Source organism: Pseudorca crassidens, chromosome 13, assembly GCF_039906515.1.
Source record: "Pseudorca crassidens isolate mPseCra1 chromosome 13, mPseCra1.hap1, whole genome shotgun sequence".
Taxonomy (NCBI): domain Eukaryota; kingdom Metazoa; phylum Chordata; class Mammalia; order Artiodactyla; family Delphinidae; genus Pseudorca; species Pseudorca crassidens.
The window spans coordinates 60,113,339-60,244,731 of NC_090308.1; the positions used below are offsets into that span (position 1 = coordinate 60,113,339).

General features: G+C 38.2%; 1 protein-coding gene across 2 annotated transcripts; it reads left to right on the forward strand.

The window, feature by feature from the left end:
• Positions 1–10,915: 10,915 nt before the first annotated feature.
• GPR63 (G protein-coupled receptor 63) lies at positions 10,916–63,228 on the forward strand. Of its 2 annotated transcripts, XR_010933801.1 has the most exons (3): positions 10,916–10,998; positions 57,422–59,961; positions 61,067–63,228. XR_010933801.1 is itself a non-coding variant. In XM_067702542.1 (2 exons), the coding sequence occupies exon 2, from the start codon at positions 57,572–57,574 to the stop codon at positions 58,829–58,831; it is 1,260 nt and encodes a 419-aa protein (XP_067558643.1). In that variant the 5' UTR covers positions 10,916–10,998; positions 57,422–57,571; the 3' UTR covers positions 58,832–63,228. The 2 variants fall into 2 exon arrangements, 1 of the variants encoding a protein (XP_067558643.1); XM_067702542.1 differs by having other exon boundaries at positions 57,422–63,228.
• Positions 63,229–131,393: the final 68,165 nt, after the last annotated feature.

The following is a 131,393-nucleotide window of genomic DNA, read 5'->3' on the forward strand; positions in this document are numbered from 1 at the left end:
TGCAGTGGTTTGAATTTACATTTCTTTGATTGTGAGCTTGAACGTATTTCATGGTTTACCAGTCACATACACTTCCTCTTTTGTAAATGTATCTTTCACTTGCTTTTCTGTTGGGGGTTTTAGTGTTTTTCCTAACAGGTCTATTGTTATACTGAAAATAGTAATCCTTTGCTATATTTGAGATATACATTGTGAATTACATGGTATATGTGTACTTCTCTATTAAGACTATACAACTCTTTGTCTTTGCTGGAATCTATTTTTGTTTCGTGTACATATCCTCCTCTGAATTTCTTATCAATTCTGCAGGGGCCAAGTCAAATCTTATATCCCTGAGGTGAAATGAAACTTCTCCCCTTCTCCCCTTCCACATTACCATCATATTTGGTTTTGTTACTCTATACCACTTGTTTCCAACTGCTTTAGAAGAAAGCTTCCCCCTTTAGAAATAACTATTCTGTTTTACCCACTTTGATATACTTTCCAGTACTCACACAATCCTTTGTACAAAACAATTGTCCAATATACGTTTGTTGTGTTAAATGAAGTGACATCAAAGCCATTATAACTTAACTTTCAAAAGATGGTAGATCCTTATCATCTTGCAATTGCATGTGCAGTAGACTTGACAAAATTAGCTATAATCTGGTTGAATTCTTTTTTTTTTTTTGCGATACACGGGCCTCTCACTGTTGTGGCCTCTCCTGCTGCAGAGCACAGGCTCCGGACGCGCAGGCTCAGCGGCCATGGCTCACGGGCCCAGCCGCTCCGCGGCATATGGGATCTTCCCGGACCGGGGCACGAACCCGTGTCCTCTGCATCGGCAAGTGGACTCTCAACCACTGCACCACCAGGGAAGCCCTAAGTAGTCTTCTTGGACTTGCTTTCTTTACTCAATATTATGTTTCCAAGAGTAATCAATTGTGTTGCATTTTTTCTGAGTTCATTATAACATCTTTGTGATATTCCATTATGTGAATGCACTATAATTTATTTATCCATTCTTCTGCTGTCTCTAGGGACATTTGTTTTTCCTTTTCTTCCCCCTCCTGTTAGGAGTATTGAGATGAGGAGCATTCTTGTGTCTCCTGGTGTACGTATGCCCAGAGTTTCTCTTGGGTGCAAAGTTAGGAGTGAGACTGCTGGGTCACCTGCTATAACAATGTCCAGCTTTTAGAGATATTGCCAAATTGGTCTTCCCTCTCACCAGCGATATCAAGTTGAATCAAGTTTCCATTGATCCAACAGCTCTCCACAACCACTGTGAAATGATATTCTACTGAGGTTGAACAGTTTTTACATTTTATATAGTGATTGGCCATTAATTTTTCTCTTCTGTAAAAAGCCTACTTACATCTTTTCTTGATTTTTCTTTTAGATTGTCTTTTTCATATTGATTCGTAGGAGTCACTTATTTATTATGAATACTGATCTTTTGTTTGTTGTGTGGTATAATCAGCAAGGGTCCTGTCAGGAAAAAAAAAACACATCAATTATCTGAACAGGGAAATTTTAATATAAAGAATCATTAAGTAATAGAAGGTAGTTATCTACTAAAAGGGGTGAAAGATGAAGCTAACAGGTCCAGAAGTAGCAGGTGCATAGCCTCCCAAGCTCCCGCTGCCAAGGCTGAGATTCAGACATCTTTGAAGAGGGAAAGGTCTCTTCAAAAACCTACTAATGGTGAAGAGAGTTTTGAGAGGGTGCGGCCAGAGCTAGTCTATTTGAAACACCTGCCAGTTCAGAAGGTGTGGGCAAGCTGAGTGTGTTCTCTAGAAGTGGCTCACCATTGCTGGAGGGCATAGGTGGGTGAGAGCTGGTCTGTAGACACCATCAACTATTGCAGATGATGTGGTGGCTGGGGGATGGCCAGAAGCTGTGTCTTAAGGTTTGATTAGGTTCAGATTAAACATTGTTGGCAAGACTACTTCATAGGTGACGTTATATTCTGCTACTTGACCACATCAGGAAGCAACTACTGGTAAGTTAGTTCTTGCTATCTCCTATCAATCTCCATGATAAACCCACATTCCCTTTTTGCTCTAAGATGAAATGAAATGTTGCACTCTGAGAACATACTGTTCCTTGATAACCTTTCATATAATTTTATAATTTTTAAAAATACTTTTACCTTCATCAAATAATACATTGGGAATTGCAAAATGGTAATGATTCCAATTCTATGGTACTGTTTGCATTTATTAGCCTGCATTCTTCTGTAAAGAAGTACTTTCTTTTCATTTTTCCATTTTTCTTATGACAGCAAGTAAGCAAATACCAAAGACTAACTGATAATGTCAAAAAGCTGCAGAAGTCAGCCAGAAGATGCTTTCATGGGCCAAATTTGGGACAATTTGAGCACCAAAAAGAATAATAATATAATTAATTCTAATGTATTCAGTAAATAAAATTCATAAGTGTATAGTGATACAGAGAGCACAGAGAGAAAGAGATCTTTGAACTACTGAGTTTAATCTATTTATATTTTTGTTATGATCATCGATCATATGGTTATGATGATTATTATGATATTTGGAATTATTTTTATACTATTACTTTTTTTTTTTTTTTTTCTTTTTTGCACTATGCGGGCCTCTCACTGTTGTGGCCTCTCCCGTTGCGGAGCACAGGCTCCGGATGTGCAGGCTTAGCGGTCATGGCTCACGGGCCTAGCCGCTCCGTGGTATGTGGGATCTTCCCGGACCGGGGCACAAACCGGTGTCTCCTACTTCGGCAGGTGGACTCTCAACCACTGTGCCACCAGGGAAGCCCTCTGCCCATTTTTTGATTGGTTTTTTTTAATATAGAGTTGTATGAGCTATTTATGTATTTGGTATATTAATCTCTTGTCGGTCATATAATTTGCAAATATTTTCTCCCATTCCGTAAGTTTTCTTTTCATTTTGTCGATGGTTTCCTTTACCGTGAAAAAGCTTTTAAGTTTAATTAGGTCCCATTGGTTTGTTTCTGCTTTTCTTTCTTTTGCCTTAGGAAATAGATCCAAAAAAAAATATTGCTCCGATTTATGTCAAAGAGGGCTCTATATATGTTCTTTTCTAGGAGCTTTATGGTTTCAGGTCTTACATTTAGGTCTATGATCCATTTTGAGTTTATTTTTGTATAAGGTGTGGGAAAATATTCTACTTTAATTCTTTTACATGTAGCTGTCCAGTTTTCCCAGCACCACTTATTGAAGAGACTATCTTTTCTCTATTGTATATTCTTGCCTCCTTCATCTTAGATTAATTGGTCATAAGTTTGAAGGTTTATTTCTGGGCTCTCTATTCTGTTCCACTCATCTATGTGCCTATTTTCATGCCAGTACCATGCTGTTTTGATTACTATATCTTTGTAGTATAGTCTGAAGTCTGGGAGGGTTATGCCTCTAGCTTTGTTCTTTTTTCTCAAGATTGCTTTGGCAGTTTGGGGTCTTTTGTGGCTCCATATAAATTTTAGGATTATTTATTCTAGTTCTGTGAAAAATGTCATGGGTATTTTGATAGGGATCACATTAAATCTATAGATTGCTTTGGGTAGTATGGCCATTTTCACAGTATTAATTCTTCCAATCCAAGACATGGGATATCTTTCCATTTATTTGTATTCTGTTTCATATTCTTTTCTTTCTCTCTCCTATGGCTATCATCTTTAGTTCTCTTTTCCAGGCAGTCCTTAATGCTGGTCTCTGCTTCATTGTAACTATGTCACACCTTTCTCAAAGTTGCAGATGGCTTCTCACTGTTTCACAGGTAATGTACATGATGGTCCTTCAAGGAAGTCTTCCTGTATTGAGAAAAAGAAGTATACACTATTTCCTCGTGTCCCTAGGCTGGCTGTGCTACAACTTCCCTACCCTTTCTAATTAAATCTCAATTATGCTCTTATTTTTGTTTCTTAACTGTCAAATTCATGTTACCTGAGTTTGTTTATCTTTGCCCACCAAGAAGCAGGCACCAAGATGGGACAAGTTTTGCCACATATATTGGTGGAAATATCAGTGAAAGGTAAAGAAGAGGAAGGAGGAAGGCAGGGGAGACTTCTGAGCATGATGCAGGTCTCACACCTGTGCCTGGAGAGAGGGAAGGAAGGAGGACTGGCTATAAAGAATCTCAGACTGCAGCACAATTCTGAGAAAGTTTGACCAGGCTGATGATGAGTCCTGGAGCCAAAGTTACATGTCAGAGGAGTCCCAGGTGTGCAGGACTGGGCCCACACTATTTCCCCAGCCATTCTTTGTCATTGGCTGAGTTTAGGCCTAGGCAAGTGTGGCCCCAGTGAACACAGTGGTGGATCTTTAGGCCGGCAGTGATGTGGATTCCAGCAGTAGGACAGTTGAGTGCATTTTAATAGCCACCACAGTGAGCTTATTCAACATTTTTATTTCTATTCATATATTAATTTATTACTTGCCCATTATCTATATAAGTTACATATCTAACATCAGCAGAAAACCTTCAGAAGGTGAATATTATATGTCAAAAATAATTATGTAAAATAAGGAACCAAAATGATTTTATATACTAATTTTGAGAATAATTGTTTTCTTTTAGTGATTTTTGTTCTAAAATGGAGGATTTTTGCTTACTTCAAGAAAACCAAAAAATTTGAACAACATCCATCCCTTTTAACTCAACCAAATGTTTATTATATTTTTAAAAAACTAAAATACTGAGATTTTATAACTTCTAAATATTCTTTAAAAGTTCTTTGCAAGGGCCAAGTATAATTGTTTTTAAAAATATCAATTGTATGAAAAATGAGTGATTGATTACAAAAGAGATAAAATGGGAATTCCCTGGCGGTCCAGTGGTTAGGACTCCATGTTTTCATTGCCAAGGGCCCAGGTTCAGTCCCTGGTTGGGGAACTTAGATTCCTCAAGCCTTGCAGCGCGGCCAAAAAACCCCACAAAAAACAAAAGAGAGAGAGAGAGAGAGAGAGAGAGAGAGAGGTAAAAGGTGATAAAATTTACTATCAGCAGGGTAATAACCACTTCACTTGTTAAAAAATTCATGCTGAAAACAACTACTTACAGTCAGTGACACTGACATTGAATATTGTTAGTTATGTTTCTGAATGGAAAATTTTCAAATCAGCTGCCTACTATTCCACAACTTTCTAAAAGGGAATGAGATAAAAGAATACCTAGAAAACACAAACTCTGTGCCTTTAGTGATGGCTCTAACATGCATTGACATTAACTTTGTGTTGGAGACTATTAAGTGTTTTAGATGAATATCTTAATACTCGTTACACTTCATGCTTATTTTCAATTTACAGATGAAGAAAGTGAGGGTTAAAGAGGTTAAATAATTGCCTTGTGTCCCTTCATCATGGTGGCACTAGAAGTAGAACTTGTGATTATTAAATGGCAAAGGATTTACTTACCTACTACACTACCTTGCACTTCTAGTGAAGCTCCTGCTCAATTGGGCTAGCATTGTGTGAGCTGTGAAACCTCTTTCTGCTTCTATAGATAAAGGTAGAATTTCAAAACTCTTAGTTGTCTATGAAACACCTGTGCAAATTTGGTCATATCCTCAAAGTAGCCATACTTTTGTTCATTTAGGTTTCTTTTAACTGATATTTTTTAAAACTTACCTTCATCTGAAGAAGTAATACCCAGGAAACTGATGTGCTCGTTATATTTTCTAATTCATAACAAATTAAATACACGTAGTAAAGGTTACCCTCTTCTAAAGTGAAATCACATGCAAATAGACATCCAGACACCAGTGTTGGAGAAACACTGGCCTAAGACATAGACTGAAAGCAGGCTGAATGGCTGCTCTCTATCTCCTCTCACTGGTCTTGGCCTGCTGCATCTTACCACTGCAAAGTTTACTTGGTATGTGTGTGTCCGTACGTTCGTGTGTGAGTGTGCACCTGCTCTAGGGGGTGGGAAATAGTGTGATGGGGTAAAGTGGGGGCAGGGAAAAGGCTAAGAGATCATGTCTCCACTACAGCTTACCAAAAAATAGGAACATCCAGGCAGTTAGTCTCTATGGACTTACCTGTAGACTTTACCATGGACCTTCCAAGGTGGAGGCAACCAAAGCTAGTCATTGGAGATAGTTATTGGGGCACAGAGACACTTGTAGAGCAGGCACGTGTAATACAGAGGGCAAGCTGTGTTGGGTAGTTGAGTACTCTTCCCACAGAGGCCCTCTTTTTGTCCAACCCTATGCCCCTGAGGGATCCCTTAGCAAAAGGATTGGCTTTGGAGCTTTGTCTCCAGTGTGCACTGACTTGAACAATGCTTTGAATGTGACCAGTAAATACTGGCCAAAAAATATTATAATAAAAGACTTTTGAGCCTAAATCCTTGTTTCTAAAGATACTCAAGAGGCACCAAGGCCCACACTGACATATATTTATCCCTGCCCTATTGGCAAAACTAAGAGAAGGATTTTAATAAAAGGTCAACTCAACATCAAATACATCAAAGACAAGGTTTTTTTTTTTTTTAAATAACTTTATTAGGGGACTTTACAAATATACACAATAATGGGAAGTATAAGATAATAAACCTTCATGTATCTGTCCCCCAGCTTCAAAAATTATCAATCATTTTTCATCTATTCCTCCTTCCATTTTTTTTTGCAGGATTACAAAATTCTTCAGTATGTACCTCTGATGACATTTCTGTTTTACACATAATTGTTATGCCATAATCACATCTAACAATATTAAGAATAATTCATTTATAGTACCTAATACTGGACTTAGTCTATAATCTGATTTTCCTGACTGTCCCAGGGGTTCTTTTCATAGGTGCTTTGGTCAAAAGAGAACACAAAGCCCACACATTGCATTTCATGATTATGATTCTTAAATCTCTTTCACTCTTTTATAATTGGTCCCCTGCTTTTCCATGCGATTGATTTGATAGAGAAGCAAGGTCATTTTTCTTATTGACTGTTCAACATTCTAGATTTGACTGATTGCTTCCTTGAGGTGGTTTTTAAACTTGATCCTTTGTCCCTTGTATTTCTTATTAGGTCTAGAGGCTTGATTAGATTCAGGCAAGAAGACCTTATATTGGTTCTGGGTACTGATTTTGTCATATCATGACACACATAATGTCTGGGTGTTGGATTTTGGGGTTTAGGTTTTTTCTTTTTCTTTCTTACTTAGTTGCTCTCTCTCATTGGCAAGGTTCAAAATTATGCTACATTTATTTCCTTTGTCCAACCAGAAAAAAAAGTCAAGATCTACATAGACAAAATGACTAGGCAGAATACCAGTGGTTCTGAATCTCTTGGACAATCTGTATTTGAAGAAAGCTTCTCCTGCTTCGTACACAAAGGAATTGACTGTACAAAGGAAAATGTATGAGATATGAACACTTAGGGATTACTGAATGTAGAATTACAAAAAGCACATCACTAATTACTATATTTAGAAGCTAAACTATTAAAAATCAGGTTGAAAATAGCTGAAATGTCATGAGTCATTTGCTAATTATTTAGCTTATGGATTTCCAATGCCATTTGCTTCTAGCCCTTTTCTTCTTCCTTAGGGAATTTTTGGTGGCATTGCTTTTTAACACCTCCAGAAACTATTGTATGCTGATAACTGACCATAAATTGTACATGTGGAGAGACACGTAAGAGATTATGACTCAGGATCCATGCTGTGTTATTGACTGAGATAAACCATGAGTGGATTGCACCACAGTTGAGGACTTTCAGAGCAGAAAGTAGTTAGAATTCTGCTGACTAAGTAGTATGCTATCTATTGATTGGTAAAGAATTAGAAACGTAAAGCAAGAAGGTGAATATGCCCCTTGAAGAGAGACAGCATATCACCATGCTTCTCAGGTGCTAGACGTGTTCAGTTATGGGTCCAGCCCATGGGTTTGCAGCCATGACTGTACCAGGGCAGCTTTTAAACTTACTGATGCCTGGACTCTACCCCAGAACTGAGTCTGGGTCTCTGAGGGTGGGTTCCAGGCATTGGTATTTTGAAAAATCTCTTTAGGTGATTCTAATATGCAGCCAGGGCTGAAAATCTTCAATCTAGCCAGCAAACAAGAGGTACCATTTATAGGTCTTTCTCTGTGCAAAAGACTGCGCTGGAAATCTCTTGCACATAAGGAAAATGACGCTTGGAGAGACGTTATTCACTCACTGTTTTGCTACAAAGAGTTTCACTCTCATTCTATCTGGATTCAGAACTATGTGTTTTGAAATATTTTTGAAAGTGACCAGAAGTATGAAATGAAATTTACATCATAACTTAGAACACAGAAGATAATGAAACACAAGTTCAACAAATAATCTTATTGTGATGCACTTTAATATTTTTATTTTAATTAAAAAAATACTAGTCAAAACCTACTAAAATGATTTCATGACCTGCTGTTTGAAACACTCATAAACCATGACAGTGCAGATTTCCTTTCAGTTCCAAACACATGGCAAGATCTTTTCCCCCTCAATCCTGCTCATATTTTCTCTTCTTACCTGGAAAACCATTATGTTTTTTCTCTGCATTTTTAAAAGGCCATCAGGTTGGTTCCTGGCTGAAAAGCATTTCCCAGACTACTTCAGCTCATTGTGTCTCTTATTTCAGTGCCTATAGCTAACACGCAGAGCTCATCACACTTTTTTTTTTTACACTAAATCATGTGATATACTGTGATGCTCTGTAATTGTCCTATATCTTAGATGGTTATGTCTCCTTGACTAAATTTAACCGCTCTGAGGGCAGTGATCATGTTGCATGCTTTTGCTTCTATACTTTTCGAGATGCCTAGCACAGAGCAGGGCAGATCACAAAAGCTAAAAGCTGTCCTGTGACCCTAGGCAAATCAATCTCTTACATTTTATTTCTTCCTCCTTAAAGTGAAGGGGGCCATTTTAGGTTAATCCTAAAGTTTCCTCCAGGTTTTTAAGTCTATTTGTGTATAATATCTATGAACTTCTTCTATAAATACAGAAGTGAAGAATACATTAAACATTTTTATGAGCAACCAAAGGAAAGTTCTCACGTGGGAAGAAAAAAGGCTGAAATTATTCGGCAGTTTTGGTAGGCAAAATATAAACTCCTCTGTGCTATCTCTGAAAAGATAAAGAAGAACTTACTGGAGTTTGGAAATGGAATTGGGCCCTGGGTCATTTGGATTCTGATATGTGATTATTCATAGGCTGCATTTCTTTTTCAAGTTGAATGAATATATGGGTAGCAAGAAATATCCACGGACTCTTTATATTATTATGAATTGATCACATAATAACACAAGGCTTAACAATGAATGTGGGGTTGGGCGGGGGCGTGTGGAGGCAGAGGTAGCATGATTTAGGGAAAAAATGATTGAATACAATTACAGTTTAGGTATTGTTTGTTTGCAAGTGGTTTGTTAACATCACTGAGGCCCTTCCGAGTGGCTTCTGAGGTGAAAGGATGTGGCTGGCTGGGTCAGTTACTTGCATTCTTCTGAACCAGAGGCTATAGGCAGAGTAGCCAGAGAGGTAGGTGCTGCGTGTATGTGTGTGTGTTAGGGAATGGGAGGTGTGGGGAATAGACCGTCTATGGACTTTACCTGCTCATTATTATACCAATTATACCAATCCATGGTTATAATGATTAGTTCAGAGACGGGCATAGGATCTAAGCAAGTCCAATGAGACTCATTCCTTGGCCTGCTTTCTTGTTAATGGGACCATTTGCTAAGGAGGTGGGACGAGGGGGAAAACCTGGGGCTATAGGTCTAGGCCCTGATTAGAGAAAATAAAGCCAGTGTAATGAAAACACAACCACGATTTGAAGAGAAACAGAGTCCTAACACTCTTTGAACACCTGGAGAAAAGCAAGGATTTTTTTTTACCTTTTTTTTTTAAAAGCAACATTTTATTTATTTATTTTAATATCTTTATTGGAATATAATTGCTTTACAATATTGTGTTAGTTTCTGTTGTACAACAAAGTGAATCAGCTATAAGTATACATATATCCTCATATCCCCTCCCTCTTGAGCCTCCCTTCCATCCTCCCTATCCCACCCCTTTAGAAAATCAAGGATTTTAAAAAGCATTGTTTTTTTCTGCCAGTTCTACTCTTGGGATTTATAAGCATATGAGTCAATACATTTCAACCTCCTTTGCTGTAGGCTTTCAAAAGTCAGTTTGAGTTGGGTACCTATTACATCCAACTATCCTGACTATACAGGAGTTTATCATGAAACCAGTATAGCTTCACTGTTGCTCACTGCTAACCTCCTCTCTCATCTTGTCCTTTGGTTAAACAGGGCCATGTCTCCTGCTTTTATAGAGCCCAACATTCGTTTCCTCTCCACCTGGTAAGAAAGGTTTCTCCAACCTTCTGCGCATGGTATTCCAGGTGTCTTCCTCCACAAGTTAACATGTGCTTGTTTCACAACAGCAAGTGGCAGGAGAGGAAAAAAATGAGGTCCAGTCTTAGGCAAGTGATGCGACTGCCTTTGTGTCTATTACAAAATACCTCTCCCTCAGAGTCCCCACCCGCCCAGCACCCCCATTCTTTGGAGCCCAGGCTGGATTTTAATCTTCAATTGCCTGTCCACCTCCACCTCAGCCAGAGGACGCTGGGCAGGGTACAAATGACACAAAGACTGTGCTGAGGTCCTACAGTACTAAGAAGAAGCAAGAGCTGGAGTCAAGAGGTAGAAAAACAAGCCCACACCCACACCCACTGTTACTGTGGTCACTTCCTAGGGTGTTGATAGCTGCTGATGCTGCGTCTCTGGGCATCGCCACACTGGGCATATCCCGCTGTGCAGTGATCACAAATGTTGATGATAGCTGGAAAAACAGTATCACTTGTCACTTGAAAGCAGTATTTCCCAGTATCATTTAGATCTTAAGTTTGATATCTTTTCTTAAGGGCCTTCCTGAATTCAGTTTGGTGATCTTTACAGCCAGTCTTTGCTGATGCAATAGTTCAAGACATCCAGTTGAAGGCCACCTGGCCATTGGCCATTGGAAGAGAACAGAGCACATGGTAAATCAGGGCATTTGGTAAGTCTCCCCTGACACACCAGTGACACCCTCAGGGGTCAGTCTAGGGACCCCAGCTGGTCTTTAGTTTTTTTGGTCTCCTGCACTCCTCGTGGTGGTGGGGGACTCTCAACACTGTTGGAGACAGGAAGAAAAAGCAGGAAACATGGGAGGAAACGCAATTCCACTGGGCAGTCTCCAGCAGCGCGCACGGGCTTCGGGGGCGTAGGTGTGGGCGGTGCCTCTGTGGAGGCGGGAAGACAAGCCCCTAAGGGGGATGGGGCGATTAGGAGAAGGGGCGAAGTTCCAACACCGTCGTGGGCGCAAACCAACGGCGAGGGCGGCCCGCCGGTGCCGGGTCCCAGCACTTGCCCTGTTTTGGCCCAGGCGGAGGGCTGGGGCAGACCGGGTTCTGGCCCCTGGAATCTCTCCGTGTCTGCAGGCTCCCTCACTATTTTCTTGCTTCCTCCCCCCTCGCCGCCCGTCCTAAAACGCGGCGCCTTTAAGAGGGAGCTCGGTTACCCTGGGGGCGGGAACCCCTCGGCAGATCGCGAGGCGGCGGCGCTCGGCCGCGATGCTTCTCACTTTCTGCTCCAGCTGCCGTCGCCGCCGCCGCCGCCTGGATCGCCACCGCCATCCCCGCCTCCTCTTCCTCCTCCTCCTCCTCCTCTGCCTCGAAGCGTCGTTTTCTGCAGCAGAGGAGAGAAGTGCTATGTCAGGAAAGTTCCGGGAGGGACTGGCTGGGGCCATGCTCCCCGGGCTCTCCCGCAGGCGCCCGCGCGCAGCCCTTTGTATGAGGTGAGACTTGGGGTCCCTGGCCCCAGGGACAGGTAGCCGCCCGCGGGGAGCGCTTTGATTCGTCGCGGTGGGAAGGGTGTGCGGTTGGGCGGAGTGTGCGGCGGGGGACGAGGCTGGTGAGACCGAAGTTGTGCCGGAGAAGCTCCGGGTTTTCGGGAAGGTTTTTGCAGCTGGACTAGAGGGATTTCGGCAGCCAGCGCCACACGGTGGGGCCCGGCCGGGACTCGGTGTCCCCGGGTCCCGCCTCGCCTCGCCTCCCGACGCCCCCTGCCCCGTCCCCTGCCCGCCCGAGCGGTGAGGCCTTCGAAGAAACCGCTCCGCTGCTGGCCGGACCCCGGTGCCGGGTTTCTCTCTGCCGGGCTCTCCCGTCGAGATGCTAAGCGCTGGGAGTGAGAGGCAGGGGATGGAATCCTCCTGAACTTTTACACTGTGGGCTCCTCACTCTTCAGGGGTGAAATTCACCTCGTTTGCCCAAGTCCGAGGGCTCCTTCGAGCTCCACCAGTTCTGAGAGGTTGCCTTTTACTTGCGGGTGAGCTTTCCGAGCTGTGGCTCTTTCAGCCTTGGTCGGTTTTCAGCGTTGCACTGATTTTCGTCCGCCCTCCTCCTCCCCTTTTGGGAAACATTTTTTTTTTTTTAAGAAAAAAAATATCTTGGAGGATTCGGGTGCTAAAACAAACAAACCAACCACCACTACAACAAAACCCAACAATGCTTTTTTGTGAAATTTACCCCCCGGGGCTGACCTAAGTATTCCAAGCGATCGTTTAGTCCCCATGAAATATTTAGTGTTGGTCTTAACACTTAATGAAAGGCAAAGATCACTGCAGTAGGATGTAGGGTTTTTTTTTTTCTTCTTTCAGTGAGGTGAGATGAGGTTTCAGTCATGTTTTTTAAAAATTTCAATCATGTTTTTTAAAGATTTTTCTCTTGGTTTATTGGTTTTCATTATAGCTTAGATTAAGAAGGCTCCCATTAATTTTAGGAGTAATATTTCTAGAATCATAAATAAAACCTGATGTTTCTTGCGTAATCCGACATTGCTTCAGACAGTTTTACTCCTGGATGAGGTATGTAGTAGGTGTAATTATTTGATGAAACCTAATATATAAGTACATTTATTGCCCAAGTGGCTAAGTTTTCTTTTTTCATATATCCTGTGGGTGAAGGAAGCCCATTTTCTCACACCCCCAGGTCTCTACCACAAATGTCTGTTCTTGTTTCTGTCTTCGTCACTCACATCGTATACATCTGATGACAGGGACAAATCAGAGGTGCTGATGGCAAGTCCCTATATTTTGTGAAGTGTTGCATAGCCAGAATTGTAGTGATGTAATTGATTATACCGTCCAGATTATTTTGAAAAATAAAAATAGAATGTGGGAGCTTGTTTAAAGAAAAGAGTGTCATGAAGTATTTAAATTCTCAAGTATATGCTTTACATATAATTTGTGTGTAGAAAGATATATTACCAAAATAGACGGGGAATACTGTAAGAGACAACTTATGTGCAGTGGGGAAGTTTTGAAAGAAAATCATTCCAGAATAAACATTAATATAATAACATTTTGTTTGGGATATAGGTTTTCATCTCTGAGCATGGTTTTGTCACTCTGTTGTCAAATATACCAGAATTGAAACTTTAAAAAAAGCACTCTCCATCTCAAGCATTTTCTGAAAATTTGTAGCAAACTGAGCATTTTTGGAAAAAAATTTGCTTAGAAAAAGTCGCATACTTAAAGCCCTAACTGCAGTTACTATTTTATCTTAAGTTTGCTGGACTCTAGGCCAGAAAGTACCGCATTCAGTAGGAATTTGGGGTTCTAAGGTGGATGTGACTTATTTCCTAGAACTGTGTGGGTTAATATGAGTACCTTGAGATTTGGTATGTGACTTATTTGATTGAGATGATAGTTTTGTGAATAATCCTTTTTGAAACTAAAGATATATATTCATATGTATATCACATATCACATATATATATATATCACAAAATCCGTATCTATTTATAGATATGGGTATACATATATTTATGTATCTCTATATATCTATAGAAGGGAAAACTGTTCAGGGACTCAATAATACTCCTTCACTAAGAAGAGCATGTCTGAAAGATCAAAAGCTAAAAACATTTCTTGCTACGACTTGTCATTTCTTCAGCAATTTCATCACTATCAGTTAAGTTAAAAAAAATACTGTATTTTCCAGCATGTTCTTGTTCTCACACAAGGCTTGGACCAGGGAGCCGTATGCCAATGATCCTAACCGCATATTTTTTAAATGAACTGAAGTATCACACCAATGGATGATTGAATCAGGCATTTAAGCTTCTGCAATTTAACTCCAGTAGAAGAATCCCTGGTAAAATTTAGCTTGTTAATATAGTGTTTTCTTCTTTTAACACTTCAATAATTACTTCAGGGCATTCCCCATAGGTCTGGGTCTTAGAGAGTAGACATCAAAGGCATGGGAGGCAAACCTTGGGTAAGTTTTGGTACTCCAATTTGTGAAATGATGTCTTGAGTATTTGATTTGAGAGAGATACTCATTTATACTTGGGAAAATAATACCTATGATACAGTGCTCCAGTCTATAGGCAAAGCTTTGGAATATTTATCATGTTCCACAGCTGAAGCTGCTTCATTTTAGCATATGTATGAAAGTTAGAAATGAAATGATTTTTTAGACTTTTTTTTCATTTGCTAGACATTTACCAGGAATGTGTTTATATTTGCTACAAATGCCCTTTACTTTATTGCATATGGCAATTTTTTCCTTTTCCTTTTCCTTTTTTTTGCTACTATGGTGTGTATATTTAGGGTGAGTTCTTAGTGTTTACTTGAAACAGACAGTACCATGTTTCACAGAGTTTATGTTGTGTGTCTTCAGCTTAAAAAAATAACATTTGAAATGTTTGACTATGAACATGAGATCACAGACTTTCAGAACTGATGGGATCTTGGTCAATTATAGTTTCGGTTTCCTGGGAATTTTCTGTTTAAGGTCAGATGTGGCCCTGATTTGAACTGGATGATGCACAAATAAGTACTTTTGCAACCACAAAACATGGAGAACATTCCAAATAATTTGCAGTGTGGGCATGCTTTAGTGTTTAGTTGGCTTGAGGCAGTGTGCCATGCTTGTAAAAAATGGTTTTTGAAGCTGACAGCAAGCTGTTTCACTCTTTGAGTTTGACACATAGGATGAAGTGCCTTTTAGCCTCTGTGCCAGTAAATATGGACAGGATTGGAAAAAGTAATTTGTTCACATTTCTGTATGTCAGAAGATTCAGAAAACTCAAGCATGAAACTAGCTTAATATACTGGAAAACTCATTCATATTCATTAAAAATGTAATGAAGAGTTGAGAATGTTGGATTTTAACACAGCTTTCAGGTCATGGGCAAAAGAGTGTATATTTGCAGTTAGTAGGGTAATCTAATGGTCATCTCTTGAAATTAATAATAACACTATTATTAATAGTATTTCCTTTGAGTGATAATCCTCCCAGGCCCAACTTTGATTAAAAAAACATCCCCAGGGCTTCCCTGGTGGCGCAGTGGTTGAGAGTCCGCCTGCCTATGCAGGGGACGCAGGGTCGTGCCCCGGTCCGGGAAGATCCCACATGCCGCGGAGCGGCTGGGCCAGTGAGCCATGGCCGCTGAGCCTGCGCGTCCGGAGCCTGTGCTCCGCAACGGGAGAGGCCACAACAGTGAGAGGCCCGTGTACCGCAAAAAAAAAAAAAAAAGAAAAGGATAGTTATGCCTATTAACATTTTGATATATATTTTTATATACATATAGAAAAATACTATAATATTTCATTTTCTAAAAATGATACTTTACTTACTATATGTTTTTCTTTTAAATTTTCATACAAAGGTGAACCACATTCCATATCATAGAGTGATCTTCTATAACATATTTTAAATACTAAATAGTATTTTGTTCTGTGGATGTATCATATTTCATTGGGGAGATGCCATAATATCAGACAGGTTTTCTTTTTTTTAAATTGCTACTATATAGCAGTAAATATCTTAAAGGTCAGCTTTTGTACATATCTGTGATTATTTCCTTTGAGTAAAACCCGGAAGTAGAAATTTGGGGTAGGGATAAAAGGCAGTGATGTTTTTTATTGACCTCAAGGCATTTTATTAGTCCCAATATAAATCTGTAGCTTTAATCATAGCTTTCCTTGGTTACCGTCTGCAGGTTTTTTTGGTCAGTGTAATATGAAAGACTCAAGTCAGATAGCATTTGAACCCTGACCTGAGTGACTAGGGCTTTATCCAAATGCAATAACCCTAGATATTTACAAAGACTTATCTATAAGGTCCGGCCTCAACACCAGAACATCCATTAGTGCCCAGTTAATAGCTGTAAATGCTGTTACCACCTAAACAGGAATAGCAGTTGATAGTGTGCTCTGAGAGTTCTCTCTTTTTCACTTTCGGTCTCCTTACTGTATTACCATCTGAGCTCCTGGCCACATTTACTGATACATACATAATTGCTGTATGGTAGAGTAAATAAATACTGTTTCCTTATGTATAGTCATCTCTAAGATTTAAAGATTCTATTTTCTGCCCTTTGCTGCCAACACCTAGACTCTTAATGTCCTCTGTGTGTTTATCTCTGTATCTCTATATCTATATTTTATATATTTATCTCTATCTTTCTCACTCTGTCGATAATACAAAACTTCATCATAGCCAGAAATTACGTTTTAAAATCAGATAAGTATCCCTCTGGCTACCACACAAACATAGTCACTCCCGGGAACAAATCTAGGGGTATAAAATGGGCAAACACCAGGAAAAGGACATTTGTGAAAACTTACAGATTGATAGTTTAATGTAGAGAGAAATTTTCTCCTTCATTTTTATGACTGACGTTGTCTTTAGCTGTTAGACATGACCCTAATGACTGAAGAATGGCATTTGTATTTTCATGTACATTTTTCATCTTTAGAATTTGATGCTGGCTGTAAAAAGGAAACAGAGGGCTTCCCTGGTGGCACAGTGGTTGAGAGTCCGCCTGCCGATGCAGGGGACATGGGTTCGTGCCCCGGTCCAGGAGGAATCCACATGCCGCGGAGCAGCTGGGCCCGTGAGCCATGGCCACTGAGCCTGCGCGTCCGGAGCCTGTGCTCCGCAACGGGAGAGGCCACGACAGTGAAAGGCCTGTGTACCGCAAAAAAAAAAAGAAACATAAAGTAAGCGTGCACACACACACAAACACAAACATATTTTCTGGGCCAGCTATTCTTTTTTCAGACAGTGTCTTCTCCACTGTGTGGAGACCATGTCCTTTCCTCCTTTCTCTAAGTCAGGCTGAGCTTCTCTGTGCCCTAGTACATGGTGTTTTCCTGTTCTAGCACTTCAGAATGAATTTTTTGTTTAGATGAGTATAATGTCCCTCTTTAATATCTCAAACAACAGAATCATATCTTTGTATTTTGGCATGAAATTTAACAGGCATAAAGGATTGAACAGGTACATTTTTTCATGAGATTGTCTGGATGTTCATTGTTTACATGGAGAGGTTTAGAAAATGCTTTTTTTTTTTTTTTTTTTTTTTTTTTTTTTTTTGCGGTACACAGGCCTCTCACTGTTGTGGCCTCTCCCGTTGCGGAGCACAGGCTCCGGACGCGCAGGCTCAGCGGCCATGGCTCACGGGCCCAGCCGCTCCACGGCATGTGGGATCTTCCCAGACCGGGGCACGAACCCGTGTCCCCTGCATCGGCAGGCAGACTCTCAACCACTACGCCACCAGGGAAGCCGTAGAAAATGCTTTTGAAACTGATTTTACTACATATTTTTAAAAGAATATTTGTTGTGAAGTACCTTGTACATATAAAGGTGCATAAAACGTATTTGTAAGTTAAAAAAATAGAATACCTTTGCACCTACTACCAAGGTTAAAAAGTATGATATACCTAGAATCCCTCAGTTTACCCATTCCCCACCTAAAGGCAACCCTTGCTTTATCTCTAAAGCAACATATTCTTTAGTTTTGGTTATTTTTGGACTTTACATAAAGGGAATTATCATATATGTATTATATACTTTTATGTTTGCTTCATTTGTTCACTGTTACGTTTTTGAAATTCATCAATTTCATAGCTGTAATTTGTTTTTGTTTCTGTTTAATGTTTTATTGTATGAATTCTATAATTCATTCATTTCACTCTTAAGGGGAATTTGTCACTGTAACTAGGTTTTCAAAAGCATAAAGTATAAGCATAAAGTTTTCCGTGATATCCTTTTATCTGTTTAATCACTGCCACATCTGTGATATGTCCCATTTCTTTTTTACTCCTGATGCTGCTGATTTCTGTCTGTCTGTCTCTGTCTGTTGCTCTTTCACTCTCTGTCTCTCCTTCAATCTTTTTTTAAATTTTTAAAATTTTTTGGCCACGCCACTGGGCACGTGGGATCTTAGTTCCCTGACTGGAGATCAGACCCTTGGCCCCTGAAGTGGAAGCATGGAGTCTTAACTACTGGACCACTAGGGAAGTCCCTCTCCTTCTTCAATCTTGAGATATATCTTTTCAAAGAAAAGATCTTTTCAAAGAACCGACTTTTGCCATTGCCGATCATCACTATTACCTGTTTTTTTCCCCTAAATCCTTCATTTTTTTGCTATTTTATTTTCTTTCTCCCATGTTTTTAGGTTTATTCTGTCATTATTCTAATTTCTTAAGTTGGGTGCTTAGCTCATTAATTGTGAACTTGCCTCATCAGAGGACAAGGAGTTGTCCTTGAATCATCACGTTAGCTGCTTATCAGAATTTTTATGTAGTGCTTTTGTTATCATACAGTTCTAAATAATTTGCTGTGGTTTCTTTGATTCATAGATTCAAGATCCATCTTGAGAATGGTGTTTTCTAATTGCTAGACATAGTTTGTTGTTGCTGTTGCTGATTTCCAACCTACTTGTAATATGGTCACAGTATGTGGTCTCTATCATACCAGTCTTCTGATGCTCTTTGAGGTTATCTTCATGGGCTAGGGCAAATGTTCTCTTTTTAATAAATGTCCCATGTGTAGCTTGAAAATCATGTATGTTCTCCAGTTTCTGGGTGCAGTGTTCAATGTGTATCCAAAAGATGAAAATTTTAATTGTGCTGTTTAAATCTTCTTATTCCTTATTAATGATTTTGTCTGCTTGATTATTCAGTTACTGAGAAATTGTAACAATGGCTTTATCAATCTCATCTCCATAATTCACCGTCTGCTTTGAATATTTTGAGATTTGTTATTAAGTACCTTTACAATTAGATTTTTAAATATTCTTATGGTAAATTAAACCTTTTTTCATATGTAATGACCTAAGTCTCTAATCGTGCTGTTTGACTTAACTTTTTCATTGATATTAATAAAACAATTTAGGGTTTCCTATAGATTTTGATTGGCTTGATATATCTTTCTCTACTCTTTGACTTTCAAGTTGGATTTATGTTCTTATGTTTTTAGATGTGTCTTTTGTAAATAGCATATAGCTGGATCTTTGCTTTTAACTGGAGAGTTTAGTCTTTTTATGTTTAGAATGAAGACTGACATATTTGGGTTTATTATCACATTATGAGGTATTTTCTGTTCTGCTTTACCTCTTTCTACTCTCCTTTGTTGCCTTGTTTTGAACAGGTTGATTCTCTCCCATCCCCTTTTACTATCCTTTTTATTTTGAGGGTTAGGGCACTGGCTATAAGCTCCATATCTATTCTTTTAGTGGATACCCAGACAGTTTTACTAGGCATACTCATCTTAATCTAGTTTAATCAGTATCTTTGCCTTCTGCCATAGACTGAATTGTGTTCCTCCAGATTCATATGTTGAAGCCCTATGCCCCAATGTGATTGTATTTGGAGATGAAGCTTATAAGGATGTAATTAAGGTTAAATGAGGTCACATGGGTGAGGCCCTAATCTAATAAGACTGGTATCCATATAAGAAGAGGAAGAGACACCAGAGGTATCTTTCTTCCTTTTACCTATGCACAGAGGAAAGGCCAAGTGAGGACACAGTGAGAAGGTGGCTGCTCTTAATTGCTCATGTTGCCTTTATCATTTTAAGGTTTTGTTATTTTTGACTATGAGCTGCTCACTTTCCCTAGAACTTTATTGGTGGTAATTTTTTCAGGCCTAGGTTGAAGGTGAGTTCCTCCAGAGGGGAAATATATTTTGATTCTACTACTAGCTTGGACACTATTGGCTCAGGTACATTTAAATGAGATTTCTGCTTGAGGGTTTGTTTGTTTGTTTTTTTAATCTCAGGACTAGTTTGTGGATATGAATTCCTTGGAGAGATTATTTTCCCTCATCTGTCTAGCACTAGATTCAAGACTGGCAGTTTTCTTTGCTGTCTCTTTTGGCATGGAGGAGTTTATTTCTTGTTCACTTTTCACATAGTGAATTAGCCCTTTGAAGTCCTGGTTGCTGTTGGGGTCTTCTAAAAAAGCAGACAGTAATGTGTCAAGCTAAGATTGAAAAATGCTTACTTTTCTTTTTCTCTTTTAACTCCAATTTTGCAATTTATCATTTTCCTCTGCTGATACATTTTGAATTTCTGTATAGTATATTGGTATCAGCACTTTCCTAAGGCCTAAACTTCATCTTGTTTACAGTCATTTAATATTTCATTTTATATTTTGTTCTTTAGGAAGTTAGTGTAGGCATCTTATTTTAAATTATTTGGTTACATCGGCAAGCTTGAAAGACACTGCCAGTTACATTTATTTTTCTATTGCTTCAGATTTCTGGGTTTTGCCTTTAAATGGTAGTAGGGAAAGTTAAAAAGCCACCTTTGGTCTGCATTGCCCTTATTTATAATCTCCAAAGCAAGTTAAAGATGGCAGACTGCAGGATTCTTCTGGGTAGTTCACTTTTGAAAAGGAGTAATTATTCCATGTTTATTTCAAATGGTTACATCTTGGTAAACATTTAAGAAATGTTTAGTTTTTCTCTTTGTTATACTCAATATTTTTCCTTTAACCCTATGTAGTATAGATATGTGGATGCAGCCTTGGTTGTAATGATCAGTTAAAATGCAAAGAGTTTGAGAACCTCAGCATTTATATTTCTTAGTACTCAGTTACTATGGATTAGCTATAAAAACTTAGATACACTGGTAAAATGAAGTCAAATAGAAGTCAAATACAGAAACAGACTGAAGTAATTAACTTGATTACCTTTGGGTAATTATTTCATTCATCAAGTCATAAAGCTAAGCTTTTAATATTTTCTGTGCTCTTTTTATGAAATAATTTTTCTTTTGCATTCTGAGTTTTAAAATCTTTTTGTCCTACTAGTTTTCCTTATCTTGCATAAGGAATCACCAGAATAGAAATGATCTCCGAGGCTCACATAATAGAATTTTATTCTGGTAAGGTCTTTGCTCATATCTAGATTCTAGGTTGGAATAAAGTTTCAGGAAAAGATCCTTCAGGTAATTTTTTTTTAGTGGGTAGCCAGGGAGGACTCCTGTGAAAAGCCTCATTACATAACATAGCATCCATTTAGTTTGCGGCCCTTGTAGAAAGGGAATTTTCTATTTGTCTAATATAAACTTGAGACTTGGAGTGATCATTTCACTGAATGCTGTCCCTCCCAGAATCTACGTTAAATGCTTATTCTATTTCAATTCCAGCATAATAAATATTCTGCATATAAGAAGAATTTTCACGTTTGTTTCATCAGCCATTAGACAAACTCTATATTTGGGCCATTCCAGTGCAATGGTTCTTGCCATTATAGAATCTATATTGAGTCCACCCACATGTATACACACTCATGCACCTCTTTCTGGTATCACTTTCATAGGCCGCATCTGCTAGGAGAAATCAAATGAGAACCAACATGAATGAAGTATAACAAAACTGGAAGAACTCCCCATAAGTATAAACAGTGATGTGTATACAGCAGTATATAGTGTTCTTTCCGCCTTGAAATTGAAATTCCGACTATTATGTGTACAGTTGACATTGGGTGAGTGAATTCCTTCTAGTTCCTGGGTCTTACCACCCCCATATGTCAGTTGAATCAGCACTTCGTGAACTTGCAAAGCTTTACTGACACTTTGATTTTTGAGCAGAGGACCAGAGACTAGCAGCAGGTATCTTACTGAATGGCAGCATCATTGGGGCACTACCAGTGGGGAGCCCAGCAACAAACAAACATCACAGCCTCACCCCAAGTTCCTTCTCCTTTGTGGTTTTGTGGTGCATGATGAAGAATTGTTCTTTGGTGTTCAGAATACAGCCATTTTATCAACTTTATTTATTTTTTTTTCATTTCTAAAGGTTCAAAATGAATATTCCAGATTTTCTTTAAATATTTTCTTTGCTAAGGCATGATTTTTTGGTGGGGAGGGAGCATGGTAGGTGTTGGGAGGTGATATGCAGTACTTTGAATTTAGAATGGCAATTATGTAACCCTTTTTACTTAGAGCAGTCCTTCCCCATTGTTGGCTACACAGCAAACTTAATTGAATATTAAAATTTGGAAATAATAGAAATGGAAATAAGGTTGTGTTAAAGGAAATAATTATTTTTATTCATGAACTTTGTTTTATGGCAGGATTTAGTAGAGTCCTTCAGCAAGTGAGGTTTCAAGAAACAGTTTTTTGAATTTAAAATTATTTGTCAACAATTTGGTTTTAGAAGACTTTTTTAGTAAAACTTTATTTATTCTTGCAGTGAAAACTTCTTGCTTTTAGTCTTCATTTATTTATTTTATTTTACCTCTTATTCCCTATGACCTACTTTCTCTCACCCTTCTCCCATCAAAAAATAAATAAAACAGAATACAAAATAAACTATAACTTCAAAATCAAAATATATAGGCCATGCCTCAGAGATATTGCAGGTTTGGTTCTAGACCACTGCAGTTAAGTGAATATTACAATAAATTGAATCACGGAATTTTTGGTTTCCCAGTGCTTATAAAAGTTTACACTATACTGTAGTCTATTAAGTGTGCAATAACAGTCTGAAAAAACAATGTACATAACTTAATTAAAAAATACTTTTTGCTAAAAAGTGCTAACCATCATCTGAGCCTTCAGCAAGTCATAGTAGTAGCAACAAAGGTCACTGATCATAGGTCACCATAACAAATATAACATATATAATAAAATATATACTATAATTATATAAAATACAATAATAAAAAGTTTGAAATATTGTGAAAATTACCAAAATGTGACAGAGACATGAAGTGAGCAAATACTGTTGGAAAAATGGTGCCAATAGACTTGCTAGATGCAGAGTTGCCACAAATCTTCAATTTGTAAAAAGTGCAAAATCTGAGAAGCACAATGAAGCAAAGCACAATGAAACAAGGTATGCCTATGCTAGTCTTTAGCCTAGTACTTTTGCGTTTATCTTAGTGGATAATATACTATCATAGAGCATGACATTTAGAGAATGTTGTAAGAAAATATGGACAAATAAATGAGGAATTATATTTTCTCTGTTTTCTACTCTTGGGGCATCCTGAGTTTTTCTTCACAGCACAGGCCACAAGGTGTAATGCAGTGGTTACTTTGTGTTTCTATGTCTGTTTGACGTGAGTCAGGGTTCTCCAGAGAAATAGAACCGATAGAAGATATATATGATTTATTATAAGGAATTAGCTCATGTGATGATGGAGGCTGATGAGTCCCACAGTTGGCCACCTGCAAGCTGGCAACCCAAGAAAGCTGATGGTGTTGGTGGGAACTGGAGGGCTGTTGGTATAAGTACCAGTTGAAGGTAGATGATTGAAGTCCCAGCTCAAACAGGCAGACTTCGAATTCCCCCTTCTTGACTTTTTTGATTTATTCAGGCTTTCAGTGGATTGGGTGATATCCACTCACTTTGGGGATGGCAGTCTGCTTTCCTCAGTCTACTAATTCAAATGCTAATCTCATCCAGAAACAAAACCACAGACACACCCAGAAATAATGTTTAATCCAGGCACCCTGTGTTCCAGTGAAGTTGACATGTAAAATTAACCATCACGGTGAGTATCCCCACTAGACTTGAGAGTTACCTGAGATCAGGAGATATACCTGTTTTTTCATTGTATGCCATGCTTAGTCAGAAGCTGGTGTAGAGCAGGTGCTTAATAACTATTTGTTAAAGGAAGAGAATGAGTTTAAATAAGTGTATAAGTTAAGTTGAAAAGTATATATCAAACATTTAGAACATGAATGGCATGGTGAAAGACTGAGTATCAGGTGAATATCAAGATATGCAAGTGAGGTAATTTTAGTTGGCATATGATGATTCTGTTGACATTTCCTGTGTCTTTATTTGGTGGCCACTTTGAATATTAAAACTAAAGTATTACTTTTTAGATTTGTTCGTTTGTTTGTTTGTTTGTTTTGAGGTACACGGGCCTCTCACTGTTGTGGCCTCTCCCATTGCGGAGCACAGGCTCCGGACGCGCAGGCTCAGCGGCCATGACTCACGGGCCCAGCCGCTCTGCAGCATGTGGGATCTTCCCGGACCGGGGCACGAACCCGTGTCCCCTGCATCGGCAGGCGGACTCTCAACCACTGCGCCACCAGGGAAGCCCTACTTCTTAGATTTTTGAACTCCAAGAATTTTAAGTGTGACCTTTAGATTTTTCAGAATCTTCCCAAGTTAAACATATTACTTTGATCATGGCAGTGAATCAAGGTCAAAACAGAATTGCCATTATTTCTGAGATGATTCAACGCTGCTGTTCAACAATCCTGTTTTGAAATTGCACACCAAGAGCAGAATGATATTTCATTCTAGGCTGTTTCCCTTGCACTATTTTTTAGCTTCCCACTTATGAAAATGTTTAGTAATTACATATTTTCCCTTATATTGATTATTGGAATTTGCTATGGTAATGAATTTATATTTACAGAGCCAAGGGACCAAGGATTTTAGCATCTTTTTAAAGATATATATAAAATTAAGGTATATATATACATACATAAATATATTTTTTTTTGACTATTGTATATTCAAATATACAGTCAAGAGGTTATTTGAAGTATCTGGTGATGTCATTAAGGTCTTCCAATTCCACATTCTGTAACATTTCTATTTTACCGTCAGAGAAGATGTATCTGGTTGATGCGGGTGGGGTGGGGTAGTAAGGTGGTAGGGGTAGGGAATCTTACACAGTGTCTTATGCCAAGAGATGATGCTTGAATCGTCTCAGACAGTATCATTGCCCAGATATGTAGCAAGAGAGAGGAGACCATGGTGTAGCATATATGTCCCCCATTTATTTTGGATAGGATGTCCATGAATCTCCAACAACTAGCACACTACCTGGCACATGGGCGATGCCCTAAACATTTTTGTTTAATTGACTTGGTTGCAACTCTCAGGGGCAGTCACAGTCAGCAACAACAAGTGTTGTTCTGAAAAACAAGGAAGCTGTACTACAGTTTTGCACCTGGAAGTAGAGGAATAAACTGGGCACGGTTGTAGTGGACTGTTTCTAGGTGTAGGAAGGAATATACAGACTTCCACCAGGTTTGAAGCAATGACACAACAAAAGAAGCTGCATCTCTTTTGTTTTGAAAAGAGACTATTGAGGGTCACTTTTCTGAAATAAATGGGGTGGAAGCTGGAGTGGAGAAGGTCAGAGGAAGAGAAACAATAGTATCATGTCAAAATCACAGTGCAGAATCTTGAGGTGAAAAACAGGTTTAAATTCAGTTGGGTGAGATGTGGAAAATAGTCATTTCCAAGGGTGACGGGTAGAACGCTGGTTTTCTTTTTTGAGTAGAACTGCTAGCTCGTAAGTACTGGGCACTGACTGTGTGCCAGTACCTTACATGTGCTGTCTCATTTAACACGGCCCCACCGCAGCTTCAGGAACCAAGGTGTACCGTGGTCATCTCCATTTTTCTGAGGAAGAACCTGAGGACATGAGAGATTAAGTAGCCTGCACAATGACACTTAGTAAGTAAATGGTAACCAGGTACTCTGACCCCTGCTGAGGTGGACACAGTGGGCATCTGGAGGAAGGGCATGGAAGTGCTCAATAAAAAGCTTATTTTCACCCTTATTGAGTTTTGATTCCCTCCAAAGGATATGCCAAAATCATTTGTTGTTAAGAGGCAGTGGAGGGGCTTCCCTGGTGGCACAATAGTTAAGAATCCTCCTGCCCATGCAGGGGACATGGGTTTGAGCCCTGGTCCAGGAAGATCCCACATGCTGTGGAGCAACTAAGCCCATGCGCCACAACTACTGAGCCTGTGCTCTAGAGCCCACGAGCCACAACTTCTGAGCCTGTGTGCCACAACTACTGAAGCCCATGTGCCTAGAGCCCGTGCTCTACAACAAGAGAAGCCACCACAATGAGAAGCCTGCGCCCACAATGAAGAGTAGTCCCTGCTCCCCACAACTAAAGAAAACCTGTGCAGAGAAACAAAGACCCAATGCAGCTGAAAATAAAATAAATAAATTTTAAAAAAAACCAAAAAAAGAGGCAGTGGAGGAGAGAGTAGCAGCATTTTTAGAAGAAATATATATGATGGTGGAAACATTTTTTATTTTGTTTTATTTAAAAATTTTTTTAAATTTTTTGGCCACGCCATACAGCATGTGGGATCCTAGTTCCCCGACTAGGGATCGAACCCACACCCCCTGCACTGGAAGCTTGGAGTCTTACCACTGGACTGCCAGCAAAGTCCTGGAAACATTTAGTTTTGATAAGATAAACTTAAGGCCTGGAAACTTTCACTTTGTGCTGTGTGACTATTAAAGAAAAATTAAATGTCTTATTTCACATAGATAGGTGTATGGGGTCAGATGGGTTACAGAGTTGCTTAAGGAAACAGTTTTAAAAAGTAGAATGGCAAGCCGAGCTGTACCCAGAAATTCAGCTGCATTAAAAAAATAAAACTTTTGCAGAATAACATAAAGCAAACAAAAATTAGCACTTTTTTTTTCTTTTTAAAATTGCATTGATTCCCAAGAGGTGTTTGTGGAAACCAGAAAGGTGATCTAGAGAATAATGTGTAAAGGTAGGTACTGTTTTTTAAAATTAGTAGGTAAATAATTGGAAGAAATATGGGGTAATTTACAAGTAGTGACTAGATAAATTACCATATATAAATTTTGTGCTTTGTGAGAAAAAAAAAATTCTTCTCATAAGTTTCTTATGCCCTTTACTGATGAGAGTACATTTCTTGCATAGTAATAGTAAGACTTGCCTAAAGGATAAGGGACGTTTCTAAAAATTTATTTTATTGAAGTATAGTGGATTTAAAATGTGTTAATTTCTGCTGTACAGCAAAGTGATTCAGCTATGCACATATATACATTCTTTTTCATATTCTTTTCCGTTATGGTTTACACAGGATGTTGAATATAGTTTCCTGTGCTATACAGTAGGACCTTGTTGTTTATGCATCCTATATATAATAGTTTGCATCTGCTAATCCCAAACTCCCAATCCAACCCTCCCCTACCTTGCTCCCCCTTGGCAACCACAAGTCTGTTCTCTGTCTGTGTGTCTGTTTCTGTTCCATAGATAAGTTCATTTGAGTCATATTTTAGATTCCACATATAGTGATATCATATGTATTTGTCTTTCTCTGACTTACTTCACTCAGCATGATAATCTCTAGGTCCATGTTGCTGCAAATGGCATTATTTCATTCTTTTTAATGTATTTTGTTGTGTATATGTACTACATCTTCTTTATCCATTCATCTGTTGATGGGCATTTAGGTTGTTTCCATGTCTTGACTGCTGTGAATAGTGCTATGAACATAGGGGTGCATGTATCTTTTTGAATTATAGTTTTGTCTGGATATTTGCCCAGGAGTGGGATTGCTGGATCATATGGCAACTCTATTTTTAGTTTTTTGAGGAGCCTCCATACTGTTGTTTTCTGTAGTGGCTGCACCAATTTACATTCCCACCAACCATGTAGAAGGGTTCCTAAAGGATAAGGGACATTTGAGTAACTCTTCTCGCCACCATTTTCCAAATTTTTTTTTTTTTTAAGTAGATGTTGGGGGTAGGTGTTTATTAATTAATTAATTAATTTTTTGCTGTGTTGGATCTTCGTTTCTGTGCGAGGGCTTTCTCTAGTTGTGGCAAGCGGGGGCCACTCTTCATCGTGGTGCGTGGACCTCTCACTGTCGTGACCTCTCGTTATGGAGCACAGGCTCCAGACGCGCAGGTTCAGTAGTTGTGGCTCACGGGCCTAGTTGCTCCACAGCATGTGGGATCCTCCCAGACCAGGGCTCGAACCCGTGCCCCCTGCATTAGCAGGCAGGTTCTCAACCACTGCGCCACCAGGGAAGCCCCATTTTCCAAATTTTTAAACACTGTCTTCTGTTCTACCCATGGGCAATAGGCATGTTGAGAGAATGCTTATTTTGCTTCCTTCCTGTCTCCTCCTAAGGAGTAGAGTTTTTTTTTAAGGAATGTGTCTTACTAAAAAGAAATATTAATGTTTATATTTATAATATATGAAAATATTCTTCAAGAAGAAGTCTTTCTTAAACATAAGAAAACTACTCATTTTACAAGATTTGGAAAATACAGAAAAGAAAGAAAAAATATGTCACCGATAATCCTACTGGTCAGAAACATCTGTTAATATCTTGATGTGTTTCCTTCCAATTCTTTTTAAGAACTTGAAAAAAACGTATCAAGAGCATGCTTTATATATGGCTTTGTAGTCTGTTTTCTTCACTCAGCATGCTCACATAATATTTTCTTGTGTCTTTATTTATTTATTTTTTTAAAGGAAGCACTATCTTTTATTTAAATCTATACACCTAAAAGAGATATCATATAATATCGCTTATATGTGGAATCTAGAAAAATGGTACAGATGAACTTTTTTGCAAAGCAGAAACAGAGACACAGATGTAGAGAACAAACGTATGGATACCAACGAGGGAGGGGGGTGAGATGAATTGGGAGATTGGGATTGACATATATACACTACTATATATAAAATAGATAACTAATGAGAACCTACTGCATAACACAGGGAACTCTACTCAATGCTCTGTGGTGACGTAAATGGGAAGGAAATCTAAAAAGAGAGGATATATGTATTTGTATAACTGATTCACCTTGCAGTATGGCAGAAACTAACACAACATTGCAAACAAACCACACTCCAACAAAAATGAATTAAAAAAACAAATCAATACACCTATTCTCAGTCTTCCCCTGGGTCGAACTTTCAGCATCTTTTAAAATAAAACTATTTTTCAAAAAAAAAATGCAGAAGTCTATTTACAAGAACATCAAAAAGAGTAAAATATTTAGGAATAAATTTAATAAAAGAAGCATAAACTTGCACAATAAAAATCATAAAATGTTGTTGAAAGTAATTTTAAAAGTCCTAAAAAAAAGTACTAAATAAATGAAATGATATCCCGTGTTCATGAACTGGAAGACTTAGTACTGTTAAGATGACAATATTCCCCAAACCCCATCTGCCTTTTTTTTTTTTTTTTGGGCAGAAATTGACAAACTAATCCTAAAGCAATGGTAATTAAAACAGTGTGGTACTGGCATAAGGCTAGACACATAGATCCATGAAACAGAATCGAGAATCCAGAAATAAACTCTGACATTTATGGTTAATTGGTTTTCCAAAAGGGTGCCAAGATAATTCAATGGGGGAAAGAATAGTCTTTTCAACAATGGTGTAGGGACAACTGGATATCCATGTGCAAAAGAGGCTGGATCCCTATATCACACAGTGTAAAAAAATTAACTCAAAATGGATCAAAGAAGGAAAAAAAAGGATCAAAGACCTAAATATACACACTAAAACTATAAAACTCTTAGAAGAAAACATAGGAGTGGATCTTTGTGACTCTGGATTAGGCAATGACTTCTTAGATATACCACCAAAACCCCAAGCAGCAAAAGAAAAAATAAACTGGAATTCATCAAAACTGAAAACTTTTGTGCTTCAAAGGATGCCATCAAAAAGGGAACAGACAACCCAAGAAATGGAGGAAATATCTGCAAATCGTATATCTGTTAAGGGTTCAGTATTCAGAACAAATAGAGAACACTTATAACCCAACAATAAAAAGACAAATAGCCCACTTTAAAAATGGGCAAAGTATTTGAATAGACATTTCTCCAAAGAAGATACACAAATGAAAAGATGCTCAACATGATTAGCCATTAAGGAAATGCAAACCAAACCCACATTGATACACCACTTCACATCCATTTGATCTTTTGTTGCATCTTCATTGCTCTGCGTGGGCTTTCTCTAGTTGCCTCAAGCAGGGGCTACTCTTCACGGTGGTGCGAGGGCTTCTCATTGAGGTGGCTTCTCCTGTTGTGGAGCACGGGCTGTTGGTGTGTGGGCTTCAGTAGTTGTGGCACACGGGCTCAGTAGTTGTGGCTCGTGGGCTCTAGAGCACAGGCTCAGTAGTTGTGGCCCACAGGCTTGGTTGTTTCGCGGCATGTGGGATCTTCCCGGACCAGGGCTCGAACCTGTGTCCCCTAGAGAAACAAGAATCTCATAACTGGTTCTCATTACTTGCTTGTAAAGCTCCTTGTGCCATGCCTCTAGATTCTGCCATTGTTGCTCAGAGAAATAGACGGCTACATCCTCAAAAGTCAGAGGTAATGGAGCCGGCTCGGCCATGGGCCCTCGCAGTCCCACCTGGCCCCAGACCGGGTTATGGCCAAGCCAGGCATCCTGGCTGCCCATGGCACCTCCCCTCCTGTGTCTTTATTAAATACTGTTCAAATACAGCTTTAGTGTCTGCATAGCATTCTATTATATAAATCACATAGTTAACTCAATCTGTTTCCTTAATGTGAACCTTTAAATTAGTTCCATTTTCTTACTATGTACATGAATTTTTTATGAGCTTTATTAAGAGATGTATTTCATATATCATAAAATTCAGCCATTTCAAGTGTATAGTTTACTGTTATAATTTTACCAAGTGGTACAGCTATCACCATATCAGTTTTAGAGCATTTTCTCCCCCGCCCCGTCCAGTAAGATCACTTATGGCCATTTATAGTTAATTCTTCATCTCATCCCTAGTCCCAGGCAACCATTGATCTACTTTCTGTCTCTTTGATTGCCTTTTCTGAACATTTCATTCAAGTGGAATTACATAATACGTGGTTTCTTATGACTGATTTCTTTGGTTTACCATAATAGTTTGAGTTTCATCCATGATGTGGCATGTATCAGTACATTATTACTTTTTATTGCTGAACAGTATTTCGTTGTAAGGATATACAGGCACACCTTGTTTTATTGCACTTCACTCTATTGAGCTTCGCAAATATTTCTTTTTTACCGTTTCTTACAAATTGAAGTTTTGTGGCAACCCTGAACTGTCAGATGATGGTTAGTATTTTTTAGCAGTAAAGCATTTTTTAGTTAATGTATGTACATTGTTCCTTAGACATAATGCCCTTCCTCACTTAAGAGACTACAGTATAGTATAAACATAAGTTTTGTATGCACTGGGAAATGAAAAAGTTTGCGTGACTTTCTTTACTGTGATACTCGCTAAAATTTAATTGTGGTGGTCTGAAACCAAACCCATATCTCCGAGGTATGCCTGTAATAATTTTTTTCTATCCATTCACCAGTTGAGGGACATTTAGGTTGTTTCCAGCTTTGTCCTCTAAAGAATAATGATGCTATGAACATTCATGTGCAAGTCTTTGTGTGGACATACATTTTTGTTTCTCTTGAGTCAGTACCTAAAAGTGGAATTGCCATGCTCTGTAGGAGACTTATTTTTCACTATTTGAGAAACTGCCAAACTGTTTTCCAAGGTGGGTCTATCATTTTATATTCCCACCAGCAATATATGAGGGTTCTTATTTCTCTATATCCTCACCAACATTTGTTATTATCTGTCTTACTTATTATAGCCATTCTAGCGGGTGAGAAATATCTTATTGTGATTTAAATATGCATTTTCCTAATGGCAATGATGTTGAACATCTTTTCATGTGCTTATTAAGCATTTGTATATCTTCTTTGCGGTAATGTCTATTCATCTTTTGTCCATTTTTCGATTTGATTTGAATGTTATTAAGTTATAAGTGTTCTGTGGAAATTCTGGGTACAGGTCTTATATTTGATATCTGTTTTGCAAGTACTTTGAGTCTGTTGCCCGGCTTTTAATTTTCTTAAATATGTCATCTGAAGTGCAAAAATATGAATTTTGATGAAGTCCAGGTTGTTAATTTTTTCTTTTATGGACTGTGTCATGTGTATGAAGTCTTTGCCTAACCCAAGGTCTGGAAGATACATATTTTGAAGGACATTTAAAAATATTTCTAAAGGATGGATCCGAGAAGTGAAAGTTCTAGAAACTTGTCGTACAGTCAGCCTTTCGTATCCGCAGGTTCTGCATCCACAGAGTCAACCATCTGCAGATTGAAAATATTTGAAAAAAAATTACAGAAAGTTCCAAAAAGCAAAACTTGAATTTGCCATGCACTAGCAACTATTTATATATAACATTTACGTTGTGTTAGGTATTATAAGTAATCTAGAGGTGATTTAAAGCATATGGGAGGATATGTATCTTACTTATATGCAAATACTGTGCCATTTTATATAAAGGACTTGAGCATTCTCAGATTTTGGTATCCATGTGGGTGGTATGGGAACCAATCCCCCGCAGATACCGAGGGATGACTATATATTTTCAGTAAAGTTTTATTTGAAGTATTACATACAACAGGAAGTTGTACAAATCCTAAGGGCAAAGCTCAGTTAAATTTGAAAAAGTGAATACGTATGTTATAACTACCACACAGATGAAGAATGTTACCAGCATCCCAGGAAAACCCCCCAGAACCTCCAGAAGCCCCTTCCCAGTCTTTACTCCTACTCTTCCCCAAAGTTAATCAGTAATTACTAACACCATAAATTGATTTTGCCTGTTTTTGAATTTTATATAAATGGAATAATATTGTATATACATTTTTTTTTTTTTTTTTTTTTTTTTTTTGCAGTACGCGGGCCTCTTACTGTTGTGGCCTCTCCCGTTGCGGAGCACAGGCTCCGGATGCGCAGGCTCAGCGGCCACGGCTCACGGGCCCAGCCGCTCCGCGGCATGTGGGATCTTCCCGGACCGGGGCACGAACCCGCGTCCCCTGCATCGGCAGGCGTACTCTCAACCACTGCGCCACCAGGGACGCCCCCGTACATACATTTTTATGTCTGTGTCTTTTGCTCAGTATTGTATTTATGAGATTCATCCACGTGGTGTGTTACAGTGGTTTGTTCCGTTTCATGTCTGTGAAGTATTTCATTTTATGAATATATCACATTTATTTATCAGTTCTACTATTATAGATATTTTTACTGTTCTATTTTTAGCTATTTTTAATAGTGCAAAATAGTGGCTAGTTTTGGCTATTTTTAATAGTGCTAGCAAAATACTTGTACTTGGTTTTTGGTGCACAAGTGTGAGCATTTCTATTCAGTGTATACTCAAGAGTGGGATTCCTGGGTTATAGAGATGGCATAACTACAAATTTACCGTAAATGGCAAACTGTTTTCCATAGCCAGTTACAATTTCCACTCCCAGCAGTAGTGTATGAAAGTGTCATTTGTACCACATCCTGACCGACACTTGCTGATTTTCCCTTTTTAATTTTGGCCATTCTGTTGGATTTGTGTCTTACTGTGGTTTTTATTTGCATTTTCCTGGTGAGTAATGAGGGAGAGCACCTTTATTTTTATTTAAAAAAATTTTTATTTTTGGTGTGTGTAGCTATTTGGTTATCTTCCTTTGTGAGGTTTTTGTTCAATTCTTTTGCTCATCTTTTGCAAGTGTCTTCTATTGTTTGGCTTGCCTTTTCTTATGATGATGCCTTTTGGTCAGCTTTTCAGTCTTTCCTTTATAGCTAGCGCTTTTGGTGTCTTATTTGTGTCTTAAAAGTAAACTTGGTTTGGAGACTTCATTAAGATAAAGAAACTTAAACTTGAGCTAATTAGAAGCTGATGTTTGGTGTTACGAGGGCTCTCCAATTTCCTGTCCATGCCTGTTCCAGGGGGTTCTTCAGAAGTCATTTTTCCCACCTTCCATGGCCCTGAACACAGCTTCCGGCCCTTTGAGACTGATACAGACTCTGCTCTGCTCAGCTTCTCAGGCTCCCAGCTGCCTCTCTTACTCAACTTTAAGCTTCTCAGCTGTTTTTAAGCCTTTCAGCTGCCAGTTTTCAGGCTCTCAACTTCTCAACTGCTTTGAGAAAACCTCTGAGCTGGCATTTTAGAATTGGCCTATGCCTCCAGCGGAAAAGTATCTGAATGCTGAGCTACCTCACTTTTACATACTTCCTTCTTTCTGAGATCTTGGCCTCTCAAGTTCTCCCTGCTTTGGTAGCTCTTAGGTGCCTTCAAAGAGGTTTAAAAAAATTATTTAGGCTATTTTGGTTGTTCTTGGTTGGTGCATTGGTCTGCCACAAGCTTGTCTTTCTTTGCCAGGAAAGGAAATCCCTAGGAATGTTTTTTAAGGCTGTTGATAAAGCTTGTTGAATCATTATAAGGTTGCATTTCCATTGATAGAGTATTAGTTTGCCAGAATTCTTTTCATCTTTTATAAACCTTTGAAAATTGACCAAGGAAAAAATAATCTTGTGTTTTTCTTTTTCTTTTTCTTCTAATGAGACTGAACATTGTTTCAAACACTGGTTGGTCTTTTGCATCTTCCATTTATGATTTACCTATTAATCTCCCTGATTTTTCATTGATATTTAAGAATGGTGTAATATTGCTTATATTAATAAGAATTTGTACATCTGAAGATAAAGGATTGTTACCTTAATGAACTTAAAAATAATTGGCATTTCCATTGATCTTTATAATGTTTCAAGACTTTTGAAGGCAAGGGTTTTATCTCCTCTTTCGTGTTCTTTCTTGGTACCTGGTAAGTGGTATGGTCCAGGTTACCATGAAGCAGACTGCGTTAAAAAATAATGCAGGGCTTCCCTGGTGGCGCAGTGGTTGAGAGTCCGCCTGCCGATGCAGGGGACACGGGTTCGTGACCCGGTCCGCGAAGATCCCACATGCCGCGGAGCGGCTGGGCCCGTGAGCCATGGCCGCTGAGCCTGCGCGTCCGGAGCCTGTGCTCCGCAACGGGAGAGGCCACAGCAGTCAGAGTCCCGCGTACTGCAAAAAAAAAAAAAAAAAAAAAAAAAAAAATGCAGAGATAGGGGCCAGAAACCCTTGAAGATTGTTCCCTTTGTTCACTGTGAGAAATTTCTTTAGTTATTGATACTTCATTTAGGAGCATGGCCTCAAGCCTAATCCCATTTTTGAGTGATTATCTTCTTCTCATATCCATCTAAATCACTAATGTAGGATCAAACTCTCCTTTGTGCTGTCCCACATTTATTGGGGATAAGTATCTGCTTCATAACTCTCCACAAATGTAAAAGGGGAATTACATGTCTTACCTTCCTCACGTGAAGTTGAATTAATATCATTGCTAGAAGTATCATATAAATGCTGAATGGCAACCTTGCCAGTTGCATTTTGAAGGGGTGTAAGGGTAAGACAGTTTCAGACTGACTTCAGGGTTCTAAAGCATGCATATAAAATTTTTTAAAATCTAAAGCATTCTTCATTCACGCTCTAACCAAGTGTTTGGATTTCAAGAAATCATCTAGACAGTTTAATTTTTAGTCACATTATGAAAATAATGTCTGAAGATGAGGGATAGTAGAATTTTCCTTATCGTGTTAGGCATACTTTGCCTCTCTAAATTGTGGAAATATAATTTTACTCCTTGAAATGTCCTTGTTTTAGTCACTGCCCAACCTTTTTTTTTTTTGGTTATTTCATCAACTCTGCATAAACTGTAATATTTGCTCTCATGCTGCTGCCTCTGGCCCTTGAGGAATGATGTTCTGAAGAAAAATTGAAGTCTTTGGAGAAGGCTGGTGTAAAAATAAAATCCTCAAGGTGTCAGACCAAGGATGTGGGCCAGATCCAGGGACAGCATTTTTGACATCGCAGATTGCTGTATTAAATGGAATAAAAGAGCCTTTCTCTTTTTTGGGTGATGAGGGAGGCAGCAAACCATTTTGGAGGGAGTAGGGACTTTGGATCCAGGCTGCCCTGGGTTCCAATTCCAGCTCTCCCACCAGCTGTGTGTTTAGAGACACGTCACGTTCTGAGCCTTGCTTTACTTGTATTCAAAATGGGCAAAATAACTCCTATCTTTGGGGTGACTTGTCAGGAATAGCAATAATATATGTGAACATCTGGCACATGGTTGGTGTTTAAGAAATGGTAGCTATAATTGCACGTCTTAAATTTTCTCTCTTATTCTGGCATAAGACTTTTTCCCCTCCCTAATGTCATAGTGATTCATGGACTAGAGCAAGGTTACCTAGGTGCTAATAAATAGCTCTGCTGTTTTTTCACTGTGTGACTTTGGGCAAGTTACCTACTTTGTAGCTCAGGCTCTTCATCTATACAAGAGGATAGTTTTGATGCCCACCTCCTAAAGTTGTTACAGATATTAATATTTATAAAGTATCAGAATAGTGTCTGGCTAATATGTAAGCACTAGGTAAGTATTTGATATATAAAAGTAGATACTCAAAGCCAACATTAATTGGTTATTGTTATTAATAGGGGTAATAGGATTAGGGATGGGTCTGGGGCACCATTGCTGTGTGCTAAGCAATGACCCGCAGGTAAGAGAAATAGACTGGAAGAAGTTTAGTGAGATAAAAATTGGCAACTCAAAAGCTGTTACGGATTCAGATGGCTGCTGTTGATCAGTAGGCATATCAGAGTGGTGGAGGTGTTTACTTTCAGCTCATTCTTATAAGAACCTGTAGAGAAAAGTCTTCACAAGAATGGTTTCTGCTGTGTTCTCCACTGTCAGGAAAGAGACCTAAAGGAACAGGAACATGACTCAGGTAGTGTTCCAGGCAACACTCAGCTGACACTGGCACTCCATAATGTCAGACATTGTCTCCTTTGGTTGGTAAATATATATATTTATATGTATATAAATAGTATGTTTCACATATGAAGTTGGAGGTCGAACAAATCTATGGATTATTTTTTGAGTACCATTGAATATGGTACATAAAATGTTTTATTTTTATTTTTTTCAGTTGCTTTGAATTAGCATAAATAATACCAGTGTTGTCTTCTTTATTGTTGAATTTTTATAATAATTTTCTTTTATATCCTGCATTTCAGGTAGTATGAATCTTCACTTAAGGCTTTGTTTTAATACAATTTGAGTATCTGGTAGACTCACGCAGATGTTTATATGTTGCCATCCTTCACAGCTCACCCTTATGTTAAAAAACCATAGGTACTGCTCAGAGAGAAGTCAAAGAATACAACATATTTTAAAGGTAAAACAAACTCGTAGGGGAGACCCAAGAATGTGTCCATGTCTATAAAATGAAAAATGAAATGCTTTTTATTGCAGAGTGATTTTCTCTCCATCTCAAATATTACAGAGGTTTTTTTTAAAAAGAAAGAATAAAAACAGATGGGTTCAGTGATTTCTTAGCGTGAACATTGAGAATACTTTTACGACTGGGGATTTTTGGAAAGTTCACCACTTCTTATTTTCTGCAGACTTCCATTGCTCATAGTAGGTAATTTAAGTTAAGAATAAAGATTCACAAAGCTGTCTAATTGCAGTAAATGGAAGAGGGAGAATGAATAGCTAAGCTGCACCCCACATGTGCACTGTTCTTCCTTTACCTGCAAACCTACCCTGTAGGACAGAGCAGCCCAGCATTTTACCCCTGAGTTGAAAACCAGAGACTTCTTTTCTCAAGAAATCAAAGGAACTGACTGGGGGGGAATTGGAGCTGATAAGGGGAGTGCACAAGTGCCAGTAAAGCCCTTATCTTCTTTCTGTTTGAAGGCCCACCCCCTGCTCACCCTGAAATAAAGCCTTTTGTTAAGTCCAACATTTCCCCACACGGAGCTCCCTGACTGCTGCCTTATACAATACATAGGAGAGACTCCCAGAAAAGCAGAGGAAACCCACACTGGCCTTAGGGAGACAAGCTACCGGAAATATCCACGAGATATATGACAAGAAACAAAAGAGTGATAAAACAAACAGAACAAATGTCCCTGGAAGAAACAGACTAATTAAGGAATAGAAGAGAGTATAAGTGAAAACTTTAGGTGAGTTTCAAGAAGATGACATCTGGAAAACAACAGGATGCATTAAAATAGCAACATCAAAGAATAAGGAAGAACTCTTGAAAATTAGGCATTGTTTGCTGAAATTAAAATAATCAGTGGAAAATTTGGAAGGTGAATATTAGAAATTTCCTAGAACACAGTGCAGAAAGAGAGGCAGAAAACTTAAAGGCAGAGACAGGCTCAGTCAAGTTGGTCTAATATCTAAATACTTGGAATTCCAGAAGATACAACAGAGTCAATGAAGAGTTGAAAGTATCAAATAAATAATAGAACCTCCTCTTGTGCTCTGGGAAATAATCCAAATCTTCAGATTGACAAATTCTGAGGGCCCAGCAAAATGAATGAAGGCAATTTTAAATTCAAACTGATTCTTGTGAAATTTAAAAACACTAAGTATAAAGAAAAGATCCTAAAAACTTCTAGAGAGAAAAGTGAGCTTGTCAAGTCTTTGAACACTTCTTTGCTTTCTGGTATGGTAAGGTACTTCAGCCTCTACCCATATGTTTCCTACCCCAGGCCTGGAGTCAGCCCTTTTTCTAGGGAGCTTTGGTTTCTTTTAATGGTGAATGTGTTTAGAAACAAAGATACCCTAGGCATTCACTGTATCTGCAGTATTGTGGCTTCTAGACTTTTTCAGTGGATAGAGCGGGGTGGGGAGGGGATAAATGTATATATGCTTTATCCCATGATACATACAAAATGGTTTTACCAAATAGCAGTATCACTACTAATAGCAAATAAGCTAAGAAAAGTTGAGAGGTTTTTTGCCTTTTTTTGTTTGTTTGTTTGTTTGTTTTTTGTTGTTGTTGTTTTGCAGTACGCGGGCCTCTCACTGTTGTGGCCTCTCCCGTTGCGGAGCATAGGCTCCGGACACGCAGGCTCAGAGGCCGTGGGATCTTCCTGGACCGGGGCACGAACCCGTGTCCCCTGCATTGGCAGGACTCTCAACTACTGCGCCACCAGGGAAGCCCTGCCTCTTTTTTTTCTTTTTGTCTTTAGAATATATAGGGTGTTATAAGGGCATACAATCAGAGTGCTATGTTCAGAGATAAATTCTTTCTTCAGTGTGATTATCAATTTGACAATAGGTTTAGGTTCATTTTTTTTTTAACTGATTAAATCTTGAGGGCTTACATTTTTATCCCTTTAATTTTTGAATATGTGAAATATTTAAGTGGTTCAAATGTCAAAACTATTAAAAATATACTCAGAGAAGCCTCACTAATATCTCTGTCTTTTCTATTTAAGTACTGTCCCACACCCTATTTTTGGTTTATCCTTTTTTCAAAAATAAACGAATATATGCATATATTTGTTTGCCCTTCCTTACTTCACAAAAATAGCACATTATATATACTTTTTTGTACTTTGCTTTATTCGGTTTACAATGTGCTTGGAAATCACTGTTAGTTTATTGAAATCTTCAATCTTTTTGACAGCTTCATAGTATTCTGTTATGTGGATGAGTAAAATTTATTCACCTAATCTTCTAGATAAGCAGTTAGGTTGTTTTCAGTATTTTGCTTTTACAGTCACTATTGCAGTGAGTAGTTCTGTGCATATGTTGTTTTGTATTTGTGGAGATACTTCTTTAGGGTAAATTCTTGGAATTGAGCTTGCTGGGGCAAAGGGTGAACACACATATGGTTTTGTTTGCGAAATTCCCCTTCCAATAGGTAGTATCATTTTGCACTCCCATCAACAATATGTGGAGTTGGCTAACAGATTTACCAATATCGGGTATTTAAAAATTTTCGCGAGTCTCATATGTAAGTAATAGTATCTCTGAGAGTGTATTATTTACCTTTCTTTTAGTGAGAGTGAAGTTGAGCATCTTTTCACGTGTTTGGAGGCCGTTTGTGTCCTTCCTTGTGAACTGTCAATGTCTTTTACCTGTTTTTTCTTCTTTTTTTTCACTTATGTAGGTACTCCATTTGTAAACTTTCTTATTGATGTGTAATGTGCTCATAGAATAAAGTACACAAATGTTAAGTGTCTACCTCAGTACATTTTTAAGTTGTAACCACTAGCAGATCAATAGAGAGAACATTACCAGTTCCCAGAAGCTCCCCCTAAACCTTCTCTCGTCCTCAGCAAAGGTATCCACTGATCTGACCTTTATTATCATGGGTTAGATTTTCCTGCTTTGGAACTTCCTACAAAGTGGAACCAAACAGTATGTCTGGTTACTTCAACTGTTAAACATAGTATTTTGTGTTGTCGTATGTAGTAGTAGGTTTTTAAAACTATTATTGGTGTATATATTTTGTTGTATGAATATACCAAACTTAATTTAACATTCTACTGTTAATGGACATTTGGGTCATTGCTGGTCTTTGGCTCAGGGAACATCCTTCTACGTATGTTTTGGTGTACCTTTGTACTCAGAGTTATGTGTATGTTCAGTGTTAGTAGTACAATCTAAGAGAAATGGTTGTACCAAGCTACACCCCACCAGCACTCTGTGAGGGTTCCAGCTGCTCCAGATCCTCAGCAACACTTAGATTGTCATTTTCTCCTTAATGATAGCCATTCAAGTGGGTGCGTATTATTATTTTATTGTAATTTTAACTTGCTTTCCCTAATGAATAATAATATTGGTCACTTTTTCATATGCTTAACTGTACATTTGTATATCCCATTTTATGAAAAGCCTATGAAGTAATTTCCTCATTTAAAAAAAGAAGGGCTTCCCTGGTGGCGCCCATTGGCAGAGTCCATAGCTCTGGAGCCTGATATTACACATTTCTAACGAGCTCCCAGGGGATGCGATGATAGTGCAGATTTGCTACTTTTTCATTTGACATTCCAAAGGCAATAAGATAGCAACTGGCTTATATTAAAGACTTATCTTTTCACTCAAAGTGTACGAGTGGAATGATAGGAGATAGAAGATGACACAGGAGAAGAAGGAGGAAAGAGGAGCAGATAGCCAGGGCCATGGAGAAGGCCTTCCGAGAGCATCAGCAGCAGCCTGCCCTGCAGGAGGTAGAAGCACTGGTGAGGATGGAGGCTGGAGACACTTACAGCAAGAAGAGCCATCAAAAGCAGATGTGGAAATAGCTCTGCTGGGGGTGGGGTGGAGTGGGGGGCAGAACAGCTTTTGCTCTTCTCTGCTTTGGCTGAAAGCACAGGCATTGGGAACCTCCTTGAAATGTGTGCCCTGGTGTGGGCTTCACATACAGTTGGTTCCGTCACCCCCAGGGATAGCCACGTGTCACGCTAAGGAAAGCCACCACTCAGAACCTTTCTGCAGTCTTTTGCGAACTCTCAAGATGTACGGTAGCATACCAGCCATGAAACTGAGCCCTGTGTCCTGCACAGCTGTATCTTTAACGACATCCCAAAATAACTAGAGAGGCTGGGGAAGTGAATAGTGTTCGTCAAAATATGTCTGTCATCAAGGTGGAGAAGCTCATTCACTCACCTTAGCGGTAGCTGGGCCACTCAGCTATAATGAATAATTCTTATAGACTACGGTTTTACTATATTAGAATTTCAGTGAGGCATGGCTTTATGCTTTCTTTCAGATATATTGAAAATATTCTTCAGGATTCGAGTTAATTATTTTCTCATAAAAATAATAAAAAGACATTAAAAAGTAGAAAGAAAAGGAAAAGCCCACAATCCTACCACCATTAACATATTACTTTCAGCATTTGAATGATTATTTCTTTTGAGGCTGTGTGTGTGTGTGTGTGTGTGTGTGTGTAAAACAGTTATAAGTATACAAAAATGCAATGTTCCATCCTGCGTTTTTATGACTTTACATTATAAGCATTTCTCCATGTTTCTACAGTCTTAAGTAACACTTAAAGTGTCTGAATCATGTCTTACTGAGTTAACTAGGCCTCTAAATATTGGTCATTTAGGTTGAAAGAGCCTTAAAGAGCTGTCAGCATTTGGAGTATATGTGTGGGAATGGGAACTAGAAGCAGATGATTAGGAAAAGGAAATGTTCTTTCTTCTGGGTAGCTTTTTTTCCAAGTTTAAAATTCTCTCTAAATCCTGAAGTGTGAGGCAGTTCTGTTACTTTATTACAAGGATTCACAGAGGTGGGTATTTTACTTGGTGGGTAGTTATATGTAACAGAATGTATTTAATCCAAGAGAATCCCAGGTTACTTTTTTTTTTTAATTTTTGAAAAATTAAAATTTTTTTTATTTTTTTTAATACATCTTTATTGGAGTATAATGGCTTCACAGGGCTGTGTTAGTTCCTGTTGTACAACAAAGTGAATCAGCCATATGCATACGTATATCCCCATTACTTCTTAAAAATCAGTCTTCCTCACCATCTGGCCTTAGTGAAAGACCTAATAAAAACTTCCTACCAGATGCCTTGCTCCTGGGGAGAGAATGTCACTGTAACACAGCGGTAACTTGGGGTGGTGGTGTGCAGACAGTGCACTTGGAGCACAGAGACAAGGTGCTTAGTCCAATTTGCAGCCTTAAAAAAGGTACCTGGAGGGAATTCCCTGGCAGTCTAGTGGTTGGGACTCCGTGCTTTCACTGCCAGGGCCCCGGGTTCAATCCCTCGTTGTGGAACTAAGATCCTGTAACTCTCTGGCTCTTTACTTAGAGAACAGAAAACTGCCCTGAGGGTCAGATCCCACTGGGTACTTGACTTCGTCTATTCCCTGTATTACTATACTAATCTCTGTAGCTTGCTTCCCAAAGAGACAAGTAGATCAAATGTTTTAGTAAAGAAGTATAAAGGCAATGCTGTAGAATAAACTGTTTTTTTAAGGGTTTCACAAACAGAGAATAAAAGGAGACACTGGGTTATAAATATGATGAAAGAATTTAAAAAAATAATGACTCACTAGCTTTTTATGGAGTGTATACTATATACCAGGCTCTTAACTGGGTTTAAGGACACAGTGCTGAGCAAAAAGTATGTCACATCTCTGCCTTCCTAGAGTCTGTTCTCCAATTGGGGCAGGGGCGGGGCAGGCCTGTGCACAGGTATGGATCTAGGGATGCCATGGATAACTGTAAAGTGACTGCCAATGGAGTCTTATCACAGAGAAATACATGTAGAAATGAGACAATAGGACAGGAGTCGGGGGTTGGCTAGGTTTTGGCCAGAGAAGATTTCCACAGTAATAGAAGAGAAAGACTTCACAAAGCAAATGGGGAATGGGGATGGATGAATAGTTAGCAGGAGGCTGTTACCCATTTAGCAAATGTTTACTGAACGTGGACCATGCGGCAGGCACAGTCATAGGTGTTGGGAATCAGTTGTGAATAACCCAGGAAAAAATTACTGCCTCATGAGACTTGTTGGTAGTTTGGACCAGAGTGATGGCAGAGAGGTTCAAGAGAAGTGGCCTGAAAGGCAAAACATTTAGGAGTTAAAATGGACAGTTCTTGGGGGAAGGAATGAATTATAGCTGAGGGAGGAAGCTGTCAAGGTGACTCTTAGGTTTCTGGCTTGTATAACCAGATGGGTGGCAGCCCAGTCAGTGAACATGGGAACTCTGGTGTGGGATCACTTAGAGGGGGGAGAGACCACCCCCCTAAGTTTAATTTGGACATTTAAGGTTTGAGGTGCCTTTGAGATATCCAAGTGCAGATGTGAAGTGAACAGCTGGTTATGTGAGCCTGGAACTTAGAAGTAAGGTTTGGGCCGTTGGAACATATTTGTCAGGTGTCTGCATTCAGGCAGTAATCGAAGGAGTGGGTAGGGAGGAGATTACATATGGCATGAGAAGAAAAGAACCAAGCTTAAATCTTCTTTTTTTCTTTTTTATGTTTCTCAAAATCAGACTAAATTATATTGCTTTTAATTAGCATGTGGATTTCAATCTGAGTACCCATATACTCCCTTAGGTATAAAAAACAAAACAGAACAAAACTTGTTTTCACCCTTTGCTCTATGCAAGTAGTTTATAGGCAAAAAAAAGAGATATTCAAGTTTTAACACAGCAGTTATAGTTCTAGGCAAAGCTGTGATAAAAGATTCCAGGTCCATTACCTAATAAGACTTGGTATTTCCTTGAATTTATAATCAAACACCACTGTGAGAAACATCAATGGCAGGTTAAATAATGTGTCTGAATTATTCAAAAAGGCTGATGAAATTAAATTGGCCTGCATTTTCCCCAATAATAGTTTCAAGGCAGGTAAAGATTTCTCAGCGCAACAACGATCTAATGAATGTGAGCCAAAGACTAAGAATTAGAAATAGGAGACAAAAGGAAACGAGCAAAACCCATCACCCATGGGGCTCGTCATTTCTGTTGGTTTTTGTATTCCTAGAAAGGTTCCAGAAGGTTAATCTTCTATTAGCCACTTAAAAAATACATTTTCCTAGTTTTTAATTGTAATTAATTTACTTTTCTATTAAATGCTGATCTTTCTTGCCACTTGAGTTTCAGTTTTAATTGTCATCAGAAGTCGCTTAGACTATTTTCCTCTGAAACAAAGCCCTTGCTGATACTTAGTTTAATTTCTCCTTGGTGATTGTGGGGGAAAGTAACATGAATGCAAATAAATCCTCATGCTTAATAATCTAATTTTTAAAATGTCCATGGAAGAACTAAATGTTCCTTTGAACATTCTTGAGAAAAATGCTTCTTTTTTTGTGGTGAGTATTCTGGTTGGAATTAGAAATATATTAGGAATGGAACAGTGTTATAAATAGAACATTGCTATGATTCATACATAAAATGTGCGCATAGCATTTTTTTCCCTTTAGCTTTATTGCATATAGGTTTTAAGTTAGATATACCTTGAAAATATGTGAAATTTTGATGCAATGATGATTTTCTCTTTATAAAAATGACTTCAAATAAGGCTTCCCCTACCCCATCCACTCTACTTGATTGTTAAATATTTTCCTCTGGTTAGTTTGTTCAGAGCTTCCTTTTACTCTGTCTACAGATAAAACAAAAAATAATAATTCAACCCAAAAAAGTAGACATTGCTATAGTGATATAAATTTATTTGTAGACTGTTTTTCTAAATTTTAAAGCAGAATGCCCAATAAAGATGATTGCTTTTTTTTTTTTTTTTGCGGTACGCGGGCCTCTCACTGTTGTGGCCTCTCCCGTTGAGGAGCACAGGCTCTGGACGCGCAGGCTCAGCGGCCATGGCTCACGGGCCCAGCCGCTCCACGGCATGTGGGATCTTCCCGGACCGGGCCCCGTGTTCCCTGCATTGGCAGGCAGACTCTCAACCACTGTGCCACCAGGGAAGCCCAAGATGATTGCTTTTGTAAAAATGAAATCAAGTTGAAGTTTGGGCTGCTTCTGAGGTGAAATGCCTGGTTCTTTATTTCTGGCTCCCTGTAGAGAACTCAAGAGTAGACTGAGTGTATTTGCGTCCATCCTGGTATGTTCTTTGTCTACCATTCCCCTTTTCTAGTTAGAATCTCTAGACAAGTATTAAGGGCCTACTATAGGTAAAGAAGATGGATTTATGTGTGATGCATGGTCTCTTTCCTCTCTTAGTGTTAATTTTATTTCTTTCCTGAATGAGAGGAAAGATACGGGTGAAGGGAGGAATCCTTTGAGACCAAGTGAAATTTTTGTCTGAGAGTGTGGTGAGTATCAGAGAAGGACAGTGGTGTGATGCCTTTCCTCCTCCAGCATTGCCTGTGGCCCAGAGTGGGAGAGAGATGCTCAGTAACCCAGGATACGAGTGCTTCTTCTCTTAGGCATTTTCCTTTCCTTTAGATTTTTACTTTGCTCAAGACAAAAGCAGACAGTCTGAGTAAGGCCAATATTTCAAATTCTTACCTGTTTTTATTTTACTGTGCCAGTTATGAATTTGCTAGAACACTTCGGTTATCTTATCAGTCCTCTGCTGGTCTTTACTAGAGGCCAAATATGTATATACTTCACTCCTTAAGGGACAGAAGAGTTCTAGAACAGCAGCAGTTGTTTTAATTTCTCGACCTTCCCAGCAGCCTGGGCTCAGTGGACTCAAGGTCACCCTTTAGAGTGTGTACAGGGAGCTAGGACCCAGGGAGGTGGGAGGTGTCTGCTGGGAGCCCTGAGAAGTCTGAACCCAGGGCCTTCACTGGGCCCAGTTTGTCAAGAAGATCCACAAATTAGATGGCTTGCTTCTCTTCTCCATGGTTAAAGGGTGCTCTAAATGGTTATTGTGTTTTTAGCATCACTGGAGTACACAGCTTTGTGTTAGGGCTGATAGGTTATAAAGAAGATAGGCTGAATCCTGCGTCCTGTTTTATATAGGAAACAGTGAGCAAAGTTCCACAGAATAATAAAGATCAGTATTGGTTTAATGTGAAAAAAACTTTTAAAAAGCCAGAAGTAAAGAAGGAAAATATATTTTGCACCCTTATTTTCACACTAGAGAGGAAATCCTTTTTGTTAGTTTGATGTATGTTCTTCTGTCTATTGGTCTGCTTAAACATATACATTTACATGTACATACACACATGTACACGCATCTGCATACACACACAACTGGGAATATGTTGTATGTCATTCTGCAAGTTGATTTTTTCACTCAGTGTTTGTGAACATTCTCTGGTGTCACTATTATGGATTAGCTTATTGTCTGTGATAGATTGTGTGTACTATAATTCATTTAACTACTATTTTATTGATGATCATTTAGAAAGGGTCTAGTTTTTCACTCTTAAATAATCCTGCAATAAATATCCTTATCTTCATGTTTCTGCTTTTACTTCTATAATGTGGAATTCCAGACAGTGTTTAAATTGTGTATTTTTGATATTGAAAAATACTTCCTGTTTACCCTCCAAAAAGCTGAACAAGTTTATACTCCCACAAAGGTGTACAATAAAGGTATGACTTGCACAAAATAGTTGAAGTGCTGTAGAAAGATCCTGGTTATAATATGTTGTATTTTGATGGCACTTTGTATTTTATAATCCTCTTGCAACCTATCTTATTTAATTCCCACAAACACTGGGTGGAATGGTTTTATGTCTGCCTTTATAGGGATTGCGTTGAATCTGTGGCTAGCTTTGGGTAGTATGGATATTTTAATAGCACTCTTCCATCCATGAACTCAGGATATCTTTCCATTTCTCTGTCTTCTTAACAGTTTCTTTCATCAAAATCTTATGGTGTTTATTGTACAAATCTTTCACCTCCTTGGTTAAAGTTGTTGCTATTGTAAATGAGATTGCTTTCTCAATTTCTCTTGCAGGTAGTTTGTTGTTAATGTATGGAAACACAACTGATTTTGTGTGTTGATTTTGTATCCTGACACTTTACTGAGTTTATTTATTAGTTCTAATAGGATATTCTCTAAGATCATGTCATCTGCAAAAAGCAATGATTTTACTTCTTTCTTTCCAATTTGGATGCCTTTTATTTTTTTTCTTGTCTATTTGATGTGGCTAGGACTTTCTAGTACTATGTTGAATAAAGTAGTAAGAGTGGGCATCCTTGTCTTGTTCCTGATCTTAGAAGGAAGCCTTTCACTTTTGAGTGTAATATTAGCTGTGGGTTTGTCATATATGCCCTTTATTATGTTGAGGTACATTCCTTATATACCTAATTTATTTTGAGTTTTTATCATGAAAATATCTTGAATTTTGTCAAATGCTTTTTCTGCATCTATTGAAATGATCATATGATTTTTATCCTTCATTCTCTTAATGTTTGCATATGTTGAATCATTTTTGCATCCTAGGAATCTATCCCACTTGATCATAGTATATGATACTTTTAATGTGCTCTTGAATTCTGTTTGCTAGTATTTTGTTGAGGATTTTTGCATCTATGTTTATAAGGGATATTGGTTTATAAATTTTATTTTCTTGTAGTATCCTTGTCTGGCTTTGGTATCAGGGTAATGCTGGCCTTATAAAATGAGTTTGGAAGTATTCTTTCCTCTTCAATATTTTGGAAGAGTTTGAGAAGGATTGATATTAATTCTTTAAATGTTTGGTAGAATTCAGCAGTGAAGCCATCTGGTCCTGGCTTTTATTTGTTGGGAGATTTTAAATTACTGATTCAATCTCCCTGCTCATTATTGGTCTGTTCAGATTTTCTATTACTTTATGATTTAGTCTTGGTAAGTTGTATGTTTCTAGGAATTTGTCCATTTCTTCTGAATTATCTAGTTTGTTGGTATTTAATTCCTCATACTTAAAATGGGGATTATAATAGTAATAATCTCAGAGTTGCTATGAAATTTTTAAAAAGCTAATTTATATATATTAAAAAAGCTTAAGACATTCTTTCACACTCTACTTTCTAGAAAAACTCAGGAGGAAAGAAGTTATCCTCTTTCAGAATACAAATTCCTGCTTTGAGTACGGACTAAATATCTTGATATGCTTCTAAGTACTTAAAAACAAAATTCTAAATGTTCTCTTTTTGCATTTCTGCTGTTTTATTCCAAATGTGTAACTGAAAAGGTAGAGATTTTTAGCTTTCTGATTATTTTTCTCTGTATACATATGGGATATTCTGTGAAAGAAAGGAAGTACAGCTATTAAACATACTGATCTTATGATTGACAGTTTAATTTGATAAAATTATCCAGGATATGAGTGTATTCCAATGAGAACAAAGCGTTCCATGATGGAAGTAGTCCATGAAATCAACCTGCCACCAGATGGCTGGCGGGTGCCCCAGACAATGATGCCATATTCACTAAGTCAAGTTTTAGCCTCAGTGTTGTCAGATTAAGTACTAAGTGGCTGTAGCCAGATTCATTTTGGTGAGTGGAAATCCCATGTTGCTGAGCCGTGTACAACTTCCATCTGGACTTCCATGGCCACTTTGTTCATAATCCCTTTTGAGAACAAGAGTAGAGAAAAAGGTTGGTTGACCCCTGTAGAATGCATCATCTTCTCTACCAGATTATCTACCTCCTTATCTGTGAAGTTGCTATTTGGTGAGCATGTATATGGCCAGCCAAACCATTAGCTACTGTCCATGAATGAGTGTAGATCAGTACTTCTGACGTGTCTCTTTCAAAATGAACAACCAGGTACAGTAGGCCCTCTGTATTTGCTGGTTCTGCATCTGCAGATTCAACCGAGGGCCAGTCGAGAACACTTGGAAAAACATTCAGAATGTTTCAAAAAGCAAAACTTGAGTTTGCTGCACACCAGCTATTTACATAGCTTTTACATTGTATTTACAGCTATTTACATAGCATTTACATTGTATTAGGTGTTAAAAGTAATCTAGAGATGATTTAAAGTACACAGGAAAATGTGTGTGGGTTATATGCAAATACTATGCCATTTTATGTAAAGGACTTGAGCATCCTTGGATTTTGATATCCGTGGGGGTACTGGAACCAATCCCCTGGGATACCGAGTAATGACTATATACCATTCAAAGCTTTGCCCTCTGGGAAGTTTTCCCTCTGCCGTGACCTTAAGGGCTCCTGAGTGGGGCTGTTGTGTTACAACTCTTCACTCTTGGGTGGCACCAATATATTGTATAGAACCGTTTCTAAATCACGCCTGAATTTTTCTTCTTTAGTTAACTGGTTGGTCATAAGGAACTCGTCCTAGTGAGGCCACAGGTGACGTTTGAAGAGAGGATCAGTGTAGCAAGAATAAGAGCTATGGGAATATGAGCCACTTGCTTATGTTAACCTAACTGTGCTCATAGGACTTGCCAGGCCTGATTTCATATACACCTCTTCTGTTTAAGGTTGAAGAGCTCTGTGCATACCCAATTTTATGGCTTTGGAAGGTCAGATAACCCCGTTCACGTGAAATGCTCGCGCTCTGTAGCTTTGTTCAAAATCCCGAAGAGCTCTGTTCACCTATAAAAGGACTGCCAAATGCCATACTATGTAGCAGCCCCTATCTGCCACAGACATTTAAAACACCGGAGAAGCTGTTGGGTCATGTAGCCCAAGTGGCAAAGCAGCTGTCGTGGCACTCTGGACCTGTTGCTGAGCCTTCTCTTATTAAATGTCCCACTCAAACCTGGCAGCTTTGCAAGCTACTTAATAAGTGCGTTAGAATAACATACCCAAATAAGTATATGATGCCATCAAAATCCAAGAAGCCTACTAAGTTCTGTGCCTAATTTTTAGTGGTAGAAAGAGACATCTTGACCTACTACAAGATCCCTAGAAAGTTTACAAAGATGGTAGGTCAAATTTTTGTAGTAATCTTTCCCCACCTTTGGCACACCTGTGTTTTTCCAAGTATGGAGTAGTTACTAATTACTTCTCAGTCAGCACGTAATGGAAAGCATGACATTCTACAGAATGGAGAGGCAGTCAAGGTCCCTGTGGACTAGATTATGAGAGTGTGCTGGAGAGCTGATAGAACCCTGAGGTAGTGTAGTAGGGTGCCAGCTGGAGCCAAACTGCTCAGGCATTCTTTGCTAGCACATATAAAGAAAAAAATAATAATTTGCCCAATCAATAGCTGTGTACCAGACGCCAGGGAGTGTGTTTATTTATTCTAGCAAGGAAATCACATCTGGTACAGCATCTGCACCCTGCAAGATCCATCTGTTTTCTCTAATGCCAGATAGGCAAGTCGAATGTGGATGTTTTAGGAATGATCACCTTCGTCCTTTAAGTCTTTGATGATGACCCTAATCTCTGCAGTCTCTACAGGAACAAAGTGGTCTCCGGTTTTCATAGGTAGAGGTAGTGCTAGGAGTTTCACCTGGCCTTTCTTACATTATAGCCCTAACTCCACACGTCTGGGAACCAGTGAGGGAGTCTGCCAGCTGCTGAGTGTGTCGGTACCAACTCCACATTTCAGAACTGGGAAAATAATGATGGCATGAGTTCTGGGGTGAGTGGTAGCTGGAAGTGAGCACAGACTCCATTAATCATGTGACTTCTATAAGCCCCTACTCCGCATGGTGGAACACAGTACCATTTTGGGTCTCCAGGAACGAGAGTCATTTCAGAGCCATATCCAACAATCCCACAAAGTTCTGATTATTTCCCCTTCCTCAGTGTATACCCTGGTAATTTGTTGCAGGTTTTTTGGGGAAGGCTGGAAGATTTATAGTATAAATTTATAGCTGTGTAGCAAGGTCCTTCCTCGAAGGGGCCTGGCTTTCTTGAATACAAGAGGTTCTAGATCTGTGTCCGGGCTCAAGTTTGGGAATTGATTGAGGAGTTGCATTTTTCTGTATTATAGCTTTGCTGCTTATACAGATCAAGTAGCACTTGGTAGCTTTCTAACTATTTCTCTCTTAGAAACACCATGATCAAACACCAGTGATCTCTGCAGGTCAGACTATTCTGATTTCAGCTTTTGCTCGCTGCCCATTTTGATAATCGTGCTCACCTCATCTTTTGTTAAGTACTGTCACTGAGTCCCTGCCACTCTGAGATACTATCATCCCCATTCAATTTAGGAACCCATTTCTTGGATGACAACATTGCCCATTGTCATTCCTGGTCTTCAGAGAGTAGCTACTATAGAGCTCTTCAAGGATGCTGCTGGTCCTTTCAACCAGTGTGTCTCTCAAAGACTTGGTGAAGGCAGTGCGCTCTGGGTCCTACCAAGTGATGTAGTTATAAGTGGGTGAGCAGGTTGTACGTGATAAATCCAGTTCAGCATTCCTATCTGCTGAAGTCTTTGGATAGTTCCCTCTCCACCAAGGAGTTATGGCATCTCAGTTTCATGTAGTGTAGGTTACCTTGGGGACCAGGCTTCCGCCAACCAACTGAACATACTATTAGAGGCATTTTCAGCCGTTTGAGCTAGCACAGAGAATCCAGAATCTTGGTTTAGTGTGCCCATATCAATAAACTTGATCTGATCTAACAATATATTCCTTCTAAGCTGACTCAATACCCTCAGCATCCGTTTCCATACATACTCCCTGGTTTCTGTCTATGTAAATTGGAATTATCTTGCATATCTTTTGATATAAATGGTACTTCTTTCTAGGTCACAATTTATACCTCACACTGGATTCTGCTGGGACTTGATTCTGGTCGTAGCTCTACAAGCAAGAGAGGTAGATGGAGCAGGGTCCTTAGGAAGGGCAAAAGGCCCTTGCAAGATGCTATCTTAGGTGAGGCCCTTACTGATTTTTCAGGCAAAGAGAGAGCTAACCTCATTAGGCAAGGGAGGAAAGGCTATTACTATTGGTAAAGAAGACTGCAGCACAAGGTCCTAAGCCTCAGCTTCATCAAAATACCCATATATCTTCATCCCAATTTTCAGGCCCCTACTCCTTCCCAATCAGGCCCTAACTTTAACAGAAGAGACTCTGTAAGGTTGGGAATTCAATTTGCATTGTAACATTGCCACCCATAGGATTAGACTTTGATTTAGTTTTCAGAAATTCCATTTCTGGGGCAATAGGAGATAAAAGTTTTCTTTCACTGTTGTTGAAGAAGCTTTCTGGATCTTCATCTAATCCTTGTGCTTGGAATTTAAAGTTCTCAATTTAAGTTATTCTCTCCTCCAGAAATTCAAATTCCAGGCCCCACCCCAGACCACAGACTTAGAGACTCAGGGGGTGGGGCTCAGGAGTCTGTACTTTAACAGATGCTCCAGGTGATTCTTATATACCCTCAACTTTGAGAACCACTGATGTAGAACAACACCTTCAAAAGTCTCAGAGAAAATTATTTTCAGCTGAGAATTCTAAACTGAGACAATTAGTATGAACAAATAAAGACTTATTCAAACATACAGGACTCAAAATTTACCTCCCTTGTGTTCTTCCTTCAAAAGCAATTGGTTCCTGGAAAAGAAGGAATTGAACAGAAAGGAAGCAGTGAAGTGGAAGACAAAGGACCTAGGAAATATGGAAGCCAAGAGCCCAAGGCAGAAAGGAGGATTTCCAAGACGGTAGTAAAGAGATGTTTCTGGCTGGCATCTTTGTAACAGAGAGAAGTGTATCACTTCAGGGAGGGACATGAGGCCAAAAGAATGACTCCAAGATAAAAATGTAGTTGATAAATCTGACCTTCCAAAGTATAATACTTCTAGGTATAAAAATCTCTCAGGTGGGGCTTCCCTGGTGGCGCAGTGGTTGAGAGTCCGCCTGCTGATGCAGGGGACACGGGTTCATGCCCCGGTCCGGGAAGATCCCACATGTCGCGGAGCGGCTGGGCCTGTGAGCCATGGCTGCTGGGCCTGTGCGTCCGGAACCTGTGCTCCGCAGCGGGAGAGGCCACAGCAGTGAGAGGCCCGTGTACCGCAAAAAAAAAAAATCTCTCAGGTGGAGCAGGTAAAAAAATATTGATAGTTATTTTTAAAAATTGAAACTAAAAAGTAAATTATTTATTCTAGGAAATCCAAAATTTATACAAGAAAGAAAACATTATTTTAGCTTATCAGTAAATATACTATTAACCTAAATACATTAATAGAAACACTAACTTCTGTAATCCAAAATTTTCAAATGAAGATTTTGGTAGTATGAAGGGATGAGAAGTAAGTTAGGAGGTGCTGTGGTTGCTAAACCCTCATCCTAATAGGAAGTCAGGACATAATATACAATATTGATAAATCAAAAAGCAATTTCTTCATATTATTTAGATATATAAAGAATAAGTACTTTTGATAAAAACCTTTAAAATAATAAAAAATGACTGCCTCTAAGAACAAGTGGAATGGTGAAGGGTAGTACAGGATTTGACTGTCATTGAAAAACTCTTGATAATTTTTTAAGCAAAATTATGTACATATAATGTATAAATAAATATTAAAATGAGTAAAGAATTCTCTGATCTGACAAAGCATAATGCAAATAAATATAATTTACCGTATATGCATTGGCTGTGTGCAAAGCATAGTAGTCATAGAGGACAGTGAGATTTATAAAATCAGTCTCTGCCTTTTAGGAGCATATACTTTTTTCAGAGAATTGAAACAAATATCTAAAGCACTGGAATTGCAGATAAGACTAAAGGACGAAGACCAGGGGAATTCTACAACCTCCACTGCCCATTCCAGCCTGTGAAGCCCCAGTAATTGTGAAATTCTGGCGTACCCCAAACATAAAACACTTGTGTCATCAATCTGATTGCCCCAGTGTTGTTTCTGTAGATGCTATAAGACAAGAGAAAGAATCATAAATTCAATCACTTCTGCCATACGTGAGTTACGTGTGTACATACATGTGAGGTGTGTGTATATATGTATGTGTGTATGAATATATACACATATATATAAACCTTCACATACAATTTTAATTTTTTTCTTAGAATATGTAACGAGAGTTTCTGACAAATGGCAAATAAAGACTAGCCTAGATTAAACATTAGGACTGTTAAGCAAGTATTACTGACCTGAGCTAATTTTCTACTGTTCTTATGTTGCTACTGTCCCATTTCCTGTGGAAGTACAAATTTTAAGTATAAGGCTTTTATTTAGTCTTCTGTGAAATTCAAAGAAACTGCAGGTCACAATGGTATTTGATGAGAATACCTAAGAGGAAAAAATCTTTCAACATAGTTACAATGAGTATTCAAAAGCTCTGCTTTGGTTATTACACTTTGCAGTGAGAAAAGAAAGGCCAGAGAATATTTCTATTCTGGTAGCCAGGAGTACAGTGAATGAAGAGCATGTACAGATACCAGGGCAAAGGCATTATTAACTTCATGTATGTTACGTTTCCTGTTATTAGAAATTCCAGTTCTTTTCCTTAATGTTTAACTACAACATTGCTTTTGTTTAATCCTTTTATAGATTCTTTATATATTTGGAAAATTTACCATTTCTATTTAATGAGCACTGAAAAACTGATTGGAAGCTCTGTGTGTGTGGGTTGGCCTTGATAGTGGGTGGGCTTCAGTATCCAGGATAACTGGGCACCAAACTGTCATGTTTCTTGGGACACCATCAAGTGTTAGTATCTAGAATTTTTTCCTCTAGGGCTTTTTAAGTTACTGGAAAAGACGAGTCCTTCAGTCCTGCATGGTAGCATATGCCTGGCTGCTGGCTGTCTGGGAACAGGGTGGAGATGGGGGCTAGGTTCTCATACTGAATGTGCAGACATTCATCCAGTCCTGCTGTGTTCAGCCCTGCACCAATATGCTAAAGTTTAGTGCTTATCAGGTTCAGTTGTGCCAGCGACTTGGGCTACCGGCACAGGAGTGCGTGCTTTCATGTGGTTGCTGGAGGAGAAGACCCCCGAGCCTGGAGTGGGGTTCCGATGGCTCTGTGTATAGATTTTTCAATTTCCCAGTTTTCAGCCACACCTACACTTACTGTGGTAACTGGTACCTCCTAATCCAGAGCTTCTCTGGGGATCTACAGGGTGCTTCAGCTTCTTCTAAGCATATTTCTGTGTAAGTATTGAAGATAAAAAGTTCTCTGTTCTACTTTGTTCAGTTACCACACCACCATCTGCCTTTTGCTTTGAAACATTTAAAAAAATCTCTTATCTATTGATGTATCTTTCATTCATACTTCTTGTCCTTTTGAGTTGTGCATTTTATTTTTAAAAATCCCTTTACTGTCATTTCAGTGTAATTTTGAGGTGGTGGTTCGGTCCTGTTTAACCAGAATTCCAGGAACCGTTTGTTCATCACTGTCTCTCCAGTGCCTGGCTCATAGTAGGCTCTGAAATAAATATTTGATGGGTGAATAATTGAGTGACTTGAGTTAGAAGTTTTTACAATGGCAGTAAAATGTTGTGACTATATATACACATGTAACAAGCTTAAAAAGCATCTTTTAAATTATAGTTTTGTTTTGGCTCCGTTCCATTTTTTGTTTTAGTTCCTCAACATGGTCGAGAAAACTAAGTGTTTTAAAGTGTGTGCTACCTTCAGGATGGATATGTTGGTTTACTTGGTCAAGCACAGTTATCACTGTTACCTTAGGCTTAATATACACATTTGCCTAAGGTACACATTTATAATTTTTCTCTAGAGATAGAATCGTATTGAGGCTGATTTATGTAGTAAGCACCGTCTTTATTCTTATTTGTATGTATATTTAGGTAGTTATAAAGAGACTTGTGGTGATTATGGTGTAAAGCTACCACTGCCCCTTTTTCCATTGGCCCTTTGTGGTTAATAAAGTTTGGGAGTCACTGGATTAGTGGGGCATCTTATCCAGGTATGTTTTTCATTTCAAAGTGAACATGTGAGGATGGATAACATATAGTAGAGACAAAGAAATTAAGCTATAACAGTGAAAGTGTATAGTACAGTTAATATTTTGAACAAACAGATGAATATTCTCCTCCTTCACAAGGTTAGCCCTGGACCACAAATTGGGGATTGTAGATATGAGTATAGTAGAGAGCCCGTGATTTGGCTATAGTCCTGGATCTTGGGTCTTGTAAATGGGATGCTTCTACTCTCAATACTATAGGAAATGAATACATGAACTTTTAGCATTTACCCCTAAGATCAATGAGTAATTGTAAATTCAAATAATGAGAAAATTACAGCATTGTCTTAAACTACTGTGCACCCCCCCCCCCCCCCCAGTCTTAGGGATTTATTAAAGGAATCTACCCAGAAATCCAAAGACAGTTCTTTCTAATTAAAGAGATTAAAGCTACCTCTTCAGTAAAGAAGTAAGAACCTACATAACAGAAGTGGGTTAGGAAGATAGTAGATTAAGGAAGTCCTTTACAGAGAACTCCAGGGTCGCAGAAATTAAGAAGTTGGGGGTTAGGATAAGAGAAAGGTGATAAACTTTTTGGAGCAAGAAAACGAAATGTTTTCTAGAATGCATTATTCACGCCTGAATGTTTTCCTAGTCATCTTCTTTAGAATCCCCATCTTTATTTCTTGGTTGACATCTATCAAGTTGCTGACATACAAGGCTTAGGGAGAAGAAATTGAGAAGGTAGAAGTATTTGTATCAGAAAATAAAGGGTGGAAATGGGTGCATGGGAAAGAAGAGAGAATAGGAGAAGCAAAGAGAGCTTTAGAAAAGAAAGGAAGTCTTAAAAATATGACCAAGACGTTTTAGAGATAATTTTTCTTCTCTTCTTGAATAACTTCTCCAGTAGTTATGTGGTGGGATTTCTGGGAAGAAACACTTACAAATAAAATAGAAAGCCAGGAAACTGTTTCAGACCCTTCACTGGAAATAACCTAGTGCCTACTTGTGAAAGTGTTAAAGCAAAAGTGTCTGATTATCATGTGTTAAATAGGATACTGATTTCAAGGTTCTTTGCCGACTAGTTTTGTGCTAATGTAAAAATGGAATATGAACCTGTACCAAAGATCTATCAAGAATACTCTCAGGAGAACCATTATTAATAAAATCTGTATTAATAGTGACTGTGGAAAGGCTATGCTGCTCCTGGAAATTTAAAAGAAAAATTAACTGTAAAGTTATAATTTTTGCCTTTAAGGCAGTAATACATTTTCATTCTTTTCACTTTAACTTTATACATGAATGTCATGAAATTTCCATTGTAGTTGACTAAAAATGAAACAACAGAACTACAGTACTTTAGTGATGACTAGGCTAGAGACTTAAATGTTTTTAAAGGGTTAAAAAAAGCAGAAAACTGGTCCTTCATGATGAAAAGTAAGAAGTCAAATGTTATTTACAAAACTCATTCCCATTCATTTTTTTGTGTTTTGGGCTTGTTTTCAGGCAAAAGGACTCCTATGGAAGATGGAAGTCTTTGTGCGTTTTCCAGAGTGTGTTTCCAAGCCCATCAGTTAAACATGATACTGCTGCTCTGTGTTGAAATACTTGAAGAACACCTACATCTCTGCCGGCGCCTTCCATCCTGCCGAAACCATGGTATTCTCTGCAGTGTTGACTGCGTCCCATACCGGGGCATCCAACACAACATTCGTAGTTTATGAAAACACCAACATGAATATTACGGTCCCTCCACCATTCCAGCATCCCGACATGGGTTCGCTGCTTAGATACAGTTTTGAAACCATGGCTCCCACCGGGATGAGTTCCTTGACACTGAATAGTACAGCTGTGCCCCCAACACCAGCGGTTTTAAAGAGCCTAAACTTGCCTCTCCAGATCATCCTTTCTGCTATAATGATATTTATTCTGTTTGTGTCTTTTCTTGGGAACTTGGTTGTGTGCCTCATGGTTTACCAAAAAGCTGCCATGCGCTCCGCCATTAACATCCTCCTGGCCAGCCTGGCTTTTGCAGACATGTTGCTTGCCGTTCTGAACATGCCCTTTGCCTTGGTCACCATTCTTACCACCAGATGGATTTTTGGGAAATTCTTCTGTAGGGTATCTGCCATGTTTTTCTGGTTGTTTGTGATAGAGGGAGTAGCCATCCTGCTCATCATTAGCATCGATAGGTTTCTTATTATAGTCCAGAGGCAGGATAAGCTGAATCCATATAGGGCTAAGGTTCTCATTGCAGTTTCTTGGGCAACTTCTTTTTGTGTAGCTTTTCCTTTGGCAGTAGGAAACCCTGACCTGCAGATACCTTCCCGAGCCCCGCAGTGTGTGTTTGGGTACACAACCAATCCAGGTTACCAGGCTTATGTGATTTTGATTTCTCTCATTTCTTTCTTCCTACCCTTTCTGGTGATACTGTATTCGTTCATGGGCATACTCAATACCCTTCGGCACAATGCCTTGAGGATCCATAGCTACCCCGAAGGTATATGCCTCAGCCAGGCCAGCAAACTGGGTCTCATGAGTCTACAGAGACCCTTCCAGATGAGCATTGACATGGGCTTTAAAACACGTGCCTTCACGACCATTTTGATTCTCTTTGCTGTCTTCATTTTCTGCTGGGCCCCATTCACCACTTACAGCCTTGTGGCGACGTTCAGCAAGCACTTTTACTATCAACACAACTTTTTTGAGATTAGCACCTGGCTACTCTGGCTCTGCTACCTCAAGTCTGCATTGAACCCACTGATTTACTACTGGAGGATTAAGAAATTCCATGACGCCTGCCTGGACATGATGCCTAAGTCCCTCAAGTTTTTGCCGCGGCTCCCTGGCCACACAAGGCGACGGATACGCCCCAGTGCTGTCTACGTGTGTGGGGAACATCGGACGGTGGTGTGAATATTGGAACTGCCTGACGTTTTGGGTGATGGTTGTTCTTTATCTGACTTCGAATTTTTTTCTCGTGGCTTCTCCACTTAAACTATATTGTTTTTCATAGGGTGTGTGTGTGTGTGTGTGTGTGTGTGTGTGTGTGTGTGTGCAGTGTGAAGAAAGAATGGTGATTAGTTACAAGTCTGTTACCAAGGATACACAATAGGGAAGTGATCACACGTGTTACCTCCAGGGTTCAAGAGAAATCCTTGACTTAGGGTGGGGGGATGGTTTTCTGTTCCTTTGATTGATTTTGTTTTTCTAGTAGGAATCAGGATTGTGCTTTATTGAGCCTGCAGTTACAGTGAATTGTAGCTATTCTGTATGCTGCTAAGATGCTTTGTCGAGTTTATCAATTATTTTTTTCTGGAAGAGAAGACACTGCTGCTTTTTGCCATCACATTGGAGCCAAAAACAACATACATCTCAGTAGATAAATATTTAGTTTTATTTAAAAAAATAACCCAAGGGGGTTAGTGACATTCTAAAGGTCATGAATATTTACTTTGGTGCACTTTAAGAAACAATGTACAGACTAATTCAGTCATGTTTTTCAGAATTGTTTTTATACATGACATGTTGTGCTTCAGAAAACATTGCATTATTTCTAGGAAGATAGTTTTTTAAAAATGTTTTGTCTGTATGTACAGTTTTAAAGGAGGGAACATAAAAATGAAGAACTTTTTCTAAGCACAATAGTGATTCTTTGGAGCGGTAGGGCAGAGTTGAGATAGAGCACCCTTGCGAATTTCAGTGGGATGCAGTGAGGCTGTGGCTGGTGCGGGCTGTGGCGATTCCTTTTACCCAAGGATTCTCTGAGTCCAGTGGGGAGAAGGGCACCATTTACTAGACGTCTGCCATGTGCCAGGCCCTGTGCATCATTTTATCCTCACAGCATCCTGTGAGGGAAGTGTTATTTCTTCCTTTTTGCAGATGAAGAAGGCAAGTCTCAGAGAGACTAAAACCCTGCCCAAGGTTCGTGGTAGAGCTGGGATCCAAAACTCTGTCCGAGTCCTGAGACTGCATTTCTACTGTACCACACGGACACCTCGTTCAGGTTCAGGTTTGGACGTTTCAGAGTCAAGAGGGAACTATGTGTATCCTTTCATTTTCTTTTAGACTAAAACCTTCTTTTTAAAAATAGCTTCATTTTTTGTATTACCAAAAGAAATGTGAAACCATTACAGAAAGTCTGGAAAATAGAAAAGAAAAAATAAAATCATTTATAACTACCTTTTTAGAGCGGAACTAAAAATCTTAGGTAAGTAAGGGTATAAGGAAATAAGGGCAATTTTTTGGTTTGCAAAACAAGTGACAATGACTGAGAAGTTAAATACAGCTGTATATAGGTCTTTGCCCTGTGGGTTTAGATGTTACCAGTTGTCCAGATGTGTTTCTCAATGTTCTGGGCAGAACAGCATTGTTGCCCCAGTGCTTGCCCAGAGCAGAGATGGCTATTGAAGAATGTGAATGTGCTCAGAGGTATGTCTCCTGTAAAGAGGTGAAGATAAGCCCTGGTCTGAGCCTAGAGCAAGTTTTCATTAAGGCAGGTCTGGGGTTTCAGATTATTTATCTCTTGATGATGTTCTGCCTCTCCCCCACCCCAGGTGCAACCAGGGCCTTTGGTGCCCTTCTTTCTCTAATCATGAGAACACGTTATAAAACATCCCCCGGGGATGGAGCTGCAGACTATGGCCATAGTGCTGAAAGTGTAGCCTCTTGGCTACATCATGGGCTTTATAAATAGGCAAGTTAACCTTGAACATTTTTTTGATTTATAGCATGTTTTCAGAATTATAGTGCTTTGTGACCAGTGGGAAATTAGCCACTTTTCTTCAGTTGTACAACCAGAGAGTTGGACTAGATGAATCTTCAAGGTCTTGTCCAACTCTAATGTGAGAGTAGAGATTTTTTTTTTTTTTCTGCGGTACGCGGGCCTCTCACTGTTGTGGCCTCTCCCGTTGCGGAGCACAGGCTCCGGACGCGCAGGCTCAGCGGCCATGGCTCACGGGCCCAGGCGCTCCGCGGCATGTGGGATCCTCCCGCATCAGGGCACGAACCCGCGTCCCCCGCATTGGCAGGCGGACTCTCAACCACTGCGCCACCAGGGGAGCCTGAGAGTAGAGATTTTTAAAGAGCCCAGCTGATATCAACTTCACTCTTTTGTCTCCAGTATTATTTTTTTACATTTTACTTCATCAGATGTTTCTTAAAATTGAATATCTGAAGAGCATATGGCACCATATCAGGAATCAGGACTTTGGAAGGTGGACGTCATCATGAAAGACCTGGGAAACTCTGCTCTTGAGGCGGTTGTCATGGTATTGGAACTCATTTTCCAGTTAACTTCTCTTTTGGGATTCAAGCATGTTATTCAATATGTTGTTTTGAGATCATCTTCTGATGATACTCGCCTACCTCTTTGGTTTCTAATTTATATTATTCACAGGCAAAATTGCTTTTATCCATAGGAATCTTACAGAACATAAACACTGTAGTAGATATTAGTAACACATTGAAGTGTATCATGCTTTCCACTTCCAATATAAACTAGATTTCAGGCAGAAATTAATAAGTATATTTGAAATTAGACTTTCTCTGAGGAAAGTCAGCATGATCTGTATTCATCTTACATATTGGCTGTAGGTCTTGAGACTCCTTTTGTGGTTGGAGCTGAAACTGAGCTTTTGTTTTCTTTGTCCTATTTTTATGAGCAATCCTTAGGTACTTTAGTGCTGCCTGGTAGGCAGTGCATCGTTTGGTGAGAGCTCTGGGGTGCCTGCTAAGAGGCTCAGTGTTTGTGAAAGACAACCGTGAGGGGCCTTTGTGAGAATTCAGCAACCACACTGAATAGCAGTTCTCTTTACACTGGATCGTCTTGATCAGATGACAGTTTACAAACCATTTTGAACGTTTTTATCATGTATACATTTTGAAAGCTTTAAAAAAAAAGTACTGTGGTGTACCTTTGAAAAATTTAGGTGCAGTATCGTATGTTGCCTATTCTCCTACATTTGTCTGAGGGAAAAAAAATACCACTACTAGTTGTAACCACTGGCTGACAAAATCAGAAATGGTTTTGGTTTTGTTTTTCCTTCTGGTGAATAAGTAAGAAGCAGGAAAGAGAGAATGAAATATTTGTGGTCAAAGAAAGAGTCAAAAGAAATCCCCAATAGTCTGCAAGAGTGACATTCCAACTTTCATATGAATTTGTGTCTAAGTATTCCCGGGGGGCTTGTTAACAGTACAGATCCCCAGGGCCCCCAGAGGGTCTGAGACTGGGCCCACAAATGCACACTTTTATTTTGTTGAGTATTTGGCCTGATGCTGATTCAAGTGGTCTCTGGGGCATACTTCAAAGAAACACTCCTGTGGAAAATATATCCACTTAAATATTGTCTGTTTTATCCAAAAAATGTTTGTTTTGTGTTGGAAGCCATTATCTCCTAGTGCATGGATAATGCGCATTGAGAGGAAAGCCTGTAATTGTGCCTAATTTGCTGCCACTCGTATTAGTGCTGGATCACGCCAGTGTCAGCTTTACCGTCTTTCAACTGGCAAAATTCTGATAAACCATGTAGTTTCACAGAAGAGCAAAAAAGGTGACTTAATATTTGAAAGTCATGATTTTCAGGAGTCTGATTCCTCTAATATTTTCTTTTCTCATAGAGAGGTATCTTTATTGTACGTATCCTCCCAAAGCGTATGAGGGGAATGCAAAGATTCATCCAATTCCTATTGCTGTGCTTATGCCAGCTGTGTTCAATGGAAGCATGAAGAACATAAAATAACCATTTTAATCTATGTATTTCAGTTGCTGACAAGGATATTTAACTTAATCTTGATCTTTGCTTTTGTTTACATGACAATATTTATGTATATATCACAGGAAAAATGTTCACTTGCTTGACATTTTACTCTTCCATGATTTTTAGTTTATGTTTAAAGGACTGTTTAATTCAAATTTATTTTCACAACCATAGTCTTCATTGAAAACTCGATTTTTATAATAATAAATGAAAACGTCAAAGCACATGTTTGTTATTACAAGTAAATGGTAATACAGTTCTTAGATATATATTGGTACTAGTCCTTTGTAATTTAAATTAATTTATTTTACAATAGTACCTAACCTATATGAAAAAACCTCTTTGAATTTTGGGTTGCAATATTCAAAATCAAAATGTATGATTATTTGTGCATATTCTTATTACAACCAGGAAAAGAGCTCCCAATAAGAAAATGAATAAATGTTTAACATTTCTAAAAGTGAAGTTTTTTTAAAAGGACTGCTTCATTTATCTTAGAAAAAATTGTCATGAATGATACTTTTTGTTAAATTAAAATCTGAGTTTAGTTTCAAATCCTGCTTCCTTTGGGTTTTTATTTTCAAATTAGCTTTTAAAGCCTGTATGTGTATTCTAGTTTTAGAAATTCTCAGAGTAATTAAGGATGAAATGAAACTTGGCAAAAGACTATCAGTATTAAGAGACAGTTTTAAGACATTCTGTCTAGGAGAGTTATAAAAATTTTCCTGCTAAGTCATTTGAAATTAGATTGTCACTGGCAAAGCAGTGACAATGTTTGCCTCTATCTTGATGAAATGATTTCTTATTGCACTTCCTTTTCTAAAATCTAAGGCCTTTCTAAAACCTACTTTTAAATCTTAAGGAAATATTTATTTTTATATGAGTTTCAACTTTTTTGCCAATTAGACATGAGGGTTTTATTTTCTCTTTTTCACTTATATGCAATAGCTAAATATATTTATTTTTAAATTATAAAAGGTTGATTTACAAAGGAAGGTTGTTATTGAATCTATTATACATCTGATCGTTCTTTCTGAAATGGAAAGGTAAGAAAGAAATAGCAAAATAGAGGAACCTGTTGAATTAAAAGCATTTTCACATCTATCATGAAAATAATTAACCCCACTCAGCTCATTCATAATAAAGAGAACCTTTAGGAGAAGTTTCTACCTTCTATGTCAAAGTGCAGTCAATTAGATTTAATGCAAAAAGAAACAAAAATTTCATGGCTATCTCAGCATTTAACCCAGGGAAGCAGAACTAGTAGAAGATATTTATTAAGAGATTTATTGCAAGAATTGGCTTACATGATTGTGGGGCTGGCTGGGCAGACCTAAAGGCCAGAGGGCAGACTGGCATGCAGGACAGGCTGGGAATCACAGGCACAAACTGAAGCTTGCTGTCCACAGGTGGAATTTCTTTTTCCTCAGAAAAGCCTCAGTTCTGGTTTTGACCTTTCAACTGGTTGAATCAGACCCACTCAGATTATCTAGGATAATCTCTTAGTTAATGTGGACTGACTGTAGACTTTAATCACATCTATGAAATACCTTCACAGCAACACCTAGATTAGTGTTTGATGGAATAACTAGGGACTGTAGCCTGGCCAAAGGGACACATCCAAAGACCGTCACAGTGATGACATCCAAATGTAAAATATAATAAAATCGGGACTTCCCTGGCAGTCCAGTGGTTAAGACTCTGAGCTTCCACTGCTGGAGGGCACAGGTTTGATCCCCGGTTGGGGAACTAAGATCCTACATGTTGCGTGATGTGGCAAGAAAATTTTTAAAAATGATAATAAATAAAATATAAATTAAAAAATAAAATATAATAAAATCCTTCTATGATGCTGTAGTGGTAGTATAAAAAACTAAGTCGCATAAATCTCAGTGTTGAGATTAATATAATGACCAAGATAAGTTTGTTGAAGAGGATGGGAAGCATATTCTGACTGCATTATATTCAAATTCACATAATCACAGGGCACAGTATTTATCTCTGGATTTCACTGTAGCTATTGTGAAAGTTCTCAAAAGGAAGTAATAATCAACTGATTAGATGATTATGTAAATCAACTTTCTTCCTACGTAAATTTTATTTGTGATACTTGCCAAGGATGATGCCTTTCTTCTAAGAAATTTGAAAGCATAATTAAAACAGTATTAACTCTCAGCATAAAAATATGCTAATAGTAAATAATAATAATGATGATAATGATGGGTGCCATTTTTTGTCCACTTATTGTAGTCAAAATACCCTTTATTTTAATCCACAGTATCTTCTCCTTTTTCCAACTGAGGAAACTATGCTCCCAAGAGATTAAGTAACTTTTTCAGGTAATAGCTTAGATTCAAATCTAGGTCTAATGCCACAGTTCAGAGTTTTCTGGACCATCTTCCCCTGTTATTCCCCGATAACAGAACTGAGTTTCTTTTTAACATCTTTATTGGAGTATAATTGCTTTACAATGGTGTGTTAGTTTCTGCTTTATAACAAAGTGAATCAGTTATACATATACATATGTTCCCATATCTCTTCCCTCTTCAGAACTGAGTTTCTAGTGAGACCAACTTACTAAGCATCATACTAGATGATGATTCCTCTCTATTCATTAGGTAAATAATCATAACAGAAAAACCTATACATAAAGTTGTGGATATTAACACAAAACCTAGGTTAGTTTGTTCTCGATTTTAAGTCAATAAGTAGATTTGGCTAAATCAGAATTGAGACTATCAAGCTGTCTGGGCCCCAGGGAGCCTTGGGTACACCAAAGCCCACTTGGGTTCTAATGTCACAGAACCTTCAAAAACTTGCTGACTGTGGCAGAAATTTTGGGAATGCTTAGATACCCAGACAGTTTCCTAGATTGCATAGATCTCACAACCCCTTTTGGAAAGTTTCACCCTGATGCACATTTGGGGTTTGATTATGTGCCGATTTGTCTGAAGTACTATGGGTTTTATCTATAGTAGCCAAGACTTTGGAAGAGAAGGTGGAGGTGATAATCAGGAGCCCTTGGGTCCTCCTGCCAGCTTTGACACTCCTGCTGTGCTGCCAACCAGGACTCCTTCAGCCTGACATAAAATGGCAGGGTTTTAACATGCCTATAAACTCATGATTGGTATAGTAATTAGAATTCCTTAGTTGATTGCATTATTTGTACAAAAAAAAAAAACCAAAAAAACTTTGTTACCGTAGTTTGTCATGTATTTTTGCAAATGATGAAAAAAATTTAATTGTGTAATTTATCTTATTGACCATCTGTTCAGGTACACTTACATTTGAAATTTTGTAATAGTAAATACTGTGAAACTACAGAATCCGTGGTTGGTTGGATTCTTGCCAGAGGAGCCGGAGGGCCGACTATAAGTTCTACAAGGATTTCCCACCTCCTGGAGGGTGGAGATCCCAAACCTCTTGTTCAAGGGTCAGCTGTATTCCCTAATAAGCAGATGAAGAAACAGGTTTAAATAATTAAATGACTTTCCCAAATTTTTGCAGCAGTTAGGAGGCAGAACCAGGATTCAAACCCAGCTGGACATCTCTCAGCTTGAGAGCTCTTAACCACTTCGAGTCAGTGGGATTTTACTGTCACAGAAGGGCTGGAAAGTGAGCTTGCGAGCGTTGGAAAAAACCAGTAACCAAGTAAACAAAGGTCAGATAAATGATCCTGGAAAGGCTCTTAATCAAATAGATACATTTTTATTAGTAGAAAGAAGAAAAATAGAATGTTTACTTGTGTGTGTGTGTGTGTGGTACACGGGCCTCTCACTGCTATGGCGTCTCCCGTTGCGGAGCACAGGCTCCGGACGCGCAGGCTCAGCGGCCATGGCTCACGGGCCCAGCCGCTCCGCGGCACGTGGGATCCTCCCACGAACCCTCGTCCCCTGCATCGGCAGGCGGACTCTCAACCACTGCGCCACCAGGGAAGCCCCGAATGTTTACATTTTTAAGAAAACAGTTTTTTTTTAGTTCATCACCCAAGATTTACCACTGAAAACAGCTGAGCTTGTGGAGAAAGGCGCACAGCCAGGTCAATGTGAGGAGGCCAGGAGCAACTGCTTCCCAGTGCGCAGGCAAGCAGCTTATTCTCAGTTCGGACATAATCTCTGAGGGGGCCTAAGCTGGGTCTACACACCCCAAACTTCTCTGGTAACTATTGCTATCGCTATCACTTTTGCTCTTCTGGACTTAACACTGGAAGAACTTTTTCTTCAGGGGTGCTGGGGACTCCTTGGGAAACTGTTAGTACCTAGAGAATTTCACTGTGCTCCCACCCCCTCTTCCAGGATTTATCTAACGAGCAAAGTAACTGCAAATGGCACGGAAGACATTTCCCTCTGACAGGAAGAAAGATGGAGTCTTCTTGTATGACTTACCCAAAGGTATTTGTAGTCTTAAATGCCGTGATTAACTTGGATTGCAAGACATCACAGTATTTTATGTTCATCTGTGTGAAGGCTACTATTGCCAAGTAACAGGTTCTGTTAGATCTCTCTCCAGGGCAAAAGGCTTCTCGTGAAAACATTTTCAGTAAAACAAGATGCACATTGAAGGAAAAATAGAGAAATAGAGAAATGTAATCTGACAGAGATGCCATGACAACCAAAAAAAAAAAAAAATCAGCTCAGTCTTGATTTCTAGCCCTACCTTTCCCCCTGGAGTTCTCATCTTTCTTTTCCACTAGGCACTAAACTCCCTGAGGGCAGGGCCCTGTGCTTGTTTATTATTTCTCCAGCACCTAGCATGGTGGCTCACAGAGAAGGGCGATTCTCAAAAGTCTGGAAATGGACCTTTTGATAATAGAATGTTGATGGTTAAAATCGTAATGGACTTACATAAACCAAGTAGCAAGTGCTAAGATCAGCACACAGGGCTTCAGTCTCCAAGTCCAGTAACCTGCCCACTATATAAACCTGCTTCCTTGACTTAGAGGAGAAAGTAATCAGAAGGTTTTCTGACACTGAGTTTAGGCCAGTTTAGGAGACAAGTGTGTGGAGTCGACAGAACTGCTAAATTTTTTTTTTCAACATCTTTATTGGAGTGTAATTGCTTTACAATGTTGTGTTAGTTTTGGCTGTATAACAAAGTAAGTCAGCTATATGTATACATATATCTCCATATCCCCTCCCTGTCGCGTCTCCCTCCCACCCTCCCCATCCCACCCCTCTAGGTGGTTACAAAGCACTGAGCTGATCTCCCTGTGCTATGCGGCTGCTTCCCTCTAGCTATCTCTTTTACATTTGGTAGTGTATATATGTCCATGCCACTCTCTCACTTCATCCCAGCTTACCCTTCCCCCTCCCCGTGTCCTCAAGTCCATTCTCTACGTCTGCGTCTTTATTCCTGTCCTGCCCCTAGGTTCATCAGAACCCTTTTTTTTAAGATTCTGTATATATGTGTTAGCATACGATATTTTTCTCTTTTTGACTTACTTCACTCTGTAGGACAGACTCTAGGTCCATCCACCTCACTACAAATAACTCAGTTTCGTTTCTTTTTATGGCTGAGTAATATTCCATTGTATCTATGTGCCACATCTTCTTTATCCATTCATCTGTCAGTGGACACTTAGGTTGCTTCCATGTCCTGGCTATTGTAAATAGTGCTGCAATGAACATTGGGGTGCATGTCTCTTTTTGAACTATGGTTTTCTCAGGATATATGCCAGTAGTGGGATGAGATGCTAAATTTTTATTTGTTAAACCTGGCAACCCTGAGAGTAGTGCACATATGTATACAGTTTTTTGATCCTATAATGTGCAAGTCGTGGCATGGAGGAGGTCCTCTGTTCCTCTTGTTTATGAGGCTGGTCTGTGACTACATCTTGTGGTCTTGACTAAATATGCTGGGGTAGAGGAGGACGTGACTCCTGGTGCAGCTGAGGAGCAGATACAGATGGACGGATAACAGAAGTAAAAGGTGTGTTTTGTAACTGTTTTGTGTAATCTCAGTTTGTTGGTAAATGACTGGTGATGGTGATATGGACAAGATGTGTTCAGTAACCACCTCCATCAGGGAAATTTTGGTCGGGAAAAGTTTTCAATTGCTAGAATTAGACATCCATGTGTTGAATGCCATTTCAACACTTGCAACAGAAATTTGGAGTTTAAAGCACTTTCACCATAGTTTTGGCAGGACTGGGAACACATTTTTTTTTCAGCTGTTCTTCCTGATGGGTGCTATAAATAGCTTTGGGGAAGTATATAATTATCTCAAAGTAGAAGCTAAAGATAAAAAGCTGCTTGAGATTTTAAAGGAACATTTAATAGGTGTTATTATGTAACATTTATTAAGTATGCTCACTGTGCTCATTGTCTTTGCCAGGAAGAAACTTAGAATAAAAAGTCAATCCAAGATGTGACATGTATAAATAGACCAAAAGGTATATTAACATGGTGCCAGAACAAAGGGTTGATTCAGTAAAAAAGAAAATTTGGGAAACAAAAAAGGCAGGCAGATCAGTACAGTGTTGCGTAGAAATGACGAAAACTTACATTTAGTAACATATCTTTAAAATACTGGCAGTTTAAAACAAAGATGCATAACCACATAAAAACAGGTAACATTATGGTATGTGTATGGGTAATACTGTGTTTTTGGCAGCTAGCTCAGCCTTTTATATATAAAAGGAGTTTACTTCTCTGTTCAATGAATAAATACTAAAAGATTTAACTATAAAATAAAGATCCATTGTTGGCCAAAGCTAGGTCAGTGTTATAAAGAATGATTTCAGTCATTGGCTCCTGGCTAAGACTGTGATTGCTGTTTAAAGCCTATAGAAAGTCCACAACCAAGTAATCATATTAGAGACGTCCATCGTTTATTTGATGCCTGCTGAATGATGCAAGTACTATATCTACATAAATACATAATCTCTAATTCTTATAATAATTCTAGCAGGTAGATATTATCATTCTGTTTTACAAATCCTTCAAGGTTTTAAGTAGTTAGATGAATTTTAAGAGGCGACGGGACTTACAAAGTGGAGATACAAGAATTCAACCCCACGTCTGTGTGAACACCAAAACTTAGGGGTTTTTTTCATGTTGTAGTACTATCTATCCAACCTTTTGCCTATGCATTCTTGTTTCCTTCACCTTATTTCTCCTTCACTTATGAAGACTTTTCCTTTAGAACCTGATTGTCCCACTCAACCTAGCTTGGACTTCATGATTTATCCTGTGGCCTCTCGTCCTGCTCTCAGCTTTTCCTCAACTCTTCTATGATCTCCTAGCCCTAAGCTTTGGTGATCTGTCTACATTCCTCACATCCTCATTTTGGTATATACTAGGTTCAGCATTGCTAAGGCTAAGAACTCCTGTGTGCTGATAATTTACATAGATGCCACCCCACAAGATGAATATCCTTATTATGGCCTGAAGTCATGTGCTTCTTATTTGCAGACAAGAAGCACAGAAAACCAAAGATCCTTATGAAGCATTATTGACCCTTATATCCTCAGAGAATTTCCTAAGAGAACTTCCTAATATAGGGCAGAAATCCAATCAGCCAGGCAGGCACACAGCTCCTGGAGGCCAGCACCAGGAGAACTCTTTTGAGACCTAAATAATCCAAACAGTAAACAAAGAATGATTCTTTGTGTTGCGGTTCTTCCTGGGAAGAGATTCAGACATGGTGACCACTAGAAAGGCAGGCAAGATTTTGGTAGCGAAGTTCCCAAAGTAGGGAACTTTGGTGAAGTTCCTACTCAGACTTTTAACCCAGATCTGAATACCTCCTTCCTTGGGGATGTTAGGTTGGCCAAGAGATCATGGAATGCCTAGAGGCATGTGGCTCTTGTCATGAGGTCCTGATTGTCTCAGAAACAGGGTTTCATGAATGTTTACCCTCTTCTGCAGCCTGGGTGCTCATCTGGGTGCTTTCAACTTAATCCCAGGCTGACACAAAGTAGTATTTATGCCATTAAAGGGTTAGGAATAACATGAGAGTGAAAACAGCAGTTCCTTTCTCTTCCAGAAAGGGGTCAGTTACCCCCAGTAATATACTCAGCAGTTAATTACTAGCTTATGAGAAAACTGAAATCTAAGGCATGGATACGGTGAGGAAGTAGAACATGAGAACACTGTCAATGAGTGGCAGGTGCAGACCAAAGTTAAATAAAAGAATTTGGGAAATGATTGAACCTTGAGAAATGGGGTTTGCAGGAATGAGGCCAGTGAGTAGAGGCTTCAGGAAGCTAATGGATAAAGAGCTGGCTATTAAAGATGAGGGCTGAAGTTGTCTGGATTTGCACAGAAAATAGACCTTTGCTGCCCTCACATCTCTGCCCAAATCCTGTACCATGTGCTCTATTTGTCTTCGTGCCCAGCAACGCAACTGGCTCACAGGCCTCCTGACTCAATCCCCATTACTTACTGTGTTGTGAATGGCTTCCTTCCTTGACTTTTGGGAATGCTTTCCTAGCATTTGGTTTTGCTTCCTTCTGATACTACAATTGAAATTCTTTATCTATGCTTCCTCAGGCCACCCTGGACAGTCATCTCCCCTGGTCTAACCGTAACTCTGGGTGTTATTATCCTGGCCCGACAAATGTGACATGAACATCAGTGGGTATATTCAATAAAGTAGCGCTAGCTTTTTTGACAGCAAACTCCTCAAATCAGTATCTGAACAACAATAGTTTATTTCTTTTTCATATAACAATTCAATGTACATGTTCCTGGTTTGGCTCCAAGTAATCATTCAGGAATCCAGGATGATAGAAACTCTACACCTTCAGCATGTGGATTCCAATGTGCCAATATCCAGTCAGTAGACTGGATAAAGGTACCATGCCTGGACACCTGGGAGATTTTTATGGGCCAAGCCTGGAGGTGGCATTCATCACTTCTCCCCCATATTCCATTGGATAAAATTTGGCCACCTTGGATACACCTTCTTGCAATGGAGACTGAGAAATGTGGTCTAGTTGTGCAACCCCTGATGAAGTAGAAATGAGTTTTTGTGAAAACGGTGTTTTCTGCCACAGTAGAGCCAGCAGTGACCTCTGTTTCTGACCAGAGTATCCCAAAGAGAAGAAACCACCTGAGACCATGGGCTTCCCTCACTGTTTGGTAGTGACACAGGGCAATTACCCCATATGCAGGCCCAGCTTCCCTTTGAAAGACTTCCCCTGACATAGTCTAGCACCTAGATTTCCTTATGCTATTGATGAACCTCTGTATCTGAGGCTGTGAAATTTATGGGTGAGCCAGAGTGAGTAAAAATCTTGATATCCTGGCCGAGAAGAGAGACAGATGAACAATCCCACACTCACGACCAGCCAGACTCCTCCTGAAGCATCATGCAGGATTTCTGGAAGTGTTTCAGGCCACATCAGGTCATCCGACCTGACAGCAAGTGTCTCCATCATCTGTCCTCTGTACGGGGACATCAGGCAATGTGTTGCTGTGTATAGGAAGGAGTTCTGGTTGTTGGTACACATTTTATTTAACAACGAGGAGAACCTGAATGTCTCAGGAATGCTTTCTGGACACTTACTGACATGATACTTAAATGATTTATTAGTCTGGGCCATAAAGTCAGTTGTCTATGCATAGAAAGTCAGCTGGTAAGCCAGCCATACAGTCTCATTGGCTGAGGACTGGAGATAACCCATGTGAGTGGAGGACGCACGTTGTTGCCATATGAAAGTGCAGTCAATGGGTATGTCTACAGTTGTACCCTAGAGAAACCAGCTACTTCTGTAAATATTACCCTCCCTCTATTCAAGGTGCCCTTTACTCAGTGATGGGAAATGTGCAGCCTGCTCTAGTAAGTGCAACTGCTGGGTTTTCTCTTCTTCTAGCTTGTTCTCCTCTTCTCTCTTAAGCCAGTGGATTCTGGGTGCTCATGGGACTGAGGTGAACTGGGCACAAACCCACAGAATGGTAGTTGTAGAAAATCCTGTTTTCTGGATCCTGGTGCCTAGGCTCAGCTGCTGAGCTGCCCCAAAATTGTGCAAGTCTGAGTTATACCACTGATTCCCACTGGGGGATGGACACTGGGGGAGGGTGCATGACCCATGAATGTCTGGGTGGTAAATCACATAGAACCCCTGGTGCTAGAGGTCAACCATATGACCACACAGGCATAACATGTAAAAGTGGATCTTAACCTCATGTGTCTATGACCCTAGCATTTGTGCAAACTCATGAATTAGATTCTCCTACCTTCTGACCGTATTTCTTAATGCTTCCATTTATGAATTCACTGTACTTTTAGAATCTGATGCTTGGCCATAAATTCCTGTTTTAGCTCCTTGATTATGATTCATATTATGCTCCTGGAATTGTGGCTGCAAGCTTCCTTGGGAAAATATTTCGGCTGGTCCAAGATTTCCCCAAGATTCCTGTTGATCACCTAAGCCTTAATCTGCAGCTGTCCTGCTGGGGCTTCCTGGGCCTCAGGAGCTGAAGATGGGCATATGTGACCATTTGAACAGATAGGACAAATCCTCAATGAAGGTCAGTGCCCTAACTTGCCTGTATCTTGATTCTTTTGCCTCTAAATTACTATATTCCAAATATTTGTGTGTATGTGGGAAAAAACCCATTTAGCTTATTAAAAGTACAGAGCCCCAACCAAGACCTACTGGGTCAGAATGTTTAGTAAACAGTTTGGTCCCTATTCTGTTTTCTAGGAGGTACTCTCTCATCCACTGCTTTCCATGGCTACATCTTAGTGGATACTGGGGAGAATGAGCTATCTATTCATATCATCATGGCACATTCTACTTTGAGCTAGTAGAGTTTCAGGGTCCTAGGAGTTGATTTCGAGTTCAAGCAAAGCAACTTCCTTAACAACTTGGAGACTTTCCACCCACCACCTCCCTTTCATTCCCTGGATTTCATGGGCTAGCAACCCAAAGTCAGACATCATATCAAGGCGTAGCTTTTGAAAGATGAAACTGGGCATGGGAATTTCAGTCTCTCAGTAGCTGGTGTTGCATTAGTCTCAGACATTGGCGTATGCACTTGACTGTCAACTAAATGGCTTTCATTTTGGTCTCTGCCTAGGGAGAACATTAAACAATAGCTGTGGTATGAGTCACCAGTAATTTGCCTCTTGATCCTAGGCTCCATCCCAGCTTCTACTTTGCAATTAAGTTCGTTGTTCCCATTGTCAGTCATTCCTAGAGTGCATGACAGCAGATAGTTGAGTGGGAACACATCCCAATTTTGTCTCCTGGAATAACTCTTCCCTGCCTTTTCTGGCAAGAACCTTAACTGACAGCAAAGCATTTCATCTTTTCCAGCCCCTGGTTTCATTTCTCTGGATTTTTAGCCAACTCAGATTGCAGGCCACAGGCAGAAATCATTTCCATCAGCATATTCATAATTTTCATTCCTTTCTGCTTTGAGATGGGCCAATTTCAGCTGAGCCTAAGTGAATCTTTTCATTGTAGGACCTTACAGAAAGGCACAATAAATAACACTCTTATCTCTTTTCTTATCAAGTCTTTTATTGGGAAACTTCAAGAGGCACATGGTCTCAATCCCAAGATACAAGAGTAAATATTTTTCTACTCCTCATCAGGGATTACCAACTTTCCTGCCCAAGATGGAAAGTCTACTTTCTACCCTACCTGTGCCTATTCCATTTTTTTCCCCGTTACTTGCACTATCCTACTTCCAGTTCCTATTTTTTTTTCTAAATTCTATGAGGACTCTTTTCACTTGTAAGTGACAGAAAACCACACAGTCTGGTTTGGGTCTAAGGAACATACTGTACTCTGGAGCCCAGAAGATCATGGGCTAAAAGTGAGGGGAGGAATGAATGTTTCTCTAAGAGAGAAATTGGGGTACAATGACTAAAAGGATGGTCTATCAATATTGAGTGGTTAAAAATGAATACATTTTCATTACATTTGGTTTCTCAACTGAGCTGCTGAATGCTGCTGGAGACTATTACACAACCCTAAAGATCAGTGACATTTCAAGTTCATGTTCTTCAACTTTATTTTGACTTCAGTCCTACTCAATGAACTTTTCACATTGCCCTGGTCTTGTCTTTTACAGGTTCCAGAAATAATTATTCCTAACCTCACCATTCTTCCTTAGGCCCAGCTCCCCATTCAGCAGACTGCCTTGTCTTTTACTTCCTACAGGAAATTGTAGGGTAAAAGGTGAGACCTCCCTCAACTTCCTGTTTCTACATATACAAATTTGTCTATATTGAGACCAGTTTTACCTCCTTTCCTGCTCCTGTGTCCTCTACCTCAGCCTTCTCTCCTGTAAAGGAAACCTCCAGTTATCATTGCACCCTCTCTCCTACATTTGCAAAGTCTTCCTCTCTATGTGCATTCCTCTCACAGTCAGAGCTGGATCTACCTACCAGAAAGCCAATGAAGCTTAAATAATCTTCAGGGCTTCTAATTTGCCTGAGCCCCTTTCAAGGCTCTGGGTGGGACTTAGTGGTGTAGTCACATGATCATATGTATTTGCACAATGTGCAAAAATAAGATATATTAATGGTAATATTTCTGTATATACTTTCTCTTTCACTCTAGGACCACCGTGTCCACTTTGACTCACCTTCTGTCACATTTCCTTGTATTTTGGAGGGAAATAGGCATTTTGGGATCCAAATTGAATTGAGGACACATTTTATTTTAGATTTAGTGGGATGAGTATACAGTTAAGTTATTGCTAGCAAGACTACGGTAGGAATGGCTTCCAGGAATACTCCCACTCCTCACTGTGCTGGCTCACAACTGCAATGTGATATGAAGGTGCTGTGTGAATGCATCTTTTGGTGCCTGGCACCGGAAGTATGAGGATAGTGTAGGAGAAACAATATTTGAAGTATTTGGAGCCAGAAATTAATCTGTGGAGATTTCTTTCAGTCTTCACATATGTAAAATTATAAGTAGAGAATTCAGTTCTCATTGAAGCCTAGTGAAAGCAGAAGTTCTCTTTCTGTTGGCAACATATTAGATAATAGAATAAAAAATTCAGCTTACATATAAGTTTCTTTTGGGATGGGAATAATGTGAAGGAGAATTTATCAGAATTCCTGTGTTTGCAAAACAGAAACATTTAGCAGTATTACAAATGACAAGTGTCTATGTTGAAATCTCATGTTTTATACATTCCAAATATCAATATTAAAAAATAAATTTTGAGCAATGACATCAGAATGACTGAATCATCTTCTTGTTATCTCTATTAAGATGTGTCCCCAATTCAATTTGGGACCCCTCTATTTTTATTTTGCTATATGAAAAATGGAATATTTATTTCAAAATGTATTTCTTTGATATTGGACCAAATAATATATCATATCTTCATTTGCCTTTTCTATTTATTTACATATGATCTATGTTGCCCATTTTTCTCTCTGGGTGATTGCCTTGGCAATTTGTAAGAGTTTTTCTAATGTACAGAAGACATAGCCTTTGCATCAGTTTCTCTTGCCTTTGGCCATCTGCTTTCGGACATTTAAACCACTTGCTGACCTTCCTGTCTTCCCATGTTCTGTCTTCTGTCTGCTTTCTTCAGGTCATGAGCATTCCTCAGGGTAGTCTTCTGTAAACTTCTCCAACCCCATTTGTCAATGACAGATCCTTTGCTATCTGTTCCCAAAGCATAACTCTGTATACTTCCTTTTTCTAATGCTGTTCACAGTCATAATTGTTTGTTTATTGTTTGCCTTCTACAACAGTGTAAAATCCATTAGGGTAAGGACTGTGTCACTTGTTTGACCATAGTCATCATTTCTCTGCTCTCTTTGCTAACAGAATGCTATTCTGGTGTCTGTCCTGTCCCCAACTCAGCCCATGTTCCTCAGTAGACTATGCTCACACCTCACTCTAAGTAGCCCTGATGGACCTAATATCCATCTCCTTTGCCAATAAATTTTTCAAAAGTGGGAGTGTGTTGCTATTTGGGCCAGCAAGGCACCAGGAGAGATTTGATGGGAGTATCTACTTTGTCTTCTGGGGAAACTTTCAAAATGCAATTCTGTCTTCTTCTGGACATGTGATACATGGAAATCTGATTCTTCTTATAAGACTGAAGATGAAGTCAATGCACACAGGAAGGGAAAACCAAGAGAATCTCACTGATATAGAGCTGGAGTCCATAGATTATGTCACTCCTGGAATGTACATCACTGCTGGCCTTCTGGTTGTGTGTACCAATAAATGTCTTTAGTTAAGCCAGTTTGAGTTGAGTTTTCTACTACTTGTAGCCAGAATCACTATACCTAAGCTATATGACCAGTTCTTAGTTCTCAACAAATACTTACTGAATCAAATAGAAAATTCTCTCCCATATATAATACATGTGTCTTCCTTGGTATATACTTTTTAAAAAATCTCCTTACTTTTTAATTTTATTTAATCATAAGATAATATTCATTTTTGATAGTCAAAGCAATATAGACATATGGAAAAAACCTTTAATCTTTACTTTCTTCTTTCTAATTATACCTTCCTGATGTAACCAATGTTAACCATTAGTTATATGTACTTATATATTTTCCTTTATGCTTATAGAAACTAATATATGTCTATCATGTTTTGTTTGTTCATTTTACAAAATCTGTCATCATACTCTATACATTATTGTGGAATATCTTTGTTTTTTAATTAATAGACCATAGCTGTTTTTACAGGTCAGTCTCCATAGATATAACCTATTCTTCTTAATAACTGCGTACCACAACTATATCTCATTGCATCTTTGCTCTGCTTAAATGTCTCTCATAGAGTTTTATTCACATTATTTTCGCTAACTATAGAGCCTTGAACTGTTTTCTCTTTTGTTGTTCTACTTTATGCCTGTGAATTTGGAGCATTAGAAGAACACTGTGGTTGATGGAGTCACTTAGGTATTGGGAGGAGTATGTAAACTTCACAAGTGTTAAGGCATCTAGTTTACCATTTGGGAATTTTATTTATTTATTTGTTTGTTTTTTAAAAAGATCATCCTTTCTTTTGCTTATCATAATTGGAAATTTTTTTTCTTGTGTGCTCTTTGTAACAAACCATACCTGAGGAACAGACCCAGGGAGACTTTTCAGCTGCCACTAGTAAAGTAGTGGTTTCACAAGGGATCCAGAAATTAGATAAAACCCAGAAAGATCTAATATTTTAACCCTAACCCAGCAAATAAGGACTGTGTTCTTCCTTTGAACTGAAGATTTAACTCTTAGGTATATTACTTTATTTATCATCATTGGGGGACATACCTTTTATTTTTTAATATTAATTCTTGCTGATTGGGGATAGTTTAATTCCTTGTTAGTAGATATGCTATAGCTATAGTTGAATTTACAATAGCCAGGACATGGAAGCAACCTAAGTGTCCATTGACAGATGAATGGATAAAGAAGATGTGGCACATATATACAATGGAATATTACTCAGCCATAAAAAGAAATGAAATTGAGTTATTTGTGGTGAGGTAGATTGACCTAGAATCGGTCATACAGAGTGAAGTAAGTCAGAAAGAGAAAAACAAATACTGTATACTAACACATATATATGGAATCTTAAAAAAAAAAAAAAAGTTCTCATGAACCTAGGGGCAGGACAGGAATAAAGTCACAGACGTAGAGAATGGACTTGAGGACATGGTGGGGTGGTAGGGGAAGCTGGTACGAAATGAGAAAGTAGCACTGACATATACACACTACCAAATGTAAAATAGATAGCTAGTGGGAAGCAGCCACATAGCACAGGGAGATCAGCTTGGTGCTTTGTGACCGCCTAGATGATGGGATAGGGAGGGTGGGAGGGAGACCCAACAGGGAGGAGATATGGGGATATATGTATATGTATAGCTGATTCACTTTGTTATACAGCAGCAACCGACACAACACTGTAAAGCAATTATACTCCAATAAAGATGTTAAATATATATATATATGCTATAGTTGAAAGTGTAAGTAAGTGACTTTATGATGTCAGTTATATGTCAGTTCTTCCCACGTCCCTTGGAAGGTGGAAGAAGATATGGAGGAAGAGAAAACAGCGATTTCAAACTGAGAGAAAACTAAAATTACCTGGCACACTTGTGCTCAAGGTAGCATACAATCAGGATTTTTCCTGGTTTCCCTAAGGAACAATTCATCCTTGACAACAGCTAAACCTAATTTCAGAGACACAAAAAAAGACAGAGGGAGAGAGCCGGGAGAGAGAGGAAGGATGATATGAACTAATTTGGACAATATAATAAGGGCAAGACACAGGGAGTCACAATATTTCCAAGCAGTTTTTATCAGCTAACCACCAAGGAGAACCAAACAGAACACCCTGTGGTAAATTAACCTATAAGCCAGATAGATAAAGGCAGCTGTGGTTTCTGTGTAAGTTCAAAGCACAGATGAAAATTAGCTCCTCTGGGTATAGTCATTTTAGACTCTAGGAACATGGGTAATTTTCTGAGGTTAGAAATATTGCAAAGACTAAAGCATGCTTTTACCTGAGATAACTGTACTCAGCTTGTCTAAGTGTAAAATGAGCCAAGGCTTAGGGAGAGTAAATCCTGAGTCCTTCATCAAGTCATTGAAAACGGAAACAGAAACAAAACAAATGAACAAATAGATGAACAAAGCAAGACCAAAAATCTTTTTACTTTTATTCTTAGGACAGCAATATAAATATATTTGGGTTTTCTTAGTTTGGGGTTTTTATCACAATGAGCTGAGGTTTTATTTTGTGAAATACACTTTTTACTGGGTAGAATATGCTGATAGCTTTCTGTGGGTGGAGTGATACAGAGAGAAGCTTGAGAACAGAGGGAAATTCTCTCAGTTGTACTAATAGCCTGGAATTTGTAATTCGCTGAAGGTTAATGGAAGCAAATTACTAAGTAAGCACTCTAGGGTACATTTGGATCCTTTTTGACATAATTAGAGTTTTCTATTCTGTAGCCAGTAATATTTTAAAATGATGTTTCAGGTAATTTTAGTTTGCTCTTTGCATGATTTTATTGTAGTACATAGGGGCCTATTTCTAGGAAGATTGAATTTTGAGTGCCAATTTCTACTTTAATTTAAAGGCTCCATGTGTGTTGGCCTCAAAACAGTTATCAGCAGAAAACTTATCATTAATAATTTAAGCTTGAGTTAACCAGGTAGCAATTAGCATGCCCGACAATCTGCATAATCTGAAAAGAATTCTGGTGAGCCTTGACTCTTCTCTTACCAGAGATACAAATTAGCACAATTTCTAGTCAAGTTTTATAGGTCAGCACAAGGTGAGAAGAATTTAGTGAAACTTTGGTACAGATGGAATAATCTTTCTTTACTTACTCATTTAATTTGAGTCATAATTTAGATTCAGCAGAGTTCCAATCATGGTGTTTTGCAATGTTTAAAAGAATGGAAATGGAGGTTAAAATATTTAGTTTGATATATATTTATACCCTGTCTCCTTGAAAATTCATTTAGGTGACAATATGATCCACACAATTCAATAAGATAAATTAATTTAAGGAAGTACAAGGACAAGAAGGGTAAGGTTGTAAGATAGAGTTGGGAGTAAAGTGAGCACATAAAGTGCATGTCTATGGCACAAACTCTAATCTGAGCTCTCTTACAGCCAATTCAAAGGGGGAAATATGGTCATTTAGGAGAATCTCAGAGTCCACAAGGTAAACAAATTCAGTCTCAGTTAGGAATAAAACTATTCCTGACACTGAAACCAGAAATTACTTTCAGTTTTCTTTCAAAGAGAAGACACTGGGGATAATGTTGAATAGCATCCTTAATATCAACTTAAACATAGTTTTCTAGAAATTTCTAAAGCTTTCTTACTTTAGGTTGAAAGCATCACTTAGGATCAAATTTCAGTAAGAACAGTTGCCCAGGAGGGAGAACTATCAGTATAAAGCAGGACATGTACTCTCCTCTCTGTCAGTCTGCTGTATACTGGAGCTAGATCTTACGGAGGGGAATTGATAGTGTACTGACCCTTCAGGAAGTCCTCCATAAACAGTGTTCCTTTCCAAAGAGCTTCTGAACATTGTGAAGTTGAGGTAATATTCCCTGACAAGAAGCTTGACCGTGGCAATTTGTGTTTCATTAAATGCATCGCTAGGAGCCATGGCTGTCACTGTTGCCAGGTGTAGTGACAACATCTGGTGAAACTGCCCAGATGCTTGTACACTAGCCTGAGAGTTTATGATTATCTCTAAAACAAATGAGACTTAGCTTAAGATTCCCAGTAAATGGAGAGCTAGCAACTGTACCTGTATGCAGCTCTATTTTATTTGTTTAACTTACCTCTATCATTATAACTCATTGCTGTTCTGTCTCTGCTACTAGATGTAAGCTAGTGTGAGTTCCTTGAGAACAAGGACTGTAGAGCTTGGAGGTGAAGTACTCGGGTTCTAGACTCAAGCTGTGGGGACTTGATCCTCGATGAAAGAGTTAAAGTTCCCTGGGAAAACTTATTTACCTTTACGAAATCTCAAATTCTCATCAGTAAGTAGAGATGATGATGATAATGATAATATCAACTTCATAGAGTTGTGAGGATAAGAATATAGTTAATGTAAAGTGTTAGATATTATTGCTTTCCTTATTTTTATCTTTGTGGCAAGAGAGCGGTGTGGTACAGTGGATATTATACCATCTTCAAAGTCAGGTCTATGGTTGAGTTTGTGTATTCTTGATCAATTTATTTGATATTCCTATAACTCCAGTGTCCTCTTCTCTAAAAGTGAGGGTAATTGTTCTACCATCTAGGGTTGTGTGAAATTTGAAAGGGACAATACGATCATATGTTACACATAGGTGTAACTTTCCTAATATGTAAAGAGTTCCTAAAATTGTAAAGACCATCAACCCCATAGAAAAATTGTTAGAAGGCAGGAGCAGATAGATTACAGAAAAAGAATAGGAATGCCCATAAGCATATGAAAAAATGTTCAACCCCACTCATGAGAAATAAAAGTGAAATACATGAGATACCATTTCTCACATACCAGATTGGCAGAAATCTAAAATTTGAGAACACACTATCAGTAAGTCATACAGTGCTGGTGGCAAATGTAGCAAAATGCTACAACACCTATGAAAGATTATCTAGCAATAACTACCAAAATTATAGATGCATTTTACTCTTTGCCCAGAAATTAGATTAGTGAATTATAGATTCACTTCTAGGAATCTATTCTACAGTTACATGTACACAAATACAAAATGGCACATGTATAAACCTAGTCATTATGGCTTGGTTTCCAATAGCAAAAGATAGGAAACATCACAAGTGCCCAGCAACGGGGACCTGGTTTACCACACAATAGGGCACTATGCAGTTGTGAAAAGAATGAGGATATCCATAATGTGCTGATGTGAGAAGATCTCCAGGATACATCACTGTTAACTGAAAAAGCAAGGAGCAGCATTGTACATATACCAAGCTACCTTTTATCGAACAAAGATGAAAAAAGAGGAATATATGTTTATATTTGTTTGTATTTCAATGAAGATATTTTGGAATGGTAATTAAGAAACTAATTAAAATGGCTACTTGTAATGGGTGAGGGGACAAGGTGAATAGGAATGGGGATGGAATTAAGATTTCTCAAATTTTAAAACTTTTAATGCTTTATTTTTTAGTAAAGTTTCAGATTCACAGCAAAATGCAGTGGAAAGAATAGTTTCCCATATACCAAACATCCCCACACATGCATAGTCTCACTCATTATCAACATTCCCCAACAGAATGGTACATTACAGTTGATGAATCTATACTGACACATCATTATCACCCAGAGTCCATAGCTTAAATTATGGTTTACTCTTCATATTGTACATTCTGTGGGTTTGGACAAGTCTATAATGACCTATATTCACCATTTTAGGACAGAGTATTTTCACTGCCCTAAAAATCCCCTGTGCTCTACCTATTCATTCTTTCATTCACCCTAACTCCTAGCAACCACTGATATTTTTAAGTATCTCCATAATTTCATTTTTGCCAAAAATATCATATGGTTGGAACCATACAGTAAGTAGCCCTTTCAGATTGACATCCTTCACTTAGTAATCTGCATTTAAGGTAACTCAATGTATTTTCATGGCTTGATAGCTCATTTATTTTTAGCACTGAATAATATTCCATTGTCTGGATGTACCACAGTTTATTAAACACTCATCTACTGAAGGACATCTTGATTGCTTCCAAGTTTTGGCAATTATGAATAAAGCTGATATAAACATCTGTGTGAAGGTTTTTGAGCAGACATAAGTTTTCAGCTTTTTGTAGTAAATACCAGGGAGTAAGATTTCTGAATTGTGTGGTAAGAATATGTTTAGTTTTGTAAGAAATCACCAAACTGTTTTCCAAAGTGGTTATACTATTTTGCATTCCCCCCAGCAATGAATGAGAGTTCTTATTGCTTCACATCCTTGATGGTATTTGATGTTGTCAGTATTATGGATTTTGGCCATTCTAGTGGGTGTGTAATTGTATCTCACTGTTGTTTCAATTTGCCTTTCCCTGATGATATATGATGTGAAGCATCTTATCATATGTTTATTTCCTATCTGTGTATCTTCTTTGGTGAGGTGTCTGTTAAGATCTTTGGCCCATTTTTAAGTTAGGTGGTTTGTTTTCTTATTGTTGAGTTTTAAGAGTTCTTTGTATACTTTGGATAGGAGTTCATTATCAGATATGTCTCATGAAAATATTTCCTCCTAGTCTGTGTCTTGTCTTTTTATTCTCTTGGTAGTGTCTTTCACAGAGCAGAAGTTTTTAATTTTAATGAAGTCCAGCCTATCAATTCTTTCTTTCATGAATTGTGCCTTTGGTGTTGTACCTAAAAAGCCATTGCCAGACACAAGGTCATCTAGATTTTCTTCTAGTTATATTCTTGGAGTTTTATAGTTTTGTGTTTTATATTTAGTTCTGTGATACATTCTGAGTGAATTTTTGTTTGGGGTGTAAGGTCTGTGTCCAGATTCTTCTTCTTCTTTTTGTTGCATGTGGATGTTCAGTTGTTCCAGCATCATTTGTGGAAAAGATTGTCTTTTCTCCACTGTATTTACCTTTGCTCCTTTGGCAAAGATGAGTTGACTACATTTATGTGGGTCTATTTCTGGGATTTCTATTCTGTTCCACAAGTACCATACTGTCTTGATTACTGTAGCTTTGTAGTAAGTCTTAAAGTCAGGTAGTGTCAGTCTTCCAGTTTTGTTCTTCTCCTTCCATATTGTGTTGGCTATTCTGGGTCTTTTGCCTCTCCATATAAACTTTAGAATCAGTTTGTTGATATCCACAAAATAACTTGCAGGCATTTTGATTGGGATTGCATTGACTCTATAGATCAAGTTGAGAAGAACTGACATCCTGACAATATTTAGTCTTCCTATCCATAAACGTGGAATATCTCTATTTATTTAGTTTTCTGCAACCTTGCTATATCTGGTTATTAGTTTCAGGAGTTTTTGGTTAATTCTTTTGTATTTCTACATAAATGGTCATACCATCTGTGAATAAAGACAATTTTATGTCTTTCTTCTTACTACATATACCTTTAATTTCATTTTCTTGTGTTATTGCATAAGCTAGGACTTCCAGTGTAATATTGAAAAGTGGTGGTCAGAGGGAACATCCTATTCTTGTTCCTCATCTTAGTGGGAAAATTTATAGCTTCTCACCATTAAGTGTGATGTTAGCTTTAGCTTTTTTGAAGGTATTTTCATCAAGTTGAGGAAATTCCCTTCTATTCCCTGTTTACTAAGAGTTTTTATTATTAATAGGTGTTGGGTTTTGTTACTTTAAAAAAATATTGTTCTGATTTTTCAACTTTATAAAAATATTATCTATTTATACTATATTATGTATAAATATTAGCTGTAAAGTAGTAAGCCCTCTGCCATATAAGTTCATGTCTTTTTCTCCAAGCCCTGAGAAAATTTGGCTTAAAATAGATATTCTGTAAAAACATGAAGTCCCACATATCTCCTTCTCCCTAAATTTTACTTTATTTTTAATCAGCCTGAGTTTGGAACAGTTAAATTAGGATTTATATAAATTAAACTTAGAAAATGTAAACACTTTAAAAAAAATAAAAGTAATATTTTCATCCCTCTCCTTGTATGTGGTCCCAAGTTGCTTGCTTGTTCCCTGGCATTTGCAGTTTTCAGGGACTAAATATTTACTTAATTACAAACTAAATCTTCTAACTATAAGTTCCATCTTTTTCCAAACCAGGAGACTACCTGATATTGGGCAAAAAGCATAATAGACCTGGGCATTAAGAGACTGAATTTTTAATATGGAATATGCTGCTGAGGAGCTGATTCTCTTACTGGGTTGTCTATGGGTGGAGTAATTCAACCTTCACCCAACAGTGTTTATTGGGCACCTGTATGTTTCAAGCCCTGTTATATAGCAAGAACAAAACTGATAAAAACCATTGCCCTCGATTTTTAATATTTTTATTGGGAAGTACTCCTTGCTGCCTGATGGTCCACAATGAAGAGGCCATGATGTTGAAGCCTCATGTGAAGGACCTCATGTGTAAATAGTTTCTTACTGTAAATCATAGGTCAGTGTGCCCAAGCTGTTCCAAGTTGTTGAGAGAGTGAGTCTGTAGGGGCAGATGGGGCATTGTGCTCTTAGGTTATCCACTTTGCTCCCTGGTCCTTTAAAAGGGATGAGACTCACTACCTTGGCCTCCCCAGAGGGGCCAGAGAACTGCTCTCTCCTCTTTAGCTCATCATCTTCTCTCTCTTATTCCTTATCATCTCATTCCCTGTGTTCTCAGTTCTCCATTTTCCTACATACTTATGTTTCTCTATAGATATGATAAAATCCCAGGTCTCTCTAATGTGACAGAAATTCAAACATATTCTGAATATCAATAAAATTTTTTTTCCTTCTCTAGGGTCTTGCAACTTTAAAGAGAGGAGGATTAAGTTAAAATCTAGTGGAGGGGAGAGTGGAAATAGAGTATGTGTGTGGCGGGGTTGGGGTAGTGGAGTTGGATTCCTCTCCTCAGGTAGTTGGGATCCTCCTAAAATATTTGGAATTAAATATTTTTCCTAACTCTCAGGTTTAATGTCTTTCTTAGGAGAGCATTTGGTTTGCTTGGAAGATTCATGTAGCTCCAACTATTAACAAAAATTAGACATTATTTCTTATAAAGTAATAACCTTTGGTATTCTTGGGACTTTCCTTGTCTTGGGTAACACTGCAATTGGTATTAATTGACTTAAAGGATATCCTGTCTAGATATTTTACTAATTCCTAAGTTTTTTCCCTAGGTAGAGAGTATACGGTAGAGGGATGCTATGGTGGGGGTTTGTGTGTGGGTATGGAAAGGCTCAGCTTTGGTCTGCCACAATATTAAAGCTGGAGAGTTTGGTTAAAAATTAAATTTACCACTTACTTTCCCAGCTCCCTAAATTCTACAAGACAGTTTTTAGTATTTTACATTAAAACAAACAGGATAAAAAAATTGACCATAAACAATAACAAGGAAGCAATTTGATATTGGGAGTTGCTGATTTCTTATAAAGGAATTAGATAAGTGTAACCTTCCTCTACTGTGTCTAGGGAGTTTTCCTTGCAGTTACAGGTTTAACATGTTCTTGAAATACCTTTTTCAGGATTAGTAGCACTCAGTAAAGATTAGAAGTGATAATGGGAAAGGATGAGGAGAAGGTTAGCTTAATTTAATAACAGAGAAGGAAATTAAGACTTTAGGGTCTACCCATGAAAACTCCTCTCTCTCTTTTAAGAGAGGCTATGGGTTCTGAAAGATACTGTTTTGTAATTAAGAAGGCAGAAGTCTGAAGTTAATACAGTCACATTTACCCTTCTAGAAGCATTCTGTAAATCCAAAGCAACATCCCTTGACAATAAGCATTTTAAAGCTCTCATTCTCTCTAAAGATTTTTTAACCTGAGAATAATGTGGCCATGACCACTTCAAAGACCCTTGAATAAGTAGAAATCAATACTAATTATCCAGAACACTTGTTCACAAGTTTGTTTAATATTATTTATTTATCACAAAAGATCAGTAACTTGGTTCACACATTTGTGCTCTTATTGTGGCCTAATGGCATTTAATTACTGTCAAAATAGTGCTCATCAGGAGTGCTTTTCTTAATTACCAAAGTGTAACAGAAAGGGTTAGCTTTCCTAATAGAAGGTATTTTTGAAAGAGCAAATGCCATGATGACTTTTGTTTTTAAGTGAAACCTTCTGCTGACTTAAAATATCTCATAATGGAGATGAATATCTTATTGTATATGTAGAATAATTATTTTTTTCAGTCAGTATAATTTAAATTCTTAAGTTTAAAAGTGAAAAAATGAACAAACTAAATATAGTTATGTTTCTGCATATTTCTAAAAACATAATTGTAAAAATGCACATTTATGTATTCCCAGGAGCTTTTAAATAATAGCCGTGGCCCTGGCCAGAAGAAGGACTGCATTGCCAGCTTTTCAAGGTCGATATAGGTAGAGTAAAGCACTACCTTCATTTGTTTGGGAGGGAAAAAGCACATTCTTGAGGAGGTCAAAAAGAATGTGTGAACACTTATGTGGATGATTTGGTTATTGATTTACCTAGAGGTAGAGAGTAGACCACAAAAATAAGCATTTTTAATGATAGTGCATTATAAAATGAATGTATTATGTATGTTTATATTCTGGTGATCTGGTGTAGTATGAGAAAGTCAAAGGAAACTCTCCCTTTTACAGTGTGGGCTTTTCACCTCACATAAAATTTTGTGTGCAGTGGTGTGTGGATGAGGGAATCTGTAAACCTATGGGTCTAGGGTAGGTTGGAAATAGGCCAAAGGATTAGTTGGGCAAGCTGAACAAGAAGTTGCTAAAGGAAGCAACTGTTCCACCCTGTTGTCTGCAGGCTTAATAGAAGTTCATGTGCAAGCACATTTTTCCTCCATGGCTTATGAGAACAGGGGCTGTGATAGAGCAAATGATCATATTTGTTCTTGAGGTATTTTCCTTCTATTCCTAGTTTGTTGATATTTCTTATCATAAAAGGATGTAGAATTTTGTCAAATTCTTTTTCTCTTTCAGTTGAGGTGGTAGTGTTTTTTTTACCCCCCTTCATTCTGCTAATGTGATGTATTACATTGATTTTCATGTGTTGAACCGTCCTTTTATTCCAGAAATAAATTCCACTTGGTCATAGTGTATAATCCTTTTAGTATGCTGCTGAATTCAGTTTGCTAATGTTTAGTTGAGGATTTTTCCATCAGTGTTCATAAGGGATATTGGTCTGTCATTTTCTTGTGGTGTCTTTGGGGCTTTGGTATGAGGGTAATGCTGACTTCATAGAATGAGTTGAGAAGTATTCTCTCCTCTTCACTTTTTGGGAAAAGTTTAAGAAGGATTGCTATTAGTTCTTTATATGTTTGCTAGAATTCATCAGTGAAGCATCAGTTTTTTGTTTTTTTTTTTCTGTGGTACGCGGGCCTCTCACTGTTGTGGCCTCTCCCATTGCGGAGCACAGGCTCTGGACGCGCAGGCTCAGCGGCCATGGCCCACGGGCCCAGCCGCTCCGCGGCACGTGGGATCTTCCCAGACCGGGGCACGAACCCGTGTCCCCTGCATCGGCAGGCGGACTCTCAACCACTGTGCCACCAGGGAAGCCCGCATCAGTTTTTTTTATTACTAATTCAATCTTGTAACTAGTTACAGGTTTATTCAGATTTTCTCTTTCTTCACGATTTAGTCTTGGTAGGTTTTGTGTTTCTAGGAGTTTGTCCATTTCATCTAGGTTATTCAATTTTTTGGCATACAATTGTTGATAGTACTCTCATAGAATCATTTTTATTTCTGTAGAATTGATAGTAATGTCCTCATTTTCATTTCTCATTTTAGTAATTTGACCCTCTCTTTTTTTCTTTGTCAATTTCACTGAAGGTTTGTCAATTTTGTTGATCTTTTAAAAAACCTAGCTTTTGGCTTCATTAATTTTTTCTACTGTTTTTCTAGTTTCTGTTTCACTGATCTTTTCTCTAATGTTTATTATTTCCTTCCTTCTTCTAGTTTTGTGTTTAGTTTGTTCTTCTTTTTTTGGGCTCCTTGCATTGTAAACTTAGGTTGTTGTTTTGAGCTCTTTCTTGTTTTTAACGTAAGCTATAAATTTCAACCTTAGCATTGCTCTAGCTGTTATATATGTATTTATAAAAAATATATAATATTTATTATTATATAATATGATATATATTATATATATACACAAATTTTTCCTTTAGCACCGCATTTGATGCATCCTATAAATTTTAGTACATTGAGTCTTTGTTTTCATTGACTTCTAAGTATTTTCTAATTTCCCTCTTTGATCCATTGGTTGTTTAAGTGTGTACTGTTTAATTTCCACAAGTTTGTGAGTTTTCTAATTTTACTTCTGTTATTTATTTCTAATCTCATCCTGTTGTAGTTGGAGAAGATATTCTGTATGATATCTATCTTTTAAACTCTGTTGATACTTAATTTGTGGCCTAATGTGTTGTCTATATTGGAAAATGCCCCATGTGCACTTGAGAAGAATGTGTTGGCAATTGTTGGGTAGTGTTCTGTATATGTCTGTTAGATCTAGTTGTTTTATTGTATTAAGTTCTCTGTTGACTACCTGTATTCTGTTTTTTCTATTACTGAGAGTGAGGCATTGAAGTCTCCAACTATTGCTGTATAACTGTCTATTTGTCCCTTCAGTTTTGGGCTTCATATATATTTGAAGGTCTGTCATTAAGTATGTGAATGTTTATAATTGTTGTAGTTATTGCTGTATTGGACATTTTATTAATATAAATATCCTTCTTTGTCTCTTGTAACTTTTTAATTTAACATCTATTTTGTCTGATATTAGTATAGCCACGCCTTCTCTCTTTTCATTACTATTTGCATGGAATGTCTTTTTCCATCCTTCCACTTTCACCATATTTGTATCTCTGGGTATAAAGTGAGTCTCTTGAACATATAGTTTGATTATGTGTTTTTAATCCATTTTTTCAATCTCTCATTTGATTAGAGAGTTAAATTCAAATTTTATTGCAGAGAATGAAGTAATTAAAGATAATGAATGACTTTCTTCTGTCATTCTGCTATTTGTTTCCTATATGCCTTGTACCTTTTTCATCCTTCATTTTCTTTTTTTTTTTTAACATCATTATTGGAGTATAATTGCTTTACAATGATGTGTTAGTTTCTGATGTATAACAAACTGAATCAGCTATACATAAACATATATCCCCATACTTCCTCCCTCTTGTGTCTCCCTCCCACCCTCCCTATCCCACCCCTCTAGGTGGACACAAAGCACCAAGCTGATCTCCCTGTGCTATGTGACTGCTTCTCACTAGCTGTCTATTTTACATTTGGTAGTGTATATATGTCCATGCCACTCTCTCACTTCGTCCAGGTTATACTTCCCCCTCCCCCTGTCCTCAGGTCCATTCTCTACATCTGCATCTTTATTCCTGTCCTGCCCCTAGGTTCTTCAAAATCATTTTTTCTTCTTTTTTTACATTCCATATATATGTGTTAGCATACAGTATTTGTTTATCTCCTTCTGACTGACTTCACTCTGTATGACAGTCTCTATGTCCATCCACCTCACTACAAATAACTCAAATTAGTTTCTTTTTTATGGCTGAGTAATATTCCATTGTACATATGTGCCACATCTTCTTTATCCATTCATCTTTCCATGGACACGTAGGTTGCTTTCATGTCCTGACTATTGTAAATAGAGCTGCAGTGAACATTGTGGTACATGACTCTTTTTGAATTATGGTTTTCCCAGGGTATATGCTCAGTAGTGGGATTGCTGGGTCATATGGTAGATCTATTTTTAGTTTTTTAAAGAACCTCAATACTGTTCTCCATAGTGACTGTATCAATTTACATTCCCACCAACAGTGCAAGAGTGTTCCCTTTTCTCCACACCCTCTCCAGCATTTATTGTTTGTAGATTTTTTTGATGACAGCCATTCTGACTGGTGTGAGGTGATACCTCATTGTAGTTTTGATTTGCATTTTTCTAATGATTAGTGATGTTGAGCATCCTTTCATGTGTTAGTTGGCAATCTGTATATCTTCTTTGGAGAAATGTCTGTTTGGCTCTTCTGCCCATTTTTGGATTGGGTTGTTTGTTTTTTTTGATATTGAGCTTCATGAGCTGCTTGTATATTTTGGAGATTAATCCTTTGTCAGTTGCTTCATTTGGAAATATTTTCTCCCATTCTGAGGGTTGTCTTTTGGTCTTGTTTATGGTTTCCTTTGCTATGCAAAAGGTTTTAAGTTTCATTAGGTCCCATATTTTTATTTTTGTTTTTATTTCCATTTCTCTAGGAGGTGGGTCAAAAAGGATCTTGCTGTGATTTATGTCATAGAGTGTTCTGCCTATGTTTTCCTCTAAGAGTTTTAGAGTGTCTGGCCTTACATTTAGGTCTTTAATCCATTTTGAGTTTATTTTTGTGTATAGTGTAGGGAGTGTTCTAATTTCATTCTTCTACAGGTAGCTGTCCAGTTTTCCAGCACCACTTATTGAAGAGGCTGTCTTTTCTCCATTGTATACTCTTGCCTCCTTTATTAAAGATAAGGTGACCATATTTGTGTGGTTTTCTCTCTGGGTTTTCTATCCTTTTCCATTGATCTATCTTTCTGTTTTTGTGCCAGTACCATACTGTCTTGATTACTGTAGCTTTGTAGTATAGTCTGAAGTCAGGGAGCCTGATTCCCCCAGCTCCATTTTTCTTTCTCAAGATTGCTTTAGGGCTTCCCTGGTGGCGCAGTGGTTGGGAGTCTGCCTGCCGATGCAGGGGACGCGGGTTCGTTCCCCGGTCTGGGAAGATCCCACATGCTGTGGAGTGGCTGGACCCGTGAGCCATGGCCGCTGAGCCTGTGCGTCCGGAGCCTGCGCTCCGCAACGGGAAAGGCCACAACAGTGAGAGGCCCGTGTACCGCAAAAAAAAAAAAAAAGAAGATTGCTTTAGCTATTCAGGGTCTTTTGTGTCTCCTTACAAATTTTAAGATTGTTTGTTCTAGTTCTGTGAAAAAATGCCAGTGGTAGTTTGATAGGAATTGCATTGAATCTGTAGATTGCTTTGAGTAGTAGAGTCATTTTCACAATGTTGATTCTTCCAATCCAAGAACATGGTATGTCTCTCCATCTGTTTGTGTGATCTTTAATTTCTTCCATCAGTGTCTTATGGTTTTCTGCATACACGCCTTTTTTCTCCCAAAGTAGGTTTATTCCTAGGTATTTTATTCTTTCTGTTGCAGTGGTAAATTAGACTGTTTCCTTAATTTCTCTTTCAGCTTTTTCAACATTATTGTATAGGAATGCAAGAGATTTCTGTGCATTAATTTTATATCCTGCTACTTTACCAAATTCATTGATTAGCTCTAGTAGTTTTCTGGTAGCATCTTTAGGATTTTCTATGTATAGTATCATGTCATCTGCAAACAGTGACAGTTTTACTTCTTCTCTTCCAATTTGAATTCCTTTTATTTCTTTCTCTTCTCTGATTGCTGTGGCTAAAACTTCCAAAACTATGTTGAACAATAGTAATGAGAGTGGGCAACCTTGTCTTGTTCCTGATCTTAGTGGAAATGTTTTCAGTTTTTCACCATTGAGGATGATGTTGGCTGTGGGTTTGTCATATATGGCCTTTATTATGTTGAGCTAAGTTCCCTCTATGCGTACTTTCTGGAGAGTTTTTATCATAAATGGGTGTTGAATTTTGTTGAAAGCTTTTTCTGCATCTATTGAGATTATTATGTGGTTTTTATCCTTCAGTTTGTTAATATGCTGTATCACATTGATTGATTTGTGTATATTGAGGAATCCTTGCATTCCTGGGACAAACCCCACTTGATCATGGTGTATGATCCTTTTAATGTGCTGTTGGATTCTGTTTGCTAGTATTTTGTTAAGGATTTTTGCATCCATGTTCATCAGTGATGTTGGTCTGTAGTTTTCTTTTTTTGTGACATCTTTATCTGGTTTTGGTATCAGGGTGATTGTAGCCTCATAGAATGAGTTTGGGAGTGTTCCTCCCTCTGCTGTGTTTTGGAAGAGTTTGAGAAGGATAGGTATTAGAACTTCTCTAAATGTTTGATAGAATTCTCCTATGAATCCTTCTGGTCCTGGGCGTTTGGTTGTTGGAAGATTTTAAATCACAGATTAAATTTCAGTGCTTGTGATTGGTCTTTTATATTTTCTGTTTCTTCCTGGTTCAGTCTCGGGAAGTTGTGCTTTTCTAAGAATTTGTCCATTTCTTCCAGGTTTTCCATTTTATTGGCATAGAATTGCTTATAGTAGTCTCTCATGATCCTTTGTATTTCTGCAGTGTCAGTTGTTACTTCTTTTACATTTCTAATTCTATTGATTTGAGTCTTCTCCCTTTTTCTCTTGATGAGTCTGGCTAGTGGTTTATCAATTTTATTTATCTTCTTGAAGAACCAGGTTTTAGTTTTATTGATCTTAGCTATCATTTCCTTTGTTTCTTTTTCATTTATTTCTGATCTGATCTTTATGATCTCTTTCCTTCTGCTAACATTGGGGTTTTTTTGTTCTTTCTCTAATTGTTTTAGGTGTAAGGTTAGGTTGTTTATTTGAGATGTTTCTTGAGATAGGATTATATTGCTATAAACTTCCCTCTTAGAGCTGCTTTTGCTGCATCCCATAGGTTTTGGGTCATCGTGTTTTCATTGGCATTTTTTTCTAAGTATTTTTTGATTTGCTCAGTAATCTCTTGGTTATTTAGCAGTGTATTGTTAAGCCTCCATGTGTTTGTATTTTTTACAGATGTTTTCCTGTAATTGATATCTAGTCTTATATCATTGTGGTTGGAAAAATACTGGATACAGTTTCAATTTTCTTAAATTTACCAAGGCTTGATTTGTGACCGAAGATATAATCTATCCTGGAGAATGTTCCCTGAGCACTTGAGAAGAAAGTGTATTCTGTTGTTTTTGGATGGAATGTCCTATAAATATGAATTAAGTCCATCTTGTTTAATGTATCATTTAAAGCTTGTGTTTATTTATTTATTTTCATTTTGGATGATCTGTGCATTGGTGAAAGTGGGGTGTTTAAGTCCCCTACTATGATTGTGTTACTGTTGATTTCCCCTTTTATGGCTCTTAGCATTTGCCTTAAGTACTGAGGTGCTCCTATATTGGGTACATGAATATTTACAATTGTTATATCTTATTTTTGGATTGATCCCTTGATTATTATGTATTGTCCTTCTTTGTCTCTTGTAATAGTCTTTATTTTAAAGTCTAGTTTGTCTGATATGAGAATTGCTACTCCAGCTTTCTTTTTTTTTTGCGGTACGCAGGCCTCTCACTGTTGTGGCCTCTCCTGTTGTGGAGCACAGGCTCCAGACGCACAGGCTCAGTGGCCATGGATCACGGGCCCAGCTGCCCCACAGCATGTGGGATCTTCTTGGATCGGGGCACGAACCCATGTCTCCTGCATCAGCAGGTGGACTCTCAACCACTGTGTCACCAGGGAAACCCCTCCAGCTTTCTTTTGATTTCCATTTTCATGGAATATCTTTTTCCATCCCCTCACTTTCTGTCTGTATGTTTGCCTAGGTCTGAAGTGGATCTGTTGTAGAGAGCGTATATATGGGTCTTGTTTTGGTATCCATTCAACCAGTCTATGTCTTTTGGTGGGAGCATTTAATCCTTTTACATTTAAGGTAATTATCGATATGTATGTTCCTATTACGATTTTCTTAATTGTTTTGGATTTGTTTCTGTGTTTCCCTTCTCTTGTGTTTCCTGCCTAGAGAAGTTCCTTTAGCATTTGTTGTAAAGCTGGTTTGGTGGTGCTGAATTCTTTTATCTTTTGCTTGTTTTTAAAGGTTTTAATTTCTCCATCGAATCTGAATGAGATCCTTGCTGGGTAGAGTAACCTTGGTTGTAGGTTCTTCCCTTTCATCACTTTACATATGTCTGCCCCTCCCTTCTGGCTTGCAGAGTTTCTGCTGAAAGATCAGCTGTTAATGTTTTTGGGATTCTGTTGTATGTTATTAGTTGTTTTTCCCTTGCTGCTTTTAATATTTTTTCTTCATATTTAATTTTTGATAGTTTGATTATTATGTGTCTTGGCATGTTTCTCCTTGGATTTATCCTGTATGGGACTCTCTGCACTTCCTGGACTTAACTATTTCCTTACAGTTTTCAACTGTAATCTCTTCAAACATTTTCTCAGTCCCTTTCTTTTTCTCTTCTTTTTCTGGGACCCCTATAATTAGAATGTTGATGTATTTAATGTTGTGCCAGAGATCTCCGAGACTGTCCTCAATTCTTTTCAACATTTTTTCTTTATTCTGCTCTGCAGTAGTTATTTCCACTATTTTATCTTCCAGGTCACTTATCCGTTCTTCTGCTTCAGTTATTCTGCTATTGATTCCTTCTAGAGAAGTTTTAATTTCATTTATTTGTTGTTCATCATTTTTTGTTTGCTTTGTAGTTCTTCTGGGTCCTTGTTAAACGTTTATTGTATCTTCTCCATTCTATTTCCAAGATTTTGTATCATCTTTACTCTCATTACTCTGAATTCTCTTTCAGGTGGACTGCTTATTTCCTCTTCATTTGTTTGGCTGGGTGGGTTTTTATTTTATTTTTTTGTTTATTTTTATTTTATTTATGTATTTATTTATTTTTGCGGTATGCGGGCCTCTCACTGTCATGGCCTCTCCTGTTACGGAGCACAGGCTCCAGATGCGCAGGCTTAGCGGCCATGTCTCACAGGCCCAGCTGCTCTGCAGCACGTGGAATCTTCCCAGACCAGGGCACGAACCCACGTGCCCTGCATCGGCAGGCGGACTCTCAACCACCGCGCCACCAGGGAAGCCCCAGCCAGGTGGGTTTTTACATTTCTCCTTCATCTGCTGTGTATTTTTTCTGTCTTCTCATTTTGGTTAACTTACTGTGTTTAGGGTCTTCTTTTTGCAGGCTGCAGGTTTGTAGTTCCTATTGTTTTTGGTGTCTGCCCCTAGTGGGTAAGTTTGGTTCAGTATGTTGTATTGGCTTCTTGGTGGAGGGGACTGGTGCCTGTGGTCTGGTGGATGAAGCGGGATCTCTTTCTGGTGGGCAGGACTGCATCTGATGGTGTGTTTTGGGGTGTCTGTGAACTTATGATTTTAGGCAGCCTCTCTGCTAATGGGTGGGTTTGTGTTACTGTCTTGCTATTTGTTTGGCAAAGGGTGTCTAGCCACTGTAGCTTGCTGGTTGTTGAGTGGAGCTAGGACTTAGCATTGAGATGCATCCTTCATTTTCTGCATTACTTTCTTCATTTGTGTTTAGTTGATTTTTTTGTTGTGAAAATTTTAAATTCCTTTCTCATTTTCTTTTGTGTATATTCTGTAGTTATTTTCTTGGTGATTACCATGGGAATTACATCTAACGCCCTAAAGTTATAACAGTCAAATTTGAATTAATAGCTTCAAACTTCAATAACATACAAAACTGCTCCCTTACAGCTCCGTCACCACCACTTTCAGTTGTTTATGTCACAAAATTCCATTTTTATACATTGTGTGTCCCCAAATATAGACTTATTATTCTTTTAAATGCATCAGTCTCTTAAGTTATTTATAAAACCAAATTTGGAGTTACAAGTCAAAGTTACAAGAATACTAGCATTTAGACTAAACTTTAAAAAATCTATTAGTCTTTTAAAGATCTCAGTAAAGGTATATACATGGGCATTAAAAAACTAGTGTTATTGTAAGTGTGATTTATAACTCAAGTTTTTGTTTTCTACATGATTTGTCTCTCCATATGGCTTCAAATTACTGTCTAGTGTCCTTTCATTTCACAGTCCAGGATTCCCTTGAGTGTTTCTTTCAGGGCAGGACAAATGGTAATGAACTTTCTCAGCTTTTGTTTATCTGGGAAAGTTTTAATTTCTCCCTCATTTTTGAAGGACAGTTTTGCCAGATACAGGATTCTTGTTAGACAGTTTTTGTTTTTATTTTCATTTTGCACTGTGACTGTATCAACTCACTACCTCTGGTCTCCAAAGTTTCTGTTGAGAAATTTGCTGATAATCTTATTGAAGATCACTTGTATGTGGTAAGTCTCTTTTTTTGTGATGCTTTCAAGATTCTCTCTTTATCTTTGGCAAGTTTCATTACAGTGTGTTTCAGCGTGGATCTTTTTGAGTTCATCTTACTTCGAGTTCATTGAGATTCTTGGTTGTTTATAGTCATGTCTTTTATCAAATTTGGGAAGTTTTCAAGCATTTTTTCAAATGTTCTCTCTCCCCTTCTCTCTCTTTCTTATCCTTCTGGGTCCTCCACAATGCATATGTTGGTCTGCTTGATAGTGTCCCTTATTCTCTGTTCACTTTTCATCAATCTTGTTTCTTTTTGTTCCTCAGACTTAATAATTTCTGTCACTTCAGCTAGAGGAGGGGGGCTTGCACCAATGGGAGGGAGGTTTTACAACAACAATGGCTGCCCATCTCTCTGTCTGCACCTCTGTGATCAGAAGCAGCAGTCATCAATTAGAGCAAAGATTCCCGATAGTTGGAGGGCAGGATCCGTTTTGCCCACTCTGATTTCCATAATCTGCTGCAAGCTACTCCAGGAATTCATGAAGAGCTGCCTACCATGTGGCTAAGGGGTGGGATATGGGTGGCTGCTACTGTACTAAGAGCTGAAATTAACCAAAATTAACTGTAATTTACCATCCAAGCCTTCCCCTGGAAGTTACAAGTCTTCAATTGACTCCAGAGTTCCAAAATAGTTACATCATATTTTGCCATTGCAATTGTTGTCTTAGCAGAGGGACATGTTCTTGGTGCCTCTTACTCCACCATCTTCTCTGAATCCTCTCCCAATCCATCTTCTAATGGTAAACCTGCATGACTTCTGCAAAATCTCTACTTAGATTTTTCATATACCCCACACACACATAATCCTTGGCTTGGTTTGCTAATATTTTATTTAGAATATTTATCTTTTTGCTCATAAGTGAGATTAGCCTCTAGTTTTCCTTTTTTGTACTGTTCTTTCCCAGTTTTCATGTCAAGATCATACTAGCCTCATAAAATAAGTTAGGGAAATTTCCCTCATTTTCTGCTCTTTGAAACTGTTGGTATTAGAGATACTATGACTGTTGATAGTTTTGGGGAGTATGTATGTAAGTTTTTTTGGTCACAGCAAGTTTTTTCCCCTTTTGATTTTTCAGGTAGATTTTAAGCCATAGACACCAATTTTTTAATGGTTATAAATCTATTAAAATTTTGTGTTTCTTCTTATGTTAGTTTTGGTAATTCATATTTCCCTATAAATTTTATCAATTTTGCCCAAGTTTTAAAATTAATTGGCATAGAATTATTCATTTTATTTTTCATGTTAAAAAAATCCCTATTCTGTCTGTTATTATTCCTCCTGCTTTCTTCCTGACACTGTTTACTTTTTACCATTTTTATTTTCTTTGTCCTACCAGCAACTTGTCTATTTTACAGCATTTCCAAAGAGTTAACTCTAGCTTTTGTGAATCACATCTACTTTGCTTTGTTTTCTTTTTTATTACTTTCTATCCTAATCTTTATTTCCTGTTTTATATAGTTTTTTTTTTTGGTGTGTATTTGTTGCAAATTCTGTTTCTAGCTTCTTGAGAACACATTGTTAGCTCACGTATTTGTGGCCTTTCTTGTTTTCTAACATACATTTAAACATAGGCATTAAAAATAGCTAAATTTCTGGGAGTAGCTACATTTGTTGTCTAGTGCTTTTTATGTTTTATTCTGATCTAAATTCCTACTATGATTTTTAACCCATGAATTATTCAGAAGTGTGGTTTTTAGGTTCCATCTGTATACTATCTTTTAAAAAGCAATCTTTAATTTATTGATTTCTAGTTTTATTGAATTTGAAGTAAAATAATATCTGTATTATATTGAATCTTTGCGTTATATTATCTTTTGCTGTTTAACATGGTTTGTGTTTGTAAATATGTTAATATACTTGAAAAAGAAATGAATTCTCTGCTGGGAATGAAGTTGTATACATGTCAAGTATGTTTACTTTGTGATTCAGATATCCCAGACTACTCATGTTTTGTTGTTATTGTTGTTATTATGGCTTGATTTCTCAATTGCTAAGGAGAAATAATTGGGTGTTATATAGGATATAAATTTCAAAAAACATGTGGGAGAAAACAGAAGCAAATCCCTATTCTGTCATTTTCTAACTGTGAGAACTTGTGCAAATTACTTAACCTATTTGTGCCTCAGTTTTTTCATCTGTAATATTGGGATGAAAAGTAATGACATCTACCTCTAGTGATTTTTTCGAGCACTCATACATTTACTCGTTCAACAAATATTTATTGGCTGTTCATTTTTTGCCAGTTATGTTCTTGCCATATGTAACACACAAGTGAATAAAATATACAAAAATTCCCTTCCCTCACTACAGCTTATATTCTCTTGAGGGAGAGACAGAAAATAAATAAGTAAATTTTATAGTATCTTAGAAGATAAGTGCCATGCAAATAATAGAGCAGAGGAGAATGAGGTGGTAGGTAGGTTTCTATTTTAAATAGAGAGGTCAGGCTAAGCCTCATCAAGTTGATGGTATCTGAATAGAGACCTGGAAGAAGTGAGGAATCTTGCCATGCTGATATCTGGGTCAAGAGTGTTTCAAGCAGAGGAAATTGCAAAAGCCCCAGGACCAGAGTATGCTTGGAATGGCATGGGCTTCCACAGTTTTGTGGAAAGGTGTGAGCAGAGAAGAGCATGGTAGAGTAAGTGGTCTGGGGGGTTGAAGGGGTTACATCTGCAGAGCCTCATAAACCATTGTGAGCAGCTTTGATATTCACTGTAAGTAAAAAGAGAAGTTAGAGGATTTTGAGCAGAGGGATGATGTGATCTGACATACATTTTAAAAGAATTGCCCTAGCTACTGTGATGAGAACAGAATAATATGGGGGAGAGGATGGAATCAAGGAGACTAGTTACAAGGTTACTGAAAAAATGTAGGCAAATGATGGTAGTGGCTTGGACTAGAGGGTAGCAGAGGAGTGGGTGAGAGATGGTTGGATATACTTTGAAGACAGGACCAATAGGACTTCCTGATCTTTTGGATATGGGGTATAAAAGGAAATGAGGAACAAAAATCACTCCAGGCTTTGGGCCAGGGGATTGGAAAAATGGAGCGTCAGTATTAAGACAAGGAAGGCTGTGGATGGGGCAAATGTTGGCGTGGGGGGGGGGATCAGGAGTTTGATTTTGAGTGTTTAGATCAAGAGTCTATCAGACATCTAAGTGAACATGCTGAACTGGAGTAAGTGAATTAATGTACATTTACAGAGCTTAGAATAGTGTCCAAAATACTAATGCTACTGAATACTATATGTATTAACTATTATTATTAAGAGAAATTTCCCCAATATAATTGCAGATTTTCAAATATATCCTTATAGTTCTGTACATTTTTACTTTTTATAATTGGAAATATGTTAGGTTTATAAAAGTTTAGAACTGATGTGTCATCCTGGTGAATTGCTCTTTTATATACTGACTCTTCTTACTCCTAATGATGATTTTTGCTTTAAACTCAGTTTCAAATGACTGTGAATAAATCTACCCTCTTTTTTGGTTATTTGTCTGGTATATGTTTTTTACTACTTCATTTTCAATCTTTCTGTATTATTATGGTTTAGGTATATTCCTTATAGACTGCACATAGCCAGATTTTAAGTTTTTAAAATCCAATTTGAAGAATCTGCCATTTAAATGGAATTTTATTCCATTTTTATAAAGTTACTAATATATTTAGATTTATTTATGCCACTTTATTTGTTTATGCTATAACAAATAGCACTTTCTATTTACTATGAATTTTCTTTGCATTTTTCCTTATGTCAGATTGAGCTAGTTTCCTAACTTTCTATTTTCTCTCTACTGGTTTGTGACTAATACATTGAATTTCTATTTTTTTTAACATCTTTATTGGGGTATAATTGCTTTACAATGGTGTGTTAGTTTCTGCTTTATAACAAAGTGAATCAGTTATACATATACATATGTTTCCATATCTCTTCCCTCTTGCGTCTCCCTCCCTCCCACCCTCCCTATCCCACCCCTCCAGGTGGTCACAAAGCACCGAACTGATATCCCTGTGCTATGCGGCTGCTTCCCACTAGCTATCTACCTTACGTTTGGTAGTGTATATATGTCCATGCCTCTCTCTCGCTTTGTCACACCTCACCCTTCCCCCTCCCCATATCCTCAAGTTCGTTCTCCAGTAGGTCTGTGTCTTTATTCCTGTCTTACCCCTAGGTTCTTCATGACATTTTTTTTTCTTAAATTCCATATATATGTGTTAGCATACGGTATTTGTCTCTCTCTTTCTGACTTACTTCACTCTGTATGACAGACTCTGGGTCCATCCACCTCACTACAAATAGCTCAATTTCGTTTCTTTTTATGGCTGAGTAATATTCCATTGTATATATGTGCCACATCTTCTTTATCCATTCATCCGATGATGGGCACTTAGGTTGTTTCCATCTCTGGGCTATTGTAAATAGAGCTGCAATGAACATTTTGGTACATGACTCTTTGCATTATGGTTTTCTCAGGGTATATGCCCAGTAGTGGGATTGCTGGGTCATATGGTAGTTCTATTTGTAGTTTTTTAAGGAACCTCCATACTGTTCTCCATAGTGGCTGAACCAATTCACATTCCCACCGGCAGTGCAAGAGTGTTCCCTTTTCTCCACACCCTCTCCAGCATTTATTGTTTCTAGATTTTTTGATGATGGCCATTCTGACTGGTGTGAGATGATATCTCATTGTAGTTTTGATTTTCATTTCTCTAATGATTAATGATGTTGAGCATTCTTTCATGTGTTAGTTGGCAGTCTGTATATCTTCTTTGGAGAAATGTCTATTTAGGTCTTCTGCCCATTTTTGGATTGGGTTGTTTGTTTTTTTGTTATTGAACTGCATGAGCTGCTTGTAAATTTTGGAAATTAATCCTTTGTCAGTTGCTTCATTTGCAAATATTTTCTCCCATTCTGAGGGTTGTCTTTTGGTCTTGTTTATGGTTTCCTTTGCTGTGCAAAAGCTTTGAAGTTTCATTAGGTCCCATTTGTTTATTTTTGTTTTTATGTCCATTTCTCTAGAAGGTGGGTCAAAAAGGATCTTGCTGTGATTTATGTCATAGAGTGTTCTGCCTATGTTTTCCTCTAAGAGTTTGATAGTTTCTGGCCTTATATTTAGGTCTTTAATCCATTTTGAGCTTATTTTTGTGTATGGTGTTAGGGAGTGATCTAATCTCATACTTTTACAAGTACCTGTCCAGTTTTCCCAGCACCACTTATTGAAGAGGCTGTCCTTTCTCCACTGTACATTCCTGCCTCCTTTATCAAAGATAAGGTGACCATATGTGCATGGGTTTATCTCTCGGCTTTCTATCCTGTTCCATTGATCTATATTTCTGTTTTTGTGCCAGTACCATACTGTCTTGATTACTGTAGCTTTGTAGTAATAGTCTGAAGTCAGGGAGCCTCATTCCTCCAGCTCCCTTTTTCGTTCTCAAGATTGCTTTGGCTGTTCGGGGTCTTTTGTGTTTCCATACAAATTGTGAAATTTTTTGTTCTAGTTCTGTGAAAAATGCCAGTGGTAGTTTGATAGGGATTGCATTGAATCTGTAGATTGCTTTGGGTAGTATAGTCATTTTCACAATATTGATTCTTCCAATCCAAGAACATGGTATATCTCTCCATCTATTTGTATCATCCTTAATTTGTTTCATCAGTGTCTTATAGTTTTCTGCATACAGGTCTTTTGTCTCCCTAGGTAAGTTGATTCCTAGATATTTTATTCTTTTTGTTGCAGTGGTAAATGGGAGTGTTTCCTTAATTTCTCTTTCAGATTTTTCATCATTATTGTATAGGAAGGCAAGAGATTTCTGTGCATTGTGTCTCCTGCAGCTTTACCAAATTCATTGATTAGCTCTAGTAGTTTTCTGGTGGCATCTTTAGGATTCTCTATGTATAGTATCATGTCATCTGCAAACAGTGACAGTTTTACTTCTTCTTTTCCAATTTGAATTCCTTTTATTTCTTTCTCTTCTGTGATTGCTGTGGCTAAAACTTCCAAAACTATGTTGAATAATAGTGGTGAGAGTGGGCAACCTTGTGTTATTCCTGATCTTAGTGGAAATGGTTTCAGTTTTTCACCATTAAGAATGATGTTGTCATCGGATGAATGGATAAAGAAGATGTGGCACATATATACAATGGAATATTACTCAGCCATAAAAAGAAACGAAATTGAGCTATTTGTAATGAGGTGGATAGACCTAGAGTCTGTCATACAGAGTGAAGTAAGTCAGAAAGAGAGAGACAAATACCGTATGCTAACACATATATATGGAATTTAAGAAAAAAAAATGTCATGAAAAACCTAGGGGTGAAACAGGAATAAAGACACAGACTTACTAGAGAATGGACTTGAGGCTATGGGGAGGGGGAAGGGTAAACGGTGACAAAGCGAGAAAGAGGCATGGACATATATACACTACCAAACGTAAGGTAGATAGCTAGTGGGAAGCAGCCGCATAGCACAGGGATATCAGCTCGGTGCTTTGTGACCACCTGGAGGGGTGGGATAGGGAGGGTGGGACGGAGGGAGACGCAAGTGGGAAGAGATATGGGAACATATGTATATATATATAACTGATTCATTTTGTTGTGAAGCTGAAACTAACATACCATTGTAAAGCAATTATACTCCAATAAAGATGTTAAAATGAAAAATAAAAAAAAAATTAAAAAAAAATGATGTTGGCTGTGGGTTTGTCATATATGGCCTTTGTTATGTTGAAGTAGGTTCACTCTATGCTCACTTTCTGGAGAGGTTTTATCATAAACGGGTGTTGAATTTTCTCAAAAGTTTTTCTGCATCTGTTGAGACGATTATATGGTTTTTATTCTTCAGTTTGTTAAAATGGTGTATCACATTGATTTATTTGTGTATATTGAAGAATCCTTGCATCACTGGGATAAATCCCACTTTATCATGGTGTATGATCATTTTAATGTGTTGCTAGATTATGTTTGCTAGTATTTTGTTGAGGATTTGTGCATCTATATCATCAGTGATATTGGTCTGTAATTTTTTTTTTGTAGTATCTTTGTCTGGTTTTGGTATCAGGGTGATGGTGACCTCATAGAATGAGTTTGGGAGTGTTCCTTCCTCTGCAACTTTTTGGAAGAGTTTGAGAAGGATGGGTGTTAGCTCTTCTCTAAGTGTTTGATAGAATTCACCTGTGAAGCATCTGGTTCTGGACTTTTATTTGTTGGAAGATTTTTAATCACAGTTTCAATTTCATTACTTGTGATTGGTCTGTTCATATTTTCTGTTTCTTCCTGGTTCAGTCTTGGAAGTTTATAGCTTTCTAAGAATTTGTCCATTTCTTACAACTTGTCCATTTTATTGGCATAGAGCTGCTTTTAGTGTTCTCAGGGTGCTTTGTGTTTCTGTGGTGTCTGTTGCAACTTCTTTTTCATTTCTAATTTTATTGATTTGAGTCCTCTCCCTCTTTTTCTTGATGAGTCTGGCTAAGGTTTATCAATTTTGTTTATCTTCTCAAAGAACCAGCTTTCAGTTTTATTGATCTTTGCTATTGTTTACTTTGTTTGTATTTCATTTATTTCTGCTCTTATCTTTATGATTTCTTTCCTTCTGCTTACTTTGGGTTTTGTTTGTTCTTCTTTCTCTAGTTACTTTAGGCATAAGGTTACATTATTTATTTGAGATTTTTCTTGTTTCTTGAGGTAGGCTTGTATAGGTATAAACTTTCTTCTTAGAACTGCTTTTGCCTCATTCCATAGGTTTTGGATCATTGTATTTTCATTGTCTTTTGTTTCTAGGTATTTTTTGATTTCCTCTTTGATTTCTTCAGTGATCTCTTGGTTATTTAGTAATGTATTGTTTAGCCTCCACGTGTTGTGTTTTTTATGTTTTTTCCCCTGTAACTGATTTCTAATCTCATAGCAGTGTGGTCAGAAATGTTGCTTGATATGATTTCAATTTTCTTAAATTTACTGAGGCTTGATTTGTGACCCAAGATGTGATCTGTCCTGGAGAATGTTCCGTATGCACTTGATAAGAAAGTGTAATCTGCTGTTTTTGGATGGAATGTCCCATAAATATCAATTAAATCTATCTGGCATACTATGTCATTTAAATTTTGTGTTTCCTTATTAATTTTCTGTCTGGATGATCTGTCCATTGGTGTAAGTGAGGTGTTAAAGTCCCCCACTATTAGTGGGTTACTGTCAATTTCCTCTTTTATAGCTGTTAATAGTTGCCTTATGTATTGAGGTGCTCCTGTGTTGGGTGCATATATATTTATAATTGTTATATCTTCTTCTTGGATTGATCCCTTGGTCATTACGTAGTGTCCTTCCTTGTCTCTTGTAACATTCTTTATTTTAAAGTCTATTTTATCTGATATGAGTATTGCTACTCCAGCTTTCTTTTGATTTCCATTTGCATGGAATATCTTTTTCCATCCCCTCACTTTCATTCTGTATGTGTCCCTAGGTCTGAAGTGGGTCTCTTATAGACAGCATATATATGGGTCTTGTTTTTGTATCCATTCAGCAAGCCTGTGTCTTTTGGTTGGAGTATTTAATCTATTCACATTTAAGGTAATTATCAATATGTATGTTCCTATGACCATTTTCTTAATTGTTTTGGGTTTGTTCTTGTAGGTCCTTTTCTTCTCTTGTGTTTCCCACTTAGAGAAGTTCCTTTAGCATTTGTTGTAGAGCTGCTTTGGTGGGGCTGAATTCTCTTAGCTTTTGCTTGTCTGTAACGCTTTTGATTTCTCCATCAAATCTGAATGAGATCCTTGCTGGGTAGAGTAATCTTGGTTGTAGCTTCTTCCCTTTCATCACTTTAAGTATATCATGCCACTCCCTTCTGGCTTGTAGAGTTTCTGCTGAGAAATTAGCTTTTAACCTTATGGGAGTTCCCTTGTATGTTATTTGTCGTTTTTCCCTTGCTGCTTTCAGTAATTTTTTTTTGTCTTTAATTTTTGCCAATTTGATTATTATGTGTCTTGGTGTGTTTCTCCTTGGGTTTATCCTGTATGGGACTTTCTGTGCTTCCTGGACTTGGTGGCTATTTCCTTTCCCATGTTAGGGAAGTTTTTCACTATAATCTCTTCAAATATTTTCTCAGGTCCTTTCTCTCTCTCTTCTCCTTCTGGGACCCCTGTAGTGTGAATGTTGTTGCATTTAATGTTGTCCCAGAGATCTCTTAGGTTGCCTTTATTTCTTTTCTTTCTTTTTTCTTTATTCTTTTCTGCAGCAGTGAATTCCACCATTCTGTCTTCCAGGTTACTTATCCGTTCTTCTGCCTCAGTTATTCTGCTATTGATTCCTTCTAGTGTATTTTTCATTTCAGTTATTGTATTGTTCATCTCTGTTTGTTTGTTCTTTAATTCTTCTAGATCTCTGTTTAACATTTCTTACATCTTCTTGATCTTTGCCTCCATGCTTTTCCTGAGGTCCTGGATCATCTTCACTATCATTATTCTGAATTCTTTCTCTGGAAGGTTGCCTATCTCCACTTCATTTAGTTGTTTTTCTGGGGTTTTATCTTGTTCCTTCATCTGCCTTTTCATCTTGTCTATCTTTCTGTGAATGTGGTTTTTTCCCCCACAGGCTGCAGGATGGTAGTTCTTCTTGCTTCTTCTGTCTGCCCTCTGGTGGATGAGGCTATCTAAGAGGCTTGTGCAAGTTTCGTGATGGGAGGGACTGGTGGTGGGTAGACCTGGGTGTTGCTCTGGTGGGCAGAGCTCAGTAAAACTTTAATCCACTTGTCTGCTGATGGTTGGGGCTGGGTTTCCTCCCTGTTGGTTGTTTCGCCTGAGGTGTCCCAACACTGGAGCCTACCCCGGTTCTTTGTTGGGGCTAATGACAGACTCTGGGATGGCTCACGCAAAGGAGTACTTCCCAGAACTTCCGCCGCCAGTGTCCTTGTTCTCACGGTGAGCCATAGCCACCTGCTGCCTCTGCAGGAGACCCTCCAACACTAGCAGGTAAGTCTGGTTCTGCATCTATGGGGTCACTGCTCCTTCCCCTGGGTCCTGATCACACATTACTTTGTGTGCACCCTCCAAGAGTGTAGTCTTTGTTTCTCCCAGTCCTGTCGAAGTCCTGCAATCAAATCCCATTAGTCTTCAAAGTCTGATTCTCTGGGAATTCCTCCTCCCGTTGCCCTACCCCCAGGTTCGGAAACCTGACGTGGGGCTCAGAACCTTCCCTCCAGTGGGTGGACTTCTGTGGTATAAGTGTTCTCCAGTTTGTGAGTCACCCACCCAGCAGTTATATGATTTTATTTTATTGTGATTGCACCCCTCCTACCATCTCATTGTGGCTTCTCCTTTGTCTTTGGATGTGGGGTATCTTTTTTGGTGAGTTCCAGTGTCTTCCTGTTGATGATTGTTCGGTAGTTTGTTGTGATTCCGGTGTTCTCGCAAGAGGGAGCGAGCGCACGTCCTTCTACTCCTCCATCTTGAACCAATCTCTGGTCAATTGTTAAAGCTTCTGTTCCTGTCTCCTGATGATGGAAAGATGTTAGAGCCTGCATGTAACTGTATTATAGTGTGACTTTGGGAAGTGTCAATCACTGTAGGTAATATAATTATTTCTTTCTATACTGGCTATTCAGTTAGACTGTGAGCTCCTTGAAGGGAAGGACTCACCCTTTTTTTATTTTGTTATCCCCGGCACCTTGGAGGAAAAGGGGTGACAGGATAAACACTGGGTGGAGACCCAGGTATTATAAGCAAATAATTGAAATTGGTTGAATAAAGGATGAAAGAATATGGAAAAATCATAATCAGTAACTGGTCTTCTCTTTGTGCTAAGTAATGCTTTGAACTTTTCCTGAAGGCTTAGCAGTCATATCTGAAGTTCAGAAAACACATAAAGGAACACGTTGACATTGTTAAGGAAGTGAGATATCATAAAGAAAAGCATGTTCTGGATATTGAAAGGTTTCCCCTTTGAAGCATAAAAATTTGGGTTGGTCTTCCCTGGTGGCGCAGTGGTTGAGAGTCCGCCTGCCGATGCAGGGGACACGGGTTTGTGCCCTGGTCTGGGAAGATCCCACATGCCGCGGAGCGGCTGGGCCCGTGAGCCATGGCCGCTGAGCCTGCGCGTCCGGAGCCTGTGCTCCGCAACGGGAGAGGCCATAGCAGTGAGAGGCCCGCGTACCGCAAAAAAAAAAAAAAAAAAAAAAAATTGGGTGGAATTCTTTCTAAGATCTAGCCCACACTTCCTTATTTTAGTAAAAATAATTTTGGAGAATTAAAAGCTTTTTAATCTGAAGGTCATCTTTTAAAATCCATTATTGTATTGTACCTTTAGGTTGTTATACTTACAGGTAATAATTCCTATTCTTTTGAGTCTCAGTTTAGACTTTTCTACATCTGGAAACCTTCCTTAACACCCCAAATGTGGATCTCAGGTAACATCCATAGCATCCTATACTTCTCATTTTATAACTTATCCATCTTGATTATAATCAGCTGTTTCCTTGTTTGATTCTCCTAATACATTGTAATTTCTGTGATGATGGAAATTTCATGGTCTTGTTTACATGGAACAGTGACTGATATATAATAAGCAATAAGTAAATGTGGCAGATTTGAATACTCCACATTTAGTGTGAGAATGTCACGTTTCACTATTTTTAAAAAGTACGCTAACACTGCTTTGGGTTACTTTCTTCCCATCCCTGGCTCACAAGAAATTTAATCAGAGTCATGAACAAAAAGTTTCCTCCTTTTATCTACAGTCATGCAACGATAGTAAGAATCTTAACTTATGCCAGACATTTAGGAAAGAGCACAATGGTCTCCAGTCTTCACTGGTCACCTTTGATATGCACATTTTCCAAGCTCACAAAATCCTTCAAAGGCATGAGAGTTCACTGCTTCTTTGCCAAGCTTGGGCGTGAGGTTCTTTGTGAAATCTCATGTCCAGCCTCCCTAGATGTGCTATGCACCCCTTCCCTCCAGTTTCTTCACCTTCTTGTGAAAGGTAAAATGCTAAATAAGCCTCTTGCTAGCTTCACAATTTAAGAATGTTCCCTCCAGGACCTGAAAGCCATCTCTCTGGACTGTGTTATCAAGGAAGAGACTGCCTGCTGCCCGATCTCCCAGTCTTTTGGGAGATTATGAGCCTAACTTCAGCTGTCACCTGACTCCAAATTGTGAACTCCACCTCCAGTCATAAAGATAAGAGAAAATTAGCAATTTTGTATTGAAGACATGAATGTCCTGGGTTGTATCCATTTAGCTATATAAAAGTATGAAAGACTAAGTTTTTTTTTTTCTGTCATGGCATTCTCTTTTGCCTGTGATGAGCATTGCATCCTCGTTAAAGCTTATTCAATAATAAAGTTGTTTTCTTTCTCTTTAGTCTTTGTGGAGAGGTTTTCTAGGCTGGGAAGAGAGTTTGTTTTTAATTATATTTCCCCAACACATGGAACACTCTACAGACTTGGGTTCCAACTACATGTGGGACACACCAACAACAAATCCTTTGCCCAGTCTGTGAGTATATGACTACATTATCCTTCTTCCTGTTGGCAACTGCCAGCTGCTGCTTTTTGCCATGCAGCATAAAAGCCCCAATGCAAATGAACATTGCAAATGTTTGAATGGGAAGGGATGAAGACATTTGACTTGCAGAGCAAAATTGAGATCTGTATGATAGAAAGAAGATACTGGAAAAAAATTGGAGTTTAGGTTGAGAATTATTCTTTTAGGGACAAATAAAAATTAAAAATAAAGTGCTTAATTTTATTGGAAATAAGGGAAGAAACTTCTCCCTCCTTGTTTTTCTTAGAGCATTTACTTTAGAAAATTCGAAGTACTTTTTCCTCTCTTTGAAAAGTATGTATATCCTTTTGGAGACTAGATAGGCTTTTTGTCAGCATTATGACCCATCTCTTTGAAATATAGACATCAAACAGCTTCTCCTCAGTTTCTGAGGGAGGGTAGGACACCAACTGCTGTGGGCATCTTGATCCAAGTTGCAAAACTACCTCTTGTTATAAAAATATGAGAAATGTGTTTCTTCTCTGGACAAAGTATTGTCTTTCTCTACTACCTTTGTGAAGAGAATTTCTGGGCTGGGAGATTTGAATTTTTAATTATATTTCCCCAACACTCTCAAATATAGCCTAGTTACCCACATAGGGTGTGGACCCTGAGTAAATATTTTGGTTTTTATTTTTGTAATTGCCAACTATAGTTTACCTTAGAAACATCCTCACTGGTAATTCCTACACTTCTTAAACATCTGGGTCACCTGCTTTCTGATAAAATCTTTATCTTATTCTGTAATATAATTAAGCCACGGTTAATAATCAACCCAAGATCAGATGGTGTATAGAAAATTCTTATTTTATATTATTGATGCCATCTGTTTTTCTTCTAATCAATGATTTTATTTACTCCAAAGATGTTGTAGATGTGTGAATTCAAATGGAATTTTTAGAAGTAGGACGGTGGCAATAGTGGGAATTTAAATGGCTCTTTACTGCTTAGAAATTGTATCAGTTGCGGGGTAAGAAATAGATTTTAGCTTGTTTACATCCAATGAAGACTTATAGGGCTTCCCTGGTGGCGCAGTGGTTGAGAGTCCGCCTGCCGATGCAGGGGACACGGGTTCGTGCCCCGGTCCGGGAAGATCCCACATGCCGTGGAGCGGTTGGGCCCGTGAGCCATGGCCGCTGAGCATGTGCGTCCGGAGCCTGTGCTCCGCAACGGGAGAGGCCACAAGAGTCACAGGCCCGCGTACCGCAAAAAAAAAAAAAAAAGACTTATAGTACCCCAGCCCAGTGATTTCTTTGGAAATACAATTCAAATATTATTTTATAAATAGATCATTAAAAATACAATCAGAGTTAATTTGCATAATTAATCACATAATTTAACTCCTCTCCCCTCTACCCAAGATAAGTTATCGAGAACCTGGGTTTTTTACAGGAGGCAGAAGTTGTGTGATGATGCTAGTTTAATAATGAATAGTGAATAATCTTCCCTAGTAAGCTGCCATGGTCAGAAGCAGCAGCAGCTATTCTCCAGGAGCTCTTCTACTTGTTTTTAGGAAGCAAACTTTGACTAAGCATAGTTCATATGTCTTCTTTGCTTTTCCCAAGCTTTTCGAGATATAGAAAAGCTTCTGCTGCTGAAACCTGGGAAAATGTCAAAGGAAAGAGGTGGAATACCTGAGTAAATCAGAGCTTGATACATAGAGAGAACCACTATCACCTTTTGTGCTTGAGAGTCAATGGTTTTAACATGGCCTCAGTAGCTTTCAAAGACCAACAGGAAGACACAAAGTCTTATTCACAGGCCAGAATGAGAGCATGCTAAAGGCTGGTAGCCTCTTTCTCTTTGTGTGTTATTTGGATTCCTAATCATGTTTAGCTTATTACTGGACTCTCCTCTTTTGGATGACAGAAAGGTGATCACACCCTCCTGCCACAGAGCCCTAACTGACTGTTCTTATTTGAGAACCTGTGTGAACTAGGGCAGTTTATGTATAAGTGGGCCCTAAGACACCTTTATTATTATTGCGACCAAACACGCTAAGCTTCCAAGTGAATAATAGTCACTGGAACAGCAAGTAACCACTAAGGAAACGTGAGAGTCTGATCTTAAAATGAACTGTGTTCCTGCTGTAAGGCTCGGAATGTAATAAGGTGCTGGCCAACAGAATTCCAATTATCTATGAATATTTCATCCGTATTTCTTACTCAGAGAAAGGCATCACTGCACTTTTTAGACAAATGGGGAGGGGTTGGGGAGGAATAGAAGGCAAAAATAAAAATGAAATCTGGTCTGATAGATGAGGCTTAAAGGGGGAATGTATTTGTGATTTATATTTTCCCCCCAGAGCCTTAAATAATAGAGTCTCTGTCATTTTAAACTAATTCTGATTACTGCAGATAATAGTTTTGCAAGTCTAATTTACAGCCCCTTTCTATTGTTTTCATTAATATTGGAACAAAAGGTGGACTTCATCAGGGCCTTCTGACATGAATCAACATAGTATTGGAACAGATTCTGTTATAAGAGGGGCATATTGTACTTGTCTTCAGCTAAGTATTACAGGAATGGCTCTTTATCACTTTATTCACAGAATCTACAGTGGAGCTCATTTCTTGGTGTGCTGATATCATTTCTTGGCCTGCTGATCTCATGCACAATTGTAAATGGGCCGCATGAAATGCAACCAACCGGGCAACCAGGACCACAGGTTCTTAGAAACCTACTTAGCCTTCTTCACCCTCTTTCTTTACTGGTGCTTCTGTTTCTGAACACGACTTTGTTTACACAGTAAAGAAAGAAGTCGAGGAAAATTTGAAATATCTACTAGCCTTATTTAAATCATAATCTACCAATTAATGCCTATGACTATCATTTAAAATTGGAGACACCTAGCATTTATACAGCTGAATAAAAGCAAATGACTCAGACTCTAATGCCAAATGAGTAAAATGTTTTGTAACTATATAAAAGGAGAAATGTGATTAAGTAGTAATAATAATAATAGTTGTTGGAAATAGAGTTTTTCCAGGCAGGTCATCAGAATTTTGCTGTCATATCTCTCAGTGAGGAGACAGGCATTTCTTCTTGACCAAGTTTTCTTATTACGTTAAACTTGGTTTCTAGAACCTGCTGATTATCCTACTCTCCTAAAGTATCTTTGTTACATCTTTATTATTCACCTTTATTTGCCTTCCCCCATCTCTCCATGTTTGTTTTTTAGATGTAAATAACACCTCTTCTAGAAATTCAATTCCCTTTTCTCATCGCTAAAAAAAAGAAGCAAAATAAATGAACCAAACACAAGCAAAAACTTTCATTGCAATTACTGCTTTGTCTCTCGTTCACTTAAGTTTAACTGCTGTAAGGAAAGGTTGTCCACCATGAAAGCTAACTGATGCAAGGAGCAGGAAGAATTCATAACACTTCGATTCTCAGTCGTTTGGGGGACACTGGTGGTCTGAAGAAGTCTTCACAGAGATATATTTTATTTCTCTTATCTATTAGTGGCCATAATATGCATTTTTTTCCACTCAACATAAATCAAGTGATTTCTTACAACAGTCTCATTTAGAGCTACACCATTTTCCCTAATCTCGAGGATTTTTGCTTGGCTGGTTTATTGTTTTTGATGGAGATGAGGTATTGATAGAAGAATGGAGGAGGTATTAGATGAGGTTTCAAATGAAAAGAAGTGGGACCCTCAGAAGACATCAAGAGAAGCTGGCGGTCTGGCTGCTATTACAGAGCTCCTCTCATGAATATTTCTTTGGTGAATTTATCAGAAACTGGCCTTCAGCCTTAAAGGATTAGAAACCTGACTTGTCAATATCCCCTAGAATAGGTTAGTTTTTCAGGGGTGAGTGTGTAGTAACCAAGCTCTGAAGAGTAATATATAACCAATAATTCCAATTGATTGAGTTGTATAATGAATGATAAGAGCCACATAAGTGCCACATACCATAGAATATTCCTGTTGTCATGGCTTGTACATTCTCTCATACACTCGAGGCAACTGGTGGGCAGGTACTACGTGTCTAGCAGAAATATGGTCAGCAGGAAAGGGCTACTCTGTTTATGTTTCTATATTCACCATGGTCTATCTCTAGCTCTCAGGAAAGGTCAGAGAAGAGCCCTTCTGTAGGAGGAAATGGGTGCCTGAGCTAATCTCTGCAGCAGAACCTGGTGTGGGGTAGAAGAGCTTCATCAGTACGTGCTCATGCCAAGTCTGAATAAAATCTGGGTCAGGATTATCTGTACATTCTGTCTCAGGTTACAAAGATGTAGCAGTGGTTATCTTGGTGATTTCAGCTCTTGTTTGTCTCTTAAGTCACACTATGACAGCTGGTCACAGATGAAATCCTAGGTCTTCCTTTTCTATCCTCCTTGTGTTTTCCTTCACTGTTCTGTATTTCTGTTCTCCTGTTTCCTGCAACCCATGTCTTCTTCTCTCTTGCCTTTTTTTTCTCATTGTGGTAAAGTACATCCTTAAGGGACTTCTTTTTTTTTTAATTTTTTAATTTAATTTTATATTTTTATACAACAGGTTCTTATTAGTCATCAATTTATACACATCAGTGTATGCATGTCAATCCCAATCGCCCAATTCATCACACCTCCATCCCCACCCCCCTGTGGCTTTCCCCTCTTGGTGTCCATATGTTTGTTCTCTACATCTGTGTCTCAACTTCTGCCCTGCAAACTGGTTCATCCGTACTATTGTTCTAGATTCCACATACATGCGTTAATATACGATATTTGTTTTTCTCTTTCTGACTTACTTCACTCTGTATGACAGTCTCTAGATCCATCCACGTCTCAACAAATGACCCAATTTCATTCCTTTTAATGGCTGAGTAATACTCCATTGTATATATGTACCACAACTTCTTTATCCATTTGTCTGTCGATGGGCATTTATGTTGCTTCCATGACCTAGCTATTGTAAATAGTGCTGCAATGAACATTGAGGTACATGTGTCTTTTTGAATGATGGTTTTCTCTGGGTATATGCCCAGTAGTGGGATTGCTGGATCATATGGTAATTCTATTTTTAGTTTTTTAAGGAACCTGCATACTGTTCTCCATAGTGGCTGTATCAATTTACATTCCCACCAACAGTGCAAGAGAGTTCCCTTTTCTCCACACCCTCTCCAGCATTTGTTGTTTGTAGATTTTTTGATGATGCCCATTCTAACTGGTGTGAGGTGATACCTCATTGTAGTTTTGATTTGCATTTCTCTAATAATTAGTGATGTTGAGCAGCTTTTCATGTGCTTCTTGGCCATCTGTATGTCTTCTTTGGAGAAATGTCTATTTAGGTCTTCTGCCCATTTTTGGATTGGGTTATTTGTTTCTTTAATATTGAGCTGCATGAGCTGTTTATATAATTTGGACATTAATCCTTTGCCTGTTGATTCGTTTGCAAATATTTTCTCCCATTCTGAGGGTTGTCTTTTTGCCTTGTTTATGGTTTCCTTTGCTGTGCAAAAGCTTTTAAGTTTCATTAGGTCTCATTTGTTTATTTTTGTTTTTATTTCCATTACCCTAGGAGATGGATCAAAAAAGATCTTGCTGTGGTTTATGTCAAAGAGTGTTCTTCCTATGTTTTCCTCTAAGAGTTTTATAGTGTCCAGTCTTACATTTAGGTCTTTAATCCATTTTGAGTTTATTTTTGTGTATGGTGTTAGGGAGTGTTCTAATTTCATTCTTTTACATGTAGCTGTCCAGTTTTCCCAGCACCACTTATTGAAGAGACTGTCTTTTCTCCATTGTATATCCTTACCTCCTTTGTCATAGATTAGTTGAACATAGGTGCATGGGTTTATCTCTGGGCTTTCTATCTTTTCCCATTGATCTATGCTTCTGTTTCTGTGCCAGTACCATATTGTCTTGATTACTGAGCTTTGTAGTATAGTCTGAAGTCAGGGAGTCTGATTCCTCCAGCTCCATTTTTTTCCCTCAAGACTGCTTTGGCTGTTAGGGGTCTTTTGTGTCTCCATACAAATTTTAAGATTTTTTGTTCTTGTTCTGTAAAAAATGCCACTGGTAATTTTATAGGGATTGCATTGAATCTGTAGATTGCTATGGGTAGTATAGTCATTTTCACAATATTGATTCTTCCAATCCAAGAACATGGTATATCTCTCCATCTGTTGGTATCATCTTTGATTTCTTTCATCAGTGTCTTATAGTTTTCTGCATACAGGTCTTTTGTGTCCCTAGGTAGGTTGATTCCTAGGTATTTTATTCTTTTTGTTGCAGTGGTAAATGGGAGTGTTTCCTTAATTTCTCTTTCAGATTTTTCATCATTAGTGTATAGGAATGAAAGAGATTTCTGTGCATTAATTTTGTATCCTGCAACTTTACCCACTTCATTGATTAGCTCTAGTAGTTTTCTGGTGGCATTTTTATGATTCTATATGTATAGTAACATGTCATCTGCAAACAGTGACAGTTTTACTTCTTCTTTTCCAATTTGTATTCCTTTTATTTCTTTTTCTTCTCTGATTGCCATGGCTAGGACTTCCAAAACTATGTTGAATAATAGTGGTTAGAGTGGACATCCTTGTCTTATTCCTGATTTTAGAGGAAATGCTTTCAGTTCTTCACTATTGAGAATGATGTATGCTCTTGGTTTGTCGTATATGGCGTTTATTATGTTGAGTGAATTTAGAGGAAACACTTTCAGCTTCTTACTGTTCAGTATGATTTTAGCTGTGGGTGTGTCATAAATTACTTTTATTATGTTGAGATAAGGTCATGCTATACCAACTTTGATGAGATTTTTTTATCATGAGTGGATGGTGAATTTTGTCAAATGCTTTTTCTGTGACTATTAAGGTGATCATGTGATTTTTATCCTTCCTTTTGTTAATGTGGTGTATCTCATTGAATGATTTGAGAATATTGAACCATCCTTGCATCCCTGGAATAAAGCCCACTTGATCAAAGCTAGTGCTTCCATTTTCTTCTCTTTTTTTCTTATTTTATCTTTTTGCTCTACTTAATGGGGTTTGCTCAAAATATCTTCTAAGCTTTCAATAGTGGTTAAAAAAATTCTGCTGTAATATTTTTAAATTTGAAGATTTTTCTCTTTTCTTTTAAAATGTCCTACTGTTCTTGTTTCATGAATGCAACATCTTCTTTTATCTCTCTGAGGTTATCAATGATGGTTGCCTAGATTGTATTTCCTACTAGTTGTTTTTTTTCAGGTTGTTTGCTTTGATCTCTTCCATTCTTGTTCGAGATTTTGCTTAGATATTTAGTAGTCCTTGATTGTGTAGTGTTGAATTATCATGAAGGAATAAAATGGTGATTCATGATTTTGAACCTCAAATTTGACCCTGAGTGAGTCTGTTGTTGGGGAACTGTCTTAGGTATTCCCTTTGAGAAAGTTTCTCTGCCTGGACAGTGAATGCCCAGCTGCTGGAGTTTTGGGGAGCTGAATGGGATCAGGGGAAATATGGGATCTGCAGTCAACTTTCAGTGGGTTTAGTTACTTAATCTGCCTATACTTCATGCTGTTCACCCCACCTCATGTCTTCAGCCTCTTTTTCTTTGAACATTTAGTTACTGTAGTTTTAATGGAGTTTGGAGAGGGAGTGAATAATATGTTAATGTTCAATCTGCTGTCCTAACCTGGAATGTATGGGAAGGTTTTCAGGCCATCTCTTTCACAGGAAGACCTATTTTAAAACTACATTTAAAGAGAATAGTGGTTATTTGGTATAACATCCTAATTTTACAGATAAGGTAACTGAGGTGCAGAAACTTTATCATTTGCTGGGTTGAGAGTAACCTAGGCTCAGAGAGAGAATTGTAGCATATTTGTTTTATCTTATTGAATGACAAATAGGGATATGACAAAGAGGAAATATGAAATACAGAAATAAAATGAGGTATAAAGGACATAAATTTCAGCTATGTATGTTTAAGGTTTTCTTCATGACCTTTATCTTTTATAATCAGGAAAATTTCTGCTCATGTGAAGACTGTAAACCCCTATTGATATAAATAATTGTATTGAAATACTATATCTAAGAGTAGATTTAAATATAATATAGCAGTGGAAAAAATACCTTGTGCAGTTTTTTTTTCATACACATTTACTCTGGTTTTAAAGTGATTTTACTTTGTAGATCTAGGCTATTGAGTTGTTTTTGTGTGAAGTTTTTCAGGTCTATAAGCAGAAAAAAAAAGTGTGGCAATAAAAAGGGATGTAGGGAAAACTGGCAGCCTACAGCCTTTGTGGGTGGTCATATTTTCAAACAGATGGAAAACTAAATATTTAAAGTCATGTTTTCCAATGACATAAACATTTGAGTAAGACAATTACATTTTGAAAATTATGATAAGAACATTCTTTCTAAGGATTTGAATTGCTCTTAAGATGAATTTGGTTTCCGAAAACCTTATGAAATTGTTCTACAATACAGGAAGTTTTGTCATTTTGATATTTCAGGTATATCCTCCCTGAGAGACAGAGTTCTCTGTGCTTTTCTAAATATATAAACATCCTGCTGACACGTACAATCAGGTTCAGGGCTCTGGACATGATCAACACTGAATAAATAGTGCCCTGCTGACAGAAAATGGGAGATGTGATGTAGAGATGTTTGAAAGCAATTTTTAAAAATAGCAAGCTCTTGAGAAAATTAACATATAGAGTTCTTAAGTAAAAGTAGAAATTATGACTTAGTTATATAAAGATTTTTTGTTGTTGTTTTTCTGTTTTTGCATGTTAATTGTATTACATCTATGGGAACACTTACACTAAACATATTTAGGGAGTTTTTCCTTTCAATGCTAAGATTGCTCTGAGTCTGCTGTCACAGCTAAATAAATATAGTAAGAAGACATTTATTCATAATATGTCTGTAAATTACTGCCAGCAGTCTCAGTGACCAAGAGTGCATGTGTTAAGAATTGTCTCAAACAAAGAAATGATTTCTCTCTGTGTAATTGTTAGCTGTAGCCAAGTTCACTTAAAACCTTTTACTATTACTAGTTTGCAGGCAAAAAGTGCTATTTTCTGTTTCATCTAGCATTCATTTGTAAAATATCTGCCTTGGATGTCATAACATTGATAACAATGATAGCCCTATTAAAACTCTCTGGATAAGATGTGGCACATGTATACAATGAAATATTACTCAGCCATAAAAAGAAAAGAAATTGAGCTATTTGTAGTGAGGTGGATGGACCTAGAGTCTGTCATACAGAGTGAAGTAAGTCAAAAAGAGAAAAACAAATACTGTATGCTAACACATATATATGGAATCTAAAAAAAAAAAAAAAGTTCTGAAGAACCTAGGGGCAGGACAGGAATAAAGATGTAGACGTAGAGAACGGACTTAAGGACACAGGGAGGGGGAAGGGTAAGCTGGGATGAAGTGAGAGAGTGGCATGGACTTATATATACTCCAAATGTAAAATAGATAGCTAGTGGGAAACAGCCACATAGCACAGTTAGCTCAGCTTGGTGCTTTGTGACCACCTAGAGGGATGGGATAGGGAAGGTGGGAGGGAGATGCAAGAGGGAGGAGATATGGGGATATATGTATATGTATAGCTGATTCACTTTGTTATAAAGCAGAAACTAACACACAATTGTAAAGCAATTATACTCCAATAAAGATGTTTAAAAAACACAAAACTCTCTGGATATACGTTAAAGAATTTCAGGAGAGCTGGCACAGAGCTGAGTCAGGGGATTCAGGAATCCTCGTGCTTATACCTGTGGGAGGACATTCAAAACAATTACTGCCCTTCAGCTGGATTCAGACTTTCATTCTCTATGTTCTAATCATCCCTTGGTCTTTCCAACTCCTAACTTGGATTTCCCAGTGTGTGATTTCTTTGAAAGCGGATTTCTAATTGTGACAATAGTTCCTCTACTTTGTTCCAAACTGTGCTCCATAGATAGCACATGTGTCCAGAAAGATGTTAATAGGTATTCTGGAGAGTAAAGAGTTTTAGCTAAGATCAGTTAGGGCTGCCACTGGCTGAGTCCCAGCTTGGAGGGTCAAGGTATCAGGGCCTCTTTGCCCCTCCAGCCTTTGCTTTACCTGGCATCACCCTGACAGGGCATCCAGGCTCTCTCCTGACACTCTCACGTGCAATCTAGAAAGACCAGGGGGTTAACCCCTTACAGGGCCACACTTGGCCAATAGGCAACAGGACACAGAGGATAAGGCTCCGTTCTTCCACCCCTCAGCACTGCTGAGACACATTCTATGCGGCTCTTCAGGGGCTTTCAGGGAGATCTAGCCCAGTTTCCCACCGCAGTGCCTGGCCCCGTAACATACCCTTGTAGTGATTTCTTCCTTCCCTGTGTTACTGTTCTCTTCCTCCTCTCTGGGTCTCTGGGATCACTCCCCAAAATAAAAGCCCTTGTCTCGCAGATTCTGCTTTGGACAGGCGGAGAGGCAGGCTAAAGCAGTAACAATGCACATTAGCTTACTGAAGTCTCCTGAGAGCTCCTGCATTTAAAAAAATAAATAAACAAGCACACAAACAAAAAGCAAAACCAAAGACTTGTTCAGCACTGTTTCCCAATTTATAACTGTGGAAGTAGAAGAACATGTTTTCTTTTTACAAACCTTGTTACTGAACACAGGATACCTTTAAAATCTGGGCCAGGGTTGGCTTCATGGGTGTGTGTCCTGTGCAGCAACATCAGACCCTGCTGTTAGAAGGGCCTTGAGCTTGGTTTAAATCTCTGCTGCCAACTTTTTGAAGTTCTTGTTTATTTATTTATTATTTTTTTAAATGAATTTTTATTGGAGTATAGTTGCTTTACAATGTTGTGTTAGTTTCTGCTGTAGTGATTTATGAAAAAGAGGCTTCACATTTTTTATTTTGTACTAGGCCTTGCAAGTTATATAGCTGGTCCTGGCCTGAGCTAAGTTGAAAGAAATTCAGACCTTAGACTATGCTCCTCAGGACACCTTTTGCAATCCTATAGTCCTTGTAGTTGAAAGAACCCTGCACTTAAAACAAGGGTCTCTAATCCTTTCTTTGATGCTTTTTACTTTACATGGGTGGGTTAGTGATTGAGTCTATCAGTGCTTCAGTTTGGCTGCTAATGATGGGTGGATAAGACCAGTGGCTCTCAACCCTGACTGCACATTAAAATGATCTGAAGAGTTTTGAGAAATATCAAGTCTGGATGGGACTGTGTCAGAGTATTTTAAAGCTCACTCTGGTGGTTGGGATACTCAGCCAGGGTTAAAGGATAGTATGATACCCACCTTTCCACCCAGCTCTGTTTTCTGTGTGTATAATGTTAGTTACAGGCTCGAGCTACATAAGCTTCCACAGTGCTCATTTTATAACACAGAATAAATTATCAAGAGAACATTGAAAGCTATTTGAGGCATAGTAGAGTATAGGGAGAAGAGTTTAAATTTTCATAGGATCTCATTGTTGGACAGTAACTTGGAAGGTTATAGCTCATTCGTACACCTAATATAAACAGTATTTAGAATACTTCAGCTATACACACAGGTATAATAAAAAGGATTGTAGGAAACAGAAGAAAAGTTCAGAAGAAATGGGAAATCCAGTTGGCTTTAGTGTGAAGAACTACTCCAATATATTATAAAAACAAACAAACAAGCGAGTAAGCAAGAAAACAAATCGAACCAATTGTTGGATCACCCTTTGTTTCAAGGATAAAAACATAGCTCCAGATAGAAGCATCCCAGGACCATCTGGAGGTTTGCAAATCTTTGGGGGAATAGAATGCTCTTAATTGGGGAGAGAATAACTCTGAATCAAAGAGAAAAGACTGAAAAAAATATGAAAACAATCATGTAAAAAAATGAATTAATTAGCTGTCTCCATCTAGAATGTAGCAAAACTCTAATTAGTATGCAAAATAGACATGAATAGTATTTGATGGATAGAAAATATGCATCTGAATCCTTTCCCAGATTTTTCTCTGACAATATAGAAGGAAATCATTAATAATTTGCTGTCTGATGGAAGTCAGAGTCATTTTAGAACCTAGCTTTTACATTATTAATATGTGTTTCATTGTGTTTTCCCCCACATACCAATTATTTTTCTGGGAAGGAGGAAGTTAGTTGTCTGCCATTTTTCTGACAATATATTTTGCTGTTTTTCCCCCCTGGGACCTCTGAACACTTGATGAGAAGAAAACCACTTTTATTTATTATCACCCATGAATGTTTATCTACTAAAGTTCAGAGTGTATCAATGAGAGGTCCATAAAAATAAATCTCTATTTTATTTTCTTTTAAAAAAAATAATTATGTAAAACCAAACTCCATGCCTTCACCTGCTTGTTTCTGCATCACATGTGGTTCCGCAGATGCGTGTGTCACTGGGCAGAAGACAGAGCAAGGCCCTCGGCCACTGAGCTGCTTATTATGTTTCTCAGTCTTTTTCAACCTCAGAAATTTGAGTCCTCCTCTTGAAGCATAATCAGGTCAGTGAATTAGATGATATCAGCTGCAAATCTTGTGTACTTTTTCTGTCTGCCATAATTGGTAACAAGTTCTTCTTCTGTGCTCTGGCCTGTCTCTTGGGAATGTGTCAAGCTTTGGATGAGTCCATCCACCCTCAGATATACTTTCTGTCCAAGACCTAATTTTTATTTGTTGCTGTGAAGGCTCATGTGGGCTTTATTCAATTTTGGTAAAAGAAGAGAGATTGACACTCCTAGCTGTCCTGTGGATCAGGAGGATGGGCTTTTATTCAGTAATTAAATAAATGAAAAAAGAATGGATCACAGCTTCAATTTTTATTTTTATAAAATCTGACCCAGGGACTTCATTGATATTCTGTATATTCAGAGCATATGTCAACGGAATGACATGCTGAAGTGATTACATTGTGTGGAGAGAAGATTATTCTGAAGGAATCTAGGAATATTTTACTGATTCTTCACTCTATGACTTAGCTATATTTCAGTTCTATACTTTTGTAAAATCAACAGTAAAAGAGTAGCATATTTGGTACTGATGAACCTAGTTGCAGGGCAGGAATGAAGATGTACACATAGAGAATGGACTTGAGGACACGGGGTGGGAGGGGGAAGCTGGGGCAAAGTGAGAATAGCATCGACATACATACACTACCGAATGTAAAATAGCTAGCTAGCAGGAAGCAGCAACATAGCACAGGGAGATCAGCTCAGTGCTTTGCGATGACCTAGAGGTGTGGGTTAGGGAGGGTGGGAGGGAGGCTCAAGAGGGAGGGGAATATGGGGATATATGTATGCCTATGGCTGATTCACTTTGTTGTACAACAGAAGCTAACACAGTATTGTGAAGCAATTATACTCCAATAAAGATCTATTTAAACAACAGAAAAAGAGTAGCATATTACCATTTAAGATTAATATGCTTTATCTTGCTCTAGCATATGTGTTATGCCTATCACTTAAAAAAATATTTATAGTATTCATATGTATTTTATTGAAGGAGAAATTGGGGTTCAGAAAGCTTAAATATCTGACTATAGTCACTTCATCTAGAACTCATAAGTCTTTTTATTTAAGTATTTGCCAGGTTGATCCCTCCACCTTTCAGATAGTTTTATAGTCTGAGCCATTTTATTTTATATATATATAAAATATATATATATACACACATATATATACATATATATGTATATATATACATATATATATACATATATATACATATATATGTATATATGTATGTGTGTGTGTGTGTGTGTATATATATATATATATATATATATATATAGTTTTTTTGGCTGCATTGGGTCTCCATTGCTGCACGCGGGCTTTCTCTAGTTGCGGCAAGTGGGGGCTACTCTTCATTGCGGTGTGTGGGCTTCTCATTGCAGTGGCTTTTCTTGTTGCGGAGCATGGGCTCTAGGCGTGCGGGCTTCAGTAGTTGTGGCGCATGGGCTCAGTAGTTGTGGCTCGCAAGCTCTAGAATGCAGGCTCAGTAGTTGTGGCGCACTGGCTTAGTTGCTCCGCGACATGTGGGATCTTCCTGGACCAGGGCTCGAACCCATGTCCCCTGCATTGGCAGGCAGATTCTTAACCACTGCGCCACCAGGGAAGTCCTATATTTTTAAAAAAATTATATGTGTATATATATTTTATTATGCATTTATATTTATTATATCTGTAAAATTCCATAGAAATACTTAACTAAAACAGTATAATTATTAGTGAATATGTCAGTGAACAATAAAAGGAACTTAAGTATCAAATTCAATTCTTTGAGTATCTGTTGAAGTGAGCTTTATATACACATGGTATATAATCTACTTTCTCATTAGTTCCCTTTGGAATTGATACTGTGTTTTTACAGCATAGGCCTTCGTTTGAACCCCCAAATTGACATCTTTCCCTTACTTAAAGCTTAGCAATTCTTGAGACAGCAAAAGTGTTGTTATGTTTAGCAAGCTCAGTAGAGCAATAAGAATTTCTTCCAGCCTTGGAATTTTATAGTAGGAACTAAGATGACCGTCTTCTGAAATCACAATAACTTTGGTGTGTTTGAAATGGAGAATTATGTAACAGGTACAGAAAACAATGATTGACAATGAATTTTACACATATAAAAAAGGATATACTTTAGGAGAGTGGCCATATACCAGTTTGGTTATTTAGGGATAAACATGAAATTAATAATGAGTGACATTTACATAGGGATAATAAAAAGAAATATCCAGTCTTTATATACGTGTGTGTGTGTGTGTGTGTGTGTGTATAAAGATCTATTCTGGTTTACTCATATTTTTGGCACAGTAACAGACTAAGAAAACAATATTTTCCTATGAAGTCCTTACCTGGATAATCTCTGGGTCCTATTCCAAATCCTACCCTATTCCAAATCCTACCCCTAATCCACACCTGTCAGATGTTAGCAGTTACCTTGCATTTGTCAGATCCTGGGGCCCATTTGGATATCCATTCTCCTTGATCCCTTGAATTTTTTGCTTTTCTGCTCCTCCCCTCCTTGGGAAATGTTCTTTTTCTCTTAGACCTGGGGTCTCTGAGAGCTTGGTTCTCCTTCTGTGTCTATCACTGTTTTTTTCAGTCTGCACTCTTTCCTCTTTCTCTCCTGGTCCTGCTTTGCCACTGCTCCCCAGCTGAGCCCTCAGCCCTTTATTATGTCTTTTTCTTACTCCTGCAGTTCTCATCCATGCACTCGTCGTCAGCTTTCTCTTCTGCCTCTATTAATAAAGCTTTTGAAATGGCTTCCAATGGATTTTCCCTGCTCAGATATTTCTTTTTCATTCCCTGTGGTCCAGTCTCATTAAGGCTAAGTCAGAGACCAATAATTATTGCTCTAAGGAAGGAAGAAAGAGATACTGTCTACAACCCAGAAGTCATGGTTCACCTTTTAATTTTAAATCTGACATTTTAAAAGCCATAGAGAGTCAATAGTTTTAAAAGCTAACGGGAGGTTTTTAAATACTCAGATACATTTGGAAGATTCAGGGCTTCCAAAGGTATAGCCTGAGGGAGCCTGCCTGACTCTCTCTCAGAGAAGTCCATATTGAATGTTACCATGCCCACCAGGATGTGGGAGTGGTTGAGTAACAAAGACGAAGGCAGGTAGCCTACGCAGATGGGCCTGATAACAACTTCACTGGATCGAGCACACGTCGGAATGATACAGAGAAAGCACCTGAGAATTCCAAGGTCCCTAAGAAGCAAGGGACATAGAAGTGTTGAGAGGAACTCAAGAGGCCTTTGATAAGGAAGAGTTATGTGGTGGTTAGAGTGAGGATGAGGTGATTGCACTATCCTGCAGCTGGAGGCCATGGCACCTGCAACAGTGCCAGAGTGATACTCAGATGTCCACATAGGATGGTCTCAATTCAGCAGAGACCAGTTCAGGACACCCAGGGACCTGATGGGCCAAGGCACAGCTCAGCAGACATATGAAGACTCAGAAGATAGCATAAGGACTGAGCATTCCTCCCTATCAAAGCCACATGGAATCCAGATGCTAAATTGGAAAGAGGAGGAGGGGAGATCAATTAAGAGAGACAGAAATCTTTACAACTAGATACTTATCCCAATGAAGCTATTTTAAAATCAGTGTCTACAATACATTTGATTAGCATGATCAGACATTTTCCCCATTAACAGCCATGTCTACCACTACTACGTGCAGTTGGCTGTGTTTGGATTTGTGGTAATGACAAAAAGACTACATTCCTACTTTAATGCGTTCACAGTTAGTTGGGAGTATTTATTTCCAAGTCATCTTTCTCTTTTTAGTAGTGAGGTCTTATCTAACTAATGAATATGACCTCAGCATGCTAAACTCGATGTGTGCAACACTTAACTAATTGTTTTCCTTAGCACTTACTATTCTGCCTAAATTCTTTAGTCTCTCAATTATACTTTTAAAAAATTGAAGTGTAGTTGATTTACAATATTATGTCAGTTTCAGGTGTACACCAAAGTGATTCATTTATATATATATTTTTTTTTTTTCAGATTATTTTCCATTACAGGTTATTACACCATATTGAATATAGTTCCCTGTGCTATACAGTAAATCCTTGTTACTTCAATTGTTCTTCTTATACTCATAGTGTAGTTATCCTCTTTGAATTTTCCTTCCTTTTTCTGAGTTCCTCAGAGACAATCTCCAAGCATCTCCCTGTGTTCCTTTCTCATTGCTACCATAATATTTCAGAAAGATGTGAATAAGTGTAACGTCATGATTTATCTTCAAAATGGGAATTTATTTCCATCCCTATCTTAGAAACATTCAATACATGCAGGGGATATTCCTGATAATTTACTTTGGCCCTCAAGTTTCCTGATACTTTATTCTTAAGGTAACAAATTACCATAAGCAGAGTGACTTAAGACAACACACCTTTAAGCTCTTCCAATTCTGGAGGTCAAAAGTCTAAAATCAAGGGGTTGGCAGAGCTGCATGACTTCAAGAGAGAATCTGTTCCCTAGTCTTTTCAGGTTGTAGAGGCCACCTGGGCCACCTGCATTCCTCAGCTTCTGCACCCTTTCTTTTTTTTTTTTTTATACCTTTATTGGAGTAGAATTGCTTTACAATATTGTGTTAGTTTCTGTTGTATAACAAAGTGAATCTGCTATAAGTATACATATATCCCCATAACCCCTCCCTCTTGAGCCTCCCTCACATCCTCCCCATCCCAGCCCTCTAGATGGTCACAGAACATTGAGCTGATCGCCCAGTGCTATGCAGCTCCTTCCCACTAGCTATCCATTTTACATTTGGTACTGTATATATGTCAATGCTACCCTCTCACTTCATCCCAGCTTCCCCTTCCCACCTCGTGTCCTCAAGTCCGTTCTCTACATCTGCGTCTTTATTCCCGCCCTGCCACTAGGTTCATCAGTACCGTTTTTTTAGATTCCATATATGTGTGTTAGCATACGGTATTTGTTTTTCTCTTTCTGACTTACTTCACTATGTATGACAGACTCTAGGTCCATCCACCTCATCACAAATAACTCAGTTTCGTTTCTTTTTATGGCTGAGTAATATTCCATTGTATATATGTGCCACATCTTCTTTATCCATTCATTTGTCAATGGACATTTAGGTTGCTTCCATGTCCTGGCAATTGTAAATAGTGCTGCAATGAACATTGTGGCACATGACTCTTTTTGAGTTATGGTTTTCTCAGGGTATATGCCCAGTAGTGGGATTGCTGGGTCATATGGGAGTTCTATTTGTAGTTTTTTAAGGAACCTCCATACTGTTCTCCATAGTGGCTGTATCAATTTACATTCCCACCAACAGTTCAGGAGGGTTCCCTTTCTCCACACCCTCTCTAGCATTTATTGTTTGTAGATTTTTTGATGATATGGCCATTCTGACCTGTGTGAGGTGATAGCTCATTGTAGTTTTGATTTGCATTTCTCTAATGATTAGTGATGTTGAGCATCCTTTCATGTGTTTGTTGGCAATCTGTATAGCTTCTTTGGAGAAATGTCTGTTTAGCTCTTCTGCCCATTTTTGGATTGGGTTGTTTGTTATTTTGATATTGAGCTTCACGAGCTGCTTGTATATTTTGGAGATTAATCCTTTGTCAGTTGCTTCATTTGCAAATATTTTCTGCCATTCTGAGGGTTGTCTTTTGGTCTTGTTTATGGTTTCCTTTGCTGTGCAAAAGCTTTGAAGTTTCATTAGGTCCCATTTGTTTATTTTTGATTTTATTTCCATTTCTCTAGGAGGTGGGTCAAAAAAGATCTTGCTGTAATTTATGTCAAAGAGTGTTCTGCTTATGTTTTCTTCTAAGAGTTTTATAGTGTCTGGCCTTACATTTAGGATTTAGGTCTTTAATCCATTTTGAGTTTATTTTTATGGATGGTGTTAGGAAGTGTTCTAATTTCATTCTTTTACATGTTAACTGTCCAGTTTTCCCAGCTCCACTTATTGAAGAGGCTGCCTTTTCTCCATTGTATATTCTTACCTCCTTTGTCAAAATAAGGTGACCATATGTGCATGGGTTTATCTCTGGGCTTTCTATCCTGTTCCATTGATCTATAGTTCTGTTTTTGTGCCAGTACCATACTGTCTTGATTACTGTAGCTTTGTAGTATAGTCTGAAGTCAGGGAGCCTGATTCATCCACCTTTGTTTTTCTTTCTCAAGATTGCTTTGGCTATTTGGGGTCTTTTGTATTTCCATACAAATTATAAAATATTTTGTTCTAGTCCTGTGAAAAATGTTATGGACCCTTTCTTATCATCCAACCTCTTGCTTTCATCACAACATTTCTTTCTACTAACTCTGATCTCCTTACATCCCTTTATAAGGCCCCTTGTGTTTACACTGTGCCCATTTGGATAATCCAGGATAATCTTCTCTCAAAATCCTTAATGTAATCACGCTGTAAACTCCCTTTGCCATGTAAGGCAATATTCACAGGTTTCAGGGATTGGGCCTGGATGTCTTTGGGGAGGCCCTTATTTTGTCTAGCACACCCACTGCCCATTCTAGGCTATCTTCCACTGTATCAGAGCCTTCCAGTTACTGTCCCATGGATGGAACCTGTGCATTCTCATCTCAACCTGTTTGCTCTTGACTTTTCCCATATTTGGAATGAATGCTTTTACTTAATGATACCAGCAACTGAAATGCTACTCATCCTTTAGTTCTCAGCTTCCTTTCATCACTACCCCACCCCACTATGCTTTTCTTCTTCCTGACCTCTTCTAATTGCTATTTTATATACCATGTGAGGAAGAAGGTATTTACTATATTGTATCTTGCACTGTTATTATAATTATCATGAAAAAAATTTAATCAAGGTCTACTATAGGTAAAGCATTAATTTTAGATGTTAAGAGAAATATAGACATATGTAAAGTTGATTCTTGACCTAACAGAATTTATAATCTGATAAGAAATTAAAAAAATATATTACTGGGGTCATTGTGATGTGTTGGAAAGAACATAGACTTTTCATCATAATGTCTTGAGTTGAATCATAGCTCTAACTTGGGGCAACTTATTTATCTCCACTGAAATTCAAGTCTTCTCATCAATGAAATAGAGATTTTTCATTATAAGATTCAAAGTGCAAACGATTATAGTTTTTGAAATATCTGGTTCACAATATAAACTCAGTAAATTTTCCTACATGAGTTTTTAACATTAAAAAAAAAGTCTTTGGGCATACAGAGGACAGAGAAAACAGTCAGTCAGAGAAGGCTTTGTGGAGAAAGTGGGATTTGAGTTAGGCCTTGAAATCTGGATATAATTTACTTCTTAGAGATAGAAAACAAGATCTTGGACATGGGAATTTGGTTCCAAATTATGTATGCAGACAACCAGTTGGGAGGAAGCACAGTATACTCCTACAAGGAAGGCTTAAAATATAGGCTGAAGAATTTGAAGGTCAGGCTAAGGGTTCATCCTGTTGTCAGAAGAGAGTGATTCATTCACAAGCCTTTGTTTAGCCCTCCATCATTTCTTACCTGTGCTATTAAAAGCTCTATAATGATAGGAACTATATCTGTCTTGTGCATTTCTGTATCCCTAGCATCAGGACAGGGCTTGGCACATCATATGAAGCACTCAGGAAATGTCTGTTGGATAACCAAATAGAGAAGCACAGGAAGATAAACATTACCACATAATAATTATTTTTTTTTCCTCTGATGCAGAACAAAATGATCTGAGGACAGAGACATCTTGTACACCTTTTCCAAGCTTTCATTCTTCCTAAAAACCAGTAGTGAGGACTATAAATGTGAGGAGATAAATTATCTGCTGTGTTGGAAGCTGGAAATACCTACAAACATTTGAGTGCTTTTAAAAATACAGTAAACAAAAGTATCTTGCATTATAAATCTCGAAGTCATTTCTGTGAAAAACTATTAGTTATTCTTCTTGTTCCTATGATTCTGAAACTTTGATTGCTTTGGTAATTTATGGTGATAGTTTTGTATGTAGACTCAGGAGGATGGGTTTCATAAATAATTGAAAAGAATAAACAGATTCAATTTGCTTATGCTTTATGGTTTTTAAGCAAATTTATATTTTTGCATAATTCATACTTTCTCTCACTAAGTTTCTCTCTTGCCAGGAAGTCATAATGACTGTATGATGCATGAAATGCTTGTCCCTTTGAAGACTGATTGCTGGAGCTGATGAGGGAAAAAAAACACCCCAAACCATGGACACAACAGAAAACTCTGTTGAATATCAGAGCCTGAATTGGTTTCTGATATCCAAACTTTTGTTTGAGAACTTTGGGTCTTACAGACTGCTAGTAAACTGAAACCTCTTTTCTACTTTTAAAGTATACTTTCTACCGAGCATAAGGAAGCAAGTTTAATCATTAATAGGTAGATAACCATGGCAACACCATAGTTACGCTGCTATAATCAGCATCGTTTTCTATCTGAGCTAAGAATAGCATAACATGTTGAGAATTTTACTTTAAATATGATTTCTAAGACTGGAGGTTGGTAGATGAAAAGGTTTAAATGCCACATTATAATTGTTCAGCCAGAATTTTACATTTTCTTAGAGATAATGGGAACAAGTTATTGAGATGTCAATGATATCTACATCAAATGTTAGTTGGTATATTTCCACCACATCTGGCTACATCTTAAAACAACATGTAAGATTTTTAATTAATAATTCTTCTACTCAGGATTAGGGAAGTAGCCACCCTGGAAGTGGAAAAAAATGAAAGAAGGTCACAGAATTGGGGAAATATAGAAACCTATTTTTTGATGTACGTGGCGGAGCCTGCGTCTAGGTGGTTGCCATGAGAATGGTTCCTGCCAGTGGAACATGAGAAGTTCTAAATGTCACGATCCAGGCTGAGATGATGAGACCAGGTGTCCCCTTCTTTCTCTGATCACTTGTCAACTGTCCAGATGGAGAGGATCTAGCTAAGGAAAGATGGTGGAGTCACTAGAGAGAAGTATCTGTGGTCCCAGAATCATTGCATAAAGCAGAGCCCACCACCCACCCTCACTGCACTGTTACATGAGCAAGAAAGTTTGTGTTAAGCTGCTGAAATTTAGATGTTGTTTGTTTCAGGGATTATCCTAAAACAAGGGATGGAAGACTTTGAAAATCAAGGAAATCCCAACTTCTTCTGATGGTTCAGGCTTGGGAAGTGATGTTGGCATGGGCATCAAAATATGTTCACAGGAATTCATCACTTTTTCCCTTGTCCAGTGAGCCAGGGCAGGGGCTGTGGATATCCTGCCCCTCCCTGTCTCTTCACCTGTGCTTATGAGGTGCCTGTTTCCAGCCCACAAAGGCCACACCATGTGCCCTGCCTTGAATGCATGACATAGAGCCGACTTGTTTGAAGTGACTTAGCAAAACCATTACCAGTGGACAAATTAAGTTTAGCTAAGCTGCTACTTAAAACCCATTAGAATTTTTGTTTTTTTGCCAGTGAATATAAATCCAGTAAAATAGCTTCATTTATTTTCTTATTTATGAGTGTTTGAGTCCTGGTATTTAATTTTCTTTTTATATGGTGCAGAGATATTGATAAAATCCTTTACGAAACATGGATTATTTTTTAATCTAACTTCCTTTAATAGTATATCTAATATTCAAGAAGGAAAGCAATTGACAACTTTTAATTTAGAGTACAAATTTTTTAACATTTGGTAGTTCTGAGTAAAC

Excerpts from the sequence above, each read along its gene's own strand:
- GPR63 (XM_067702542.1), top strand. The coding sequence starts at position 57,572 with ATGGTATTCTCTGCAGTGTTGACTGCGTCCCATACCGGGGCATCCAAC.